Here is a 123597-nt window from a genome sequence, read left to right on the forward strand (position 1 = left end):
GATCTTGAAAGTACAGATTTTTTCTTAGATAACACAGCTAAACCCAATGAAGATGATCCTCAAAGAACATTTGCTGAAATCAGAGATCATCCTCAAAAGCAGATTTTGGGAGACCTGACCAAGGGGATTCAAACAAGAGCTCAGTTGGAACATATTGCAAATATGGCCTTCATTTCTCAACTTGAACCTAAAAAGATTGATGAAGCCATCATAGACGAGTTCTGGATGCTAGCAATGACTGAAGAACTTAACCAGTTCCAAAGAAATGATGTGTGGGATCTTGTACCAAAACCAAAAGATCATCAAATCATTGGGACAAGATGGATCTTCAGAAATAAGCTGGATAAATCAGGTAATGTTGTAAGAAACAAGGCAAGGCTAGTGGCTCAAGGATACAATCAAGAGGAAGGTATTGACTTTGATAAAACATTTGCTCTTGTTGCTAGACTTGAATCTATAAGAATGTTTTTAGCATATGCAAGCTATATGGATTTTAAACTATATCAAATGAATGTTAAAAGTATTTTTCTAAATGGTTTTATAAATGAACAAGTTTATGTAAAACAACCTCCAGGTTTTAAAAATGAACAATTTCCTGATCATGTTTTTAAACTAAAATGTGCTTTATATGGATTAAAACAAGCACCTTGTGCGTAGTACGAGACTTAAAACTTTTCTATTTTACACTCGAACTAAACACATTCAATTTAGACACCACTTTTTAAGAGAACAATTCTTAAACAACATAATTAAACTCGAATTCATACCCACTAATCAACAATTAGCAGACATCTTCACTAAACCTTTGAAACATGAAGACTTTACACGAATTAGAAGAGAATTAGTAATATGCAAACTAAGTGACTTATAATTAATCACATTTATTAAGACTAAAACTTCTTATGAGTTCTATTAAAATCTTATTTTTCTTCTTATCGATGTTTTTTTTTATATGTATTTTTTTCACTATTCAAAGTCAAACTATATTCACGTATACTCTAAACACTCATAAAAACACATTCATCATCACACATTATTTATGTCTTTCAACTTGTCATCTTTCAAGTACACATCAATAATAACTCCTTGTCCTATTTCCTTTTCACTCATATCCATAAGAAAAATTAATATTAAGTAAAGCTATCATGACTCTGTTCACATCACTCATCTCATAACACCTTTTATCACTTTTGTCTTCTTGTGAAAACCTCTCTTACGATAAGCTATCCGAGATTCAACATGATATTGTGTTCCTCACTTATGTTATTTTTTCAAGTGATATATCCCTTTTCATGACTTCCTTTCCTCCTATTAAGACACTTCACTAAACTTTATGTTAAATAAATCGAGTGTTTATCCTTCTTATTTTCTTCACCACCTTTTTCAAAATCAAGCTGTCATATTTCACGTAAAATCTTACTACATCATTTGTTATATCATATCCTAAGTACAATCTATTATCGTCCTTTCATCCTTCACACCTTTTATGAAAAATTATTCAAAAAACTTGTCCTTCATTTTTTTATTCTCATAAGTACTATTAGTACCACTTTTTTTCTCTCTCTATCTCATACGAAGTGAGACTCCATTCGTGATCTTTGACCTCTTACAATTTATCTTTTTCAAAAACTATGTCCTTCAAGCAAAACATCAATTCCTATCAATCATAACTTTACTTTATGTCATACATCAAGTGTTTGTTGTCCTTTATGACTACTCTTATCTCTCTACAAATTCGTATCACCCTTCTTTATGTCTACTTTTACTCCTTCCACGCATATCCATAAAAATACTTCTTATATAAGCAATTATTACTCTTCACTCATGAATATCTTTTTGTCTCATCATCTCTCTTACCACTATTCAAAGTCAAAGTGTGTCCTCATATTTATGTATACTCATAAAAATTACAAATATGAAAACACATTAATCATGACACATTTTTTTAAGTCATTCTTTTCTTTCAAAAATGTCATATCTTTCAAAGTACACATCACATGATCACCCTATGACCTATTTCCTTTCACGTCTATCCATAAAAACTATTTATATATTAAATAAGCAATCATGACATTTCTTTATCTCTTTCATCTCATATAACTCATTAATTATTTTTGTCCTCTTCTCTATCCATGTCTTATTTAAAAATCCATGTCTGTCATCACTCTCTTCATACGCCCAACTTAAAATTTCTCATTCTGTCTTTTCAGCTTGACTTTATCTCTATTCATCTCTCTCACATGAATTGAGCTCACTTCCTTCTTTACTCTGTCTCAAAACAATGGATCGCCCCATGTATTTTTTGAAATCCATTTCTTGACTTGTTGTCTTCAACTCTCAACTTGCTTCAACCTGGTCTATAATATTAACTCTTCGACTTTGATCCCTCCTTTTTGTCAATGACAAAGGGGGAGAGAAAACCTACCTCTCCTATGTATGAGAAAAATGTTTAACTCTTTATCTCATACACATGAAGTATACACAAATTTTTTATGTTAATTCTTGTGTTTTTTATGATTACTATTTCTATGCATTTTTTATTTCTGATATCATATTTAAATCATCGTAATATATATGGCTTATTGACAAGGGGAGCATATATTATCATCATCAAAAAGGGGGAGAATGTTGAGAAACTATGTTTTGATGATACATGATAAATATGATATGCTTTCATGATGTGCTATGTATTTAACGAGTATTTGATGAAAGGTTATTTCACTTAAGAAGAGTGAAGACAACTTGATCAAGTGCAACTATTTGATGCAATCATACTACTCTGAAGAAAAAGCTTGATGGGCCATACATTCATAAAGATTATCCAAGAAGATCAGCTACCTCAAGATGAAGATTTTTTTTCTTCTTTAGAGTCATATGTAACAGAACCTTCAGAAGCATGCATATTTCATATTAGACTATATGCTTTGAAATCATACAAGCCATTTATTTACAAAAAGTTAAGCTTTCATAAAAGGATACGTTATGTATATTGTAGCATTTCAAAAATACCTTTTTGAAACAAATCATTGTACTTCCTACAAGCATTTATGAAAAAGACGTTTTGACAAGATATAATAGCTCATGATTTCAAAAGCATTAATTGTACTTTCTTACAAGCATTTATGAAAAAGACATTTTGACAAGATATAATAGCTCATGATTTCAAAAGCATTAATTGTACTTTCTTACAAGCATTTATGAAAAAGACATTTTGACAAGATATAATAGCTCATGATTTCAAAAGCATTAATTGTACTTTCTTACAGGCATTTATGAAAAAGACATTTTGACAAGATATAAAAGCTAATGATTTCAAATATGAAAGAAAAAGACAAAATGAATTAATTCATAATACACAAACATTTACGTAAGAAATTTTGGTTCAGAATACATAAGCATTTATGTAAGAAAAGACAAATTATGAAAAGATGTATTGGTTCATAATACATAAGCATTTATGAAGAAAAGACAAAATGTGAAAAGATGTATTGGTTCATAATACATAAGCATTTATGTAAGAAAAGACAAAATGTGAAAAGATGTATTGGTTCATAATACATAAGCATTTATGTAAGAAAAGACAAAATGCATTAGTTCATAATACACAAATTTTTACGTAAGAAATTTTGGTTCATAATACATAAACATTTATGTAAGAAAAGACAAATTATGAAAAGATAATACACAAGCATTTATTTGAGAAATGACTATTTGTAATATAAGTATTACTCAAGCATTTAGTGTACTTCACAACCATTCATTTTAGAATTGACGATTTGAGAAAATAAATATTATTTTATTAAAATAAGAAATGACCATTTCTTTCTGTAAGCATTAAATGTCACCTCAAAAAGCATTTAAGAAATGACTATTTATTTATAAATAAAACCCATACTCAAGAATGTCGACTTACTTAAAGTCATCATTTCTTCTGTAAACATTAAATGCTATTCCAAAAAGCTTTTAAGAAATGACCCTTTATAAATAAAGTACTAAACAAACATTTATCACACTTACATACATTTATTATAAGTGACGGCTTGTAAGAAAAATATTAATATACTAATATTCATTAAATTGAGTAAAGACAAAATTACATGATAGAATATATTTCAACGTTCAATGTACTACAAACCATTAAATTGAGTAAAGACAAAACTACATGATAAACTACACTTCAACATTAAAAAATACTACAAAAACATTTATTATGAGAAAAGACCTAATACAAAGAATAACTCATTTAAAATACACCAACGAATAGTGTACTCCAAAAATGCTTCGTATGGAAAGAAGACTTTTTGAAAAAGCAATATAGTACACTTATCTTTTTCACACTAAGTTGTTTTTGAAATGACTTGACTTCTCATATCCCAAAAGGACAATCATTTCAAAAAGACAACGACTAGTTTTCTAAAGACTATATATATACAAACACAACAGTGTGAAAAGACAAGCAAGCTTTCAATGAGAAAAAATCCTGCTTGACACTCTGAGAAAAGAGCTTAGAAAAAGAAAGATAAAAAAAAGAGAAAAAGTCAAGAAAAGCTTTCAGAAAAATACAAGAGTGTGTAACAAAAGAAAAAGATCATTCTGAGAATCTTCATACGTGCATTCATACTCTGGATATCATTCTGAAGGTTCTATAGGAAAGTGTTGTAACTTTCTGATCTCTGTTGTATCTCTTCTCTGTTGAGAGAAGTAGACCTTTGTGAAAGAGAGTGTTTTCCCTTCTCTGTTGAGAGAGGTAGACCTCTGAGTTAGAGGGTGTTTCCCTTCTCTGTTAAGAGAAGTAGACCTCTGAGGAAGAGGGTGTTTCCCTTCTCTGTTGAGAGAAGTAGACCTCTGAGGAAGAGGGTGATGTACTATTTATCCGGTAACTCGGATGTTATAGTGGAAGGCTCAAGTGTTTTACTTGGGGACTGGATGTAGGTCAGTAACTCGGCCGAACCAGTATAAATCCTGTGTTTATTGTGTTGTGCCTTATTGCCTTATTTTTTATTTTATCGATCTGCATCGTATTTCACTATTCACCCCCCCTCTAGTGGAATTTCAATATATACGTATGCTCACATGGCCCATCTCTCACAAGGATGTACAATATCATCAACGTTTGCATTATTTCATTTGTACATGTAAGTTATTCTTATTATTGTTGATGTTTTGAAAACTATGAAGTTGAAAAGTTCATACCGCATGAATGTGATGTACATGTATGCTTGCATGGTCCTATCTCTGACAAGGATGTGAAATAACATCAACGTTTGTATGTACGTGTGTGGATTGATCAATGCAATCATGTAAAAGATTATCAAACATTATCATGTATTTATTTGTATTTGATGTCCACATTGTTATGTGTTTTCCTTTTTGCTACTATATTATTCATTGTTTTTGCCATGCTATTCCAATTAACATGGCATTAGATTATGTTTTGTATTATAAGTGTACTTATTTTTTAAGATTGTAGTGTCAAGAACTCTAAAATAAATGGTTTGAGTATTTGGATAAGTTGCAATGGATCTAGAAATGGTGAGGATTTACTATTTCATGAGGATTGGCAAACTTTTATGCTTTTAAGAAACAACTTTATTTATATTGTTGAATTAATGAAATGAAAAATGATTGGTTGGGGAAGATCTAAGGTTTCACTTTAGCTTTTGAAGAGAGGATTTCAAGGATAATATAAGGTTGATGCGTATTTAAGATGATGATGATGATGTGGCTTCTATGTTAAGCAATATTGATGTTTATCTTGTGATTTTACGTGATGGAGACGATAGGCTGAAGAAGTGAAAGATGCCAACCTAGTGAGCAAGCACACTTCTAGGTCAGGAGAGCTCAATAAGGCATCATTAAAACTCATCAGCTTATAATTAAGAGGTGATGTTGTTGACGAAGACTCATCCTTTATAGAAACAACTGACATGCCAACAAGGGTGGATATGGCGAAGAAGTGCAAGTCTCCAACGATGCATATATGCAATGATGTGGTCTCAAGAAAATTTGTGCATGCGATCACAATGAAGTACATAAGCCTTAAGTCAAGTAATTATGGTTCTGATAATGAAGATATGCTCTATGTAGAAATTGATGCACATAAAGAAAATAATACACCTGTAAATGGTGCATGTATTACCTGTGAATTATCTATAATTATTTAATAAATAAAGACTAAAATTTATGTCACAAAATTGGTTTGAATTAGAATTGAGTTATGAATCTCGATTTCATTTTGGGATTAAATTTCAATCTGGACTTGAATTTCATTTGAGATTTAATTCAAATTTGAATTTGAGTTTCAATTTGAATTTAATTATAATGTGAAATTAATTGGGATTGGATTTCAATGTGAATTTAATTGGAAATTGAGTTTGGAATTAATTTAAATTAATTATGTATGAGCCATAGGGTGAGATGCTCCCTATATGGGCCCCTCTTAATTACTTAGAAGTCCTATTTTACCAAAAGCCAAACTAGTTCGATTAGTTTCTTATTTTCAATAAGAGACATAATTATCTAATGTATTATAGTTTCCAATTTCATGTGAAAATCCTAATCAACTAGGAATCATAAAATTGCAATAAAATAAAATTTAGACATGTATTAAGGGAGGTTCCCTTATGCATTTAAGAAACTCTTAGAAAAAGTATAAAAGGAGGCCCTCTATCTCTTCTATATCACACGCCCCTCCCTCTCTTGGTTATATTTTTTTATTCCCTATTTTCCTACCTTTCTCTATCACCCTCTTCTTTCTTCCTCCCCCTCCCCTCGGTGTTGAGTAGAACACCATTGAAGCTGAAAATGAGCCCATGAACATTGTCTCTGGAAGACAAACACTTTATATTTACTAAAAATAAATCTTTCAAGCAAAGTACTATGCACCTGCATCTTTTTTCTCATTAAGGACGATAGTGAAACTGGCAAACAAAAGAATTTCTATTATTAGATTATCTTGTGTACCCTGAGTGTTAAATACAACCACTTAAGGTACTCATACATGAGAGTTAGCTGGAAAAAATGTCCTCTCCCATCAAAAGCTAATCAGAAATGTCATAACAGGCTAAAGCCAACAAATATCACCCTGTCGCCATGTAGCCTGAGTTTGAGTCTATTGGCACATCTCTCCTTTGAACCAAGAACTGCACATTTTGAAAACTAACCTCAATATGCTATGGCCGCACGAAGATGAGAAAATAACATCTTTTTCCCATGCACTAAAACAAGACTATTTGTTATTGATCTCAATCATAGAAAAACACAAGCCCTTTCAAAAGTTTAGAAGAGTACCCAAAATTCCACAGTACACAACTCAGTGTACGATCTAGTAAAACCTAACAATATGCACAATAACAAACATAGCAAAAAAAACAATGCCATTTCTCTCTAAAGAATATGTTGCAATATATTTTATATGTTGAACCATATAGCACCATTATTGCAAAATTTTATACCGGAAGCTATAAAACAGCTACTTCTAAAGATGAAATCTATGTATTATCATTTATTCATGAGCATTTGCAGTGCACATACCACACAAAAAAGGCAATCTGCATGTGCTCAAAATGTTATTTGGAAAAAGAGAAACTAGAGTGCCACATCAACAAGTCTTTTAATGCATTTATGTGTATAAGGCAATATCTCAGGCTCATTAATGCAATGTCTTTGAATAATTTTTCTTTAAGTATCAGGAAAATCTTGAGAAATTTCAATGTTACTATTAAACAAAACATGTTAAAACTAATGTAAAGATAATATGAAACAGCTTTGGGCATTGTTATCACAATATAAAAAGCTAGAGAACTTGTCAAATGTAAAGAAAAAAAGAAAAGAATCACATAGTTCATAAATTAAGTAATGAATAATGAGAAAGGTGTCATGAAAATATCATGTTGCAAGCACTTGCATATGCAAAACATAGCAGCATTTCCATATTTTATAAATATCTCAGTTTGTTTCACACCACAAATACCACCAAGAGGCCTTGACTCGACATCTCAAACCCCAATCTAATTCTTCCTACAATTGTTCAATTGAAGAAGCTACTATAGAATTCTTTATATCAATTCCTTCCTTGACTCTCCTTGCTAGCCAAGGAGAAATACTAGAAGATTGATATAATCACTCTAATTCCAAGGAAGTTCCAATATAACACATCCACTTGCATTAGCTTTGCCCGCTCTTGATCACCATAGTTTGTGATTCTGCGTCATCATTTTGTCAATCTCAATTTATGAGAGCAATTATTTTTTTGCCAATAAACCTGCAACAATCAACACTAACTTTGCTCCATTTCATTAAAGAATTATGGGCCTTCTATAAAATGACATGTCCAATGTTTTGGGGAGATATGAATGACAAACAAACAATAGAATTGAAGAATAGATGATAATGGCTCCACAAAAGTCACATGAGTAGCAAAGAACAAGTATCCTAAAGACAAAGGTTAGGCCCATTTTCTAGACCCTTTCTTCAGAACCAGGTTGATGTGACCCTTTTATAGCACCCTTATTGAGTGAAATATAAAGAAATGTCATCAAGACTTCAGGTGTCACAGTCAGAATCTAATTTTAGCAGATTAATTCTGTCTACTACAAGGTTAAAAAAAGCTCGTTGACCATTCAGGTTAATCGATAAATTTAAATCAGAGTAGAAAATTCGATGAAATGACATAACACTCATAAAGTAATTTGAGGCTACAATAATAAGAAGAGAGAAGTTTGCACGAAGATAAGGAGTTCAAAAAGAGATATTCAAGAGATCGATGCAATTAATCAGGGTTTTTTTAAACCTGAAAGAGGCCCCTCTGAGGTTTACAATGTGGTTTGTCGGGAGTGCCCCCCCCCCCCTCTCTTAAACGTCCTCACTCTCTTTCTTCTCTCTCCCCTCCCTCCATATTCCTAAGACCCAATATGTGTCCGACCATTTCTAACCGATAGGAAAATTAAGTTTTTATTTTGTTTTACTATTTTTGAAAAACAAGGAATGGCTGGCCATTTTCTGGCTGGTGGCTGGCCAGATAATTGCCACAAAATATATATTTTTTAACATTTTTTTAAAGAATGGGTTGGGCAGCCATTTTCCAGCCAGCCACCATCAAGGAAATGGCCAAGCCAGTGTCGCCTGGCATGGGCAACACTGTCCTAGCCATTTTCCATCCAGTGGTTGGCCGGAAAATAGTCAACCATAGTTTTCTTTTTTAGTTTTTATTTTTGTTTTTGGGCATGGCCAGTCATTTTCTAGCCAGCCACCGACTGGAAAATGGAGGGCCGTTTTTTCTTTTTTCTTTTTTCTTTTTTCTTTTTTCTTTTTTCTTTTTTCTTTTTTCTTTTTTCTTTTTTCTTTTTTCTTTTTTTCTTTTTTGTGACCAAAATCCTGAAAACCAAGTCTTTGATCACCCAACCAGCCCTGTCATGTTGGTTTTTGGCAAACCAGGTTTGTCAATAACCTAGTTTGAGGCAAAACCTGGCTTGCCAAACACCAGGTTTTGGCACCTGTCATCCAAAAGACCCCTAAGATATGGTTCACTTGTAACAAAAATTCAGCTTTTTATTTTTCTTGAATTATAATTACTTTTTCTTTCTAAAAAATGTAACTGAAAATTGAAATGAATATTTTTAAATTCTAATAATTTATGTGAATTTGAAAGTTGAAAAGAAATCATCATAATGGAAGATGACCATAAATTATTTGAAAATTCCTTTGGAAAACGAAAATTTTGTAATGTACTCAAAAGCGATATTTCTTGATCATGATTAATTGAGAATTATACAGACAAGCATGGCATCTCTTGTAAAGTATTATGCCATTTATCTAATTTCAGCAAAAGGTGTAATATTGAACCTATGTAGATTCTTTGATCATTTTAGGTCAAGTAAAATATGCTTCCTGATGTGTATACCAGCCACTTGAATTCAAACTAATGTAATTGACATACAGGGATCAACCCTATTTTAGAGTAGTCATATGATTGAGAAGTTGGCTTTCTAACTATATAAAAATGCATCCTACTTATATTATAATGTTCTTGGTACATTGTATGGGCAATGAACAGATCAAGCTTATAGTGTCAGTGGATGCCTAATGGAGAATTAGCATCCTTCCCTAAGGAGTACATAAGGCCAGATGCAATTTAAACATTGAAATAGCCTATATGCACTTCAATATAAGACCTTCTCTAACATTAAAACCTTCAAGAATCCCTTGATAGTTGATATATTTATTTATCATTTGTGAAGGACTTCAAACATTATAGAAGCATATATAAAAGAGTGTACTAGGATAAACATATCTACCATAGGCTGTGGCTATCTACTTCTAACTTAGGGTTCTCTAGCCCAGAAAACATTTTGGTACCAAAGGTCCTTCTTGATTTGATCTTGCACTAAGATGTGGTGGATAGAAACAACTTATGTGACCATTGAATGTATTTTAGGAATGGTGTTGTTTTTCATACCTTGTCAACATATTACATAAATGCAAACTGTGAGGAGATCTAATAATATTTTCCATTCTGGGGCTGAACCAAAGGAAGCAACCCCTCACCCCACCCCACCCCTATCATGGATCGGGCCCATTAATAACTGGACCGGGCCATCTTTGTGCTGAGTCACACTTAAAACCCGATGGGCCGACCTCTAAACGGGGCCTCAGCAGATTGGCCACCCCAACCACAAAGAACACTCTATTATTCAGTCTTTCAAAAAAAAAAAAAAACTATTATGACAATAATATACCTCAGGAGCAGGCCAAAGAATGGCGCCAAAATCACTTACAATCCATCCTCATAGACAAGATTTGATTGCCCTTCAATCTAGGAAAGGGATGGGATGCCTTAGTTGTTGAGAGATTATCCTTTGATGGGATGGATTCAGCCTTCTCTTTCTTTCCTTCTTTCTCTGTATTTTCTTGCTTCATTTCAGCCTGTCTTTTTCACTAGGATGGATGCTGATCATCTGCTGACTGGACGGCTGAGTCACGCCCTGCTGAATCATCACGCTGACTAACAACATTTGAATTATAACGGTCTTCCCGTTATTAAAAAACAAAAAATATTGATAAATTGCCTAAATAATTGTTATATGAGCATCAAGCTCATATTCTCTTTCCACTTGGTCCCTTTTCAAATCAGCATGTACTTATAGTACAAGTTGACTTTATAAACTGACCGACTACCTTCGGTTGTCAATGGACCACACCTAGATCAGGGGCTCATATCTTGTATGGATCCTAAATCTCCGGTGCTGCGTGGAGGACAAGTTGGTTACAGATCTGGTTCGTGGATCCATCTTGGATCCAAATGATCTGTAACCAACTCAAGCATATGTGCTCCAATTGAACTAGGGTCTAATTAGATCACAGTAATAAGCTCTTCACGCCATTTCTGGATTCTCAATGCTTGTCCAGATACTTGGATCCAGTTAGAAAGTAGCCCCAGATCAACATCCAACTGTTCTGATGTATTTCACATTGTGGGGCCTAGTATGAAACTTTGTTTGGTCAAGTAGAAATTCACGTGCACTCATACCATGTGTGATGAGGCATTAAAAAAATTTCGCTTTCTTAATTAGTCTTTGATGTAGATTGCCAAGTATTTTCATGTCTAAGTGAAATGCATGTCATTGAATCCTTTAAAATGAAAAATAAAAGGTTAAATATATTTTTTCTCCACAATTGGCGTGACTTTAAAATAATAGCATGTTGTAATGGGGATGTCAACGCTTTGGATTTGGGGCAAGTATCTAATTGAATCCAAATCCATTTAGTTAGATCCATTATAGTATACGAGCTAAATCTTTATCTTCTAATCCCTGAGTGGGGTCCACGAAACACTTTCATCTTAGAGAGTTATCTGTATATGCATCAAAAAAGTATCCCTGTTTGTAATTGTACAAACCCCTATGCGTTAGCCTTAGCGTAATTTTAAGATTCTAGGTTCTTATTCATAACATTCCTATTATGGTAGTTGAAACAACATCAAGTTATCAGATCTCGATGGCTATGGCCTGATGCACAACCCTAGTAAGCAAAACTCTGTTTAAAGTATGTCCTTTTCCATAATATTTTGAAAACAAAAAGAAAAAGAAATGAAATCTATCCTTTTTAAATATCAACAATGTTGTGAAAAGCGCTGAGGCGTAGTGAGGCGCTCCACCAAAATCTAAGGCGAGGCGTAATGCGTAAACCTCAAAAAAAAATTGTAAACTTAAAACAACTATGAAAAAATATCTAAAAATACAAATAAATAAATAAAATATTTTATTGATAAAGAACAAGCAATAAAAAATAGAAAATCTAAAATAAATACTAAAAAATATGAGATTAACATGTAAAAGTAACTGAAAAACAGATCGTAAAGCGTAAGCCTCGATTTTTTTTTAAAAATTTTAAAAAACTATAAAAATATCTAAAAATACAAATAAATAAAAAAATGATTTATTGATGAAGCAACAAGCAATAAAAAATCTAAAATAAAATACTAAAAATATAAAATAAATACTAAAAAATATGAGAGATTAACATGAAACTGATTATATAACTTAGAAAAAAAATTAAGGACTCAACAATAAAAAAATATCTAAAAATATAAATAAATAAATAAATGCTTTATTGATGAAGCAATAAGAAATAAAAAAATTAAAATAAATACTAAAAACTCTAAAATAAATACTAAAAAAATGCTTTATTGATGAAGCACGCCTTAGGCCGGTGCCTTCAGGTGCATAGGGCCTCGCCTCAAGGCTAGGCGCACCTTTTGCGCCTCAAGGTGCACTTTTAACAACACTGAATATCTGTAAAAAAGTTCATTCTTTTGAAAGAAATGTTTAGAACATGAAAAAATACATTTCAAAAAATTCAATTATTGATTTAGTTTTATTGGATCTTGGGTTCAGATCATGCCATATTCTTGAATTTCGATCCCCTAGTTTTTATACCCTAACCTGATTTTCAAAGAAAAAAACGTCATGCATATGTCTGCTTTTTTTGACACAATTTTATGAAATTAAAACCAAACTAAACCTGACTATGTTGTTTGCCAATTTCTTTTCCTTTGAAATGCAAAACTTTTTTCTTCAGAAAATGACCGTACTATCATTGAGAATAATGCTATTTCACAGCCACAAGATATTGCAATATTCCTTGCATTCTCACCTGCTCGATTTTTGCTGAATTTTGGGGTATTTCTGAAAATTTTACCCTCCCACTAGGACATAAAAAGACAGATTTTCGCTTTCAAATTTTGATAGCGGAACTCTAATTTAAAAGTGTAACTAAGATTCACTCAAGTAACAAAATAGCAAAAGTATGAAGACAAAGTCATGATGATGATAACACCTTTCACTGAAATATAGTAGTGGATTTCGTTGTCAGAAACCAATGAAACTCTGCTTTTAAGGTCACCTAGTAGCAAAACTCCCCAGCATTTAAGTTTAGAGTGTAATTTGTCTTTTCAACGTTACTCCTTTTCTAGTGAAACTCTCTCAGCACCTAGTATTACTCTCCAGCCTTTACAGTTTAGTGAAACTCTGTTTTAGCAGAACTAGGTTTTGGTGAAACTCCTTTACGTATAAATGTAGAATTTGAAAAGCTATGTTTTGGTCAACTACACACTAATTCTTGACGAAGAGCAGAGAAGTTGCTCTCTTCTTGTTCATGTCCCTACACTTTTTTCGGCTACTTTTTCATTGTGTTGCACCAACGAATTTTTCGGCAACTATTCATGTGTGTTTCCTCGGCATCTGTTCTCCTCTGGTCAATGTTCTTTTGCAAATTCTCATAGAATCTTTCTCCCGGTGGTTTTTTTTTTGTTTTTTTTAAGAGAGTGTACATTGTTTTCATCTGATTGTTGTTAACCCCTTTTGTGAGATTTCTTATAAGATATGCACTTGTATTTTCTCATTAAATGTTGCTCCTTATCCCTATGGATGTTGATGTTCTACTCTAGCACGTTTATGTGCACTGTTTCATCTGATTGTTGTTAACCCTCCTTTTTAAAATTTAACTGGCCTTTGTTGTAAGATGGTTCATTATTTCATTTGTGTATGTAAGGTATTCTTATTGTTGTTGATGTTTTGAAAACTATGAAGTTGAAAAATTCATACCTCATCAATGTGATATATACGTATACTCACATGGCCCATCTCTCACAAGGATGTACAATATCATCAACTTTGCATTATTTCATTTGTGCATATAAGTTATTCTTATTATTGTTGATGTTTTTGAAAATTATGAAGTTGAAAAGTTCATACCCCATGAATGTGATGTACACGTATGCTTGCATGGTCCTATCTCTGACTAGGATGTGAAATAACATCAACATTTGCATGTACGTGTGTGAATTGTTCAATGCAATCATGTAAAAGATTGTCAAACATTATCATGTATTTATTTGTATTTGATGTCCACACCGTTATGTATTTTCCCTTTAGCTACTATATTATAGATTGTTTTTGCCATGCTATTCCAATTAACATGGCATTAGATTGTGTTTTGTATTATAAGTGTACTCATTTTTTAAGATTGTAGTGTCAAGAACTATGTAATAAATGGTTTGAGTATTAAGATAAGTTGCAATGGATCTAGAAATGGTGAGGAATTACTATTTCATGAGGATTGGCAAACTTTTATGCTTTTAAGAAACAACTTTAATTATTGATATTGTTGAATTAATGAAATGAAAATTTGATTGGTTAGGGAAGATCTAAGGTTTCACTTTAGATTTTGAAGAGAGGATTTCAAGGATAATATAAGGTTGATACGTATTTAAGATGATGATGATGATGTGCTTCTATGTTAAGCAATATTGTTGCTTATCTTGTGATTTTACGTGATGGAGACGATAGGTTGAAGAAGTGAAAGATGCCAACCTAGTGAGCAAGCACACTTCTAGGTCAAGAGAGCTCAATAAGGCATCATTAAAACTCATAAGCTTTGAATTAAGAGGTGATGTTGTTGATGAAGACTCATCCTTTATAGAAACAACTGACATGTCAACAAGGGTGGATATGGCGAAGAAGTGCAAGTCTCCAATGATGCATATATGCAATGATGTGGTCGCAAATAAAATTGTGCATGAGATCACAATGAAGTACATAAGCCTTAAGTCAAGTAATGACGGTTTTGATAATGAAGACTTGCTCTATGTAGAAATTGATGCACATATATAAAGAAAATAATGCACATGTAAATGGTGCATGTATTACCTGCGAATTATCTATAATTATTTAATAAATAAAGAGGAATTTTATGTCACAAATTTGGTTTGAATTAGAATTGAATTATGAATCTCAATTTCAATTTGGGATTTAATTTCAATTTGGAGTTGAATTTCATTTGAGATTTAATTCAAATTTGAATTTGAGTTTCAATTTGAATTTAATTATAATGTGAAATTAATTGGGATTGGATTTCAATTTGAATTTAATTTGAGAATTTAATAGAAACTGAATTTAATTGGAAATTGAGTTTGGAATTAATTTAAATTAATTACGTATGAGTCATAGGGTGAGATGCCCCCTATATGGGCCCCTCTTAATTACCTAGAAGTCCTATTTTACCAAAAGTCAAACTAGTTAGATTAGTTTCTTATTTTCATTAAGCGACATAATTAGCTAATGTATTATAGATTCCTATTTCATGTGAAAATCCTAATCAACTAGGAATCATGAAATTGCAATAAAATAAAATTTAGACAAGTATTAAGGGAGGTTCCCTTATGCAATTAAGAAACTATTAGAAAAAGTATAAAAGGATGCCCTCTATCTCTTCCATATCACACGCCCCTCACTCTCTTGGTTATATTTTTTTATTCCCTATTTCCCTACCTTTCTCTATCACCCTCTTCTTTCTTCCTCCCACACCCCCCTCAGTGTTGAGTAGAACACCATTGAAGCTGGAAATGAGACCATGAACATTGTCTCTGGAAGGCAAATACTTCATATTTACTAAAAATAAATCTTTCAAGCAAAGTTCTATGCACCTGCATCTTTTTTCTCATTAAGGACCTTAGTGAAACTAGCAAACAAAGGAATTTCTATTATTAGATTCTCTTGTGTACCCTGAGTGTTAAATGTGGCCACTTAAGGTACTCATACATGAGAGTTCACAGGGAAAAATGTGTTCTCCCATCAAAAGCTAATCAGAAATGTCATAACAGGCTAAAGCCAACAAATATCACCCTATCGCCATACAGCACAAATTTGAGTCCATTGGCACATCTCTCCTTCTTTGAACCAAGAACTGCACATTTTGAAAAGTAACCTTAATATGCTATGGCAGCAGGAAGAAGAGAAAATAACAGCTTTTTCCCATGCACCAAAAACAAGACTATTTTTTATTGATCTGAATCACAGAAAAACACAAGCCCTTTCAGAAATTTAAAAGAGTGGCCAAAATTCCACGGTACACAGCTCAGTGTATGATCCAGTAAAACCTAATAATATGCAAACTGTCAATCAAACATACCAACAAAACAATGTCATTTCTCTCTAAAGAATCAGATGCAATATATTTTATATGTTGAACCATATAGCATCCTTATTGCAAAATTTTAGACCGGATACTATAAAATAGTTACTTCTAAAGATGAAAACTATGTATTATCAATTATTCATGAGCATTTGCAGAGCACATACCACACAAAAAAGGCAATATGCTTGTGCTCAAAATGTTATTTGGAACAAGAGAAACTAGAGTGCCACAGCAACAAGTCTTTTAATGCATGTATATGTATAGGGCAATATCTTAGGCTCATTAAAGCAATGTCTCTAGACCATTTTTCTTTAAATATCAGGAAAACCTTGAGAAATTTCAATGTTACTATTAAACAAAACATGTTAAACTATGTAAAGATAATATGAAATAGCTTTGGGCATTGTTATCACAATATAAAAAGCTAGAGAACTTGTCAAATGTAAAGAAAAAAAAGAAAAGAATCACACAGTTCACAAATTAAGTAATGAATAATGACAAAGGTATCATGAAAATGTCATGTTGCAAGCACTTGCATAGGCAAAAGATAGCAGCATTTCCATATTTTAGAAATATCTCAGTTTGTTTCACAACACAAATACCACCAACAGGCCTTGACTCGACATCTCAAACCCCAACCTAATTCTTCCTACAACTGTTCAAGTGAAGAAGCTATATAGGATTCTTTATATCAATTCCTTCCTTGACTCTCCTTGCCAGCCAAGGATAAATACTAGAAGATGGATATAATCACTCCAATTCCAAGGAAATTCCAATATCACACATTCACTCATATTTGCTTTGCCCGCTCTTGATCACCATAGTTTGTGATTCTGCATCATCATTTTGTCAAGCTCAATTTATGAGAGCTATTAATTTTTTGCCAATAAACCTGCAACAGTCAACACTAACTTTGCTCCATTTCATTAAAGAATTATGGGTCTTCTATAAAATGACATGTCCAATATTTTTGGGAGATATGAATGACAAACAAACAATATAATTGAAGATGAGATGATAATGGCTCCACAAAAGTCACCTGAGTAGCAAGGAACAGGTATCCTAAAGACAAAGGTTAGGCCCATTTTCTAGATCCTTTCTTCAAAACCTGGCTGATGTGACCCTTTAGAGCACCCTTAGAGAGTGAAATATAAAGAAATGTCATCAAGACTTGAGGTGTCACAATCAGAATCTAATTTTAACATATTAGTTCTGTCTACTACAAGGTTAAAACAAGCTCATTGATTGTTCAGGTTAATCGATAAATTTAAATCAGAGTAGAAAATTTGATGAAATGCCATAACACTCAGAAAGTAATTTGAGGCTACAATAATAAGAAGAGAGAATTTTGTAGGAAGATAAGGAGTTCAAAAAGAGGCATCCAAGAGATCGATGCAATTAATCAAGTTTTTTTTAAACCTGAAAGAGGCCCCTCTGAGGTTTACAATGTGGTTTATCGGGAGTGCCCCTCCCCCCCCCTCTCTCTTAAACGTCCTCTCTCTCTTTCTTCTCTCTCCCCTCCCTCCATATTCCTAAGATCCAATATGTGTTCGGCCATTTCTAACTGATAGGAAAATAAAGTTTTCATTTTGTTTTACTATTTTTGAAAAACAAGGAATGGCTGGCCAGAAAATGTTTTTTTTTACATTTTTTTAATGAATGGGTTGGGCAGCCATTTTCCAGCCATCCACCATCCAGGAAATGGCGGGGCCAGTGTCGCCTGGCATGGGCAACATTGTCTTGGCCATTTTCCATCCAGTGGTTGGCCGGAAAATAGTCAGCCATAGTTTTCTTTTTTAGTTTTAATTTTTGTTTTTGGGCATGGCCAGTCATTTTTCGGCAAGCCACCGACTGGAAAATGGAGGGCCTTTTTTTTCTTTTTTCTTTTCTTTTTGTGACCAAAATCCCGAAAACCATGCCTTTCATCACCCAAAGAGCCCTGTCATGTTGGTTTTTGGCAAACCAGGTTTGTCTATAACCTGGTTTGAGGTAAACCCTGGCTTGCCAAACACCATGTTTTGGCCCCTGTCATCCAAACGACCCCTAAGATATGGTTCACTTGTAACAAAAATTCAGCTTTTTATTTTCCTTGAATTCTAATTACTTTTCCTTTCTAAAAAATGTAACTGAAAATTGAAATGAATCTTTTTAAATTCTAATAATTTATGCGAAATTGAAAGTTGAAAAGAAATCATCACAGTGGAAGATGTGTTACGACAATGAAGTCGTACATGATACTTCAAGTACAAGGTTTTGATGATGAGCAAGTGAAATCAACTGCATTTCAGCTAAGGCAATGAAGACATTGAAAAATTTGATGAAGAATCTTTGAAGACTAGTGTGCAAATGTTAAATTCATTAAAAGCCTTAGATTCTTGTAAGAGCCTTACTTAGAGTGCATATTTAGATTGCATTTCACTTAAAAAGTCTTTAAAAAACTTTTCTAAAAGAACCCCTCATGAAAATCCTTTTAGAAAACTCTTTTCTTAAAATTTCGTGTTTATTAGTCAACCAATAGACTCACCAGTCGACTAATCATTTCGCGCCATATTTTCTAAAAAGTCATTTTTGTCAAATTAGTCAACCGAAGTTTTTATCAGTCGACTGGACAAAATGTCTATTTTCTGAAAATTTAACAACAGTCGACTAATGGTTTTATCAGTCGACTGGACAGAACATGTGTTTTCTGAAAATTTAGCAGCAGTCGACTAATGCTTTTATCAGTCGACCGGACAGAATGTATGTGTTTTCAAAAGATTTTAGCAGCAGTCGACTGAAAGGCTTTTCAGTCTACTGATGATATTATCAGTCGACTAACTTTTCTCTAGTCGACTAAGTTTCAAAAGTTCAGATTTTCAAACGACTCGATTAACAAATCAGTTGACTGACGATAACTGTCAGTCTACTAATAACTAACTATTAGTCGACTAACTATTGTTTCAGTCGACTAATTTTGTCATTTTTCCTTTAACTTCAAAAAGGTGTGTCTTTTCATTTTTCAAACATTTTGATCGTTCAAAATGGACTGTTTGGACACCCTTTCATACTCTCAGCGTATGGAAACTTTCAACTATAAATATGAGTGCATTTTACACTCAAAAGTACTTCAATTCAATCAATTTGAATCAATTACTCTTTGCTTTTCACTCTTATTCATTCAAGTATTTATTTTCTCACTCACTTGATATTTTCACTTCAGTTTTTCACTCAAATTCCTTTGAGAGATAGTGAATTCGTGAGTAGAGTATTTCAACAACCTCAAAATCCAATTGCATCTCATTTGCAATCAAAAGAAGGGCTCATAGGTTGTATTGTAAGTTGTTACTTATTTTCTGTAAAAGTAAGGACTCATTGGTTTAAAGGAGTTGTTTTCTTTTAGTAGATGTGTTACTGAAAGTGGGACCAGATTTGGTCTGTATGATCTTGTAGTTACACAAGGTTGATAGTGGAAATCTCAAGCGGGTTTTGCTTGGGGACTGGATGTAGGTCAGGAAAGACCGAACTAGGATAAATTCTTGTGTTCCTTGTGTGATTGCTTTTCAAATTGCAAAATCCGTTAATATTCCGCAGACAATATTTAAAGGCACTATTCACCCCCCTCTAGTGCTCGTTGTCTCGATCCTACTGCACTTTCATTTGGTATCAAAGCAGGTTTGCTATTATTTTGATTTGATCATCATCTAGCATGGCAACTACAACATCTCAGCACAAAGAAGGAAGCTCCTCTGTTTGTCCTCCTCTCTTCGACGGAACAAGCTATGGATACTGGAAAGTGAGAATGACAATATTCTTGCAATCCATGGATCTCGATATTTGGAGAGTTGTTTCAGAAAAATACCAAACTCCATCAACTGATTTCAGGCAATGGATCGATGAAGAAAAGAAAACTGTTTCACTTAATGCCAAGGCGATGAATGCATTATATTATGTCGTTGACAAGGTAGAGTTCAATCACATTTCTCAATGCTCTACAGCAAATGAAATCTGGCATACTCTTCTCGTGACTCAGGAAGGTACATCAAAGGTAAAGGAATCCAAAATTGCTTCTTTGGTTCATAAATTTGAATTTTTTAAAATGAAGCAAAATGAATCTATATCGGACATGGTAATAAGAATGACTGATATAACTAACACTCTGAAATCCCTTGGAAAAGAATATTCACAAGTGGATTTAGTCAGAAAGATCTTAAGGTGTTTAACTCCTGAATGAGAGAGAAAAACCACTGCTATTGAAGAGGCAAATGATTTAAACACTCTCACTCTTGAAGATTTGGTTGGTAACCTAATGGCATATGAAGTCCAACTTCAAGACAGACAAGAAGAAGAACCCAAGAAGAAATCTCTTGCTTTTAAGGCTACTTCTGACTCAAAATTCAGAAGAAGATGAAGATGAAGATATTTCCCTCATTACAAGGCAATTCAAAAGATTCATCAAAAAGGGAAGATTTCAAAGAAAGGTAAAGAAAGCATATTATTTCAATCTCATTGAAGTCAAGTGTTTTAATTGCAAAAAGGCTGGACATATCAAGAAAGATTGTCCTCTTCTCAAAATCAAGCTCAAGGACCAATTCAAGAAGAAAAAGGCATTTCAAGCATGTTGGGATGATAGTGACTCCTCTTCCGATGAAGAATCAAATGAAGAAGTCGCCAACATGTGTTTTGTAGCACAAGAAGATTCGATAAGTCAATTTGACTATGATGAGTTATTAGAAACATTTAATGATTTATATGCTAAATTTAAGAGTCTAAGTTCTAAAAACAAAGAGTTAAAAACTGAAAATTTAACTCTTGACTCTCAAAATAAAGTGTTACTTCAAGAGATAGAAGATCTCAAGAAGGAAAATTCTTGCCAAGCATTTTAGATAAAAGAAATTGGAATTAGAACCAATCTCTTACAAAAAGAAATAACTAGTCTAAAAGAAAAATCAAATGATCTTCTTTCTATAGTGACCAAATTCTCAAATGGTCAAGAGAATCTAGAAAGACTTTTTGGTTCTCAAAGATGCTCGGTTAATAAAACCGGATTGGGATATAGTTTCTTTGATACTCAAAATAGACCAAACTTTGTTACGAAAAATCAAAGACAATATACTCAACCATTTATTCATAGAACTAAATTTTCTAGTTCTAATAGAAATGCATCTAATCATGAAACTTATAATGCTTATAAACCTAGACATGATTATTCTAGAAATGCTAAATCTTTTTATAGAAAGAATATTTATTATCAAAGGAAACCAAAATCCAAATGGATATGGGTTCCTAAGACTAACTCTCATGGACCCGAAAATAGAAAGGGGTCAAATGCTTTGTCTTCTAATTTTGTTGTAGGTACACAAAATAAGGAGCAAATGGATATTGGACAGTGGTTATTCCAAACATATGACTGGAAGGCCGGAGTTATTTTTCACCCTTCAAAATAAGGATGGAGGAACCGTCACCTTTGGTGACAATAACAAGGAAAAAGTAATAGGTATTGGTAATATTGGTAATCCAAAATTTTCCTTGATAGAAAATGTTCTTTTAGTAGATGGTTTAATGCATAATTTATTATCTATTAGTCAATTATGTGATAAAGGTTTTCATGCTTCTTTTGAAAATGATTTATGCTTAATTTCTGATTTCCAATCTAAAAAGATCATTTTTAAAGGTAAAAGAAGGAACAATGTGTATGAGTTATATCTAGATGAGTTACCCACTTTTAATAAAAAATGTCTTATTGTTTCAAATGAAATTCAATGGTTATGGCATAAGAGACTTGGACATGTTAACTTTAAAATTATTTCCAAGTTATCCAAGAATGATCTTGTAAGAGGCCTACCTAGAATACCATATAAAAAAGATCACTTATGTGATGTTTGCCAAAGGGGTAAACAAATCAAGAGTTCTTTTAAAGCAAAAGATATAGTTTCAACAAAATGTCCTCTTGAACTTTTACATTTAGATCTATTTGGACCATCTAGAATTCAAAGTTTGAATGATAGCAAGTATGCTTTTGTTATAGTAGATGATTATTCTCGATTTACATGGGTGATTTTTCTAAAAAACAAAAATGATGCTTTTTTGGAATTTTCTAAACTTTGTAGAAGAATTACAAATGAAAAATCTACATCTATTATTAAAATTTGTAGTGATCATGGTGGTGAATTTGAAAATGAATCTTTTCTAAAGTTTTGTGATCTACATGGTATATCTCACAACTTTGCTTTTCCTAGAGCGGCTCCACAAAATGGAGTTGTTGAAAGAAAGAATAAAACTTTGCAAGAATGTGCTAGAACCATGCTTCAAGATAAAAATTTACCAAAATACTTTTGGGCTGAAGCAATAAATACAGCATGTTATGTTTTAAACCGTGTTCTTATTCGACCAATTTTACATAAAACATGTTTTGAATTGTATTATGATCATATACCAAAGATCTCATATTTCTAAATTTTTGGTAGTAAATGCTTCTTGTTAAATACCAAAGATAATCTTGATAAGTTTGATTCAAAATCAGATGAATCAATATTTCTTGGATATTCTTCTAGAAGTAAAGCTTATTGTATTTTCAATAAAAGAACACTTTGCATTGAAGAATCTTTACATGTTGCATTTGATGAGAATTGTGAGCAGGTTATACCTCTAAGCGAAGGAGAAGAAGTAATACCTCAAGAAGAACCCTTGATAGAGAATACTTCTCAAGAAAATATTCCTCTTCAACCGGTTTGGAAAAAAGTTTTCAATCATCCACATGAACAAGTTATTGGAGAAATGAAGAGTGGTGTCCAAACTAGAAGGCAATTAGAAAAATATATTGCAAATGTTGTTTTCATATCTAAAATAGAACCAAAGAATATCAATGAAGCTTGTGATGATGAATTTTGGCTTTTGGCCATGTCTGAAGAACTTAACCAATTTACTAGGATTGATGTTTGGGATATAGTTGATAGACCAAAGGATCATCCGGTAATTGGAACAAGATGGGTCTTCCGAAATAAGTTGGACGAAAATGGCGAAGTCATTCGTAACAAAGCAAGGCTAGTAGCACAAGGCTATAATCAAGAAGGCATAGATTTTGATGAAACCTATGTACCAGTGGCTCGATTGGAGTCAATTCGAATGATGTTTGCTTTTGCTAGTTACATGAACTTCAAGTTATATCAAATTGATGTTAAGAGTACATTCTTAAATGGACACATCAATGAAGAAGTTTATGTAGAGCAACCTCCAGGCTTTGAAAATGAGAAATATCCAGAAAAAGTCTATAAATTAAAAAGAGCTTTGTATGGACTTAAACAAGCACCAAGAGCGTGGTATGAAAGACTACGAAATTTTCTAGAATAATCTGGTTTTTCCATTGGTCGGGTAGATTCCACTTTATTTATTAAAAATCTTAATTCAGATATTCTTATTGTGCAAGTTTATGTTGATGACATAATATTTGGTTCTACTAATGATTCTCTTTGTAAAGAATTTGCTAAAGCTATGCAGGAAGAGTTTGAAATGAGCTTGATGGGCGAATTAAACTACTTCCTTGGACTTCAAATAAAGCAAACTAAAGAAGGAATCTTCATCAATCAGGCTAAGTATACAAAAGAACTTCTCAAGAGATTTGGGATGGACTCATCGAAATCAAGAAGGAATCCTATGAGTACAACTACTTCTCTTGATAAAGATGAAAATGATAAAAGTGTAGATACTAAGCTCTACAGAGGTATGATCGGATCTCTATTATACTTAACTGCTAGTCGACATGATATTATGTTTAGTGTTTGTATGTGTGCAAGATTTCAAGCTAATCCAAAGGAATCTCATTTAACTGCAGTAAAACAAATTCTTCGTTATTTGAAAGATACTTCAGATTTCGGTTTGTTTTACCCAAAATCATCTTCCTTTGATTTAGTTTCATATAGTGATGCAGATTTTGCAGGAAGTAAATCATATTGCAAGAGTACTAGTGGAACTTGTCATTTCTTAAGAAATTTCTTAGTCTCTTGTTTAGTAAAAAGCAAAATTCAGTGTCACTCTCTACAACTGAAGCAGAATATATAGCAGCTAGTTTAGCGTGTTCACAAGTACTATGGATGAAACAAACCTTAAAAGATTTTGGTTTGAATTACTCCACAACAACTATTTATTGTGATAACACTAGTGCTATAAATCTTTCAAAAAATCTTGTTCAGCACTCAAGAACCAAGCATAGTAAAGTTAGACATCATTTCTTAAGAGATCATGTGTTAAAAGGAGATATTTCGTTAAATTTTATTTCCACTAAAGAACAACATGTCGATATCTTCACTAAACCTCTTAAAAATGAAAATTTTATGAGAATTAGGAGAGAACTAGGTATTTGCTCATTTTTGGATTTATAAAAATGCTGATTTTTGAACAAAATCGCACTATATTAGTCGACCGATAAAATTTTAACTGAAGGGACCCGATACTTCTTGGATTTTTTAACACCTATTTTTTTTAAGGGCATCGTTTCATTTTATTTTCACACCTTTTCGTTTTTTCTTGAAAACGAAACCCTTTGAAAAACGAAAACCCTCTTTTTCTCTCTTTCCTCTCTCTCTTTCCTCTCTCTCTTCCGAAAAACCCTCGGAGTGTCGTTCGAACCTCTCCTCGACCGGATTCTTCTGACCGTGACAGGGAAATGCCGGAATCCTCTTGTCGTGACGGTGCATCTTCAGTCCTCGCCGGAATCCCCTTTGTGACAGCCTCCTCGCATCTACCATCATCCACCACGGACTCCTCCTCGTCTATTCACTGTTTCTGTTGTATTGGTTCTCCTTCACAACGCCGGACAACATCTTCCTTCTGTCGGACGTTGTTTGAAAGCCGACATTCTTTTTGTTAAATTTGTTTTTAACCATGCCTCGTTCGAAGTCTGCATCCGCAAAAGGTTTAGGTTCTCCTCCTCCTACACCTTCTTCAAGACATGGATTTTCACTCAGATTACTCTGAAATCCTCTTTTATATGATACTTTTGGACCAATTTTTGCACTACCTATTTTACCAGGCCGAAATGTACTATTTCACCTATTTTCTCGTTACAAAATAAGAGAATTATTTCCAGGAATTTCACATCTTTTTTATGCCTGTGCAGATACCCTTCATTATCCTTTTCTGATTCACTTGTTTTATACGGATTTACATTTTGATCATGAAACTGGAGTTCTGTCCTCTCTTGTTCGTGATGTTGAAATCGAGTTTGATTCTAAATTACTTGGAGAAATCCTAGAAGTTCCATCTTCAGACACTCTTTTCAACACTGTTGAACTGAATGATGAGAGAATTTTTGAACAAATTCTTCTTCCAGGTGCACCTCATTGCCCTCTTTTCAAAAATACTAATCTTCAAACTCGTGCACGCATTGCTGGACGAATCCTTGCCCACAATGTTCTACCTAAAACTGGTTCTTTTGATTATTATTCCACAGATCTATCTACGGCTCTTTATGTTTTATTTGAAAATATTTCTGTAAATTGGGCCAATGTGTATTTTACTAATTTGTAGAAACAAAAACCATTTCTTCCTTATGGTTGTCTTCTAACTCGTATTTTCAGACATTTCAAAGTTCCTTTAACAAATGAAAAGTATATTAAGCAAAAAGAGTTCTTTGATCAAACAATTTTTAAAAGAATGAAAATTAAATATATGTCTCCTTTAAATGTTGATCAAACTGAACCATCTGATCCTACTGAACCATCAATTTCTGAACTCCCACCATCTTCTGCGACACCTTCATCTCAAGCAAAAAGAAAGAAATTTTCTACAAGTCAAGACAATGATGAAGTTTTGCAGCGATTGGAAGCATTGGAGCTGCATCAACGCACTTTTCGTGAAGTTGTGACTCAACAACTATCTTCGATTGAGAAAGAGATTACTTCAATCAAGGACTTGCTCAACTCACTTTTCTGATCTTTATGTTCTGTCTTTACTAAACTTTGAGACTTTATGGGTTGTAATATTTTAAACTTATATCTCCATTTTGCTTATGCTATTTCTGCCCTTATTCTTTTTTATTATGACAAAAGGGGAGAAAAAGATAAAAGATAGCATTACATTGAAATTGCAAGAGATCTTGCATGAGAAATGCGAAATTAAGAGAAAAAAGAAAGCATTGAAAAATGCATTTATGAAAAAGTTTTTAAATGCATGAAGTAATGATGAATGGAAATGCAAACCAATCAATATGTGATATATGTGCTTTAAATGTGCTAACTTTTAATGTTTTGCAGCATATTGATAGGGGGAGTAAAATCTCCATCTATGCATCTAAAGGTTTCATCTTTGATTAAGTTTGTCATCATCAAAAAGGGGGAGATTGTTACGACAATGAAGTCGTACATGATACTTCAAGTACAAGGTTTTGATGATAAGCAAGTGAAATCAACTGCATTTCAGCTAAGGCAATGAAGACATTGAAGAATTCGATGAAGAATCTTTGAAGACTAGTGTGCAAATGTTAAATTCATTAAAAGACTTAGATTCTTGTAAGAGCCTTAATTAGAGTGCATATTTAGATTGCATTTCACCTAAAAAGTCTTTAGAAAAACTTTTCTAAAAGAACCCCTCATGAAAATCTTTTTAGAAAACTCTTTTCTTAAAATTTCGTGTTTATTAGTCGACTAATCCTTTCGCGCCATATTTTCTAAAAAGTCATTTTTGTCAAATTAGTCGACCGAAGGTTTTATCAGTCGACTGGACAAAATGTCTGTTTTCTGAAAAATTAGCAACAGTCGACTAATGGTTTTATCAGTCGACTGGACAGAACATGTGTTTTCTGAAAATTTAGCAGCAGTCGACTAATGCTTTTATCAGTCGACCAGACAGAATGTATGTGTTTTCAGAAGATTTTAGCAGCAGTCGACTGAAAGGCTTTTCAGTCTACTGATGATATTATTAGTCGACTAACTTTTCTCTAGTCGACTAAGTTTCAAAAGTTCAGATTTTCAAACGGCTCGATTAACAGATCAGTCGACCGACGATAACTGTCAGTCTACTAATAACTAACTATTAGTCGACTAACTACTGTTTCAGTCGACTAATTTTGTCGTTTTTCCTTTAACTTCAAAAAGGTGTGTCTTTTCATTTTTCAAACATTTTGATCGTTCAAAATGGACTGTTTTGACACCCTTTCATACCCTCAACGTATGGAAACTTTCAACTATAAATATGAGTGCATTTTACACTCAAAAGTACTTCAATTCAATCAATTTTAATCAATTACTCTTTGTTTTTCACTCCTATTCATTCAAGTATTTATTTTCTCACTCACTTGATATTTTCACTTCAGTTTTTCACTCAAATTCCTTTGAGAGATAGTGAATTCGTGAGTAGAGTATTTCAACAACCTCAAAAGCCAATTGCATCTCATTTGCATTCAAAAGAAGGGCTCATAGGTTGTATTGTAAGTTGTTACTTATTTTCTGTAAAAGAAAGGACTTCTTGGTTTAAAGGAGTTGTTTGCTTTCAGTAGGTGTGTTACTGAAAGTGGGACCGGATTTGGTGTGTATGATCTTGTAGTTACACAAGATTGATAGTGGAAATCTCAAACGAGTTTTGCTTGGGGACTGGATGTAGGTCGGGAAAGACCAAACTAGGATAAATTCTTGTGTTCCTTTGTGTGATTCTTTTCAAATTGCAAAATCCGTTAATATTCCGCAGACAATATTTAAAGGCACTATTTACCCCCCCTCTAGTGCTTGTTGCCTCGATCCTACTGCACTTTCAAGATGACCATAATCTATTTGGAAAACGATAATTTTGTTACATACTCAAAAGAGATATTTCTCGATCACGGTTAATTGAGAATTATAGAGACAAACATGGCATCTCTTGTAAAGTATTATGCCATTTATCTAATTTCAGCAAAATATGTAATATTGAACCTATGTAGATTTGTTGATCATTTTAGGTCAAGTAAAATATGCTTCCTGATGTGTATACCAGCCACTTGAATTCAAACTAATGTAATTGACATACAGGGATCGACCCTATTTTAGATTAGTCATATGATTGAGAAGTTGGCTTTCTAACTATATAAAAATGCATCCTACTTATATTATAATGTTCTTGATACATTGTATAGGCAATGAATAGATCAAGCTTGTAATGTCACTGGATGCCTAATGGAAATTTAGCATCCTTCCTAAGGAGTACATAAGGCCAGATGCAATTTAAACATTGAAATAGCCTATATGCACTTCAATATAAGACCTTCTCTAACATTAAAACCTTCAAGAATCCTTTGATAGTTGATATATTTATTTATCATTTGTGAAGGACTTCAAACTTTATAGAAGGATGTATAAAAGAGTGTACTAGGATAAGCATATCTGCCATAGGTTGTGGCTATCTAGTTCTAACTTAGGGTTCTCTAGTCCAGAAAACATTTTGGTACCAAAGGACCTTCTTGATCCGATCTAGCAGTAAGATGTGGTGGACATAAACAACTTATATGACCCTTGAATGTATTTTAGGAATGGTGTTGTTTTTCGTACCTTGTCAACATATTACATAAATGCAAATTGTGAGGAGATCTAATAATATTTTTCGTTTTGGGGCTGAGCCAAGGGAAGCAACCCCCCGTCCACACACACACACACACACAAACACCTATCACGGATCATGCATTGGTGGACCTCTAGTGGTAAAACCCTTCAGATCCCCCTGCCCAGTGAAGAGTACACTAAGCTTCAATGTTGAAAAAAACGACACCTCCTACGGGTTTCAAGCTCATAACATCCCGTCAACTTCGTGACATTCACAAGTATCCCCTACCAGATGAGTGAAGCCCTTGTGGGCAGTTCTTCTAATAGAATTGGTTTAAAGAGTACGACATGTTTTGGGAATTTGGGGATTTCCTTAGTGTTTGTATATGTAATGATTTGGACAATCTTCAAATTCAATTATTCTTCTTTGTTCGAGTTTCTTTTCCAAATGGAACTTTCTTCCATAACCTGCAATTTTTCTAGTGATTATCAAAGAAAATTGTAATACTTCTAAATTAATTGTTGTTCAGCAAAGATACTCTACGTATTGAGAAATGTATGACCTTCAAGCTTGAATTGAATGAGTCCAAACCAAGATTTATGCACATGAAATTATTCACTAAAAGAGTTTCTATACCGAACAATTTGTTATTCTATGATACATGCTCTTAATGGATATATTTTGTGATTGGCCATTGTCTCCAACATAATTTAGAATCAGAGCTTTTGGTTTGTGACATTAAAGTTCTGAGGCAAGTTTCAGTGTCAAAACCCAAGAATTGAGGCTAGGTATTAATCAAGTGAGAAGAAATATACATTCTTACTCATAGAACCACTTTGTGCTCACATGAAAAAACCTAATTGGCAGCCAGTAGAATATCATTCTAGCTGAGATGATGATTGTGGAGGTTTAGGCATCAGAACCAACTGCTCCTAGCTCATCATCTAATGCCTCTTTCTATATTGCCCTTCACTTGAATGTTTTAATAAAATTTTCCCATAGAAACAAAAAGTATTAGTCAAAGAAGTTATCAAAAAAAATAGAAAAGGAGGAAGACTTGGACAAGAAGACATTACATCCAAGAAAAAAAGAAATAATGGTGGAAGAAGGCATACAGATATAAATGTTAGAAAATAATACATATATGTATATACTTGAATATATATATACTCTTCGTAATAGAAGAACATATATATGTATAAGTATATGTATATAAATAAATATTTAAAGTATATACGTATATTTTTGTATTTTTTATTTTCTTATTTTTTTAATTTTTATTTTTATTTTTATTTTTATTTTTATTTTATTTTTATTTTTATTGTTATTTTTATTTTTTATACTATTTTTGTACACAGTCAGTAGCTGACTGTGTATAGTTTTCAAGAGTCAGCCACTGACTGTTGTACACAGTTAAAATAAGAGTTGTTAGGTTGATTCCCAACGACTCTAATTGAATCAGTCCAACGAACCTTATTTTAATTGTGTACAACAGTCAATGGTTGACTGTTGTACAATGTACACAGTGACTATGTACAAAAATAGTACATAAAAAAAACAAAAAATTATTAAAGTAAAAAATACAAGAATATACGTATATACTTTAAATATTTATATATATATATATACTTATACATATACATATTCTTCTATTACAAAAAGTATATATATATTCAAGTATATACATATATGTATTATTTTCTAACAGTCTCCCTCAAACTTATGGTGAAATCATTGAAAGTTTGTCAAGTAAAAAATTGAATCTTGGTGAGCACAGTGCCTTGTTGAAGAAATCCGCAAGTTGATATTTTGATGTCACATAGAGAAGATCAATAGCCTTCTTTACATATTCTTCATGAATAAAATGGCAATCCATCTTTATATGCTTGGTTCTTTCATGAAACGTATGATTTCGAGCAATATATATGGAGTGCTTGTTATCACAGCATAATCTTGTAGGATTCTGAAGATGAATTCTCATATCTGAAATTAGTTATTTGAGTCACACAATTTCTATGGTAATAGTCGTCATCGCTCTATATTCTACTTCTGTAAATGATAGTGACACTTTCTGTTTTCTTGCAACTCTATGAAATTAACGATTCACTTAGAAACACATAAAAACTAGTTGTTGAGCTCCTATTATTTGAATCATCTCCCCAATCAACATGAGAGTATGCAATAAGATCTAAAGAGGAAGAAAATAATATAAAAACTTCCTTATTTATTGTGCCTTTAATGTATTTGATAATCTTCATCACTACACTCATATGAGCTAATGTTTGAACATGTTGAAACTGATTGGTTACATGTACAATATGAGGTATGTCTGGTGTTGTAATACTTAAATACATAAGAGATCCCACGAGTTGTTTGAAGGAGGTTGGATTGTATAAAGGAACTCCATTATCGGCTCGTATCTTCATTCTAAGAGTCTCTGGAGTGTCAACAACCTTATCATCTGATAGTCCTGACCTGTCAATAATATCTGAAGCAAACTTTTTTTGTGACAATATGTATCCTCTGTTAGAGTATGATACTTGTATACCAAGAAAGTATGTTAAGAACCCAAGGTTTGTCATTTCAAAAGAATTTTTCAAAAACTATTTTACTTTCTTGATTCCTTCTTTGTCACTCCCCGTAATCAATATATCATCGACATATAAAAGTAAAATTATAATACTTGCATAAGAATTCTTAATAAATAAAGTTGTATTAGTATAATATAGTTTAAAACCATATCTTGTAATAACATTGTTAAAAGTATCAAACCAATCTTTAGGTGCTTGTTTGAGACCATACAGTGTCTTTTTTAATTTAAGCACTTTTCCAGAAGGAATTATCAATCCAAACAGAACATCCATGTATACTTTTTCATTAAGATTTTTATTCAAAAAGGCATTTTTAACATCCATTTGAAATATATTCTAATTTTTAATAGTTGCAATAGCTACAACCATTCAAACAGTGGTCATTCTGGTAATAGGAGCAAAAGTTTCTTTGTAATTCACTCCATATTCTTGAGAATATCCTTTGGCAACTAGCCCGGCTTTATGCATTTCCAATGGTCCATCACTTTTGGTTTCTACTTTAAAAACCCATCTGCATCCTATGGTCTTCTTTCCAATGGGTAAATTTAGAATTTCCCAAGTGTTAGCTTCTTTAACAACGTCTAGTTCTATATGAATAGCTTTTATCCATTCGGATAACTTTTTTGCTTCATTGTAACATGAGGGTTCAAAATATGAATGAATAGCTATAAGGCATGCTCTGTGTCTAGGGAAGAATGAGTCATAAGATACAAATTTATTTAGAATTCTTGAGATTCGTTCTGATTTACAAATGATGGTTTGTTCTGATGGAATTTCTAATGCTTCTTTGTTACTTTGATTTACACTTTCATTGGTTGCATTATGATTTCTTCTAGTGTATACTATTGGTTCAATTGTTGTTCTATCTTCAATAGGAGATTCTATATAACTATTTTCATGATTAGACAATAGCTTAAACAAAAAAGAATAATCAAAATTTATTTCTTGTTACGTGTTTCCTTCAAATCCACTTTCATTTTCAACAAAATTGACATTTCTTGAGACAAGAAATTTATCATTTTTTATATCATAGCATTTAAATCATTTTTTATTTCAGAGTAACCAATGAACGCACAGGGGATAGCCTTAGACGATAGGTTATCTCCTTTTATCATTTAAAACATAACATTTACAACCAAAGATTCTCAGTCTTTGATAGTCAGGTTGATATTTGAATAATTTTTCAAAAAGAATTTCATTTGATAAAGTTTTTAAAGACATCTTGTTTATGAGATATATTGCGGTTAATGCAGCTTTAGCCTAAATATTTTAAGGAACATTTCTAGCAATAAGAAGAGTTCTTGTAGTTTCCATAATATGTCTATGTTTTCTTTCTGAAATTTTATTTTGTTGTGCGGTTCTAGGACACAATTTTTTATGTAAAATTCTTTCATTTTTTATAAATTATTTAAACTCATTTGACAAGTATTCTCCTTCAGTGTCAGTTCAGAGAATTTTGAACTTACTTTCAAATTAATTTTTAATCATGTTATCGAATGCTTTGAAGGTTGCAAATACATCTGATTTAAACTTACGAAAGTAAATCCAACAATATTTAGTGAATTCATCAATAAACACAACATAGTAGAAGAATCCTCCTTTAGAAGCAACAGGAGCAGAACCTCAACACATCTGAAGGAACTAATTCAAAAGGCATTGAAGAGTAAAAGGTTCTTTGACCATAAGGCAAGGTTATCATTTTACCAAGTAAACAGTCTTTACATTAAAAATTTTCTTTACAAAGATTATTGGTAACATGAACAAAATTTAATTTTCTTATATTTGGATGCCCAAGTTTATGATGCTAAGTCCGTATATCTTTTATTTGGGCCGTGTTACAGAATGATTCCTTTGGAATACAAAGAAAATCTATATAATAGAGATCTCCTTGCCTAGAACCTTCCTCAATCAATTTCTCGGACTGGCGATCCTGCACCCAACATTTACTTGATGAGAAAATGACATCATATCCATGATCCGAGATTTGAGAAACTGAAAGTAGGTTAAGATGAAGTTTTGGAATAATTCTTATTTTTGGAATGTAAAATTTGTTATGTTTTGACAAATTATTTTTAAAAATTCCAACACCCACTATTTTCAAGGTAGTGTCATCGGCAGTAGAAACAAAAGATACATTCGAATTAGGTTGACATTCAGATGATATAGACTTATATGGGGTCATATGAAAAGAAACTCCTGAACCAAGAAGCCAAGAGCACATACCAGGAGTATAAGAGGATGCAATGGCCGCTCCTGAGGTAGATCCTTTGAGTAATGGTTGCAATGCTTTCGTCAATTGAGACAATGATTTTGTGAGGTCTTTGAGATTTAGAGTATCATCATCTTGTTTTGATGGTATAGCGGCAACATGTTTTTCTTGAGGCCTATATTTGTATTTAGGACATTGAGGCCTAATATGACCAGGTTCATTATAGTTATGGCAAATAATTTTTTATTCTCCTCTATTCTTGCTAAAATGAGGAGGTTTATATGGCTTGATATAATGTCTTGGTTTTGATGCGGCAAGTGCACAATCCTCTTCTTGGTCATTGCTAGAAGTAGCAAGCACACTAACATTTATTTAGCCTAGTTTCTTCTCCACTAAGCTTTGTGAGAATCTCATGAATAGGAGGAAGAGATCAATATGATAGCAAGGAAGCCCTAGTTTGAGTCTCAAACCATAAAGAAAAACAAAGAGTCTATCTTCTTCAACTTGAACTCTTCGTATTTCTATGCATTCATCTTCTCATTTGGGTTCAAATTGGGCAAGTTGGGTCTATATGGAAGATAACTTCATAAAGTAATCTCTTATATTTTTATCTCCTTGTTTGATATTTCTAACTTTTTCTTGGAGATAATACTTGTGAGCCATATTTTTTCAATAAACATACCGTTAAGATATTCACATGCTTCATTTGCCTTTTTGAAGCATCGTAGGTTTGAGGCAATTTTTTTCTCAACTCTACTTACCATCCATGAAAGAATTTTTGCGCTTTTCATTTTTCATTCATCCAATTTCTTATAGTATTATTTCATGGCTTTATTTCTTTCGTCAAGACTAGTCTCAATCTCATTTTTACCTAATGTAATTTTGGGAGTAGGTTCAAGAATAATACATCTTACGAATCTCTATAAACCTTGACCATTGATGAATGTCTCCAAGTGTCCCACCCAAATGTTAGAGTTGCTTCATTCAAGTTTGAATGGCGGAATAAAGTTGGAGGTGCTTGTGTTGTGTGGGAAAAAATCACCTATAGTGAATTAAAAGAGAAAAAAAATAACCACCACCACGAAGAAGAATAAGCATGCTTTTTGAGGCAACCCACCAATGCACGGTTGATCATACACCAAGCTCTAATACCATGTGAAAATTTCTTACAAACGATAAAGTTTTCAAATAACTTGATACTTCAAATACTCAAGACATATGATAGCATAAAATAGCATTCAAATGCTTTACACCACAAAAGACAAGAAGTGCAACAAATGCACTATTTTTATAAACGTAAGAGGCAAAACCCCTCTTTATGTTACACGGTTACAATGGGCTCACAACCCTTATTTATAAGGCCTGGCAACTCTAATTAGCGCCATTGGGAATAGCCCAACGACTCTTTAAGAGTCGAACCACGTGTATCAGCTTCTATGTATTCTTGTGTGTGTTTTCCTAAACTCTGAATTTATTACAACTCATCTGCCGTGTTTGAAATTGAAAAAAACAAAATAAAACATAAACTAGAACACCAAGATCAAGAATCATAACAATTTTTGTAGCATGGTGACTTCCATTTAATCAATAAAAGACAACTAACATGCAGAAAAAACACTAACTAATAACCAAACTGACCTTTCATGAGATGGGTAATGCTAAAGAATGATTCTCATGGTTGTTTAGAAGAAGTAGATCTTCTCATGTTCTGGCGCTCTTGCTGTTGAAGACGATGGACGTATACGATACCCGCACCAACAACAGACACCACCGTCACGAACACCGCCAATGCAGTCTTCTGCCCCATTTTCCTGATATATCTGGATCTGCTGTTAGATGAAAAAGATCTTCCTGATATTCTGGTTAGCACCAACCTATGCAACAGCCGGCGTAGATTGTCCTCGTCAATTTTCAAAAGCCAATGATATCTTCAGACTGCTCTTCCTGGTTACGTTGAAGAGCGTCAGAGAGAGAGAGAGAGAGGTTTTTACCCATTTTCAGTGGATCCATTACCACAACATGACGTGGATTCTAAACGCATAGAGTTGGGTCTGGTCAGATCCAGGGCAAAATCAAGTAAACTCATTTAGTTGGATCCAGGTCAGAATCAATTTAATCTAACCCATTTTACCTTTTTCAAAGAAGGGAAAGTATAAGTAGGTTATTTACCATGATACCATACGGTGGTACATATTCTTGTTTAAATGGATTTAGCCATTAAATGAGAGATCTAACGTCACACGTGTTTAGCAATAGTTTTTACCAATGTTAAAATCACTTCACTGGGTTAATCGGTTTCTTAAAAAAATGAAAAAATCGAGTTGAATCAAATCCTAATCGGCCCCTTTTTACCACCAGATGACACAGGTTATTAAAAAATAAAAAATGTTAAAAATATTTAAAAACATAATTAATCAACCTTGAATCGGCTCATTTTGACCTGAAAAAACTTGTTGATTTTCTAGAAAAGATTTGAATTATTGAAAAATTATTTTATTGTTTATATTTGGGTTACCCAAAAAATTTCTTTTGGCCACCCATTTTTATCTAAAGTTTACCTTCTCCGTTGTTTTCTTCTTTCCTTCGTTTGAATGAATTAAAAGCTAATATGTAATAAGCAGCTTACAATCCTGTTATATCTAGATTGTATCAAGTGCGTGTTAGGTGGAGTTATAACTCAAGATGAGTGATAATTTAACAATGAAATAGTTATGGTTTTTTCTATTTGATCTTATTGCAATGTGCCGCTGTTATGGTCTTTTCTATTTGATCTTACCACGGTTTAAATACTTGAGTTTTATTTCATTTATGATTTAATGAGTCTTTTCATTTTTTTATGTTTGAATCCCTATAGATATATGTCTAGCTTTTGGTGGGAAACGTGTTCTATTTAATTTATATATCAACTAATTAAAACTGATTAGGAACTGAATTTTGTTTTTGAAATTTATTTTAATTAATTATTAATTTGCCAAAAAATTAAAGATATATATTGCCAATATATATCTGATTTCCGATGTTGGTGTTGAACAGTATAACGCCTGTGTATTAGCTGGCAAATGTGGTCTCATCAACTCAGGTTAACCATGACTTGCCTACCGAAAATTTATTAAACTGGTGTCAGTGTATGAGGAAGGTAAAAGCATTTATTTTTTAAAATCAAGGTTGGGTTAAACAGAAGCATCTTCGTGTCTACTTATTTTCTCAAAAAATATAGATGTAAAACTATTATTTTTCAAAATATGCATGCGTTTTTTAAATATAGGGTGAAAGATGGGTCTCTATTTGGTTTTAAAATATGGAGTTGAATCCAGTTGCAGTATCAGCTTCTAACCGATTGGGAACCTCGATTGTGTCATTACCAAAGCCAGAGGCATGGTTTTGAAGTTGACCAATATGGATGCTAATGGGTCAGACTTGAGCCAGATCCATATCTGAATTTGTGGTGCTACTTCCGGTTCCTTATCCATAGGGATGTAAACTGTTCAGATTTGGATTGGATGTGACTAATACCATATTGGACTGATCGGATGTTGGCTAAACAGATTTGAATTCAGATACGGACTCAGATGGTGGAAAGTTCATACCAAATCCGTTTTTTTACATGTAAACGGATTTGGATATCTGACAAATTATTTGGATATTTTTGGATACGATAGCAAAAAATCAAAACCATATCCGCATATGATTATAATTGGGTACGGTTTTGGCTTACCAAATGCAACTAAATGGAATCGAATTCGGTCAGATATTGGATAAAATCCAATTCATTGACATCCTCACCTATCCAAGAAAACTGGACCTGATTCAGATAACGCTGACTTTTAATGGTCTACACCTAAAATTTCCAGATGTTAATCAGATCTCTGGTCAGCCTTGTGTCTCATTATAAAAATAAAACTTCCAAACCAGATCCATGTCCATCTGCGGCTACTCAAATCTTATGGGTCCAACCAAGTTAACTAATTGGACCTCCTTCAGTAAGTCCAGATCCTACTGGTCAGATATAATACCATGCCTATTGACAACCCTAGTTTTCCCAGTCAATTAAATACTCAATCAGGTTCACCGAATCAGAGATTTACTAGTGCCCAACACTACACCATACTTAAGCGGCCTCGCCTAATGTGCACTGAATCAGGCACACATAATTACCCAGGTTTGAAACTGTAGAAGACAGAAATAAGATCAATCCGATTGACACCTGGGCTAGGTTTGAACTGGGGCTAAGTCAAGTGTCACTGGACCAAACTCAACCCGAATATTGTGCCTGTGCTTTAAGAAAAATACACAGTTTGCCTCGGTCGGATCCAGGCTATCATAAGCTATCTAAGCTGTCGGGTCACATACAGACTTACAGACCAGTCTTGAGAAAGCACAAAACCATACTCTCTTCTTTTTCTCTTTCAAATTGCCAAATCACAAATACCAATAATAGTGTATCATAACAGTTTTAACTAAAAGCACTCCATCTATTATTATCTATGCATCATGAAACAGCAACATAACATAGATCAGACCCAAGTGCTTCAAGCTATTAGGCTTAGCATTCAACAGGAAGACAAGTTCTCCATCTGCATCAAGCCAGTGATGGATTTATTACCACCAAGTTCACCACAAGCATCAATTGAACCATTAACATCTTCTTTGTAATATCAATAGATGAGGTTGAAATAAGAGCAGCAGAACCCTTCTTTAGCTTATGAAGAGTAGCTTCTGCAAAACACTTGAATGGGTTAAATATGCAGATATGCTATTTTGAATTATGAAATGAGCCCACCAATGTTAAAAGGACTATTGTACATATATTCCCGAGGAAAATCTGCTCTGCAAATAATTATACATGGCATACAAATTCATACACATGAAAACTCTGATAGCTCAAAATTTTAGCACTGATTATTTTTTAGTTGCATCACATAGACAAGATACTTCTTTGGAAGTTGTAGCCAACCCAGGTGAACTGTCTTTTTTAGGCAGTGCAAAATAAAATTTTCATGGAAGAAAACAGTTCACAATGTGCAGCATCAGTCAGTCACCAAGCCAATCGAGTGATTGGTTACAAGATAAGAGCCACAGAATTCAAACCTTCATCTTTGTTTCATAAATGCCAAATTAGACTGCTAGGATTTTTAAGCAGCAATAAGTTTTAGACAGGTGCATTGGTCTCCAATTTCACTCCATGGTTGGCATGCCAAAAAAGTTAAGATTTCCATAAAAAAAATTCAATTCAGCGAACATCACATGGTTACAAGTACTAAGTATCTGATCCAAGTACAAAAATGATTAAAAAAAAACTCAAAAAATACATCTATAGGCATTATTTTAAATCAGCCAAACCTACCTTGGCTCATTAAAGTTTAGTTGGACTTGGTTTAGTAAGCTAACACTCTAGGCTCAAGCTTTGACTTCAGGTTCAATATGTCAGCTAAGCTTAACCTCTCTCTCTCTCTCTCTCTCTCTCTCTCTCTCTCTCTCTCTCTCTCTCTCTCTCTCTCTCTCTCTCTCTCTCTGAACTAAGCATTTCCGACACTTTTTTTGTAAATCCAACCTTGCAGATGCATTCAGTAAGGTCCATTTGCTAGGAATCAACTGTTTGGATCATGCATTTTCGATAAAAAAATTTGTGATTTTTGGATGCTTGAATATTTGCAAAGACTTTGAGCCATGATTTTCAAGCTTTAAAAGATCCTTCATATGCATCGTAATCAGATGATCTAGGAATCTGTTTCTATAAAACTAAGCATCTAGATCACATCCCTACGGTGAAATTTAAGAGAAAACATTAAAAAACCCATGAAAATCTCGGTTCATACTCCATTTCACATATTTCCAGTTAACATATTCTAGTTATATATATAGTAATGATAGGGTGCTCCTAGAGCACCTACTCCTTGATTACAGCCATTGGATCGGTGATAATGAGAGTTAAATATTGCATGTCTTCCATTATTGTTGCTGGAAACTAAAGCAAATGAGAGGGTGAGAGGCGGTTTCCAAAGCTGAATATTAAATGAGTTACTGATTTTTCACTGAGGATCAGGTGCAATGTGATTGCACACTTTTAGTGTGCCGCTGCACCTGATCCCCCTCCATCATTTCTTGGGCCCCACAACTGACAGGTCTTATCCCTAAGATGGAGGGTGATAATGTGCGGTGGCACACTAAAAGTGCAATCACATTGCACCTGATCTTTTTTATTGATTTTTGGGCAAGTCTCTCTCTCTCTCTCTTTCCTCTCATGCATTCATGAAGGATGGTGCTCCTCCTTCCTCTCATGCTTAGATGGATGAAGGGCCATGGATGAAACTACCATGGATAAAAACAAGTCGTCTCCATGGATGGTGCTCTATCATGCATAGTATGTACGTGTTGGAAAAACCCAAGCATACCTCATTTTATCTTTCTAAAGGACCTCTATGACAATGGCATGTGTATTATGTAAGCATGCTATGCATATGTCATGGATGACAGACAATATGTACATGACAAAAACAAATCGACTCCATGGATGATTCTCTATCATGCTATGTACAGATTGACAAAACCTATGCTGACTCCATTTTATCTTTCTAAAAGATCTCTATGACAATGGCATGCATACATACTTGTGTGAGGATACCATGCATCCATGTCAATCATTCACAAATTAATGCATGGAGAGAGAGAGATACCAAAAGCCAAGAGGTCATTTAATTTTCAATGTTGGAAACCGTCCACCTCTTTCAATTTGCCTTTTAGTTTCCAGCAAAATAAACGAAGACACTATTTAACTCTATTTATAACTGTTTGATCTTAACTGATCCAATCGTCCTAATAAGAGAGTAGGTACTCCAGGAGCACCTTATCATTACACACACACACACACACACACACACACACACACACACACACACACACACACACACACACACATATATATATATATATATTCAGGTATATTCAGAGGCCATGTTTTATGCAGTGCACCATGCAGCTCCACTACTGCTGACCATCCATCTCAAGATGTGAAAAATTATGAGTGAAATAACATAAGATTGTAAGCTGATTTGCAACAGAGGCTATTTTCTTTTTAGAATTTTAAACAATCAATTATTAGACTTTACTCTTTATTGACTAAAACCCCAGAAGTCAAAGTTCCATGCATCTGTAAAGAAAAAACAAACGTGCCTTTAACACTGAATCAGCTTGCTCAACATTGGAGCTAGCACCAAAAAGGGACTTTACTTGAGGGGTCACTTTCGCACAATTTTGCACTGGTCTGAAGTTTAGATTGTCCCAAAAAATGTGTAAAATGAATAAAATATCAGTACAGAAACTTGGGGCATTTCAACCTCGCCAAAAATTTTGTTTACCAATCTTTTGATTGGATAAAATGAAAAAAGAAAAGGCCTACTAGATAATATATATGAAAATCAAACAAGGTTTGAAACTATTAGCATCAGTACATCCCTTAACAATGAATCTCTGTCAATAATACATTAAATAATCACAATAGCACAGTTGCAATATACACAGCTTTTACAGCCAAAAACATGATACAGTCAAATCAAAACCATGTGGGTTGGCGAGGCAAATTCATATCACTCAACTCATAGTCATATGGAGGCTGGTAACATCCCTCATCCATGTTCATCACCAGAGCATATATACTCATTTTCATCATTCATATCCATATGTGTAGCACAACCAGATCCAGATCTATCAACCAGGTTGTGAATATGTGATTGTTCATGTAGAAAAACTGAAGGATCCCCTTCAACTAGCCATTCTTCAGTAGGATCTTCATCGAAAATGTAATCTAAATTAATGGGATTATAATATTTAGCATCCCTATCAATTTGTGGCATGCAATCTCAAGTATAATGTACATAAATAAACTTGTCCAGTTTTGTAGTTGTAAGCATGTTCCTCTTCTTAGTATGGATCAATTCAAACATGTTACGGTTTCGCTCACAGCTAGATGATGAACATGTTTGGCTGAGGACCTTTATTGTAATATCTCGCAATTTTTCTTCTATTTTTAATTTTATAAATATAATTTTTAATTAAATAATTATATTTCTGATGTCTGAAATTAAAAATAATATATAATATATATTTGTTTCTTGTGCACCTTGATGTTGTGGAGCATCCAATACTGTAACAATGGCCACATAAACAAATGAGTGGTAAAACACACTTATAGAAATCGAGGTCAATCACATGCCAGTTAAATAGATACTGACAAGATGACATAAGGTGCTCACACAACTCACCCCAATGACTAACTCGGATTTCTAAGTTGTGAGAATAAATCCTAATGGGTTGTGAATTGTGAGATTGCTCTCTTTCATTATTATGTGCATTAAATATGCTTTAATTGCATGTTGGATATATATGTATTTCATGTTGATTATCTTGTACACATTGTTGTATGCATGAATTTAATTATCTCCTCTTTCCTTGATGGCGTTTTTTAAATTATTATATGTTATATATGCATGTTGTCGTTGATGGTTTGTTATTTCATTTGAAATGCTTTTCTAAAAATCCTTCGAATATTATTTATGCGTAATTGTTTAGCTCTTCTTAATGTTATATATGTCCTTCAGTGATCAAATTCTCTTATGATCAATATTTATGTTTTCTTAAAAAATATGTTAACTTTTTGTTTATGATTTGATTTCATAAAAATTTATCCTTGAGGTATGCTCCTCTTATGTTTTTTAATGATTATCTAATGTTTCTCTTCTTCAAAAATATATTTGTTTCAAAATTATTGGGTTAGGATATTTTCCTTTGTGTAGTTGGAACCTTTATTTTGTTCACTCTGCAAGTTCTTAAAGATGTGATGGATTGAGAAAGGAATATCTTTGATGCATTATATCTTTAAGATGGAGATAGCCGATGAAGGCATTTGGAGACAATCACCAATAAAAACATTCAAAGACTTGTATTTTCAAAATTCTCGAATGCATCATAAAGATAGAGACTACCAATGAAGATATTTTGAAAACTTGTATTCAGTGTTGTGAAAAGCGTTGAGGCGTAGCAAGGCGCTCCACCAAAAACTGAGGCGAGGCGTAAGCCTCGAGGCGTAAAGCGTAAGCCTCAAATATTTTTTTTGAAAACTTCAAAAAAAATATCTAAAAATAAAAATAAATAAAGAAATGCTTTATTGATGAAATCACAACCAATAAGAAATAGAAAATCTCAAATAAGTACTAAAAAATGTGAGATTAACATATAAAAGTAACTAAAAACTGATTACATAACTGAAAAATATATGAGATTTATCTTTTGTAACCAATATGGCTTAAACACACATTCCTCGATATTGCCCCTCAAACTTCTGATGTTCATATAATGAGGAATTGCAAGGCAGAAAGAAATGATGTAATGTGAGGCTTTTTAAAAGTGTCAAAGAACCTTAGGGATGTCATGAAAGGCATGGTGATGTACTCACAATTTATTGTCTATTGAAGCATGCATTATGTATTATTTTTCAGTTGTTTATTAAGACAAAACTAGTTGCTGTTTAAGTAGCATCTCATTGCCACACTTCATCAAGTTAGGATCAGAGATTGAACACCGATATCAGAAGACAACCAAATGAACTACTAACTGGCAAGTAGTTCTATAGAGCTTTTTTATTGGAATATAGTTTTCTTTTTACTTCACCAGGACATGAAAAAACTATCTCACAGAAAGGCACTAACTTGTGGTGGAAAAGTATCCACTCTTCTCCTTTTCATGCTGTCAGTATCAGAAATGCTCATGGGGCTCAAAGTGGGATTTAATGGAAGAAATAAGTTGTGTGCATCCTTTTGTATGATGGGTGGTACACATACTGCAAAAATATGTAACATCCTGAAATTGGATAGAGCTACGAAATGCGTTAAGAACAATTATCCACTCCACTCTTCTCAGTAAACTTGCCAGACTTATTGAACTCGTTGCACAGTGCTGAAAGTTCTGAAAAAATGCCTAACTGGACCACATGCCACAGGATGCACCATTGCCCAAAAGTAATATTTTCTGGTCTTCTCTATCCACAAGTTTCACAAGTCTCATTTTCTTAAATGAAACCTCATTCAAAACTCGTAAACAATTTGATCCCTCCCCCAAAAGAAAATGAGAAAAAGCAGTAGACTGCGTGTGAGAGAGGTAAGAGTACCTGTGTGAGAAAAATATGAGAGAGAGGGAGAGTATGCGTGTGAGAGAGAGACTGCGCATGAGAGACGAGAGAGAGATTGCGCATGAGAGAAAGAGAGTCTGCGTGAAAACATAAAATATTAGGGTTTGTTTAAACTTTAAACCTTATTTTTTGGTCAAATGAGGGCTTTGACCCTCATTTGACCAAAAGCCCCAGGCATACACGCCTCAGTTTGAGGCGCGCCTCGCCTCGAGGCGTGCGCCTCAAGGCGTATGAGGCGCACGCCTCGAAGGTTTTGCGCTTTATATATGCGCCTCAAGGAATAAAGCCCCTCGCCTTGAGGCGAGGCGCGCTTTTTGAGCCTTGAGGCGCGTTTTTAATAACACTGCTTGTATTTAATGAAGACCTTCGAGAACTTGTAGTTTCAAACTTTCGGTTATCACACTGTAAGTTTGAGGGAGTGTTAATATATATATATATATATATATATATATATATATATATATATATATATATATATATATATATATATATATTGTATGTTATGTAATAGGTAATGCTCTCTAGGGGCATTTTGGTCTGGTTATTTTCATGTAAATAATGACTATCCACTAGGGATAGTATTGTATTTTTGTTCTTTATTGTATAGTATAGGGTGTCTATATGACTATTGGAATAGTCTAACTACTTGTTGGACTGTTGACTGCTGGAACAATGACTGCTTATAGGACTGTTCCAACATTCATATTTATGACTGTTATAATAGTGAAGGACTCTCTTAAATGCCTGTCTTGGCTCTATATATAGAATTTTTCTTCTCTTTGTAAGATAATGTTTCTCTTAAGTATTCATGCTCAATAAGATGAATATTTTTTATATTTTTGTGTCTCTCTTTAGTTCTTTGATGTCTTAATGCACTTAGAGTTTGTGTAGTGCTTTTGTGCCCTTGTATCGTTCCTTAGTTGGACTTGTGTACGTGCATGTGCACTTTGTGTTTATGATCTTATAAGTCCTTAGAGACCCTCGTTTTGTATTTTCACATATTTCATTACAAAATATACCTAGATTCATCTTTCTCCTACATCTAATAGCAATATCACTTACAAAATCTCCCAAGGCTTTTGAGTATTTGCTGACTTCCTAAAACATAGTTGGCAAACTCGTGACTCGGGCTTGGATCGGACCCCTACTGGATCACCGAGTTAGCGCGTTGACTTGGTGACTCGGACGAGTCAGGACTCTATTTTATAGTGTAAGCACATGAATAAGACATGGAAATAACTAATCTTCAGACGTCAAGCTAATATCTCAATAGATAAGTTGCGAAAACATATAATTATACATAATTATTAACTTTTCTCATTAAGCAATATTAGATTCTTCATAACAAGTGACTTTATATAAGAATTATGTATTAAAATAATAAAATACATGATAAAAAAAATTATTTAATGGGTTGGATCGGCTGTCCTGAATCGTGACCCAGTTGGGGTCCGATCCGGTCCACTCGGGCGATTCCCGAGTCGACTTGCCGGGTTTGCCAAGTATGGCCGAGAATTCAAAACAGAAGGGTTATAGAAAATGCTTCGTAGACATCATACAAGCAGTTTTAGTACTACTCAATTACCTAATTCATTGCCTCTAATTGTGCCTTTGGATCAGGTTGTAACCTTTGAATGCACACCTGCAAAGCACGGATAATTTCTGGATGCCTTGAAAAATCCTGATCATAGTGGATTACAGGGTTTAAACATCATTATCTAGAATTTTCACAAAATTGAAGGTTTATAAAATCATATTATTTTTATAAAAAAAAAAACATACACACAATTTGAAGAGTCAATTCCTAGTATACGGATCTGCTAAACACATTAGGGGGGTCTGATTTGTAAAATATGGCATAGAACGTCGAAAATCATCATTGCATTCCACCCTACTAACGTTAGGAGGAACCATAGTGACAAACTTTAAAAACGGCAAAATCTCGTTTTTCAAAAACTTGTGAGAATTTGAAAAATTTTCATAAATCTTTACGTTTTTTTGGCAAAATCTCGACAATAAAAAATTAAATTAAAAAATATATAAATTATTTTTATAATAAAATATTAATAAAAATTATTTAAAAATAATAAATAGCCGTTTTAAAACGTAAATATCATGTTTAAATCATGATATTTATGTTTTTTCATAAATCTTGTGATATTTTGAAAATCTTGCGAGAAGTTGCCGTTTTAAACTTTCAGGCAATTTCTTGCAATATTATCCCCAGATTTTCATAAATCTTGCGATATTTGTCACTATGGGAGGAACCAAATTCCTTGCTACGGAAAAGTAAAATTTTAATTGGAGATAAAAGAGTAACTTGCATATAGGCACCTAATATATAGTGAATTTATGTTTAGCTGCCTCAGTTTTCAAAATTCAGATAAATGCTTGCCCTTTTAAGGGTCGTGTAACTTTTACCCTCTCAAATTACTTGTGTGTTGTCCTAGTTCCTAGGTTTGGTCAGGCGCATATGTGGAACTCTGCTTCATCTTCCAGGTACTGCTAATTGGTTCAGGTCTTCCCAAGTTGGAAACCCCACTGAAGAGCATGTTCAATTCCTCCTATATAGCGTTATCAATTTTACTTAATTTCACCCATGCAAGAGATGCAATAAGATTTATGGCAATGTGGTTTTGAATCCAACTTTTGAATTCATGGAAGGTTTAAAGTATGGATTGTATATTATTTCATTCAATCCACTATTTCTAATATTTTTGTGATAATAATCCTATAAGTGACCCATGTCCTTAGGATGGTTCCTCGTTACTAAAAACTATATATAAGTGATGGACTTGCATGAATTAGACACTCTTTGGGAGCCCGAGTTAGAAGGGGCAGGAGGGGATTCACCAAATCCTAGAGATCGGACGAGTGTTTGTGTTAAAATCCATGGATTTTGACTACATCCACTCCCGTCACCCCTCTTGTCTATTGGGAAATTAATTTAATGAGTATGGCAACTAAGCTTGAAATCAGGTGTGCTCAACGGCACATGTTAGATGCACTATCTTTTAAGCGATAGTTGTCCCACTTAAGATCTTGGTATAATGAATTTTCGTACAACTTTGCTCCTATGATATAATCGAGCTTTCGCCTACTTGTGAAGGTCGGCCCACGCAAGAACTTAAGTTAGTCCCTAAATTCGACATCAGTAGAACCTTGACTGAGTTAAGGTCTGAACCAGGGTTACCGGAAGCGCCTAGCTAAAAGGGGAAGCGCGGAACGTCGCGCTTCCGAAGTGTGGGGGGAAGCGTCCCCCTTTTTTGGGAAGCGCGTCCCCCTTTTTTGGAAAGCGCGCTTCCCTTTAATGGGGGACGCGTTTCCCTTTAATGGGGGACGCGCTTCCCTTTAATGGGAAGCGCGCTTCCCCCACGCTTCCCCCTCGCTTCTCCCACGCTTCCCCTGTTTTTTCAATTTTTTTGTATTTTTTATTTTTAATTTTTATTTTTTTCGCTTCCCCCTCGCTTCCGAGACGCTTCCTATGTCGCTTCCGAGACGCTTCCTAGGTCGCTTCCGAGACACTTCCCGAATCGCTCCTAAGTGGTCCCACGCTTTCCCGCTTCCTAAAATTTTGAAAGTGCCTCGCTTCCCGCTCCCGCTTCCTCAACTGGCAACCATGGTCTGAACCTACTAAAAAGAGTGATAATAAAAGCATGAGAGTGACACCAAGCAACTTGACATGCGCAACCTTTAAAAACCTCTTGACTAGATTTGGTAGAACTATGTTCAAATTAAGAACTTAGGCTAGTCCCTAGGCTCAACATCAGTAGAACCTTGACTCAGTTAAGGTCTGAACCACTAAAAAGAGGGATAATAAAACCATGACACATGCTCCCAAACAAAGCCTTAATGATATTACTTCTCTTCTGCTCGTAACTATTATATCAACCACCTTCCTCAAAGAGATAGAATAAGCAATTATACCGATGGACTGTCAATTCTAGCGTGGAAACTTTAAGCAGCTTTTGCCAGTCAAAGATTAGGGATGCTAAATGAGCCAAACAAGCCAAGCTGGAGCTTTTAGGGGTGTCAACGGGTCGGGTTTACCTGGATTCGGTCCATACCAAACCTTGTAGGGTCCGTGTATGATGATAAATAAGAAGAATCGGGTTTGGACCTAAAGTTCCGATTAATACATAGAACCAAGTATAGTTTGTGAAATTTTATACCAAACCCGGGCCTAACCCGAGTTCCGATTAATACATAGAATCGAGTATAGTTTATGAAATTTTATACCGGACCCGGGCCCAACCTGAGTTCCGATTAATACATAGAATCGAGTATAGTTTATGAAATTTTATACCAGACCAAGGCTCGACCCAAGTTTCGATTTAGACCCACAATTTTTCAATGTAAAAATAATAATAAAATATTATTTTACCGGGTATGTCCCAGTCTGGTTCATGTAGTTCTTATCGGTTTCGAGTATGATTTCTCTTATAGTGGGTCCGATTAGACCCGGGTCCAGACCTGATACCATGCCCAAAAATCGGGGTCAGGTCTGGTTCCACCTGGGAATGAACCAAACCCGACCCGTTGACACCCCTGGGTTCAACTTGATTACGAGCTCCACAAGAAATAAGAACAAGACAAGTTTGAACTGTCCTGTTTAAACAAAAAAAAAACAGACCTTTTAGTGAGGATTGAAGCCAATACCTCTCACTTATAAGTATGCAGCTAAACCGACTGACCTAGTATATAGCCTTTAATAAAATGTGAAATTACGAAATTTACCTTTCTTAATGAGCCTGCATGAGTCGAGCCGAACATAACACCCTTTCTTTATGCTCAGCTTCTTTATACTAAATGGGTTTATAATAGCTCAGCTCATTGACCCCACTTTTTTTGTGTTTTTTGTTCCTTGGAGAGAAGAGAGTAGATTTGTTAAAAGAAAACAGTCACAAACCAACACAGATGTTGCATGGTTCACTGATCCAACTGGATGAGCAAAAAAGAGTAATGACTGGTATTTCCTAATGACAAGATGACTGTAAGGTTCTAAGGTACCATTTTGGGTTGCACCTAAAACCTAGTTTAAAACTGAGTTTTGAGGCCAAACCATGGTTGCCAGTTGAGGAAGAGGGATCGGGAAGCAAGGCCCTTTCAAAATTTTAGGAAGCGGGAAGCGTGGGACCACTTAGGAGTGAGTCGGGAATCATCTCGGAAGCGACCTAGGAAGCGAACCGGAAGCGACCTAAGAAGCGAGGGGGAAGCGAAAAAAATAAAAATAAAAATAAAAAATAAAAAATACAAAAAAATTGAAAAAAAATGGGGAAGCATGGGAGAAGCGTGGTGGGAAGCGCGCTTCCCATAAAAGGGAAGTGTGTTTCCCATTTAAAAGTGGTGCTTCCCCGCACGCTTCGGAAGCGCGACGTTTCACGCTTCCCCCTTTACCTAGGCGCTTCCTATAACACTGGGTCAAACCAAGTTTTGGTCAAAAAACCAGGTTTTGGTGCCATTCCCGTGACACCGAAACTTGGTTGGTAACCACGTTTTGTTGAAAACCTGGTTATGTAAAAAAACTACTCTCCCCCAGGTTTTCACACTAGTTTATTGAGGGAGGGTTCTCCTCCCCTCCTCTCAACAGTGTTTCACGTTAACCATGCCTAAGGTAGTTCTGAGCATGGCTTACTCCTGCCATTTTCAGGCTGGTGGCAGGCTGGATGTAAAACCCATAATTTTTAAGGATTAGTAATAAATAAAGAACTCATTTTTTTATCTCTAAATTAGAAATGTGTTTCTAGCTTTGGAATTTTATTTATTTATTTATTTATTACATATTCATTTGTTAATTCAAGTCAATCAGGGTATAATTTGCATTTATAAAACTATTTTGGGCTATAAATCACTATTTATATATATATATTATATTTAAAAATATTTTTGATGGAGTTTGTAAATTATTGGAGTGTACTTGTGTGTTATTTGGCTCTTGGTAATGATTTATAGGATAATTTGCTATTTTTGGCTAATCTTGTTATAATTGGCATTTTTTTAGTTTTTGGCATTTGCGATCGCACACAAAGGGTTCGTTGTATTACTTGGGTAGCGGTCTTTGCGGACTTCAAAACTCCTCGGTCTTTTGAGTTTCGATTCATTGTTCTTCACATTATTAAGGTAAGATACCTTAACTGAACTTATAGAGAGCATGTTTAGGCACTAATTGTGTAAGCATGATATTGCACTGAATATCTAAATGAATTGCAAATATAAGTTATGTTCACACACTTCACTTAGTTGTGGATATCTAGGACTCTTGTGATTGTAGTTCGGAGATCATGTTTGTCATGATTATAGTTAGCAGAATATGGGTATTTGTTGCAGGTACACTTGTGTGTGGGTTTGAATGCATGTGCACTTATGAATGTATAATATGTACGCAATGTGTGTCATCATACTTTGGTTTGTGCATACTATGTTGCTTTGTGTGTTTGTATGAATTTGATACATGGTGCACATATAACTACTATGGACATGTATAAGTCGTGTTCAATGCATACTATGAATGTTATATATATTATCTTGTCATACGATGGAATCATTTATTCTTGTATAGAAGAAAGCATGTGAATGTTATAAATTGTCTTGAACTTGTATGTCTTGTTTGCTTGAGAAATATATGTCTATGATGTACGGTAGGATGGTCAATGAGATTTGGACCAACCCTTACACAATTATATCTAAGGTGATATATCGATTCATGTGATGAAAAATGCATATTACTTTTATCGTATGTGCAAATCTCGAACTACGTAAGAGTTATGTATGTTGAGGTTTAGTTGTTTCGTATTATGAAATATGCATGTTCACGTATGAATGCATAGAACTCATGTTTTGTTTACGCATGCTTCAAGGTTCAATTTACGGAGTGCAATGTTCTTTGTGGCGATGATATGATGCGTAGGATAATATGCTTATGTATGATATGATTTAAATGCCACGTGAAATGAAATTATGAATGCATACGATAAATGTTTAAGTTCAATAGTGAACTTTGGTTCATAAAGTCTTATTGGTTAAATGTGTGATTTTATAATTTTAATGTCATGTGAAGTGATGTATGGTGTGATGCTTTGATTGTATATATGCTTATGCCCATGTTGATGGCTATCGACCCTGAGAGTGGTCAATTGTATTGATGCATGTATCACAATATTTTTCACTGGATATGGTACTCGTTGAGGAACTGTTCTCAAAGGATTCTATGTGAGGGTGTGCATGACCAGATTAGGTAATCCGGCTAGAACAGTAAGTCTCTGTGAGAAAGTGCATTATCCAAGAGCGGGTAGCCCGCGAAGACGGTATATTCCTGTGAGGAAGTGCATTGTCCAAGACCAGGCAGACCATTCGTCTAGGGCGGTAACTCTTTGTGAGGGTATACATTTCCCAGACCAGGTGATCCGGCATGGATTTTGTAAATCTTTATTATGAATAAATGAAATGTTATGATGAATTGTGATGATCTTCTAAGTTGATTGAAATAGTCAGTTATGAATCTATAGATTTAGTTTTTCTATTATAGCATGATTATATATTGAACTCAGATATGATAATCAGATCCTTATTAATTTTAGATCTTGACATAAGGTTATGATTGTGACGCTTATGTTAGCGTATAGGTGAATGACACATCATGCCTACAAATGACTAATTTTGACTTATTAGGTGAATGATACATCACGCCTAAATAGTTTCATTACAAATGATTGCATTATGATTGTCTGAGTAAATATATCACATATGTATCATGATTGATGTGTATCATGAATATCTAACTAAATTACTTATAAGGTATGTGCGTGTGTTTCACGTTAGAATGGTCAAATATGATTTGACTTATTGTTTATAAGAATTATGAATGCATATGATAATGATGCAATGATCTGAATGTCTTAGATGCATATATATATGTATATATATATATATACGCGATGACTTGTATGACTTGAATGCATATAGATTATGCTTTATTACGTGAGTTAAGGTTGAATAGAATATTAAGTGATGAAATGCTTTTAAATGCTTTATGTTCGAATGCTTGAACTGAATGACTCATAGGGTGTTGTTCCCTTGTCTATCACTTGACAATGGATGAATAATTTATCTTTACCTTTAAATGCTTGATATGTTTTCTTTAAGTTTGAGTTTGGGTTGCTTTACCAGACTTTAGCGAGTCTGACCCCGTTTTATGGAGGATAGGTAATGCAGGTAAAGTATGATGAGTAGTTGGAGCAAAGGGCTGGTCGAGCTGCATCCTCGAGGGCCCACTCTTACCTTGCGATCTTGGTATTCATGATCTTTTCGTTTTAAGTACTTGATCATGTAGAGACTGATGTATTTTTTCATACTCTGATTTGAAATGAAATTAAAACTCTTCATATTTCAGTTTTATATTGTACGTGGTTTGAAATGTGTATATCCCGTACATTTTGATTTGATTGTTATCTTTAGTGTAACCGCGCCCAAAGTCTTAACCATTTTTAAAAATCGTTTCTTATTGTAAGATATGATTTACTTATACTTATAAAAAAAAAAATTAGTTTCGAAATTTCAATATTTGAACTATAATAAGGTTAAAATTTTTGGGGAGTTACACTGGAAATGGCCAGAAATGTGCCTTTTTTTTAAATCATAGTAATCTGGCCATTTCCCGACCAGCCACTGACCGGCAGTTGTTTTGCCCACCCAAGACAACACCATCCCAGCCATTTTAGGGCTGATAGGTGGCCAGAAAATGACTAGATTATATATATATATATATATATATATATATATATATATATATATATATATAAAGTATGTCCTTTTGCATAATATTTTGAAAACAAAAAGAAAAAGAAATGAAATCTATCTTTTTTAAATATCAGCAAAAAAGTTCATTCTTTTGAAAGAAATGTTTAGAACATGAAGACATACATTTCAAAAAATTCAATTATTGATTTAGTTTTATATCATGCTATATTGTTGAATTTGGATCCCTTCGTTTTTATACCCTAACTTGATTTTCAAAGAAAAAAAATGTCATGAACATGTGCTTGTTTTGACACAATTTTATGAAATTAAAAGCAAACTAAATCTGACTACGCTGTTTGCCAATTTCTTTTCCTTTGAAATGCAAAACTTTTTTTTTCAGAAAATGTTTGTACTATTGTTGAGAACAATGCTATTTCACGTAATAGCCACAAGATATTGCAATATTCCTCGCATTCCCACCTGCTCCATTTTTTCTGAATTTGGGGGTATTTCTGATGATTTTACCCTCCCACTAGGACATAAAAGACGGGTTTTGGCTTTAAAATTTTGTTAGAGAAACTCCTTTCTAGCATAACTCCAATTTAAAAGTGTAACTAAAATTCGCTCAAGTAGCGAAATAGAAAAAGTATGAAGACAAAGTCATGATGATGATAAAACCCTTTCACTGAAATATAACAGTGGATTTTGTTGTCAGAAACCACTGAAACTCTGCTTTTAGGGTCACCTAATAGCAAAACGCTCCAGCATTTAAGTTTACCGTGGAACTTGTCTTTTCAACGTATCTCCTTTTCTAGTGAAACTCTCCCAGCACCTAGTAAAACTCTCCAGCCTTTACAGTTTAAGTGAAGCTCTGTTTTAGCAGAACTAGGTTTTGGCAAAACTCCTTTACGTATAAAAGTAAATTTTGAAAAGCTGCTTTTTCATCAACTACACACTAATTCTTGACGAAGAGCTGAGAAGCTGCTCTCTTCTTGTTTATGTCCCTGCACTTTTTTTTACTACTTTTTCATTGTGTTTTGCCAGCGACTTTCTTGGCAACTATTCCAGTGTGTTTTTTCGGCATCTGTTCTCCTCTGGTCAATGTTCTTTTGCACTTTCTCATAGAATCTTTTTCCTGATGGTTTTTTCTGTGTTTTTTTAAGTTATTGTGCAGTGTTTCATCTGATTGTTAACCCCTTTTTCTGAGATTTCTTCTAAGATATGCACCAGTAATTTATCATGGAATGTTGCTCCTTTTCCCTATGGATGTTGATGTTCTACTCTAGCACGTTTACGTGTACTGTTTCAGACGATTGTTGTGAACCCTCTTTTTTAAAATTGAACTGGCCTTTGTTGTAAGATAGTTCATTATTTCATTTGTGTAAGTTATTCTTATTGTTGTTGATGTTTTAAAAACTATGAAGTTGAAAAATGCATACCCCATGAATGTGATATATATGGATGCTCACATGGCCATATCTCTCACAAGGATGTAAAATAACATCAAGGTTTGCATTATTTCATATGTACATGTAAGTTATTCTTATTATTGTTGATGTTTTGAAATTTGTGAAGATGTAAACTTCACAACGCATGAATGTGATGTACATGTATGTTTGCATGGTCCTATCTCTGACAAGCACGTGAAATAACATCAACGTTTGCATGTACATGTGTGGATTGTTCAATGCAATCATGTAAAAGATTGCCAAACATAATCATGTTTTCAACTGTATTTTTTTGTATTTGATGTCCACACCGTTATGTATTTTCCTTTTTGCTACTATATTATTGATAGTTTTTACCATGTTATTCCAGTTAACATGGCATTAGATTATGTTTTGTATTATAAGTGTAATCGTTTTTAAAGATTGTAGTGTCAAGAACTCTGAAATAAATGGTTTGAGTATTAGGATAAGTTATAATGGAACTAGAAATGGTAAGGATTTACTATTTCTATGTTCATGATGAAGATTTGCAAACTTTACGGGTGTTAAAAAACATTACTGATGTTGAATTAATGAAATGAAAATTTGATTGATTAGGGAAGATCTAAGGTTTTACTTTAGCTTTCAAAGAGAGGATTTTGATGATAATACAAGGTTGATGCTTATTTAAGATGATGATGATGTGGCTTTTATGTTAAGCAGTACTGATGTTTATCTTGTGATTTTATTTGATGGAGATGATAGGTTGAAAAAGTGAAAGATGCCAACCCAGTGAGCAAGCACACTTCTAGGTCGGGAGAGCTCAATAAGGCATCATTAAAACACATAAGCTTTGAATTAAGGGGTGATGTTGTTGATGAAGACCCATTATAGAAACGACGGCAGATGATAAAGACATATCAGCTAGGGTGGATATGGCGAAGAAGTGCAAGTCCCCAATGATGCATATCTGCAATGATGCGGTCACAAGAAAAATTGTGCATAAGATCACAATAAAGTACAGAAGCTTTAAGTCAAGCAATGACAGTTATGATAATGAAGACTTATGATAATGACGACCTGTTCTATGTAGAAATTGATGCACATAAGAAAAATAATGCACATATAAATGGTGCATGTAATACCAGCGAATTATCTATAATTGTTTAATAAATAAAAAAATTTGTCTCAAATTTGGTTTAAATTAAAATTGAATTTCAATTTTATTTTGAGATATAATTTCAATTTGGAGTTGAATTTCATTTGATTTAATTCAAATTTGAATTTGAGTTTCAAATTGAATTTGAATTACAATGTGAATTTAATTTGGATTGGATTTCAATTTGAATTTAATTTGAAATTTTAATAGAATGCAAATTTAATTGAAAATTGAATTTGGAATTAATTTAGATTAATTAAGTATGAGTCATAGGGTAGGATGACCCCTACGTGGGCCCCCCCTAATTACCTAGAAGTCCTACTTTACCAAAAGTCAAATTAACTAGAATAGTTTCCTATTTTCATTAAGAGTCATAGTTAGCTAATTTATCATAGTTTTCTATTTCACGTGGAAATCCTAAATAGCTAGGAATCATGAAATTTCAATAAAATAAAATTTAGAGGGAGGTTTCCTTATGCAATTCAAAAACACTTAGAAAAAGTATAAAAGGAGGCCCTCTATCTCTTCCCTATCACATGCCCCTCCCTCTCTTATATTTTTTTTTATTCCCTATTTTCTACCTCTCTCTCTCCCTCTTCCTTCTTCCTCTCACACACCCCCGCTTCGGTGTTGAGTAGAACACCATTGAAGCTGGAAATGAGTCCATGAACATTGTCTCCGGTGTTAAAATGTAAAACTGTACATATATGTATATATAATAATATTATATTATTATATATATATAAATACATTTTTCATTTCTTTCTTTTCTGTAATTTTTTTCCTTTATTTTTATTTTGTCTTTATGTCATCTAGTTCAGTTTGAACTAGAATGACTGTTGCTAGTCAAGTCCTGTCCAAACTTGACTAGCAATAGAGCTGTTGTTGGACTGTGCCCAACAGCTCTATTGAGTCCTCTTTCAGTTGTGTATATAAAGGGGTGCAGCCCCTCTTGTATTTTACTCCAATGCTTCTTAAGCAATTGGTTTTTCATATCAATAAAGAATACATTTTTATTTTTATTTTGTTTCCAGTTATACCCTTTTTAAGGGTTATGCTTTAGTGTCATTCTTGACACTTGCTCTTGTTAATCTAAGCTCGTGTTTCAAAGATCCCCATTTCATTTCATGGTATCAGAGCCGCGGAAGTACTAAATCTTGAGGAAAAGCTGCCTCGGTTTCCGTGCCCGTTTGCAAAAGTGTTCGCCACTTGAAGAGAAGTGTTTTATCACTTCATTGGAGAAGATTTCACATCTTGTTGTATTGTTTTTTTTCTTTCTTTTTCATTTTCCTTCTTGTTTCTCTTCTATCCCTATTCTTTCTCTCCTTGTAATCGATGGATGACAATGATAAAGTCACCATCATGCCTATGAAACTAAGCGATACGAACTATGTAACATGGGCTTCAATCATGAAGCACCATATATGGGGAAAAGGCTTATGGGGGATTGTGGATGGTTCTGATTCGGAACCTAAGCTATCTCTTACTAAAAAGGAGGGAGATGAAGAGGTCCCTCTATCGGAAGAAGAGAAAATCAAGGCTATTGCCTCATACGAGAAGAAATGGAAAGAATGGAGAATATCTCATGCGAAGATAATGTCATGGCTTATCAATAGCGTTGACATTAAAAAATGCTCAAGTCTTGCCAAATTTGATCATGCCGATAAGGCATGGGAATACCTTAAGAATATGTATTCCCTTAAAGATATTGCACACGTGTGCAACCTCCAAGAAAAAGTTTGAATGATGACACAAGGAGACAAAACTATTCGTGAATATTACAATGAGTTGTCCAAACTTTAGGAAGAACTTTCCCTTTTAGAACCAAAGTGGCATTGTGCCGAAGACATCGAGCTTTGTCAGAAACAACTCGATGCTGAACATTTTTACCGGTTTATCACTGGATTAAGGCCGGAATTTGAAACCACTAAATCGGCCCTACTTCACCGGGGAAAAATTCCTTCTATTGTTGAAACTATTGAAGAGTTAACAATGGAAGAAAATCGTCTCCGGAAAGGTTCTTTAAAAATTGAAGATGATTCCGTTTTAGCCGTGTCTAGACCAGGGAATCATGTTCGATCATATAGGCCTCCTCACTTTAACCGACAAAATGGTGACTATGATAAGAAGAAAGTTATTTGTCATCACTGTCATGAACCGGGACACTACAGGCCACAATGTCCCAAACTTAAGGAGCTGAGAGAAAAAAAAACTGCAATTGCTGGATCGGAGCCTAAAGATCAGGATGCACCAGTTTCCCTGGCCCAACTAATGGAGATTCTTCAGCCTCTCATCAAAGGTGCCTCTTCCTTATCTGAAGCTTCAACCGGCGCAGCAGCCTCATCTTTTTCTGATCTACGTAAAATTTCTTGGCTTCTTGACTCTAGTGCATCTTTTCATATGACCCCAAATAATCAAAGTCTATCCAAATGTGTTAAAAATAAAACAAGTGTGTCAAAGGTCTTTACTGCTGATGGGACTTCTCTTGAAATAGAAGGAATAGGAAATTTTGAAAACATTTATAAAACAAAAAAAAAATTTATTCCAGAAATTAGACATGTTCCCAAATTAAATTTAAATCTTTTATCTGTATCTCAAATTTCTGATTATGGGTATAATATTTCTTTTTCTTCTCATGGTTGTTGGGTACAGGATCGCCAGTCAGGCAAGCTGATTGGGGAAGGCCATAGAGAAGGAGGACTCTATTACATGGATTTTTTGGAAATGCCGAAGAAAGCTTTTTGTTATAATATTCAAAAAATAGAGTTGGAACTGTGGCATAAGAGACTTGGTCACCCACATATAGCCAAAATCCAACATTTTCCAAATCTAGGGAAATTTTGTAACTCTGAATCATTTGATTGTAAAGATTGTATTCTCGGCAAAATGAAAAGATTACCATTTCAGAACAAAACCTTTTTCTCTTCAAGACCACTTGAATTAATACACTCGGATGTTTGGGGTCCTGCACCAGTAATTTCTAAAGGAGGATTTGTTTACTATGTTATTTTTGTCGATGATTTCTCCCGACATACGTGGATGTACTTTCTCAAACATAAGTCTGAAGTATTTTCATACTTTCAAACTTTTCATAATATAGTTAAAAACAAGTTTCAAAATGATATTACTATTTTTCGCACAGATTCAGGGGGAGAGTTTTTATCCACAGATTTTCAAAATTATCTTAAATTGCATGGCATCACACATCAAAGATCTTGTCCTTATACACCTCAACAAAATGGACTGGCAGAACGAAAACATCATCATATTATAGAAACCACTAGGACTTTATTAATAGCAAATCAAGTCCCGAAAGACTTTTGGGCAGAAGCTGCCTTAACTGCCACCTATCTCATTAATAGGATGCCATCTTCTTCGTTACAAAATATCACTCCCATTGAAAAACTTATGAACATTTCTCCAGACTACTCTAGACTAAGAATATTTGGGTGCAAATGTTTCATATTTACTGACAAAAATGATAAACTTTCCCCTCGTGCGATTCCCTGTGCCTTTTTAGGATATGCTGAAAACCAGAAAGGTTATAGATGTTTTGACTTCAAAAATAATAAACTATATGTGTCTAGAAATGTTTCCTTTCTTGAAAAGGAGAGCTTCTTTGATTTTAGAAAATTAAAAGACGTCACTGAGTACTCCTTTTTGCTAGATCTAACATCAACATCTGATGAATATGACCTTGACTGTAACTTTGATGATGATCAAAGAATTATTGATCTTAATGTTGAAAATGAAGAAGTTCATAGAGATACTAGTATTCAATATTTCAGGCGACAAGAGTCTAATCCTCCATGTGCACTTGAGAAATATTCTAACATTCCAACTAGACAATCAACCCGAATCTCGAGGCCTCCAGGAAAGTTTGTATCATACGAGTCTTTCTCACCCACATATAGGGCAGTTATTGCATTAATTCACTCATATGAAGAACCATCCACATATTTTCAAGCAAAAAATGATATCAAATGGATAGAAGCCATGAAAGCTGAATTAGATGCACTTGAAAAGGCTTCTACATGGAATATTCAAGATCTTCCTCCAGGGAAGAAAACTATAGGATGTCGATGGGTTTATAAAATTAAAACCAAGAGTGATGGTACTCTTGAAAGATATAAAGCCTGTTTAGCAGCCAAAGGTTATGCCCAAGAATATGGGATTGATTATGAAGAAACCTTTGCTCCGGTGGCTCGTATGACTACTGTCCGAACCTTAATTGCCTTAGCTTCTATCAAAAAATGGTCTATTTTTCAAATGGATGTCAAAAATGCTTTTTTAAATGGAAAGCTAGTTGAAGAAGTATATATGGAACCCCCTCCTGGTCTAAGTATTCCTAAGGGTAAAGTCCTTCGCTTAGAAAAAGCTCTTTATGGACTTAAACAAGCACCAAAAGCTTGGTATGATAGGTTTAGTCGTGTTATGATTGATATTGGTTTTCAATTCTGTTTAACTAACACTGCTTTGTTTATTAAGAATTCTGATGCAGGGATCATTGTGCTTCTTCTCTATGTGGATGATATGATCATCACCGGAAGCGATAAACAGGGAGTTGAAACAATCAAAACACTTCTTAAATCTCATTTTGAAATGACTGATTTGGGCTTGTTGAGATATTTTTTAGGCATTGAAGTTGCTTATTCTCCTAGAGGATATTTATTATCTCAAACTAAATTTGCTTTTGATATTGTTTTCAGGTCTGGTATTACTGATGATAAGAAAGTCGACACTCCAAAAGTTGTTAATGTTAAAATGAAGATTGATGATGGAGAACTTCTTGCAGACCCTACTCCTTACAGACAGCTTGTCGGGGCACTTTCCTATCTATCCATTACCAGACCAGATATAGCACATGTTGTTCATACAGCAAGTCAATTTCAACATGCTCCTACTTCTGTTCATATGGGAGCAGTCATGCGTATTATCAGATACATCAAGTCCTCTCTTTCACGAGGACTTTTCTTATCTTCCTCCTCTTCTCTTGATTTAATTGCATATACTGATGCTGATTGGGGAGGTGATCCCAATAACAGACACTCAACCACTGGCTTTTGTGTCTTTTTAGGAGAATCATTAATCTCGTGGAGGTGTAAAAAGCAGCAGAAGGTATCTCTCTCATCCACCGAAGCTGAATACAGAGCCATGGCAGCCACGACCATGGAAGTAGTTTGGCTCCGACGACTGCTTGCTGACATGGGAGTTGAAGCAACAAAGGCTTCACAAATGTTTTGTGACAACAAAAGTGCGATCTACATTGCCAGTAACAGAACATTCCACGAACGCACCAAACACATCGAAATGGATTGTCACTACGTCAGAGAGGAATATCTACACGGGATAATTGATCTGCCATATGTCACTTCAGAATATCAGTTAGCAGACTTCTTTACAAAGCCTCTCGCTGCTCCTCGATTTCACTTTCTCTTAGACAAACTTTCGCTCATTGTACCGTAAGTTTGAGGGGGAGTGTTAAAATGTAAAATTGTACATATATGTATATATAATAATATTATATTATTATATATATATATAAATACATTTTTCATTTCTTTCTTTTCTGTAATTTTTTTCCTTTATTTTTATTTTTTGTCTTTATGTCACCTAGTTCAGTTTGAACTATAATGACTGTTGCTAGTCAAGTCCTGTCCAGACTTGACTAGCAATAGAGTTGTTGGACTGACACATTCCAACAGCTCTAAATAGAGCTGTTGGACTGTGCCCAACAGCTCTATTGAGTCCTCTTTCAGCTGTGTATATAAAGGGGTGCAGCCCCTCTTGTATTTTACTCCAATGCTTCTTAAGCAATTGGTTTTTCATATCAATAAAGAATACATTTTTATTTTTATTTTGTTTCCAGTTATACCCTTTTTAAGGGTTATGCTTTAGTGTCATTCTTGACACTTGCTCTTGTTAATCTAAGCTCGTGTTTCGAAGATCCCCATTTCATTTCATCCGGAAGGCAAACACTACATATTTACTAAAAATAAATCTTTCAAGCAAAGTTCTACGCACCTGCATCTTTTTTCTCATTAAGGACCTTAGTGAAACTGGCAAACAAAGGAATTTCTATTATTAGATTATCTTGTGTACCCTGAGTGTTAAATGCAGCCACTTAAGGTACTCATACATGAGAGTTCACTGGGAAAAATGTGCTCTCCCATCAAAAGCTAATCAAAAATGCCATAACAGGCTAAAGCCAACAAATATCACCCTATCGCCATGAAGCCTGAGTTTGAGTCCATTGGCACATCTCTCCTTCTTTGAACCAAGAACTGCACATTTTGAAAACTAACCTTAATATGCTATGGCAGGAAGAAGAGAATATAACAGCTTTTTCCCCTGCACTAAAACAAGACTATTTGTTATTGATCTGAATCATAGAAAAACACAAGCCCTTTCAAAAGTTTAGAAGAGTACCCAAAATTCCTCAGTATACAGCTCAGTGTACCATCCAGTAAAACTTAATAATATGCACACCGTCAATCAAACATAGCAAAAAAAACAATGCCATTTCTCTCTAAAGAATCAGTTGCAATATATTTTATATGCTGAACCATATAGCACCATTATTGCAAAATTTTACACGGGAAGCTATAAAACAGTTACTTCTAAAGATGAAATCTATGTATTATCAATTATTCATGAGCATTTGCAGTGCACATACCACACAAAAAAGGCAATATGCATGTGCTCAAAATGTTATTTGGAACAAGAAAAACTAGAGTGCCACAGCAACAAGTCTTTTAATGCATGTGTATAGGGCAATATCTCAGGCTCATTAATGCAATGTCTCTGGATAATTTTTCTTTAAACATCAGGAAAATCTTGGGAAATTTCAATGTTACTATCAAACAAAATATGTTAAACTAATGTAAAGATAATATGAAACAGGTTTGGGCATTGTTATCACAATATAAAAAGATAGAGAACTTTTCAAATGTAAAGAAAGAAAGAAAAGAATCACACTTAAGTTCACAAATTAAGTAATGAATAATGATAAAAGTATCATAAAAATGTCATGTTGCAAGCACATGCATAGGCAAAACATAGCGGCATTTCCATATTTTAGAAATATCTCGGTTTGTTTCACACCACAAATACCACCAAGAGGCCTTGACTTGACATCTCAAACCCCAATCCATTTCTTCCTACAACTGTTCAAGTGAAGAAGCTACCATAGAATTCTTTATATTGATTCCTTCCTTGACTCTCCTTGCCAGCCAAGGAGAAATACTAGAAGATGGATATAATCACTCCAATTCCAAGGAAGTTACAATATAACACATTCACTCGCATTAGCTTTTCCCGCCCTTGATCACCATAGTTTGTGATTCTGCAGCTCAACTTATGAGAGCAATTAATTTTTTGCCAATAAACCTGCAACAGTCAACACTAACTTTGCTCCATTTCATTAAAGAATTATGGGCCTTCTATAAAATGACATGTCCAATGCTTTTGGGAGATATGAATGACAAACAAACAATAGAATTGAAGACTAGATGATAATGGCTCTACAAAAGTCATCTGAGTAGCAAGGAAAAGGTATCCTGAAGACAAAGGTTAGGCCCATTTTCTAGATCCTTTCTTCAAAACCTGGCTGATGTGACCCTTTAGAGCACCGTTAGAGAGTGAAATATAAAGAAATGTCATCAAGACTTGAGGTGTCAGTCAGAATCTAATTTTAGCAGATTAGTTCTTTCTACTACAAGGTTAAAAGAAGCTCCTCGACCGTTCAGGTTAATTGATAAATTTAAATCAGAGTAGAAAAATTGATGAAATGCCATAATACTCAGAAAGTAATTTGAGGCTACAATAAATAAGAAGAGAGAATTTTGCATGAAGATAAGGAGTTCAAAAAGAGATATCCAAGAGATCGATGCAATTAATCAATCACAATTAACCTCCTGTGTCTCTACCATAAAATTCTATGATCCACATTGAAAAGAAATCAGCAATCACATGTACACCATCAGGAAAGAGAAAAGAAAAGAACTCCTTTGATATTCATTTGGCATGAATCATGTAGGAGGCAAAATGAGGGATAAAGCGCTAAAGGCAAATTGATGACATCAATAAGTACACAAGAATACCTTAAAGCTACAAACTAAAGTTATGACCACAAACTACTTTATACAAATCATGAGCACAACTAAAATTTGACTCTCTCTCTCTCTCTCTCTCTCTCTCTCTCTCTATATATATATATATATATATATAGTGAGAGAGAGAGTCACTAGAATATGAGAACTACCGTGTGAACTGCGATTTTCATGGATTTTTTTTCTTTTATCTTGAATTTAACCGTATGGATGTGTTCTACATGCTTGGTTTTATAAGGACCAGCTCTTGAATTCAATTATGATGCACAAACGAGATTTTTTTAAGGCTTTAAAATCAATGGCTCATAATCTTCATAAATGTTCAAGCATTCAAAAATCATATTTTTCATCGAAAATACATGTTCCAAGAGTTGATTCCTAGCAAATTTACCATGCCAAACACATCTACATGGTTGGATTTGCAAAAAATCTAGTGATTCACTCTCTCTATCACTATATATATATATATATATATGTGTGTGTGCGTGTGTGTGTGTGTGTGTGTGTGTGTGTGTGGAGTCCTTAAGCAAACTCAAGATTATGGTACCATTTGGATGACACCCAAAACCCAGTTATAAAATGAGTTTTCTGTGTAAACTAAGTTGTGTGCTCAAAACCCAGGTTTTGTTTAAACTTGAAAGAGGCCCCTCCCAGGTTTACAATCTGGTTTATCGGGCCCGATCACCACCTCTCTCTCTCTCTCTCTCTCTCTCTCTCTCTCTCTCTCTCTCTCTCTCTCTCTCTCTCTCTTCTCTCTCCCCTCCCTCCACGTTCCTAAGACCCATCATGTGTCTGGCCATTTCTAACCAACCGGAAAATTTAGTTTTTATTTTGTTTTATGATTTTTGAAAAACAAGGAATGGCTGGCCATTTTCTGGCTGGTGGCTGTAATTAAACAAGAATACACTATTACAATGCCAAATAAAAGGTTACACAAGTGCACGAATAAAAATGGTCACTAATAGACCAATAACAATCTCACGAAGGAGATACTAAATATGCTCTACTTGCTCTCACAAAAGGGGGGGGCGGTCCAACATGGTTGGACTGCCTCCAACGGTCAGTATTATGACCATTGGGGACAGTCCAACGTCTAGTTGGACTGTCAGCCCCCAACGGTTACATAGAATTCAAAAAACAAAAAATAGAAAAAAATAAAAAATAAAAAGACTTTTCAGTCCCTAATGGATTGTGCTAAATTACAACATACAAAAAGACCTAAAAGCCCCTCAAATTACATATTATTTTAACACTCCCCCTCAAACTTACGGTGAGATCACCGAAAGTTTGCTAAGAAGATACAATAATCTAGGCAGAGGAAGAGCTTTGGTAAAGAAATCTGCAATCTGAAATTCAAACTGAACATAGGGTAAGATAATTGTCCCCTTCAAATACTCTTCATGAACGTAGTGACAATCCATTTTAATATGTTATGTTCGCTCGTGAAAGGCATGATTGTTGGCAATATATATGGCACTTTTGTTGTCGCAGTATAAATTTGAAGGCTCTGGAATATCAACTCCCATATCTGTAAGTAATGTTCGTATCCACACAACTTCAGTGGTTGTTGTAGTCATTGCCCTATACTCACCTTTAGTGAAGGATAAAGACACCTTTTGTTGTTTCTTGCATCGCCAAGAGATGAGGTAATCACCTAAAAAGACACAGAAACCAATAGTTGAGTGACGGTTATTGAGGTCTCCTCCCCAGTCAGAATAAGTATAAGCAATAAGATTTAAAGATGAGGAAGAGGATGAGAATAGCCCTTTAGAAATAGTTTTCTGAATCTATCAAAATATTCTCAATATGGCACTCATGTGAATTAATGTAGGTGTGAAGAATCCTTGCAAACAATCAAGTTTTCAAATAACTTGATACTTCAAATACTCAAGACACAAAATAAATGCATAGTGTTTATAAGTTTTACACCACAAAAGAAATGCAATAAATGCACAGTGTTAATAAGCTTAAGGAGACAACTTCTTACTGTAATACTTACATTCAATGGGCTCACATAGCCCTTATTTATAAGCACACTTAAAGAGTCGTTGGGCTATTCCCAACGGCTCTTATTAGAGACGTTGGGAATCAGCCCAACGTCTATCTTTTTAAACTGCGTACAACAGTCAATGGCTGACTGTACACAGTTAACTGTGTACAAAAATATTACATAAAAGAGGAAAAATAAGAAATGAAAAAAATTACAAAAATAAGAAAAAATAAAAAGGAGGAATTACAATCATATTCAAAAACATGAATATGCGTAAAATATAGAAATGACTAAAATACCCCCTACAACTAATATATTGTCTTATGAATTACAATTTAACACCCCCCCTCAAACTTAGGACAAGATGACTGAAAGTTTGCCAAGGAGGAAATTGAACCGCGGAGCACACAAAGTTTTGGTGAAGAAATCTGCCAACTGATATTCTGAAGTTATATATGGAAGATCTATAACTCCTTTCAGATACGCTTCCCGAATATAGTGGCAGTCCATCTCAATGTGTTTAGTCCGCTCATGAAAAGTATGATTTTTGGCAATGTATATTGCACTCTTGTTATCACAGCATAGCTTGGTGGGCCCTTCTATTGAGATCCTCATGTCTTCTAATAGCTGATGAATCCATACAATTTTCATGGTAGTAGTCGTCATGGCACGATATTCAGCTTTTGTTGAGGATAGAGACACATTTTGCTGCTTCTTACATTTCCATAAAATCAGCGAGTCTCCTAAAAACACACAAAAACCAGTGGTGGAGTGACGGTTATTTGGGTCACCTCCCCAGTCAAAGTCAGTATAAGCAATTAATTTTAATTCAGAAGAAGAGGATAAGAATACTCCCTTGTTTAGTGTGCCCTTTATATATCTCACAATCCACAAGATGACAATAATGTGAACCTATGTCACATGGGTGCGGGTGCGGGGATGCGGTACTTCCAAAAAACTCGGGTGCGGGGGTGCGACAAATAATATATATATATAGGACTTATAACCAGTTTTTTTTTGCTGGTGTGTTTGTTTGAAGACTTGTTACCCACGTTCTGCTTGTTGTGTACTTTGGCATAACGGGACAAAATTGATGAACCGAAAGGATTGGCGATCTGATCGACCCAGCCTGTTGCGTTTTGCTGACTGTCATGATTCAATCATGTCTGAAACTCCCTGGTCTTCACGAAAAAAAATATAAGCGAAAGGTTTGATGTGGTGTGTTGGAGAGAGAGTCTTCACGAGGCCTACGGCTCCACCGCCACTGCCTAGGGTTCTTCAAATTTCATTTTATATACAGTTGCACACAGATCTCCGGTATGGACTTTGGATGACAGCTAAAAGAAATTTATTGGATTTGACATGTGGAAAAGAGAGATCTACACCAAGCTACGGCTAGAGCACCCATCTCGTCAGGAGAAAAGTGAATACTAATAGCCACCAAGGCTACCACCACCATTATCATTTATTATGGAGAGAGAAAATCCTGATGAAGAAAGATCGGGATGCCAACAAAGCTTGTCAGATGTTGTGGACACAAGTGCCCCTTTATAAAACAAGAGCAGCAGCAGCAAGCAGGCATCCACGCTTCGGTTGTTCGGTCCTTTCATTCTCTGTAGGGATCCAGCAAGGGGTGGGGAGAGGTGAAGAATCTGGAAGTCCTCGTCAGGGAATAGGCAAACTCTAAAGAGACTGAAGCTATCAAGGCCAAAATCAAAATCCAGCAAGGGAGAAGGTCCCGCTGCGTGGTCAGTTGTCAGCAGAAATTTTTTTTTTAAATGACGCAGCTCATTTAACAGGGCAAAAAAAAATTTAAAAAAAATCAAAAAATTGGACCAAAATGACCCTGGGTGCGGTCAACGCACCCAGGGTTGGGTTGACCGCACCCGGTGCCGCATCGCGGCGCGTCGATGCGGGTGTGGCACCTGTCTGGCCAAATCCCTGTGACATAGATGTGAACTTATGTTGATGCATGTTGGAACTGACTTACAGTATGAACTGCACGAGAGATATCTGGTCTAGTAATACTCAGATACATCAAAGATCCCACAAGCTATCTATAGGGGGTGGGATCGGAGAGAGAAATACCATCATCAATCTTCATTTTGGCTCCTACTATAGCAGGAGTTTCACAAACCTTATAATCCGTAATACCTGACCTGTCAATAATCTCAGAGGCAAGCTTAGTTTGAGATAAAAAATACCCTCTATGAGAGTATGCTACTTTAATACCCAAAAATTAAGTTAGAAATCCCAAATCAAACATTTCAAACTTATTTTTCAAAATTGATTTTATGCTTTTAACCCCTTTAGAATCACTTCTGGTTATAAGCATATCATCCACATATAAGAGCAGAATGACAATCCCTGCATTGGTTTTTCTAACAAATAAGGCAGTGTCAATGAAATAGAAAGAAAAATCATTTTCTAAAATTACGGAGTTAAATCTATCATACCAAGCCTTGAGGGCTTGTTTTAAACCATAAAGTGTTTTTCGAAGGCAAAACACTTTCCCTTTGGGAGTCTCCATTCCTGGTGAAGCATCCATATATACCTCTTCATTCAGATCACCATTAATGAAGGCGTTTTTAACATCCATTTGATAGATGTTATATTTGTTGATTGAGGCAACGGTAATGAGACATCGGACAATGACCATTCGGGCCACAACGGCAAAAGTTTCTTCATAGTCAATTCTATATTCTTGATTATATCCTTTTGCAACTAATCGAGCCTTATATCTCTCAAGAGATCCATCGCTCTTAGTTTTTACCTTAAGTACTCATCTACACCCTATTGCTTTCTTACCCTTAGGAAGATCTTGGAACTCCGAAGTCTTTGCCCTGTTGAGAACTGAAAGCTCACATTCCATTGCTTTCAGCCATTCATCATTCTTTTTGGCTTCTTCGAAGTTTCTAGGTTCTATATAGGAATGAATGGCGCTAAGGCAGGCTATATGTTTATGAGTAAACGAATCATATGAAATAAACCTAGAAGGCATCTTTCTACTTCTCTCAGTTCTTCGTAGGTTTCATCATTTGTTGAATTGGACCCACTAGGTTCACTGAATTTTTCAATTGCACTCCTAAAACTGTTTTTATCTCTATGGGTATATGTTATAGGATCTCTCAATGCTCCTTCATTTCTATGTTGAGAGATAGAAGGATGGAAAGAGCCATCTTTTTTATCATTGACGTCATTATGAATGAAATCGTCATCACTATCATCATCATGTGCTAACATTTCAAATAAAAAAGAGTAATCCACGTTTTCTTAAAAGGGTTCACTCCTTTCAAAACCATTAACATTTTCCAGAAAACTCACATTTCTGGAAACATATATCTTGTCATTCTTAATATCATAACAATGAAACCCTTTTTGGGTTTCAGAATATCCAAGAAAAGCGCAGGCAATGGCTTTTGGTGAAAGCTTGTCGTTCTTGTCAGTAAGAACGAAGCATTTACAACCAAAAAATCTCAACCGACTATAGTCGGGTTCTTTGGTATATAATTTTTCAAAAGGCGAGATATTGTTCAAGTTTTTAGAAGGTAGCCGATTTAATAGATAGACAGATGCTAAAGCCGCTTCAACCCAAAAACCTTTTTGGATGTTTTGAGAAACAAGTAATGTTCGAGTTGTCTCTATTATATGTCTATGCTTTCTTTCGGCTAATCCATTTTATTGAGGGATTTTCGGACAAGATCTTTGGTGAAGAATACCATGACTTTTAAGATAATTTTTTAATTCACTTGAAAGGTATTCTCCACCAGATTCAGTTCTAAAAATTTTTAGATTCTCATTAAATTGATTTTTAATCATCATATGATAGGTTTTGAAAATCGAGAAAACTTCATATTTGTGTTTAAGAAAATAAATCCAACAATATCTCATGTAGTCGTCAACAAAAATGACATAATATGCAAACCCTCCTTTTGATAGGACGGGTGTCGGTCCCTATACATCCGAATGGATAATTTCAAAAGGTCTTGTTGTAATCATAGATCTTTGACAAAAAGGCAATTTTTTCATTTTCCCAAGAATACAGTCGTTACAAGTGAAAACACTTTTACATAGACTTTTAACAAAAGGTAAATGAGAAATTTTTGCAATATTTAGATGTCCAAGTCTCTTGTGTTACACATTAATATCCTTTTGTTGGACAACATTACAAAATGGGTTCTTTGGAATTTGAAGGGAATCAACATAGTATAGATCGTTGTTCCTAGAGCCTTCCCCAATCAATCTCCCAGACCGGCGATCCTGTATCCAACATTTGTGTTAGATGAAAACTTTATATTACACCCATGATCTGAGAGTTGCGAAATAGAAAGCAAATTTAAGTTTAATTTGGGTATAAATCTAATTTTTGGAATAAAGAACCCTTGTTTTTCAAAATTTCTTATTCCTTTTACTTTAAGAGATCTTTCATCCGCGGTTGAAACAAAAGATGGAGAGGGATTTTTTGAGTATTCGGAAAAAGAACTAAAACTTGGGGTCATGTGAAAAGAAGCACCCGAATCTAAAAGCCAAGAGGTCTTACCGGGAGGAGAAAAAGTTGATATGGCGGCTCCAGAAATAGCCCCTTTTAAAAAAGGTTGAAGTGCATCCACGATTTGTTGCAATGAGAGAGCTTCATTTGAAGATGATGAGCACTCTTCATTTTGAGGTTGGGATATAGTAGCCATGGTAAGTAACTTTTTCCACTTTGGACAAATAGGCTTGATATGCCCCGGTTTCTTACAAAAATGGCATAAAAGCTTGCTATAATCCTTCTTCCCTCCTTGACCACTTGTGTTTTGATTCTTGAAGGAAGCTTGTAGGTCCTTAAGTTGCTCCCCGATCTTGAGACGGCATTAACTCCTTCATTTTCTTCATTATTGGAAGGTGTAGCTAGAACACTTGAGTTGTTCTTGCTTATACCCATATGAGTCTCTTCCCCACTTAGTTTAGTAATTACATCTTCAAGAGAAGGGGAAGTGAAGGCGGATAAAAGAGAAAACCGGATTTGTTCGAATTCAGGCCTAAGCCCATTCAAAAAATTAAAAAATCTTTCTTCCAATTGTTTATGACGAAGCTCTATGGCTTCTCCACTCCACTTGGGTTCGAGCAGAGCAAGCTCATCCCAAATAGAAGAGAGTTCGGCAAAATACTCCCTTATAGTCATCGCTCCTTGATGAAGAGTTAGCGCCCTCTTTTGGAGGTAATATTTATGGGACAAGTCCCTAAAGGTGTACATCTTATCAAGGTACTCCCACGCTTGAAAAGCCTTTTTAAACTTGATAATATTGGTGTTAATTCTTGTTTCTACGGATGAGAAAATCCATGAGAGGATTTTAAAATTTCTAATCTCCCATTCTTCATGCTTTTTGGTGTAGTCTTCAAGAGCCTTGGCTCTTTCTTCGCCTTCAAGGATTTTTATTTCTCCTTTTTCCATCAAGGTTATCTTTGGCTCCGGTTCGAGAATCGAGCCTTGAACATAGCCCCAAAGCCCTTTCCCTTTAATGTGAGCCTTCATGTTTCCGGCCCAAACGTGATAGTTGGACCCATTGAGTTCGAAGCTGAGAGAAAAAATAAGAGTCTTTTTCACCCATTAGAGAGGAGAGATGATGAAAAAGAATACGTACCACAAAGGAGTTTTAAACCTTTCTTGATAGAAGAGTCTTCTAAAATATTGGATGAACAAGAGGATCCACTCCAATCACCAAAAAATCGAAGGCATGCTTTTCGAGGCACCTAAAAAGGTGAGAATCCACACGATCTTTCTTTCTCCAACCTTGCTCTGATACCATGTGAAGAATCCTTCAAATAACTTGATACTTCAAATACTCAAGACAAAATAAATGCACAGTGTTTATAAGCTTTACCCCATAAAAGAAGTGCAATAAATGCACAGTGTTTATAAGTTTACACCACAAAAGAAGTGCAATAAATGCAGTGTTTATAAGCTTAAGGAGACAACTCCTTACTGTAATACTTACATTCAATGGGCTCACATAGCCCTTATTTATAAGTACACTTAAAGAGTCATTGGGCTATTCCCAACGGCTCTTATTAGAGACGTTGGGAATCAACCCAACGTCTATCTTTTTAAACTGTGTACAAGGGTCAGTGGCTGACTATTGTACAATGTACACAGTCAACCACTGACTGTATACAGAAATATTACATAAAAGAGAAAAAATAAAAAAAAATAAAAAGGAGGAATTACAATCATATTCAAAAACATGAATATGCGTAAAATGTAGAAATGACTAAAATACTCCTCCATCTAATACATTGTCTTATGAATTACAATTTAATAGTAGCCGCATGTTGAAATTGGCGGGCATTGTATACAGCATGCGCGATGTCAAGTCTAGAAATAGAAAGGTACATTAGCGATCCGATAAGTTGTCGATAGGGAGTTGGATTATCTAATAGTACTCCATCTTCAGCTCTCGTTTTTGTATTAATCCTCTCAGGTGTGTTTGCACACTTTGTGTCAGTGATTCCCGAACGTGCAACAACTTCTGCTGCAAACTTAATTTGAGATAAAATGTATCCCCTTGGCGAGTAAGCCGCTTCAATTCGTAGAAAATATCTCAAAAAACCAAGGTCAGTCATGTCAAAAAGACCTTTTAAGCATAACTTTAATTTTTTTTTATCATTGTCAGTGATGATCATATCATCAACATACAAAAGAAGAATAATAAGTGAAATACTTGTAGATCTTACAAACAAAGCAGTGTCAGTGTAACAGAATTTAAAACCAAAGTTCAGTATAGTATTACTAAACCGAACATACCATGCTTTAGGGGCTTGCTTAAGCCCATACAAAGCTTTTTGAAGTCGAAGAACCATACCCTTTTCAATAATCAAACCGAGAGGAGGATCCATGTACACTTCTTCATTTAAATTTCCATTTAGGAATGCATTTTTAACATCTAATTGATAAATAGGTCATTTTCTAATGGACCCTACTGCAACTAAAGTACTAACTGTGGGCATACGATCTACTGGAGCAAATGTCTCATAATCTATTCCATATTCCTGAGAGTATACTTTTGCAACTAATCATGCTTTATACCTTTTTAGGAACCCATCACCATTTGTTTTGATTTTAAAACCCATCTACATCCTATAGTCTTTTTTTCCTTAGGAAGAGGTTCAATTGTCCAGGTATGAGCTTTATGTAATCTAATTCTATCTTCATGGCTTCTACCCACTCATCTATGTTTTTAGCTTCATTGTAGTTAGATGGTTCATGATATGAATAGATAACTAGAAGGTAAGCTTTATAGTTTGGACTAAAAGATTCATGTGACATAAATCTAGTTGGAGGCCTAGAGATTCGTTCAGATCTCCTAACACTAGTTTCCTCAATATTTGTTGATTGATTATATCTTTCAAAGGCACATGGATGCTCCTCATTACTTCGTCTAGAATACTGTAAGAGATTTTGGGATGGTTCTCTTTCTTCACTAGAGTCATTAATAGATTCGACATTTTCAATGTCATTAATAATTTCATTATTTGATTTAGGTAATAAATCAAATAAAAAGGTATACTCGGCTTCTTCCTTGGATTTTTCAAAATCAAATCTGTTTTCTTTTTCAAGAAAAATGACATTTCTAGACACATAAAGTTTGTCATTTGTTTGATCATAGCATCAACAGCCTTTTTTATTCTCAGCATATTCAAGAAAGACACATTTTATTGCTTTGGGAGAGAGTTTGTTATATTTTTCAAGGAGCACAAAACACTTACATCCAAATACCCTTAGTCTTCTCAAATCAGGAGAAATTTTAAAAAGTTTTTCAATTAGAGATTTGTTTTCCAAGACTTGAGAAGGCATTCTATTTATGAAATATATTGCGGTAAGTGCAGCTTCGGCCCAAAATTGTTTTGGAATATTCTTTGAGATAAGAAGGGTTCTAGTAGTCTCAATAATATGACGATGCTTTCTTTCAAAAATACCATTTTGTTGAGGAGTCCTTAGACATGACCGTTGGTGTAAAATTCTATGAGTTTTTAGATATGATTGAAATTCATTTGAGAGAAACTCTCCTCCTGAGTCAGAGCGAAAGACTTTAATATTTGTTTTAAATTGGTTTATAACAAGGCTATGAAAATTTTTAAAACACGAAAAAAACTTCTGATTTAAGCTTGAGGAAGAAAATCCAAGTATGTCTACTGAAATCATCTATGAATGTAACATAATATGAATATCCTCCCTTTGACATAACAGGAGCGGGACCCCATATATCCGAGTGCACCAATTCAAAGATTTCACTAGATGAGGAAGTTCTTGATCCAAAAGGTATAATTTGCATTTTTTCAAGTATACAATCTTCACATACAAAATCTTTATCTTTACAAAAAAAAATCAAAAATGGAAAATGAGATAATTTGGATAGACTTGAATGTCCTAATCTTTTATGCCAAAGATCTAAATTCATATCTTTGACATGATTACAAAAAGAGTTTTGGGGCAAACATAAAAAGTCCATATAATAGAGATGTCCTCTTCTATGGACTTGCCCAATCGGCTTCCCTGACTGGATATCCTGCACCCAACAAGCCTTAGATGAAAAGAAAACTTTACACCCATTATCGAATATTTGAGAAACCGAAAAAAGATTTAAATCTAATTTTGGAATAACCCTTACATTTGGAACAAGAAAATTTTTTAAAGTGTCTTTAAGATTTCCTATGCTTTTGACTTTTAAAAAAGTGTCATCGGCGGTTGACACACATGAAAAGTATGAATTTGTGCAATCAGATAGTAGGGATTCATTATATGTCATATGAAAAGATGCTCCCGAATCCAAAATCCAATTGGACTTACCTGGAAGAGAGGAGGAAGAGATGGGGGCACCGGATGTAGAAAGAGTACCCTTAAGGATATGTGAAATGGCCTCCGCTATTTGAGTAATTGTCAAATCATTGAAATTGACTTCTTTCTTGATATCTTGAGTTTCTTCACTTAGAGCGGCTACCTTCTTGAATTTGGGGCAATCCGGTCTTATGTGTCCCGGTTTCTTACAGTGATGACAAATGATTTTGCTCTTGTATCCACCCATGTATCCTCCATGATGTCCTTCCTCATTATTTTTTTTTTCAAGATGAGGGGCTCTATACGTTTTTTACAAAGTTTTCAGGTTTTGTCATGGCAAGAACTTCATCATTTGACTTGTGCATGCCAAGTCTTGTTTCCTCTTGGCAAATTTGCGCAAGAGCATCACTTATAGAAGGAATTGAAGTCCTATGAAGTAAAGAGGACTTAACTTGTTCAAATTCCGGCCAGAGACCATAAAGGAAAGAGAAAAGATTTTCTCTTTCTATTTGAGTTTTTCTCATTTCAATAGTTGAACCTTCCCATTTAGGTTCTAACATGACTAATTCATCCCAAATAGGAAACAAAACCCCATAAAAATCTCTCACACTTTTGTCTCCTTGTTTAGCAATATGTACCTTGTCTTGGAGGTAATATAGTCTTGCCATATCCTTTTGAATAAAGGAATTCTTTAAGAAGATCCATGTGTCACATGCCTTCTTAAACTTGATGATGTTGGTGGCAATCTTAAACTTCATGGTATTCATGAACCATGAGAGAATTTGAACGTTGCTTGCTTCCCAATCTTCCAACTTATCTTGGTATTCTTGTAAAGCCTTTTCCTTTTCTTCTTCGGACAATACTTTGACTTGATCTCCTCTTCTAGTCAATTTGAGTTGGGGTTCATTAGTGGAGCCACTAACAAATATTAAGGCTGACTGGATCGTTGTATCATTGTACCTATTATGGGTTTGGACCTGGACCCGAAGTCCATGTATTTATTCTATTGTTTGTATTGGGTCTGGATCTAATGTAACATAATGTAATATCCAGACCCAATCTAATTTTAATATAAGTATAACATATAGGGCACGATCCTGAGTTGAGGATCCACTGATTGCCGCAGCCTCCCTCTCTCTCATAGGCCTCTTCTCCCTTCTTTGCACCAAACCAACGACGCAAGGCACATTCTTACATGGTATCAGAGCAGGATCGCATCTGATTTCGGTTCAAGGGCGTGAATCCGATTCCAGAAAATAACTCGAGAGATTCATCTTTTGTTCCAGGTTAGTAAAACCACACAAAAAAAATTTTGATTCTTTATTCAATCTTTAGGTTTTCAGATCTGTGTTTGTCCCATATCTGATTTCGTTCTAGATCTGTTCTCGTCCCAAATCTAAGTTCGTCTCTTCCTATTAAAACAAATTTATTTATTTTTCTTTCGATTCTTACATTTTTTTTTATCTGCCTCTCTTCTCATCGATTCTTTATTTCCATTCCATCTTCTATTGTTCCAGACCTGATTTCGTTCCAGATCTGAGTTTGTGTCTTTCTATTGCAAAAAAAAAATAATTTATATATATATATATATATATTCTTTTTCCCCTTCATCGCTGCTTCTGGATCTGATTGGTGCATCTACCTTGCATTAACATCAGTTCTGACTCTTCACGTCAGAACTCTCATCTTCCAACATCTATCGGCTTTCAAATTTGTATACCCAATTTTGTCAACCTGACGTTGCATTTTGGAGTCTGCGATAATCTGTGGAGCTTCTGACCAGTACTAATTGTGCAGTCCACTAAAGGTATTCGAGAAGCAGTGACCCGTTCCTAAAAAAAAAAAAGGGTCGTGAACACCGATTATTTATCTAACTTGTGGGACTGTCTTGTTGATATATTTCTCGTCCTCAATTCCATTTATTCTTATTCCCTTCATGGATTCTCCTTCCCTTCCATCTAGCTTCTTTGGTCAACTTATTTCCGAGAAACTCACCCACTCGAATTACTTAACTTGAAAGAGGCAAATATTGCCTTTTATTAGGAGTTTGGATCTCTCTGGATATCTTGATGGATTTGTCCCTACACCACCAGAGTTTGTTTTGCAAGAGGAGAGATGATAAAGGGGAGGTTTCCAACAAATCGGTTCGTAATTCAGAATTCACAGTATGGAGGAGAAAGGATCAGGCGGTTGTGGCATATATTACTTCTACTCTTTCCCAAGAGGTATTAGTGGGCATTCCCGATGAATGCTCTGCTATGGAGCTATGGCAGAGGTTGGCGCAAACCTATTCACAGATTTCAGAAGCCAGAATCCTACATTTGAAGAAAGAATTTCAGCTCTTAAAGAAGGAAAACTTGTCAGTCACAGACTACATGAATAAAGTCAAGACCATCACTGATCAACTCGCCATGGTGGGCTGTGAAATTCCTGACAAAGAGAAAGTTCAACAGGCACTAAATGGTCTTGGATTTGATTATCACATGCTGGTCACATCCCTCTTATGTCTTCCTTCTTTACCAAGTTTTGAGGATCTTCGCGCGAAGCTATTACAATATGAAGTTACTATTCGAGGAGAAGAGATGCACTCCAGTCACCATGATGTATTAATTACAGGGATGATGTCAGGACGAGGACGTGGAGGCTTTCGAGGTGGACGTGGACAGGGAAGGAATAGTCAAGGAGGACGAGGATTGTTGCCCACGCCCAACGTGTCACCTAATTCTTTCTCAGGGAATCAGAGCTCTAAAAACATACTGACATGTTTTCAATGCAACAAAAGGGGGCGCATCAAAGCTAATTGTTGGTTCAATCCATAGAACAAGGGAAAATTCAATGGTGCAGGATCCTCTCACAGAGGAAGAATAGGAGAAGACTCGAAGGATGATGAAAAGGATAATGTGAAGAATCTTCTGATATCTGCCCTTTCAAGTTTAAGCTTCAAGCAGAATGAGCAAGGAACCTGGTACATTGATTCTGGGGCTGCAGCGCATGTGACAGGTGATGTCGGTAAGATTTTAAAACCTGCTCCTTATCGCGGAAAATTTCATATTAAAACTGGAGATGGTACTCTTCACTTTATATCTCACACTGGAAATGTTAACCTTCCTCTCCCTAATTCTTCTCTAAATTTGTCCAATGTCTATCATTCTCCAAGTATTGTCAAGAATATTGTCTCTGTCTTTAAACTTGTTGATGATACTAATTCTTCTGTTGAATTCACTCCTTCTGTATGTGTCAAAGATCTTCTCACGAAGAAGACGCTCGTTGAAGGAGAACGACAAGGAAACATGTATATCCTCAAGGAACTTTCTTCTTCTTCTGTTCGTAGTGCTTCATCAAATTCATCCGTCGTTCAGCCAGTGTCGTCTAAAGATTGCTTTAGTTTATCTCAGTGTAATAAGGCAGAGATTTGGCATCGTCGTTTGGGTCAATGTAATGGTTCCTTCATTAAGAAACTAGTGTCAAGTGGACTTGTTCCAGAGTTTAGTCTGAGTGTTGAGTCTGATACTTCACTTTGTTCCAGTTGCCAAATATGCAAGAGTCATGCTCTTTCTTTTAATTCAATAAATCAAAAAGCTTCAGTACCTTTTGAAATTGTGTATTCTGATGTTTGGGGTCATGCCCCACTATCTTCTTTATCCGGAAGTCGTTATTACGTAACTTTTATTAATAGCTACTCCAGATATACTTGGATTTATTTTATGAAACATAAATCTGAAGTGTTCAAACTCTTTCGTTCATTTTTCGCTTTAGTCTGTAATCAATTCTCGTCTAAAATTCAGCATTTTCAATGTGATGGAGGAGGTGAGTATCTATCAAAGGAATTTACTGAATTTCTTCAAGATAATGGAATAAGTCGTCCTATATCTTGCCCACATACACCACAACAAAATGGTGTGGCGGAAAGAAAACATCGGCACATTGTAGAAAGTGCCTTGAGTATGTTGCATGACACTCACGCTCCCGTGAGTTTGTGGACTGAGGCCTTCCACTGAACTGTGTATATCATAAATCGTCTACCCATGACATTGCTAAAGAACCAATCCCCTTATTTTGCTCTTTTTGGGACTCAACCCGATTATAATGAGTTGCGAGTGTTTGGCTATATATGTTACGTTCATATTGATAGCTCTCAACGAAATAAGTTTCAGGACAAGGCATGTGTGTGCAAGTTTGTGGGATATGCTGACCAATACAAAGGGTATCGATGTTATGACCCCATCACTCATCGCATCAGAGTCTCACGAAACAGTGGCGGAGCCACGGGTGGGCATGGGTGGGCGGCCGCCCACCCTAAACTTTGAAACCGAGTCGACTAATGACTCGGGAAACCGAGTCAAATCGGGACTCGTGAAATCGAGTCGACCGAGACCCGGGCTCTCGATGAGTCTAGAGCCTGCCAAAAGGGGCGAGGGGTAAAACCCTTGCCAGTTTTCTAAAGTTGTGCCCCTCCGTTCCGGCGTTCCCCTTCTGTCACATTTGCCGGCAGCAACCCCATTCGCCGGCAGCAACCCCTGTGCTCTGCAGTGCCGCCGGGCCGCCGGCCTCCCTTCGGTGAACCCGCGGTGGCGGTGCCCCCCTTCTGTCACAGGCAAGGCGGCAACCCCATTCGCCGGCAGCAACCCATGTGCTCTGCAGTGCCGCTGGGCCGCCGGCCTCCCTTCGGTGAACCCGTGGTGGCTGTGCCCCCCTCTGATCTTCTCCCTCTCTGTTGCAATCTTCGGCGACGCGAGGCACCCCTTCTATCACAGGCAAGGCGGCAACCCCATTCGCCGGCAGCAACCCCTGTGCTCTGCAGTGCCGCCAGCCTCCCTTCGGTGAACCCGCGGTGGCGGTGCCCCCCTCCGATCTTCTCCCTCTCTGCTGCAATCTCCGGCGACGCGAGGCACCGGTGTCGCAGTCAGTCGGACCTTCACCAATCTCCGGCGACCATCGCTAGCAGCCGGCCGTCGCACTGTCTCAGGTAAATTTTTGGCCGGTGTTTATGGGGATCAGTGGTTTTTGGCCGTTGGTTTGGTTGTGTTATCGGTTTCTTCTTTTTTCTTGTGGATTTCTTTGGTTGCTTGACTTTTTGGGCACTTGACGTGTGGTTTTGTTTATGGGGTTTGTAATGTGTTCATTTTCTTTTTAGAATTTTTGTTTGCTCATTTGTGTGATCTTTTTCTATGATGGGTTTGCGTAAAGATTGGTTTTCTTGGATGTGGGTGTCTCAAATTTGGGGGGTTTTGTTGATGTCTTAGGAGTTCTTTGTGCCTTCCCAGTTCCCATTGCTTTAAAGTTGGCATTCTGTTGGCGCTTTTAGGGTTTGTTTTGGCTTTGTGCCCTCAAAGTGGTGTTGCTTCAATGGTGCAATAACAGAGGCGTTTATTGGGTTTCATTGGTGTTGGTTCTTTTGGGGTTTGTTGATTGTTTCGTATTTTGTCTAGGCTGTTTTAGGTGCTTTTAAGTTTTCTTTCTTCTTGTTACTGTCATTGCTCATTGGGGCGTTTGTCTAGCGGAAGAGGGGCATGTTGTTGTTTTCATTGGTTTTGGTTCTTTTGGGGTCTTATGTCCATGCCTGATTTAGGATTCCATTTTTTTTTTTGGGGGGGGGGGGGGGGATGCTGTTGTTTCTGTAGTGCATGTGCCAAAATATTGAGACATTGTGGGATTAGGTTGTCCTTGATTCTTTTGGAATGTGCTTTTCTCTATGGCTATATTTCATGTTGCCTTTGGTGTTGACGGTTTTAAGCTTTAATTTATTATCTTTTAAACATCATTCTTAGGTTTCATCAATAACAAGAATAGTCTGCCCTTCGTGAACTAATGATATTCAGTAATCTTCAAACACGTTCTAAGCAAGAATGTCTGACCCATTTGCGCCCCCCTCCGAGATTAATGAACTTTATTGTTTAAATTCTTCTTCCAGCTCTCTCTCTCTCTCTCTCTCTCTCTCTCTCTCTCTCTATATATATATATATATATATATATATATATATATGATCTTGACCCTCACTTCTTTACTAAAGGCTTCCTTATACTATGACTTCACGGAGTGTGTCTCTGCAAATGGTGAAGGGGCATATAGGTGAACTGTTTTTATGAGGTATAGAGGTGGGAGCATGGTGCTTATCTGTAGGTATCTCATACTACGGAGGTTGTTTTCTGACAAGGACTTTGGTTAGTATGAAAAGTCTGATAGTATATAAATGTTTAAGTGATTTAGATTGTGTATGGTAAATTTATAGAAACTTGTAGGATGCTATCCTAAACTTTCAAGAAAAGTCATCCATATCCCTTTATATACAAGTCATATTGGAAACTTCATAAAAATGGTTGTATTCCTGTATCTACAGTCGTATCCATGTGACATAGGTTGTAGGCATTCTGACAGCTTGTTATGAAAGAAGGTTAAACCTATTTATCTTGATTTCAATGGCCAATTTTATGTGTTATGAGTTGGCTAAATGAATTATCATTCATTAAGAACTTGATTTTTTAGACTGACACTGGACTTTGCTTCCACTGCCTCCTCTGATTGCCAACAGGGGGCTTCGCCCCCTGCCTTGTTCTTGTTGTCATTTCATTTTACTCGATCCTTTTTTGCAATGAGATTTGGCTTATATAACATTGTCATATTTTTTTTTCGTTGCGTAGGAATGGACAAGTTTATAACGAAAAGGTCAATCTTTGATAAATCTTCTGTAACTCGAGAAGGAGAACCAAGTCAGAAAATATGCAAAACAGAAAATGATGAATCAGAGTTACCTGCAGACCCTGCACTTCGTCCTTCTATTTCTAGTTATCATCCTAATATCCAAGATAATGTTCGTAGAGCATATATGATCTGAGGTCCTTGTCAACCTCGAGATTGTATGTTTCAACTAAACCATCAAAAACGAAGGTTCATTCCAGCTTGGTATGATGAGTATAAGGATTGGTTGGAGTATAGTACAAGTAAGCATAAAGCATATTGTTTGCAGTGTTATCTTTTCAGGCAAAAAAGCACAGAGAAGATTAGTTTAGAGGCATTCGTATCTGAAGGATTTGATAACTGGAAAGACAAGAAAAGGTTTGATAAACATGTTGGAAGCTCTGGCAGTTTTCACAATTCAGCACGAATAAAGTGTCAAAATTTGATGCAACAAAAACAACATATTGATTATATACTTTATCAACAAAGTGTTCGACAGAAAGATGAATATAGACTTCGCCTTTGGGCAACTGTTAATGCAATCAGATACTTGTTAAGTCAAGGATTGGCATTTCGAGGGCATGATGAAGCTGAAGAATCTCTTAATAGAGGAAATTTTATTGAGTTGTTGAAGATATTTGCAAAGATCAATGATGACATAAATAAAGTTGTATTGAAAAGTGCTCCAGAAAATAACAAATTGATATCTCCTGATATACAAAAGGATATTGTCAAGGCTGCTTCTATACAAACCACAAATGTTATTATCATGGAACTTGGAGATACTTTTTTTTCTATTTTACTTGATGATTCTCGTGATGTATCAACTAAAGAACAAATGGCTATTGTTTTACGGTTTGTTAATGAAAAAGGTCGAGTGGTTGAGCGATTTCTTACTCTTGTGCATGTTCTTGAAACAAGTTCTCTGTCACTCAAACAAGCAGTTGAAGAAGCATTATGTAAGAATAAATTAAGCATATCAAGTTTGCGTGGACAGGGTTATGATGGAGCAAGTAATATGAGAGGGGAGTTTAATGGATTGAAAAGTCTTATATTACATGAAAATGCATCTGCATATTATATTCATTGTTTTGCACATCAACTTCAATTGGCATTAGTTGGTGTTGCTAAAAAAAATTCATTGCTTGATGTGTTTTTCAATATATTAGGCAGGTTGTCAACTTTTTTCTCCACTTCATGCAAGAGATCTGAGCTTATTCGAGAAGCAGAATTTATGCGAATTGCTGAAGCACTTGCATTGGGTGAACTTGAAACAGGACGAGGATTAAATCAAGAAATAAGTTCCAAACGACCTGGTGATACTCGGTGGGGTTCTCATTACGATGCTTTGGTTAATTTACTCGGTATGTATTCTTCTGTTATTCAAGTGTTAGATTTCATTGCAGAAGATACATATTCAGGAAAAAGTTCAGATGCAATTATTTTATATCATCAGTTGCAAGATTTTTAATTTGTGTTTTGCTTACATTTGATGTGTAAAGTTTTGGGAATAACTGATGATCTTTCATAAGTACTTCAGCGAAAAGACCAAGACATTGTGAATGCTATGAGTTTAGTCACTATATCAAAACAGTGCCTTCAAGGTCTGAGAGACAATGGATGGGACTCTCTCATAAACAAAGTGTTCATATTTTGTAAGAGATTTGATATTTTGATTCCTGATCTAGGGGACTCATATACACCTCAAGGACGACCAAGACGTAAGGTTGAAAAGATCACCACATTGCATCATTATCGTATTGATGTGTTTTATGTTATTATTGATTTGCAACTTCAAGAGTTGAATGATCGTTTCACTGAAGCAAATACAGAGCTCCTCCTTTCAATGGCATGCTTGAGTCCAAAGAATTCTTTTTCTGCTTTTGATAAAGATAAGTTGATTGGTCTTGCTGAGCTTTACCCTAAGGACTTTTCTAACGTAAACATAATTAGACTGAAAAATCAATTGGATATATATATTGCAGACATGCGAAACAGTGATCAGTTTTTAAATTTAAAATCTTTAGCAGAGCTAGTAGAGATGATGGTAGCAACTCAAAAGCACATTGTATTTTCTCATGTGTATCTATTGATTAAGTTGGCATTAACTTTGCCAGTTGCAACAGCAAGTGTTGAAAGAGCATTTTCAGCTATGAACAATATCAAAAGTCGTCTACGTAATAGAATGGGAGATGAATGGATCAATGATGCTTTGGTTACTTACATAGAGAAGGAGACATTTGATACCATCAGTGATGATGCAATTATGAATTGCTTTCAAAATATGAAAAATAGAAGATGCCAATTGTAAAATTTTCATGAATTTAGTTGTTTGTATTTCTTAAGTGAACAATTTTTATTTTAGTTTAAAAGTACAATTTAAGGTTTTATCTTATTATGTTCATAAATTTAGTTGTTTGTGTTTGTAACAATTGTTATTTTAATTCAAAGGCTTATTTAAGTTTTATCTCTCCACGAATGATTGTTCCTCCAGCGAAATTTTTTTGGCTCCGCCACTGGTCCGAATAAATGGATCGTCCTTCAAGACCATAGCATTGTCTCCGAGACCCGAAGTCTGCCCACCCAAGGAAAAACTTCTAGCTCCGCCACTGTCACGAAATGTTGTGTTTGATGAAACCATTGTTCAACACCCAGGAAGTGTAGATGGACACAACGAGGCCGTTGAGTGGTATCAGTCGTGGCTTGCCACTGAGTTGCTTAACCAGATAGAGACATATGATGCTTCCTCATGTCACATGCCACCTGTTGAACCGAGTGAGACCGGTATTGAACCTCAGACCACGCCACCTATTGAACTGAGTAAGACCAGTATTGAACCTCAGATGGAAGAATTGATAAATGCGCAGGTTCCTAGCATATCTACTTCAAATGCCGCAAAATTTCAAGGAATCGTCTATGTACGACGAAACAAGAATAATGATCAGCAAATTGATGTGCAGCCCAGACGAACTGGAAGAATTCACCATCCTATTGAGAGATGGGTCAGTTATAACAACTCTACAGATCTGCAATTATTTGTTTCTCAGATTAAAAAGCAAGATGAACCTGTCAGCTTCTCGGATGCATACATGTCAACCAAGTGGATTGAAGCCACGAATGAGGAGATGGAAGTCTTACATGAATGTGGAACTTGGGAGATTGTCCCTAGACCCTCAAACAAAAATGTTGTAGGTTCTAAATGGGTCTATAAGATCAAGTACAAACCTGATGGATCCATTGAACGCTACAAGGCGAGACTTGTAGCCAAAGGCTTTACTCAAGAATATGGGCAAGACTATGATGAGACCTTTAGCCCAGTGGTCAAGATGGGAACAATTCGATTAATTTTATCTTTGTCAGTTCAGTATGGTTGGACTCTCAATCAGCTTGATGTCAAAAATGCTTTTTTGCATGGCAGTCTGAAAGAAGAAGTGTACATGGAGCAGCCCCCTGGTTATGCAGAATGCAGTCCCAACACTCATGTTTGCAAATTACGAAGAGCCATCTATGGGCTAAAGCAGGCCTCTCGTTCTTGGTTCGATAGCTTCTCTGTCGAAGTTCAACGACATGGATTCATTCGATCTTATCTCGATCATTCCTTATTCATTTTTCGAGATCGTCAGGTCAGTACTTTACTTCTCATATATGTAGATGATATTATTATCATTGGGAATTCTAATGAACATATAGAAGTTACAAAGACTCGCTTGAGTCGAAAGTTCAAGATGAAAGATTTGGGGGTTCTGCGTTATTTCTTGGGGGTTGAAGTAGACCGTCGGGATAGATATCTTTCGCTAACTCAACACAAATATACCTTGGATTTACTGGATAAGGCAGGTATGAAGGATTGTAAACCTCTGTCTACTCCTAGTGTATTGAATCATAAACTCAGTGCTCTAGATGGGGAGGCATATGGAGATCCCATACAATATCGCAGCCTCGTGGGTATGCTTCAATATTTCACTTTCACTAGACCTGATATTGTGTATGCAGTGAATCAAGTTTCGCAATTCATGCATGATCCACGCACAGAACATATGAATGTTGTCAAGAGAATTCTTCGGTACTTAAAGGGAAAACTTGGGGATGGCTTAGTTTATCATCAATTTAAGACCAAAAGAGAGCAACATAGACTAATTGTGTATGCAGATGCTGACTGGGCTGGAGATCCAGATGACAGAAGGTCAGTGTCTGGTTATTGTGTTTTTATTGATGAAAACTTAATAGCATGGAGTAGCAAGAAACAGCGTGCAGTTGCACGATCCAGTACAGAGGCTGAGTAGAGGTCTATGGCAGCAGCTATAACAGAGGTTACATGGCTGAGACATCTTTTGATAGAATTAGGATAAACCATTCTACCCACTACTCTTTTGTGTGATAATCAGAGTGTCATCCAGATTTCCTTCAATCCCATTCATCACAGCCGTACAAAGCATATAGAGATTGATCAACATTTTATTCGGCAAAAAGTAGAAGACAGGTTAGTTGAACCTGCTTATATTTTGACGGCTGATCAGGTGGCGGATTTGTTCACTAAAGGTCTTACCAACATACAATTTTGGTTCTTGAAGAGCAAGTTGTCCATGGTGCATGACCATGCACAACTTGAGGGAGGATATTAAGGCTGACTGGATCGTTGTATCATTGTACCTATTATGGGTTTGGACCTGGACCCGAAGTCCATGTATTTATTCTATTGTTTGTATTGGATCTGGATCTAATGTAACATAATGTAATATCCATACCCAATCTAATTTTAATATAAGTATAACATATAGGGAACGATCCTGAGTTGAGGATCGCACCACTGATTGTCGCAACCTCCCTCTCTCTCACAGGCGTCTTCTCCCTTCTTTGCACCAAACCAACGACGCAAGGCACATTCTTACAACAAAACCCCATAGATTTTTTGCCTTTGATGTGATTCTCCATTGTCGTCGCCCACATCAAATAGTTGTTCTCATTTAGCTTGTATGTGATGACGAAGGCGGAATCTCTTTCTCCCATAATGAATTGCACAAAATTTGAATAGAGAAGCAGCTAGCACGAGCGTGAAGGGCACTACCTCACGAAGGATCACTAAGGAAGCTTTTTTCAAAGACCTTAGCACTGATACCATGTAATTAAACAAGAATGTACTATTACAATGCCAAATAAACGGTTACACAAGTGCACGAATAAAAATGGTCACTAATAGACCAATAACAATCTCACAGAGATACTAAATATCATTTTCACAAAATAACACAAGGCTTAAAGCCAAAAGAATTTCATATATTCATACAGAAAATGCTTTCACAAGCATTGGCTTTCAAATAAGAAGTGAGGCTCTATTTATAGAGCCTCACTTGCTCTCAGAAAAGAGGGGGAAGTCCAACATTCGTTGGACTGCCTCCAACGGTCAGTATTATGACCGTTGGGGACAGTCCAACGTCTAGTCGGACTGTCAGCCCCCTAACGGTTACATAGAATTCAAAAAACAGAAAATAAAAAAAAACAAGAACAAAAAAAAACTAAAAGTCTTTTCAGTCCCTAATGGACTGTGTTAAAGTACAATATACAAAAAGACCTAAAAGCCCCTCAAATTACATATTATTCTAACAGTAGCTGGCCAGAAAATATTTTTTTTTTTTTAAATTTTAAAGAACGGGTTGGCCAGCCAACCACCGGCCGGGAAATGGCCAGGCCAGTGTCGCCTAGCATGGGCGACACTGTCCTGGCCATTTTCCATCCAGTGGCTGGCCGGAAAATGGTCGGCCATAGTTTTCTTTTTTTAGTTTTTATTTTTGTTTTTGGGCATAGCCGGTCATTTTCCGGCCAGCCACAGACCGGGAAATGGAGGGCCTTTTATTTATTTTTCTTTTTTTTGTTTTTTGTGACCAAAAACATGAAAACCAGGTCTTTGATCACCCAAACAGCCCTGTCATGTTGGTTTTTGGCAAACCAGGTTTGTCAATAATCCAGTTTGAGGCAAAACCTGGCTTGCCAAACACCAAGTTTTGGCCTCTGTTGTGCATTTTTTCATGATTTTTAAATTCAAAAAATATAATTTTTAAATTTTATATTTAATTAAATTGACAAAATCATGAGAAAATATATCATTTTATAGGTGATGCCAACTAGGTCTGGGCATGGCCCAAAGCCCACTGACAAGACCTACTTGAGTCAATTATAATTTGAGAATTTTTTCGCTTTTAACCTTTAAATTCGAGCAAAATTTCGGTTAAATTCTGGTGAAATTCAGAGACAAAAATTAGGTATATACAGAGTTAAATGCATCGCGTTGGTGGCCTATTTTTTCAAATTCGTATTAAGATTGGCCGAAAAATCGCATTTTTCAAAAATGATCCGCCCTATATTTTTTATTTTTTTTTGGATTGGATTGGACTAGATCCACTCTATTTGATCCAAGTTAATATGAATCTGGACCCAATCCAGGATTCATACTAACTAGGATCTAGTCCAGGTAGGATCCATATGAATTTGGATATAAATTTGGATCTTGAATCCATATCTGGATCCGAAATCCATCTATGGCCAATTTAAAACTTTAAAATCACCTTTAATTAAAAGAGGCTTTATCCCATAAAGGTCTCCCAGAGGGAGGTGACACCCTTTGGAATATTCTATAAATTATTAAATAAAATAATTAAGAAGATAATTAAATAAAAATATTAATTAAAAAGGATATTATCTAGAAGAGGTAGAGTTCTACGTTGAGTAGAACTCTACTCTCTAAAGAACTCTAGAGGGGATATCACCCCTTCTAGATTAAGATAAATTAAATAAAATAATAATAATAAAGAAGATAAAATATTAACTAAATAATATAAAGAGGGGTTAGTCTCTCCCTCTCTAGAACTCGTGTTCTAGAGAGAGAGTAAGCTAGAGGAAAAATAAAGGAAAATCCCAAAAACCGTGTGGGGAGAGAGAAAAAAAAGGAGAAAAGAAAAGAAGGAGAAGAAAAGGGAGAAAAAATTTTGTTTTCATACATCCATCAATTTTTTCGATCTTTTTCTATGTTACGATCAAGGTACGGGTTTCTCTCTAAGTTCTTACGAGAATAAATAGTTATAAATCAGATTTTATGTATAAGCTTTAGCTGGAAAAGGGAAATCTGATTTGAAAGAATATATATACATATATATGTCTAATTCTTGAGATTGTCAATTTTCTTAGAATATCAAATCCTGAAAATATCTATGTTTTTTATTTTTATAGATGTCGATTTTCTTGATTTGATGTGAGCATGCCATATGGGTTAACGATTTTTTCCTGTTATGCATATGAATATATACAGAGAGAGAGAGATTGATCTTTCGTGAGTTTTCATGCTCATGCAATCCCTATATATATATTCAAGGGCATGGAACTTTCTTGCTCACGCAAGCTGAATATATACTTCTACTTCTGATGGTATTCAGTTGATTGAGCTCACACTCATGTTGTTGATCATGTTTTGTTGTATTAAATTTGTTTGTTTTATTCATGTTGCTGAAAATATTTTCTTATTTCAAAATCTGTTGAATTTTATTTGTGTGCAATCTGATCAGACTTATCGATTTCTATATGTAAGCAAATCTGATCAAACTTGTTGATGTTCTTATGTGTGCAAATCTGATCAGACTTGCTGATTTTTACATGTAAGTAAATCTGATCAAACTTGCCGATTTTTATGTGTAAGCAAATCTGACCAGACTTGCCAAGTTTTGTTTGGGTGCTGAAGTTTTTTTTTAAGCATGTTCTAGATATACTTCTTGGATTAGATTTGATATGTGTGCAAAACTGATCAAACTTGCTGAGTTTTAATAGTCAACAAATCTAATTAGACTTACCGAGTGTGACGTGTATGCAAATCTGATCAGACTTATTGAGTTTTATTAGTCAGCAAATCTGATCAGACTTGTCGAGTATGACGTGTGAGAAAATTTAATCAGACTTGATAAGTTTAGTTAGTTAGCAAATCTGATCAGACTTGATGAGTGTCACGAGTGTACAAATCTGATCAGACTTGCCGAGTTGCACAGGTGTACCAATCTGATCAGACTTGCTAAATTTCATCTATATGCAAATCTAATCAGATCTGCGAAGCTTTTATATATGCAAATCTGATCTGGTTTGCTGAATTTTATTTGTGTGCAAACCTGATTAGACTTGTCGATTTCTATATATGTGTAAATCTGATCAGACTTGCCGATTTCTATATATATGCAAATCTAATCAGACTTACCGATCTTTGTATGTAAACAAATCCATCATAATTGGGATGCACACCAAGCAGAGTAAAATAGGGAGATGCATTGTCCAAAATAGGCATGCACAACCGATTTACGATATAAACGACTGAATGAAAGGCTTCAGTTCAGAGGCTAATGGGAACCCCACTATTATGCATCATACTCGTCACACTTTCAATAATATGTTGATGTTTTCGCTCAGCAATGTCATTTTGCTGAGGAGTACGTGGACAAGACACTCTACGATCAATCCCATTATCTTAGATAAAATCAACAAATTTTCTAGAGTACTCCCCCCCCCCCCCTCCATCACATTGGAAATACATAATATTAGAAGAAAATTGATTCTTAACGAAAGCATGGAAACGACAAAAAATTTCAAAGACTTCAGACTTATGTTTCATGAAAAATATCCAAGTGTATCCAGAAAAGCTATCAATAAAGGAAACATAATATCAACTACCAGAAATAGAAGATTCAGGAGCAGGTCCCCAAACATCAGAACAAATAACCTCGAAAGGTCTTGAAGCTCTTTTATTCATCAATACAAAGGGGAGAACATGACTTTTACAAAGTTGACAACTTGAACACATTTCGTTGTCTGATTCATAATTCAAACTACACTCAGGAATGAGATTATTTAATATAAGTTTTTCAATAAAAGCGCGATTACAATGACCAAGATGGGAATGCCAGATGTTTGGCTTATTACATTTAGCTAGATTGAAAACACATTTTGTGGACGACGACTGGACAAACTTAGGCTCCGACTTCAAGACACGAGAACCACGAATAGAAGGATCATCTTGGAAGACGTACATGTTCCCTTGTCGTTTTCCTTTAGCGAACGTCTCATTCGTTCGAAGATTGTTGACATAAACAAAATAAGTAAACTAACTGAGGAATTCATATCATCTACTAGTTTAGAAACTGAAACAATATTTTTCTTAATATCGGGGGCATGAAAGACATTAGACAAAGGAAGTGAAGAAGACTCTGACAAAGGAATATGTATATTTCCAATATGTGATATGGAGTGGTGAGAGCCATTTCCAGTAACTATGTTGTTTTTACCAAAATAAGGAATTAAAGTAGAGAGCTTACCAGCATTACCTGTAACATGTGCAGCCGCTCCAGAGTCAATCTACCACACTCCTTGATCATTCTGCTTAAGGTTTAACCCAGATAGCGTAGCCAAGAGGAGTTCCTTTGCTTCGCCACTAACTTTAAGTGTCTCTGATTCCCTTTTATTGAATGAAGATTCTCCTTTTTGAGATTTTCTTTTATTTTGTGGATTAAACCAGCAGTTGGCTTTAATGCAGTGTTTTAAAACTCGTCGAGTCAACTCGTTGACTCGGCTCGGCCCTCTAACGAGTCAACCCGGCAAGGTAAACTCGGTTTGCCAAAACTCGGGCTTGACTCGGCCTGACTCGGGCGAGTTCTGGGATGTTTGAAATTTGATTTTTTGGGTATTTCAGAATAATAAAAAAATTCTTGCATCAATAGGGAATAATTAGTTGGCTTGTATAATTTGATCAGTTGTCTTGAGAATTTCTTCTTTGATTTTGTTATGGATTTTTTCACACATAGTATGTAACCCATACTTTCTCTCAAATATCTTTCTATTTTTTCAAATTACTGAAATGGCTATAATGTTAATTTATTTTTTATGACTGAATAGGATCATGACTTTGAAAAGAACTTGTCTTTAGCTATGTGTAGTTGGAAGTGTACACTACATGAGCAAGTTTCATGTGCTTGTTATGACTGTGATTCTTGAGCCTATAGTATGGCTGAATTTCTCTTACAAAGCACATTGGATATCCTTCATAGTTTCATCTCAAAAACTATAAGCCTCGGCCCCTCATTCTGCTGTTCAATATTGTCTTTTATTAGATGATTTCCTTGTGAGTCTATTCTGCATAATCAGATACTGTGGCCAATTTTTTCTGGCAATCATCCTAGTGCAGCTTAAAAGTGTAATTCTATATTGTACATGGTTACTTTTGATATGTGGGCATGTTTCATAAAGCACAAGTCCAATATTTTTTGAACCAGTCTGATTTTGAAGTGGATTGGGCCTACAAAAGGTAGAACCTGGTGAACTGGCCATTACAACATTTATGAGTTGGTCAGGTCTCATCAACTTCAGTACAGACCAAGCATGGACCATTTTAAAAAGTCCCGACTACAGACATATTTTGCCTAACATGAGCCCCTGTATATGAGTTTATCATCTCTTGTTTACTGAAAAACATGGTTTGAGACAAATTATATATTATTTTCTTTTAAAATCAAAAGTTAACAAAACCCGATCCGAGACACCGAGTTGACCCGCCGAGTCGCGAGTGAATAAAGAACGAGTCGAGTCCCGAGTCACGGGTTTTAAAACCTTGCTTTAATGTGCCCTCGCTTATTACACAGAAAACAAGTAGGATAGCCCTTTGATTTTGATTACCAGAAAAATATATGCTCGAAGTTGGTAATAGCCCACGTCCTCCTTGTGATCCTCTACCTCTGCCACATCCTCCTGCAAAAAGGTTGTCTCCGCGACCACGTCCAAAAGTGACCCCAGTGGCAAGGACATCGTGGGTATCTGTTTGCCCCACTGACTGACTTGTCATTTCCTTCAATGTCATCTCATATTGTAGCAATTTAGCACAAAGATCCTCAAAACTGGGCAAAACAGGCAAGCACAACAAAGAAGTGACAAGAACATGATACACCTGACCCAATCCACTCATAGTTTGTTGTACTTTATCTTTATCTGACACTGCACACCCAACAACTGCCAGTTGATCTGTGATGCTCTTGACCTGATTCAGAAATTCCATAATCGATATGGATCCCTTATTGAGTAACTGAAATTCACGCTTCAAATATAAAACGCTGGCCTCTGATATCTGTGCGTACATCTGAACCAATTTGTCCCATAGCTCCTTTGTTGAACAATCATCAGGAATGAAAACTAGAACCTCTTGAGATAAGGTACAGGTAATATAAGCGACCAAAGCTTGGTCACACTTCATCCAAGAAATACAATTAGGGTTTCAGACCAGTTTAGTAGAAACAACCCCATCTCCATCCTTGGTTTGCTGCATGACAAATTCTAGTGGGACTGGGACTGATCCATCTAGGTGTCCAGAAAGATCTTGACTTCTGATAAAAGGAGCAATTTGCCTCTTCCAAGTCAGAAAGTTGTTGTTTTTCAGTTTTTTAGAAACAAGTTGACTGAGAAAGTTGGATGAAAGACCAGATTGAGAAGTAGAAGAGTCCATAATTAAAAGAAAGACACCAAGAATAAAGAGAGCAGGGATCACGTTGATCACAATGGAATAACAGCTTCTGCTTTAGCAGTTGTTCAACTTTCTCTTCCCTTTTTTTTTAGGGGCAATCCACCTTTCTTTTCTTTTCTTTTCTTTTAAGGATTGCTAGACAGAGATATAGGCAGCACGTCAGATCAGATTATTATTGAAATCTGATTTGGTGTGTCAAAACAAAAGATAGAAGAAGCTGCTAATGCTCTGTTAACGTAAATTCCAAAACAGTGATATTAAAGGTAATGTTTATCATAAAATAGATAAAGAATCTGTTCACGTGAACAAAGTGCAGACTGAATGACAGAGGACAATATATATATATATATATATTGGGGTAAGGAAAAATAGACTTAAAAAAGCACACGTGAACAGACGTAGCTTTCTGTTCACGTGAGGAGGAGTAATAAAAGGAAGTGTTTTAACGATGAGGAAGATTAGACTTTCGGTCTGCCATAAAACAGAATAACAGAAAAAGAAAGGATCGACAGTTTCTAAGAGATGGAGATAAAAAGAGGGGTTTTCATATTAGAAAAAGGCAACGGGAAGAAAGAAAAGGAAGAAATCAAGATGCCAAGACGAAGGAAACTGATTTTGAATCAGAGATTAACAATCAGATTTAGGAAGATACCTTGAGAAACGCTGAGAAAGAAAAAACTAAGAGGAGAGAAAACTGAGGAAGACATGGAGATGGTTGTAGATCTTTCGGGACACACCTTATGGAAAAATCTCAATCCTGGGAATCTTAACCTTGCTCTGATACCATATTAAGATTTGAGGAGATAGCACCAGAAACTGTTCGCGCAAAGAAAAATAGAGTGGAGAGAGATATGATTGTTGCAGTCACCAAAACCCTCAGTCATTAGGGTCGTGAGTCTCGTGACCTAATACTTCTTATTATAAAGAATAACATTAGTACAATGGATAGTAATGCCCTCAATAAATAAAACTAAATACAATGATATACATGAATAATGGCACACGCTGAGTATAACATTTGGATCTGGATCCAAACGTGGACCCAGTCCAATTACGATATCTTAAAACCCCCCACCCCTACCCCTATCACGGATCACACATTGGTGGGCCTCTAGCGGTAAAACCCTTTAGGTCCCCACTGGAGAGTATACTTAGCATCGATGTTGAAGAAAAGGACACCTCCTGTGGGTTTCGAACTCGTGACATCCCATCAACTTGGTGACATTCACAAATTTCCCCTACCAGATGAGTGGGGCCCTTGTGGGCAGTTCTTCTAATAGAATTGGTTTGAAGAGTACGACATGTTTTAGGAATTTGGGGATTTCCTTATTTAGTGTTTGTATAATGATTTGGACAATCTTCATATTGAATTATTCTTCTTTGTTTGAGTTTCTTTTCCAAATGGAACTTTCTTCCATAACCTATAATTTTTCTAGTGATTATCAAAGAAAATTGTAATGCTTCTAAATTAATTGTTGTTCAGCAAAGATACTCTACGTATTGAGAAATGTATGATCTTCAAGCTTCAATTGAATGAGTCCAAACCAAGATTTATGCACATAAAATTATTCACTAAAAGAGTTTCAATACCGAACAATTTGTTATTCTATGATACATGCTCTTAATGGATATATTTTGTGATTGGCCACTGTCTCCAACATAAATTAGAATCAGAGCTTTTGGTTAGTGACATGAATATTCTGAGGCAAGTTTCAGAGTCGAAACCCAACAATTGAGGCAACGTATTAATCAAGTGAGAAGAAATATACATTCTTACTCATAGGACCACTTTGTGCTCACACGACAAAACCTATTTGGCAGCCAGTAGAAGATCATGCTAGCTGAGATGATGATTGTGGAGGTTTAGGCATCAGAACCAACTGCCCCAAGCTCATCATCTAATGCCTCTTTCTATATTTCCCTTCACTTGAATGTTTTAATAAAATTTTCCCACAAAAATAAAATATATCAGTCAAAGAAATTTTCAAAAAAATAAATAGAAAAGGAGGAAGACTTGGACAAGTAGACATTACATCCAGAAAAAAAAAAATAATGGTGGAAGAAGACTTGCAGATATAAAATGTAGTATTAGGACAACAGAGAAAAGGAGGATACTTTGCACAGGAAGTTATCAGACGACAAATATAAAGGAAGAAGAAGCATCAAATGGTAACCTTGATGGTGGTTACTACTCTGATACCATAACAATTATTGATCTCCCATGTGATATAGAGTTCAGCTTAATGAGAAGTGGAGGAAACAAAGGACTCATGGCAGCAGCAAAGGAGACATCCCAATCAATCATATGTGATGACCTCTCATACTATATTGATGATTGATAGGTTTGGATTAATTCAGACCTTTACACTTAATTAACTATGAATTACGAAATGGATGTAATACATATTACAGCAAAAAATGAATAAAATACACACACCATAGATATACCATGTGTTCAACTCTTGAATTTTCAGTGATACAAAATTGGGAAGCAACCACTTTCACCCTTTAGAATACCCCAAATTGTCCTTTTTGGTGGTTGGGTGTACATGCTAAATTCATACTTGAAAACACCCCTAAAATATGACTAAACAGTTCTATGTCGAAGAATACGAGTCGGACATTTTTGTGTCGAAGCAAACGATTATTTTCTCTTTCTATTTGCAACAGCTTAGCCTTTTACTTTTCAATGTAATGAAGGGGAGCAAATCAAATATGAACAATAAGCACTCAACTCATCTACCATGTTTGAAATTGAAAAAAACAAAACAAAACATAAACTAGAACACCAAGATCAAGAATCATAACAATTTTTGTAGCATGGTGACTTCCATTTAATCAATAAAAGACAACCAACATGCAGAAAAAAACACTAACTAATAACCAAACTGACCTTTCATGAGATGGGTAATGCTAAAGAATGATTTTCATGGTTGCTTAGAAGAAGAAGAAGTAGATCTTCTCATGTTCTGGCGCTCTTGCTGTTGAAGACGATGGACGTATACGATGCCCGCACCAACAACAGACACCACCGTCACGAACACCGCCAATGCAGTCTTCTGCCCCATTTTCCTGATATATCTGGATCTGCTGTTAGATGAAGAAGACCGTCCTGGTAATCTGGTTAGCACCAACCTATGCAACAGCCGGCGTAGATTGTCCTCGTCAATTTTCAAAAGCCAATGATATCTTCAGACTGCTCTTCCTGGTTATGTTGAAGAGCGTGAGAGAGAGAGAGAGAGAGAGGTTTTTACCCATTTTCAGTGGATCCATTACCGCAACATGACGTGGATTCGAAATGCATAGGGTTGGGTCTGGTCAGATCCAGGGCAAAATCAAGTAAACTCATTTAATTGGATCCAGGTCAGAATCAATTTAATCTAACCCGTTTTACATTTTTCAAAGAAGGGAAAATATAAGTAGGTTATTTACCATGATACCATACGGTGGTACATATTCCTGTTTAAACGGATTTAGCCATTTGTTAAATTCACTTCACTGGGTGAATCTGTTTCTTAAAAAAATAAAAAAATCAAATTGAATCAAATCCGAATAGGCCCGTTTTTATCACCAGATGACACACGTTATTAAAAAATAAAAAATGTTAAAAAATATTTAAAAAATAAATTAATCAACCTTGAATCGGCTCCTTTTGAATCATCTTTGGGCCGATTTCATCCGAATTGGTCAATTCAGACCAATTTTGACAACATTGGCTTTTACCCATAATTCATCTCTCTCTCTCTCTCTCTCTCTCTCTCTCTCTCTCTCTCTCTCTCTCTCTCTCTGCATTGTTATGGAAAAATGAAGGGATGGTAAACGGGCCAAATGAACTGCACGGAGGGTGTTCAAGCTCAGCTTGTTCTTGTGGCAATCGAGTTAAATGGGCCTAACTCGATCAAACTCGTTTACAAAAACAATAAATTCTTCAAAAGTGAAAAATAATACAAACTCAAAGTCTAAGCCTACTCAGGCAAGCTCAAGCTGACTTATTGCTTACAAAATAAACTGTTTCGCTACAAGTAATGGATTTGAACTATTAACTTATTGCTTGCAAGCCAAACACTTGGATCATCTGCACTTGTGATATACAATATTTGCAAAAATATATTTATTACTAGTCAATGAGCTTGATCATGCATATATTTTAGGGTTTAATTCATATTAAACTATGCATGATTTCATAAAAAAATATTTTAAAAACCCAAATTTATGCTAGTTTCGAGTAAATGCGCTAAAATGATAAAAAATTTAAAAAATCATGAAAAATAAGTTTAGTTTTGCATTTTATGTCTTAGTTTAGTATTTATAGCAATTGAGTAGGTTAAAGTTAGAAAATTAAGAAAAAATAATAATTGGAATTAGTGTTAGTCATAGTTTTAGCAAAGAGAGTAGTTTTTTAAAAATAGTTTTTTTAGAAAGTGGTTTTTAGAATTTTCAGAAAATAATATAGCTTATGCAAAAAATCATGTAACTACCACTCAAATTCTTTTTTTAAACTCAACGAAAAGGGGAAAAAGGGTCATCTCCTCTCTGCGCCTAAGCCCTCTTTTCCCTTCCCTCTTTTTTTTCATCCGGAGACATCTTCCCTCCTTCTTCCCTCTCTTTTTCCCTGATTTCTTCTTCTCTTTCCTCCTTCTCTGTCTTTCTCTCTGGTGGAGTACGGTAATCCGATGATGGAGTATGAGCTGGAGATCACCCTTTGCATCTCAACTCTTCCAATTTACATTAGTGTCTTCTTCCTTTTTTCCTTCTTTAATCCTCGTCTTTTTCCCTCTTCTCCTCTTTCATTTTGTGTTTTAGAGTAGCTGAGATGTTTGATCAAACTTAGAAATGAAAAAAATCTGTATGTTTTTCCTGTGTGTTTGAGTTGTGCGTTTTTCATTTTGTTTTCAGTCTACAATTTCATGATTTTTAGTTATTCTGTTCCAGCATGTCTTTATTGTGATTTCGATATTTCTTTTCTCTGCAAGTTAGTGCATATCGGCATCAACATATCATCTAGATTAGTAGCATCCTCATTTCGTATCACATTCTCCATCGGCATTTGATTACAGCGTTTTCTGTTTTTCATTCATCGCATTTCTGGTTCATTCTTTGATTTCTTGTTCATTCTTTGATTTTCTGTTTTTCATTCATCGCATTTTCTGTTTTTCATTCATCGCATTTCCTGTTCGTTCTTTGATTTCCTAATCATTCTTCGATTGTATGTTTTTCATTCATCACATTTCCTGTTCGTTCTTTGATTTCCTAATCATTCTTCGATTGTATGTTTTTCATTCATCACATTTCCTGTTCATTCTTTGATTTCTTGTTCATTCTTTGATTTCCTGTTTTTCATTCATCGCATTTCCTGTTCATTCTTTGATTTCCTGGGTTTTTTTTTATTCTTTGATTTATTGTTTTCTTGTTAGCTGTTAGTTAATTGATTTGTTAGCTATTATCTGTTTAGCTTAGTTGTTAATTGAATTGTTAGTTGTTAGCTGTTATCTGAGTGAATAATGCTATTAGTTGAATTGATTAGTACAAAGTACGTTTACTTAGTTAATGTGCAATTAGATTTACTTAGTGATTTGTAAGTAGGTTTACTTAGTTAATTTAAAATAGGTAGCATAATTTTTTTACTTAGGTGTTTAGTATTAGTTCTTTATAATCATTTACACTAGTGTATTTAGTTTAGTAGTATTTGATTTCATTAGCATATGCTTGATTTAGCATTTTGTAATTAGATTACTTAATTGATTTGAAATAATTAGCATTTAATAGAGTTTTACTTGTCATTTAGATTTCTTTCACATTATCTTTTATTGTTTTAGCATTTAATTAGTATATTTTGCTTAGTGTAGTCTCTATTAGTATCTTGTACTGCTCGTGTTGTTTTGATTTGTGCAAGATAGCACAGAGTGGAGCTTAAGCGAACAAGTGACACGGAAGTACAAGCAAAGAAGACTTTTTGCTTTTCTTTTAGAATTTAGGAATTTAAATTTGGGTTGTAATAAAACCATTTTAAGCCCTCTGCGTAGGGTATTCATTTGTTGTAATAGTTAATTAGATTTACTTTTCTCATAATTTTTCATTTTGGCAATAAAGAGTAGTTTAGTTGCTTGTTTGAATACAAAGTATTCTCGTTCCCTGAGTTCAACTCGGTCTCTATCACTAGTGAGAACCGGTTTTTATTATTTGATATCTGGTTTTCACATTGCTTTCACTTAAAAATCTTTTCAAAACTATAATTTCTTCAAAAGGACATCAAATTTTTTGCGTCGTTGCCGGGGAATGGTGAAATACGAGTATTCACTTTATTGCCTATTTGTTTGTTCACGTTTTTTTAGGATTGGTTAGTTTACTTTCCAGTTATTACTTGGGATTGTTTAGTTTACTTTTTTGTTGAATATCTAGGACTGTTCAGTTTATTTTTCGAATTTAGGATTAGAACCACGTGTTTGCACAACGTAGAGACCAATTTATATTTCTTGCACAACCCACCCATAGAATACCCTTAGAGGTGATTGTGCACGATTAGTACCGTGCTCTTAGTTTGCTTTTCGCAAATTTCCTGCTGAGTGTAATTATGCGGTATTTGTTTGTTTCTTGTTTTTTGTATTTGTTTTTGCTTACTTGTTGTGTGATTTGGCCGCTAGCGCATTAATTAGGTAGAAAACCTAAAAGTAAGGACGTGTGCTACACCGGTCTACTTTGAGGTGTATGCATGAGCGATGATCACTCGACCCTGAGCTAGTTGAGTCTATCGAGCACCCTGAGTCCCTTATTAGAAGAGCCCATAGAGCTGCAACCATGGTTGAGGATCAGCAGATGATTCGTCCTCTTAGGGAGTACTTCATGCCCAATACCTATGCTCCTGCCTCCTGCATCACGAGACCTGATGTAGGAGCGAACCACTTTGAGATTAAGGCCAGTGTGATCCAGATGCTACCTTCATTTTATGGCATTAGTAATGAAGACCCATATCATCATCTCGACGAATTCCTTGAGATTTGCTCGATAGTGCGAATCAACAATTTTGGAGATGATGCTATGAGGTTAACCTTGTTTCCCTTCTCTTTGAAGGATAAAGCCAAGCAATGGCTGAAGACGTTAGATACGGTTCAAATTACCATTTGGGAACACATGCAAAGGGAGTTTTTAAATAAATATTTTTCAATTGGTAAAACGAACCAGTATCGAAAGGCCATCACCAGCTTTTCACAAATAGAGGGGGAAATGTTTTACGAGACTTGGGAGAGGATGAAGGATCTTCTTCGCAAGTTTTTCCACTGTGAACACCCCAAATTTTCCAAAAAAATCCAAAAAATCCCTTTTTGCCCCTGGGCCCATTCTCTAAATAAATCAAGTCAATTTTCAATCAAATTTCCATTCATTTTTCGGATTCACTGGAATCCATAATCAATCTTCATTTCTGACCCAATTTCTGATCCAAAACAGATATCCAGATCCAATTTTTGAGACTGAATCTCTTATATTTCAGAAAATCAATTTCTTCATATTTTCTCAGAGGTTTTTCTCAATTCAGGGTCCACACTCAATTCGAAATCTGAATTCTAAAGTTTTACCAAAAATCTCGGACCCTGAGCCATTTTGAAATCCTAGTTCTGAAATTAACCCTACTCTTCTCAAAAAACCTCATTTAAAAAAAAACTTATATCTCAAAATAAAATTCTTTTTGCAAAAATACTTCAAATGCCTTGTTTCGGTCCAATCTATTAAAATCCTCATGTTTTGGGGGTTTTCCTTTTAAAAAACTCAAAAAATGGCTTTTTAGAAAACCCTTTTAAAAGTTTCTTTTTATTTTTAAAACCATCTTTTAGAAAATACTTAAAAGAGAGCCACCTTTTGAAATTTTTCAAAATACCTTTTTGGATCTCCCACAAAAAACTCCAACGGCCATCCGTTGCGAGGAAGACCGCAGGAGAAACGTGGAGATGATGGCCTTCCACCCGTTGATCACCCTCACCCTCAATTGCCTGCCTCTCGCTCGACCCTCGATCACCAACGAACCCCCTCCGGAAGCACCTAGATGCCTCCATCGTTGGCCTTCATCTCCCTCCCCCGTCGATCTCCAGCAAACATTTTCTAGACTCTTCTCCCCCTTCTATAAAATGGGCACATCCAAAGCCCTCAAATCCATCGTGTTTCACCCCTGCACCCTTCTTCTTCTTCACGATCTGTTTTCACCCTTCCCCATTTTGCGCATGATCATCTTCTTCTTCCTCCTTCCTCTCTGCTTCCCCTTTATCTCACCTTCCCTCTAGTTTGATTGGCTGAAGGAATTCTACCCAAGCAGAAACACGAGGAGAGAAGCCTTCCCTCTCATTTCCTCAAATTTGTGGTATATGCCTCTCTCCTATCTCGATTATTTCTGTTTTCCCCTAATTTTTCTTGTTCTTACCCCATTAAAACACCCCTTGTGGTATTGATTTGTTGCTAGCAATATCAATCCACATACGTGCAACATCAAATGGAACGATCATGTTCCAACATTTTTTTGTTTTTGCAATTCATTTTCTTTTTTTTTGTCCTCGATTTGATACTCCTTTGTATTTTACTTCATCGTGCTTTACTTTTATTCCCCTTTTAGTCTATAGATTTCTCATTTCATGACCCTTAATTTGTTGTTTATTCCTGTAGATCCCTTGATTTACTACTAACTCCATTACACCTCGTCATAATCACATTATCTTTCTCATTTTCTTTGTTCTTTTGCTGATTTTATTTAATTTTCTTTTCATGCATCATGTTCAGCAGATGTTTATGCTTGGTTGTAGCATAAACATATGCCTTCACTTTCTGTCATCAATTCAGCATATTTCTTGTATTTTTCGTAATTTGTTCTCTTTCATTGGATATTTCTACAACCTACCATCTGATGCATTCTGCTATTAGCATCTGGACGATACACACTTAGGTACTGTGTATCCACCTACCGATGATCATATGGTGCATCCACCATCAAGCAATGATCAATCGGCTTCATTAGATTTGTCTGATCCTTTACTCTATTCCCCTTGTGGATGTATGAACTTGTGTGTTTGTTCTATTGAGTAATGCGGTACCCAATTCCACCAGATATTAATCCCCTGTGCATTAACTTGGTGTCCTGCAATGGAACTGAATTCAATTCAAAAGGAAAAGGGACTGTATATCGGCATCCTGTAAAAGCTTCAATACCTATCGTATTATGCTTTTGCCATGCCAAACAAAGTTGGATTCACAGTTGGTTTACTGATTAACTATTTTCAACCTGATTTACCATGAAAATTCTTGCATGACTCTCAAGAAAATCTAACGTCTAGCTACCTCTAGCTTAATTCCATCTTGAGCATCATTTGTATCAATTTGTTGTGAAGGTTTGCACCTAGTTCATCATGAAAATTTTGTTTTATTTACTGTAAAAATCAATGGTTGTGGTACACCTTCTGTACCCATTCCCACTCCCTTTTTCTTTTACGCCTGTTTATATTTCAATTTGGTTCAGTATCATTGGCATGTTTGCCTCAACATGGGTATATGCTTTCATCCCTTGAATCCCATCATCCCACCAATCCTCCATCCCAACGTCATTTGTTTTAAAATCCAGATCAGAGTTGGGGTAACACCCAACGTATAATCTAGATTTGCTATGGAGGTGAACTCTGTGCTGATTTGTCTTCCTCCAAAGCACGGTCCAACAGATTGGACTAGCTATGCATTAAGCAGGAATCGACTTACCCTTCACCTGAACAACAGAAACCCATTTACTGCTTAAGCTTTGAGAGCATGATGTCAGAGTTGATTTGCTAATCAATTTAAGGCTTAAGCTTTATGTCTGAAATTGATCGGCTAACCAATTTACTATTTGAATTTTGAGAGTCTGACATCTAAAATTGATTTGCTAATCTATTTATTGTATTAGGTTTGAAGGACCAATGTTTGCATTTGAGTTACTGTAAAATCCTCTTTCACTTATTGTAAATCCTTTTTTTTTGCTATTGAAATTTGTTGTAATTTGCCATGACATCTTATTCCATTGACTGTAAAAGCCTGCCAAACAATTACTGTAAAAATGCATTTTCTTTGTTATAGAATCAGGTTTAAACCCCTTGTGGGATCAGTTAATGCAATGAATCTCATCACATATTCACCAATGTTGAACAAGTTCTATCACCAACGAAAACTAGGAAACCTGTAGCATATGATTTCAATTCTGAGTGTCTTAAAAACTATGTCCTTGTCTTGACATAAGAAAAGCCTTATATTATAATGTGTGGGCTTGGTGAAAATGGTACTAGACAAGCTGATGGCAGTATTGGTATCATGGATTTAGTGGCCAACCCTGTTTGTGATCACATTCAGGCCTCAGATGTTCCTTCTTCCCAAGATACTTTACCAACTTAGACTATTGAGGCTGAGTCTAGTGCTCTGTAAAATTCTGCCTTTTACAACACCTCAAATGCTTCCTGAGCCAGATGTACCCATATTGCCGCAGACATTCTTCATGTGATAGCCTTGCTTTTCTGTATTGATCCTGGGAGAAAGATATGCTCTGAACCAGGTAGTTGGTCGCTTTCTTGTAGCTGCTGGGGTAATTGTAGCTATTGCGGGTGGGGCAAATGATGGCCAGTCGCTGTCCCAAATAATGGTTATAGGGCTAACCTTGATGGTGGCTTCATCTGTATTTTAAGCCCGTGTGTCAATTCTCAAGGAGTTTGTTTTTATTGCAAAACATCTGAAGGGAAAATCTCTTGACTTATTTGTTGTCAACTCATTCGGGTTTGGGTTCTAGGCCCTTCTTATTAAACTTGAGGGGCATTTCATTTGTTGAGCTTCCCACGTCTGTGACCAGTGGTGCGACTTGCCTTATCATTGCAGAAGTAAATGTAGCAGATTGTGAAGGAGCTCCTTTGCTTCCCTTGCTTTTCATGTCCATGGATATGGTGTTCAATATTTCCTTGCTTAATCCTCTAAAGACTTCTTCTACCCTGGTTGCTTCACTTTCAATAACTCTATTAGTGACATTTTCCATTTACATCCTCTCACTTCATTTGCCTTATATCTCCTGTACCCAGTATCCCTTCACCTACAACAACACCTAGGTACTACAATACTTTCACAACATCTCATCTTCACTGTCACCCAGTTGCACATTCACTTGCCCCTGTACCATCACATGGGCACAACACTGTTCACCCAAGCATACATACCTTCCTTCATTCTCTGTATAATAGCACCACTACCCACTGTGCTTCCCACGATGCAACTAGTATCACCTGTGCACCTTCACACTTTCTTATGGTCCCCTGTGTGTACAATATTCCCTTTTGGAGTCTGATGGAGCTCCATCACCTGTCACAGTGAAATCTTGATAACTTGGCTTGTTAGATGTTACCTCACTATATATGCACACTGCACTTGCATATCCCTGTTACACCCTTCACCTCCCTGCATCATCACATTGGCTGCTCATCTCTGGACTAAATTTTGTCACCATCCCCTGCACCATCATCCATGCCGGTCATACTCTTGTACATTCACATTAGGCATAGAAATATCTTGATCTGTTGTATTTACGCTCTTATTCACACACATCACCTATCCCCTTGTCTTTAGTCGCTCACGTCCAGCGAATTTGAGCATCTGCTTCGTTATGTACCTTGCATTTACATATTGGTTTCTGCATATGCACCCTTGTATTTAGTGGCAGCATAACTTCCCTATACATTACATTTTAGCGTTTCACCTTCATCCTTTGATAGATAAATGTGTCCCTGTATATATTTAGATAAATATCTTTAAGCAAATTTTTTTATTTTATTATTATTGTTCGATATGAGTGTGACATCTAGATTTACAACCTTGCTTAGCACTAACTCTATTTTGCAGGTGTAAATTATTGAATTTCTTTTCTAGATTAGGAATTTGAGTTTTAATGCAATTTCAAGGATGTAATAGCTAGATATTAATGAAAACTTTTCATTTCTAGTCTTAGATAGAATGTATAAGCATATAAATATCATAGATTATCTGTTTCATATCATTTTCATCTTATTTCTCAAAATTTCACAAATGGTGAAACACAAATAGCACGTGCACCATTCTAATAAAAGGTGATTAAATCCTAAGTTGATGATTTGCATTTATGGCCTTAGTCAAAATGTGAACAAAACTTAGGATTTTCATCTTTTATGAGATAACACTGGACCTACACTGGATCCTTATCAAAATCATCATATTTTTAAATATTTTCCTCCTTTATTGAAGTTTAACTTAAAATTAACTCAAAATTTATATCAATGGCCATAGTCAGGATATAAATTGAGAGTTAATTTCATTTTAAACACTATAAAGGCACCAAAATATGTTTTATTTTTTATTTGAATTTAGATACGATTATTATATAATACATTTTATGGCCTTAGTCAGAAATATATTATATCTTCAATCTTATTTCAAATTCACCTAAATAATGAAATATGCTTCAAATCCCAATCTTCAAATAAATTTTAAATTCATTCATCATTTTGGATAGAATTGCATTCTTTTCCAAATTATTTTCAAGTCATTTTCTGAATTCCAAGTGAATTTTGATATAAACTTTCAAAATCCAACTTTTATTTTCTAAACTCAATTTTCATTTATAAATTAAGATTTATTCTTTTATTCTTAAATCCAGCTTTAAAAACTCAAAATTCTTAATTTCATTCAAACTCTTTATTTTCACCCTCAGAACTCATTTTAAAACTTGAGTTTTATTTCAAATCAAAATTGTGGAATAAACTTTGAGATTGATTTTGGACTTCCGAATTCTTTTCTGATTTTAAAGTTCAAATTCAAAAATCAAACTTCATTTCCAAGTTTTATTCTAAGTTTGATCTTTTATTCAATTCATTTTGAAATTCAGATTTTTGAGATAGACTTTGAACTTCAAAATCGATTCTCCTTGTAAATTCAATTCTAATTTCCAGATAAAATTCAAAGTCAATTCTAGATTTTCAAATTCAATTCAGTTCTCGGATCTAACTTTGATTTCAAGTCTTAAATTCAAAATTCTAAATTCAATCTCAAATTTCAAATTCATTTCAGATTCCAAGTCTAGATTACTCTCTTCCAAATTCAAATAATTTCTTTAAATATTTTTCAAAACTTATTTAAAAAATCACCTGGAAAAACTCAAAATTTCTGAAGCACTTCTCAAAAGCATACATTTCTACATTTACATTGCACAAGCATGATTCTTTGTGCATTTAGGACTTAAAATAATTTCTTAGATGATGTTTAGGCAAAGCAAAAGGCATAAATTCGATCCTTGGTTCGATTACCCCTAGTAAAGGCGCCAGGAACGGTTGAACCTCGTACCAACGAGTGAATCCCGTCTCTCCATTTTCTCATAAATTTTCAAAACGGAGGCGAGTGATTTTCAAAATATTTTTAAAATTAAGGTCAAGTGAGACCTTGCAAAATAGTTCCTCTCTCTTCTTTCTTTCTCTCCTTTTCCCTTCAAAAGGAAAAAGAATGGGAAAGATGAACGAGAGGAAAATTTTTGCATGATCACACCCACCACCAGGTGCCTTGCTGGCAAATGGTGCAATATTTCTATGACGGTCTTACTGAGAAGAACTGTCAAATGGTTAATTCGTCATGTGGGGGCACTTTTATGCTCAAGAGTGAGGACGAGACTTGGTCTTTATTTGAAACCTTGAGTGAAAACATGATGCATCATACCATGTCTTCACGGCTCGATAGGACCATATCTGTGCCTAGTGGTCCTAGGAAAATAGAGATTTCTGAAGTAGAGTCCAAGAGAGATTTGCAAACCAAGGTCGACCTGTTGATGAGAAAATTAGATCAATTCCTAGCCAATTCTTCGTGAAGTCTAGTAGGAAGAGTGTCCGAGCTATGCGATAGCCCTGCACACTGTGTTTAAGAGTGTCCGACAGCACCGCTATATCATGAATTCGTTCAGAAGCAGATGAAGGCTGCCCAAGGTTTCGCTAGACCCATGCATGGTTCATTTGCACCCTCATATAACCCGGGATGGCGAAACCACCCCATCAGCCCTCCCAGATACAACATAGACAAAGTAACTTTTCACAAAGTTACTCGCGTCCCATCGTTTCATAGGTCCACCCCTAGTATAGTCTGCCTTCTCCTTAAGAGCCTACACCGCGCATATCATTTCAAAAGAAGATGTTAGAATCCTTTTCTGACATCAAGGCCACTCTTTGTTCCCACACGTAGTCAATAGCCAAGCTAGAGACTCAAATGGGACAATTGGCTTAGGGCTTCAGCAGGCAAAGCGAGGGGAACGTATCTAGTCAACCTGTTGTCATCCTTAAGGGAGAGGATTTCATGTCATTTGACCTGTATCCTATAGATTCACATCCTGCGCAGGTCAAATCTGTTACATCCCTTCAGAGCGGGAAGGCATGTCACCCCATTCAAGAATTGACTCATGAGCCCAATGTCATACCCACTGACAAGTCAATCTCCTCTATTAGGCCTCAGGAGAAGGGGCAAGGCCCATAGCTTGCATTATCATCATATATTCACCGAGCCCCAGTCTCCCAGGCATTCAGGCCGCCGATTGCTTTTAGCAAGCAAGAGGTGCAGATGCAAAAGATGCTTGACCTAGTCAAGCAGGATCATGACCACCACTTGTTTGAGGTCACATATATCGATAGTCGATCGGTCCTAGACTCTCCTTTCAAGAGTAGTCTCCAAGTGGAGACTAACCTCCGTCCTTCCTGTAGTGAGAGTCAGGATATCACTTTTAGGGGTCAAGTGGGCGGGAACACAGTGCGCAGTGTCACAGATGACACTCTTTTTCATAGAGAGCTTGATTGAGCCTGACTTCATGTTCATTGATCTCATGGACGATGAAGGTTTTTCCAGGGATCTATTTGGCTGGGGACGTGAAACTTAGCGCTTTATGAGAGGCAACCCATATCTTGTATATTATTAGATTTGCCTTTAGGATTTATAGATTTTATTAGGTTTTAATTTTTTTTGTTTCATTCAATAGTTTTTATGTTATGTCATGTATACATTGCATTCATAGAACATGCATTTATAATTCATGTCAGGTTGTTTCTACGCTTTTTCCTCATTTATTGCGTCTCATGTGCATTCACGTAGTTTCATATAAGCATGGGGGAGTGTGTAAAACCCGCAAATTTTTTTATAATTATCAAACTAAATAAAGGATAAATTCTTTAAAATAAATACGATAAAATGATATAGAGTCGATCCAAATGGATCTTGAAATCCAAACTGGATCAACTGGATCCAGTATCTAGATTCGGGTACGATGAACGGATTTGGATCCTGGATGGATTCGAAACCCAATTAGAATCTAATTGGATCTTAATGGATCCAAATAAGGTTGAATTGCGAACAAGATCCAAAAATCTAGTTAGAATGTTCAAAAGATCTAAAATATAGTTTTTATCCAACTCGTATTTGAGATTCATCATGAACCAAATTCGTATACATATGAATTAATAAAGACCTATCATGCAACAAGAGGTGAAGTAGTGTTATGGCAAAAGGTCTTGCCTAGTCGGGAGGGAACCTGAGTTCAAATCTCAATAGCCTTATACCCGAATTTTAACAAGAGGAGGTGTCTTTTTGCCAAAAATGTCATTTCCGAAATTTTGGCCAAACATATCAAAAAACATTAATATGGGTTAAGTACAATTTTGTTGCAAAGATATGCAACAAAATTGAGTGTGGCGCACTGGTGGGTTTCGTTACCCCTTGCAGAAGAGGTCCCTAGTTCAAATCCCTTGTGCGCCAGAGAGCCTTTTTGCTAAAAACGACTTTGAAAATTTTTTGTGCCTTTTGAAATTCAAAAGGGCAATAAATGGTGACTTAAATAGGGGGGCGACTTTCCAAAACAAGAGGGACTGAACAATTGGGCCACCTTGGAAGCCCAACCGTCCAGCATGGTAAAGAGTCTCCCTTCCATATTCTGGAAATTGAAGGGAGTTTCAAAAAAAAAAAAATGAAAATGAGCAGCCGTTTTGAGTGCTGCAATAAAAACAAGAAAAAAAAATTGAGGAGCCTTGAAAACTCCTCTTCTTTCCTCTCCCACGCCTATGCTCTCACAGCCCAGCCGTGTGACCATTTTCATTCTCCCTCTTTCATATTTTTTTTTCCTATTCCAGCCATTGACACCATTATCTCTTTCTTAACGTTTTTGGCTCACCCATCATTCTCTTCCACCGAGGTGGTCGACCATCGTTGCTGGACGTGTCGACCTCCCCTGCTGATCGTGTGGACTCCATTATCGAGGTGGTGTGTCACTCCAACGAAGGAAGGAAGGGGTGCAACCATGCCGTCGCGAGACTTCAAAGAAGTAAGGACATTCTATCCTTATGCGTATGCCTAGTGACATGTAGCACTCGTATTAAATCCTACAACCCGAATATATGTAAGAAAATACGTATACTTAGACGTGGGTGTAAACCATGTCAGATCCAAGATCAAACCGATCTTAGGTAGGTGAATGGGGTGTAATGTATGGGGTTAAGTTGTAACACGTCTTGGTAGGTGCATCGATCCCCTCTACAGAGTGGGATCAGTAACATTAGCCTTGTATCGAATGATTGAAAAAAAAAATGCGGTTATCACCGGAGGGGTAGCTCAGATTATCAATTATGAATTATCATTTGGTTTTGTTCGATCTTTTGTTTAATAAACCATTCAGGCCATGTATATTGAACTGCCCTAATATGATCAGAAATTTTGTATACGTGGTTATGATTTCAAATCATTGCATGATATATCATTCTTGTTGTGTAACTCGATTTGCCACAAAACTCATATGAATGACGTATATAAATATGACTCATTTCTTGTTATTGTGCGACATTTAGCATATTGTTTCATTCTTTATGTGAACCGTGAATTTGGTATGTCAACATACATCTATGCATAAGGATTTGTGGCTGGGTTCATTAATATATATATGGCAAATTGGGAGCACGTTTGGGGAGGGCTGCAGGTCCGACAACATTGGAATTCTAATTTTTTTCTGATTATAGATAAATAAAAAAAAGAGTTCAATCGACTAGATCCAATGCTTATTGGTATAGCCTATTTAAGTTCTACATGCTAAAAAGTTGTTGTTTATTGACTTTGGTCATCTCTAAATTTTATTGACCTTACTTAGTATTCGTTAGGTGCATGTCGTGAGGTTAGGATGGGTGCAGTGAAGTAAATCTAATCCATAGAAAAGTACATTTTTCAAATTGGGTCATTCTTGTGCTTTATGCACAGCCCATTCAATCAAGGAAAGGGTGGTGTCATTACTTCAATACGTCAGCCTATGGGGAGACCTTCTGGGTTAAATTTGGTAAGGGGCTCAGATTGAAAATTATATTGAATATCTCTTTGGAATTAAGAGAAAACATGTGTGCCCCAAGGCTTACACTTTTCTCTTAATACTACATAGGTGGACGGTTGGTTGGTCTAATTAGATTACCATCCTTTTCTTATTTTGAAACCCATTACATTAGGAAGCTGTCCAACATCCCCTTGTTTAGGAAAGTAGTTGTAATATTCCATTTGTTAGAAAGTATAAATTTCATTTCCTTAACTAAGTCTCTTATATAGGGTAACGTATGCTACAACAATATTCAACGTATGTTTTTTTTTTGTATTAATTCTTCTTTCCTTAGGTATTGAATTGTTCATTTATAATTAGTCCTTAGTTAGTGAAGGGTGTTATGTAAGTGAGCATTCAAAGCCCATCCCTCATCTTGCATGACTTAGGTACCAACATCAATTGGTCTCTAAAGTTTTTGGTAAGTAGTTTTATTCATTCAATTCAAAGTTAGAAGTATTAGTAATATTGGTCTATTATAGTTAGATTTGTGATCATTCTCTTACAACTACTATTATGAGTAATTCTTTGTCTCATGTTCATTGAGTTTAGTGTTTAGTATAAGCGATAGTTGAGTCCCGATTTTTGTTACTTTTAATTAAATCCAGAATTTCATCCAAGTTAAGTCTTGTTCTCAATTAGGGTAGAATGACCATTTTCGGTAGTTGTTTCAGTATGTTTGCTGTTAAGGTCAACCATTTATGTGGTCGGTGTGAACCTTATAGTCGACCTTCCTAAACCGACTGGGTGGGTCTGGTGTGCGCCATTTTATTAGGCCAGGGACATGACCCATTTCACCGGGCAGCGCATGCTGCCCCTGCTGGTGCTGTCTGCACCACTCGTGCCAATGGCACCGCTGGAAAGCCCATGTCCTGCACACATCATCCAACCGGATGAAAAAAAAAAAACAAATTTCAGTATGTGAATAACCTGCTTACAGAATGTGTTAGTTGGTGGATTTTGCGATTGTGCTAATCAGATCGACCAACATGCCATGGGACTCTATCGACCCTACTCGGATGGTGTGCTGCCATGTTTTGGTTCACCGTCAGTGTAAGTGTTAGGTCGGCTTGAGAGCTGCAAAGCGTTACAACACTACGTGTTATCTCTATGGGGTCGCTGCGGTATTAGCTTGACTTACAAAATATATGTATTTCCTTGGTTTGGTAGGAATTTTATATCCGATTGATAATTAAATTCGGGTTGTTCACTTAGTTGCACATTAAGTCGTTTGTGGTAATGCATAAACCTGACCCGAGTTAGGTTCAAAAATATATGTATTCATACATGGATTTTCTATAGAGACCTTCCAATATCTAATATTAGATATAGCATGGCTACTACAGGTTGATGAATAGTCGCATACCGATGATGGTTTCAAGAGTATAAAAATACATATAATAAATCCCTTTGAGCAATGAGGGTTTTTATGCAATCTTTAGATAATAAGGGCTTGAATTCGAAAGCCATCAATTTTATACAGATTCTCATTTTATTCGACTACCTAAACTAATATGGAAATTCAAATGGTTGTTGCTATCATTGTGGACACACACACTGGGACATGGTTGTACGTATTAAGAATGTACGTATTGAGGATTGAACAAGATAACAATGATGTAGTCACATTGCCTATGGTTTTGTATGTGGCTTGTCGGTAAATACATATTTTTGTTATAATTGCACAATTGAGAAACACTACGAGGGTACGACAATACAAATCAAACTGAGCATGAAAAATCTTTATGGTGCCAAATGGGCACATAAGATGCTAAGTGAATTGCATATAATTGAATTATGATTTCATGTAAATGTTAAGACATGTTATGTGTCGATTGATATATGTTTGTTTCGCAAATATTTGCTTAATAAAGAGCATTCGTCATGTCATGATCATGTGAAGGCCTAAGACTGAGCTTGCGGTCTTGCGAGACCATTATAGTGTCGTATAGGCACTTATGAAAAATTATACTTGAGATATGCCTTATAAGTGCATGATCAGTGGGGTACGAAACGTACACCCGAGCTCAGAAATCAAACCTTAAGATGCTGAAAGTATAATTAAGCACCCGGCTCAGAGTTGAGCCAAAATTCTGAGAAATTTTGGTTGGTGCTTATTGGGCATTCGATGGGTAATGTGCATACACTATGATCACCCCGAGTATGGGTTGGGATTTTGGAAATCCCCTGGGGTGCAATGACTCGCACCGAGAAATAAACAAATTATAAAATATGCATATAAAACAAGTGTGGGGTTTTGGGTACACCTGAAAGATGGTGTATGTTACTGGACCCAAACAAATAAGAATGAAAAGATATGCACACATAAAATAATAATTGGGGGATTCTGGGTATACCTGAAAAGGTATATGTTACTGGTTTCCCGGGATACTGGGTATACCTGAAAACAATATATGTTACTGGTTTTCCAGGGCTCTGAGTACACCTGAAAGACGGTGTATGTTACCGGACCTATGGTCTACCTTGGAGAGGGTGGATGGTACAAGCTCCGTAGGACAATTTTTGTTTTGGTGAGAGCGAGGCGTCTCACCCGGTCCCCAGTCCTCGGAGTTAGGGGACCAGGACTACCAATTCGTCCTAGGTGGTAGACCCAAGTCTTCTGCAGAAGTACAGGATGCATCCTAATTCTAGTTCTAGTCATTGGGGAGTACTCTCTCGGTCGTGAACCGTCCCCTTTGGATATCCGTACGGCTAGTCATACGGGTTATAAAATAATAAACCCCCGTGTGGTCTCGGTCCGCTACGATGTCGAATGCCTGTGCGTACCCACAGGGTAATTAACAAGATGAAAAATAAAGTTAGTGCATTAAGAAAAATCTTCAAGTAGTTGCATACTGCTTGATGTTGAAATTGTTGGAGTAAGTCCTGTAGAGCATGATTCAAATTGGTTTTCCTTTACACGGAAACAGTGATAACTTATGAACAATGTGTTGAATAGTGATATTTATGCTTTATGCACACTTTACATGAAATGCTTTAGTTAAGTCAGGTGTACATCCACATTAGTTTAAAAGTTATTACTTAAATGAATATGGTTTATGCATATGATGGATCGTGCTTTGATGTTGATGGAATATATCATGAAATGCTTGACTTTATTGACCTGTACATTTATCAATTATTAAATGGTTATTAGTTCTATCTAAACTTGTTGCACATATACTTGTACACATGACACTGTGCACATTCATATGGATATTATGCTTCTTACTCAGACGTGGTAGTCTGACCCTTTTTGAATTAATATTTTTCAGGAAACTGAATAACGAGCAATTGCGGCCGTCGCTACGACAGTGCCATGTGACCATATCTTCTTCGGATGTCCTGAGAAATATGACATGTAATAAATCATTAAGTTGTAAATAATAACTTGTAGTATTTCAATGCAAGAATTTATTTTACTTAAATGCCTTGAGTCTGTGCTATTACTTGTAACCCGCCCAAATAATTTGACGAAGGATTTAATAAAGCTTTTCCGCTGTTGTTTAGAACCAAAATTTTCAAGTTAAATATTTGGGGCGTTACAGAGTGTCACTGGGACAATGTCATTCAAGCATAGGGGAGGGTGTAGTTTGCACACCATGATATTTTTGTCTACGTTTTGCATATGTTTACATATTTTTCATGAAAAGTAGGTTTTTAAAGAAAGAGTTTGAACTTATATGATTGTTATTTCAAATCTAATGTTTTTAGAGGATTTTTTAAGCCCCACGAAAAAAATTTCTGACATGGATCTAAAAATTATGGTTGTTTATGTGGATTTCAAAGAAATGATGATAGATACATATTAGAGTTTGTTTTGAACCACAAATATGAATATGCATAGTTTTATTTTTGAAAAAACTAATCAATTGAACAAAAACGCAAAAAATGAGCTAAAAAAAAAGAGAGCATGCGTTAGGTTGTTTGAATAATTTCATAAACCGTAGTAGATGAGACTTAGATGTAAGTTGAAGCATTTGAATTCCATTTCGAAAAGGAGAGTGAAAAACTTTGTGATCCCTAGTAGCTAGGAACAAACAAAAGCTGAAGTGTTTGAATCTCATGTTGAAAAGGTAAATGAAGGAAGTCACTTTTATGTCTTAGTCAATATCTTTTGGTATACATTGAAAAGTATAAAAGATATTGACATTACACAGGGCATAAAAGCAGACCATACACAAGCCATAAAATAAAAATAAGTGCGTAAAAAGAAAAAGCGTGAAAAATTGAAAATCAAGAAGAGAAAAGAGCTTAAAAAAAAAGTTCAGTGCTTAGAAGTGTGATTGAAAAAACCTATGCAGAAAACATATGAGTGATGATAAATAAATAATAATTTATTTTTATTGGATTTTCCAAGAATAAAACATAAATAACTGTGATATTTAGAAAAGTGAAAGAAATTATTTTTCTATGGTGCTATATAAAAGACTTTAATTATGTTTTAATTTTTTTTGTAACAAATATTTATGAAAACAAATTCTTTAATTACCTACTACTTGTGAAGATATGTGATATTATGCATACATGACAAAGATGTTTGTGGGTAGCATCACTGCAAACCCTCACGAGACCTTACTCGTCCACTGGGGTAACCCAGTGTTTGAAAGGGCTTGTTGCATGTGGTAAATGCAACCGTGATTCCTATGAAAGTGAGTTAGTAATAGTTTGTATTTTTTGCATTTTTCTAGTTTGCTCGAGGACTAACAAAAGATAAGCTTGAGGGTATTTGATCATGCATACATTTTAGGCTTTAATTCATATTAAACTATGCATGATTTCATAAGAAAATATTTAAAAAACCCAAATTTATGCTAGTTTCAAGTAAATGCGCTAAAATGATAAAAAAATTAGAAAATGCATGAAAAATAAGTTTAGTTTTGCATTTTATGTCTTAGTTTAGTATTTATAGTAATTGAGTAGGTTAAAGTTAGAAAATTAAGGGAAAATTAAGAAAAAAAATAATTGGAATTAGTGTTAGTCATAGCTTTAGCAAAGAGAGTGGTTTTTTTAGAATAGTTTTTTTTAGAAGGTGGTTTTTAGAATTTTTAGAAAATAATAGAGCTTATGTAAAAAATCATGCAACTACAACTCAAATTCTTTTTTTAAACACAACAAAAAGGGAAAAAAGGGTCATCTCCTCTCTGCGCCTAAGCCCTCTTTTCCCTTCCCTCTTTTTTTTCATCCGGAGACATCTTCCCTCCTTCTTCCCTCTCTTTTTCCCTCCTTTCTTCCTTCCCTGTCTTTCTCTCCGGTGGAGCACGATAATCCGGTGGTGGAGTATGAGCTGGAGATCACCCTTTGCATCTCAACCCTTCCAATTTACAGTAAGTGTCTTCTTCCTTCTTTCCTTCTCTAATCCACGTCTTCTTCCCTCTTCTCCTCTTTCATTTCGTGTTTTAGAGTAGCTGAGATGTTTAATCGAATTTAGAAATGAAAAAAATCTGTATGTTTTTACTGTGTGTTTGAGTTGTGCATTTTTCATTTTGTTTTCAGTCTACGGTTTTATGATTTCTAGTTATTCTGTTCCAGCATGTCTTTGTTGTGATTTTGATATTTCTTTTCTCTGCAAGTTAGTGCATATCGGCATCAATGGATCATCTAGATTAGTAGCATCCTCATTTCGTATCACATTCTCCATCGACATTTAATTACAACATTTTCTGTTTTTCATTCATCGCATTTCCTCTTCATTCTTTGATTTCCTGTTTTTCATTCATCGCATTTTCTATTTTTCATTCATTGCATTTCCTGTTCATTTTTTTATTTTATGTTTTTCATTCATCGCATTTTCTATTTTTCATTCATCACATTTCCTGTTCATTCTTTGATTTCCTGGTTTTTTTTATTCTTTGATTTCCTGTTTTCTTGTTAGCTGTTAGTTAATTGATCTGTTAGCTATTATCTGTTTAGCTTAGCTGTTAATTGAATTGTTAGCTGTTATCTGAGTGAATAATGCTATTAGTTGAATTGATTAGTACAAAGTGTGTTTACTTAGTTAATGTGTAATTAGATTTACTTAGTGATTTGTAAGTAGGTTTACTTAGTTGATTTAAAATAGTTAGCATAATTTTTTTACTTAGGTGTTTAGTATTAGTTCTTTATAATCATTTACACTAGTGTATTTAGTTTAGTAGTATTTGATTTCATTAGCATATGCTTGATTTAGCATTTTGTAATTAGATTACTTAATTGATTTGAAATAATTAGCATTTAATAGAGTTTTTCTTGTCATTTAGATTTCTTTCACATTATCTTTCATTGTTTAGCATTTAATTAGTATATTTTGCTTATTGTAGTCTCTATTAGTATCTTGTGTTGCTCGTTTTGTTTTGATTTGTGCAGGATAGCACGGAGTGGAGCTTAAGCAAACAAGTGACATGGAAGTACAAGCAAAGAAGACATTTTGCTTTTCTTTTAGAATTTCAGAATTTAAATTTGGGTTGTAATAAAACCATTTTAAGCCCTCTGCGTAGGGTATTCATTTGTTGTAATAGTTAATTAGATTTATTTTTCTCGTAATTTTTTATTTTGGCAATAAAGAGTAGTTTAGTTGCTTGTTTTAATACAAAGTATTGTCGTTCCCTGAGTTCGACCCGGTCTCTACCACTAGTGAGAACCGATTTTTATTATTTGATGTCTGGTTTTCACATTGCTTTCACTTAAAAACCTTTCCAAAACTACAATTTCTTCAAAAGGACATCAGAGCTCATACGAGAGCTGATCCAAGACGAACATTTGTTATTCATCCTCAGCTTGTCAAACCTATTTCACGAGTTCAAACGAGTTGTTTACAAGCTGAACACAACCCGAGCCACAAGTGGCTCGACCCATTTACCAACCCTACCAAGGACTCGTATCTCATTGCGAGGACCTAATTGATGCGAAAAATATTAGCCATATTTCATCAATTATTTGAAGCGGAAACTTAGAGTTTTGATTTATGACATTCACTTTTCCAATTTTTTAACCAAAGTTCCTTCTTATTATAGGTTGACCTACAAAAACTTGCTGATTTTCTAGAAAAGATTTGAATTATTGAAAATTTATTTTATTGTTTATATTTGGGTTACCCAAAAAATTTTCTTTTCGCCACCCATTTTTATCTGAAGTTTACCTTCTCCGTTGTTTTCTTCTTTCCTTCATTTGAATGAATTAAAAGTTAATATATAATAAGCAACTTTCAATCCTGTTAGATCTAGATTGTATCAAGTGAGTGTCAGGTGGAGTTATAACTCAAGATGAGTGATAATTTAATAATGAAATAATTATGGTTTTTCCTATTTGATCTTATTGCAATGTGCCATTGTTATGGTCTTTTCTATTTGATCTTACCACGGTTTAAATACTTTTGTTTTATTTCATTTATGATTTAATGAGACTTTTCATTTTTTTATGTTTGAATCCCTATAGATATATGTCTAGCTTTTGGTGGGAAACATGTTCTATTTAATTTATGTATCAACTAAAACTGATTAGGAACTGAATTTTGTTTTTGAATTTTATTTTAATTAATAATTATTTGCCAAAATTTTAAAGATATATATTGCCAATATATATCTGATTTCTGATGTTGGTGTTGAACGGTATAACGCCTATGTATTAGTTGGCAAATGTGGTCTCCTCAACTCATGTTAACCATGACTTGCCTACGGAAAATTTATTAAACTGGTGTCAGTGTATGAGGAAGGTAAAATCATTTATTTTTTAAAATCAAGGTTGGATGTTAAATAGAAGCATCTTTGTGTTCCCTTGCGACTTACATTGTAAAGTTGTGCTTAGAGTCTGTTTTGCTTTTGTTGAGTCTAATGTAAGCTGCCCGGTTCAGGTGAATCAATACCCCGAAGGGGCAGCCCGTATGCTTGAACTGTAATTGCCCTCGAGCAAAATTGTGAATGAATTAAATGCGTTGACCTTTCTTTTATTCACCCTCGTTGTGATTGCTTCTTGTGATTGCAATTCTTCTCCCTCTATTCTCTCTTGCTCTCTTGCACTCTGATTACAAGCTTCCGCGACTAGCAAGCGAGCTGACAAGTAGGCTTGCGGCGGTAAGGAAGGACTGTCGCATCGCGCTAGACCATTGAAGGAAATAGACCTATGACAAGTAGTACCAAAGTCTGTTCTCATGCTAGGCAAGGGACTTCGGAGTCAGTGTTGATAGACTACATTTTGTGAGCAAGACATCATGGTGCCATATCAAAATCTGCGCAACACCAAAGACAAGGCAGTTGCCGAAGCTGAGGAGATGGGTTCACCTCGGGGCCAAGAAGTAATGGTTGTAATTGTCAACAAGTTGGTGGAAGATGTGACATCGCATGAGGAAGTGATTTCATGAATAATTGAATCATTCGGTATACTAAATGATATGGTGGCGAGCCTGCAAGAGCAGGTGAACTTACAGATGGGGCATATCACTTCATTGACGACAACAATGGCTGACTTGCAGACTGAAGTAGGGGAGCTTCAATTGAAAAATCGCACATTGCAACGGTCAGTGACCCTAAATGGCGAAAATGGTGAGAGACCATCAAGGATTGATGTGCCAAGACCTGCAAAGTTCAATGGTTCTCGAGGCTACAAGGCCATTGAGAACTTTTTGTTTCAAGTAGAAGACTACTTGGATATTCAAAATGTGACGCTTGAACATCTCCGGATTAAGGCTGCAACAACGTTATTGGATGGGGATGCTATCGCTTGGTGGAGGCGGAAGCACAACGATATAGAGAGGGGTTAATGCATGATAGACACCTTTGTCGACTTCAAAATAGAGTTGCACAACTACTTTATGTTGAGGAATGCATAAAGGCAGGCGTACCAGATGGTTCATGAGCTTAAACATACTGGTTCGTTACAAGACTATGTCAAAATATTCCAGAAGCTTATGTTGGAGTTGCCTAACATGCTAGAAGAGGATAAGCTCAACTGGTTCATTATGGGACTTCAGCCATGGGCACAGTCTAAAGTGGAAAGGAGCAACCCCTGTATTTTAGAAGATGCATATGTGGCGGCTGAGTGCTTAGTTGACACTCAACGTAAGCCTTTCACCCCATCAACCAAAGTCAGGAAGAAACTTGACCACAGAGGAAAGAAGGATGAGCGGTGCGACAACAAAGGTGAGGTGTCGACACACCATCAATCCAACAAGAAACAGAACTATACAAAGCATAACAACAACAAGGGTATAATTATGACATGTTAGTTCTGTGGCGATAAACATATCGCCAAACAGTGCCCCAAGCTCCTCGTAAAGGACGACGAGCAAGCCAATGCAATGCAAGAAGAATACAATGATACTAAATGCAGTGACACTGAGACCATACAACCGCGGATGGGAGCCATGCGGTCGATCAACGCAGGTAGAAGTTGCACAATTGAGAACAAGCATGGTAGCAAAGAACTGATGTATCTCGAAGTCATTACGAATGAAAAGTCTACTTCAGCTATGGTAGACTCCGGGGCCACACACAACTTTGTCTCGCGGAAAGAGGCAGAGCGGTTGGGCTTGAAGCCCTATTCAAAGCAGAGGATCATCAAAACGGTAAACTCTGAGGCCAAGCTCATCCTTAGTGAAGCAAGAGATGTGGCTATCCAAGTGGGGAGTTGGGCCGATAAAGCCAACGTCTCTATGGTGCCCCTGGACGATTTCAATATGATTCTGGGTATGGAGTTTCTGCGAAGCCAGAATGTTATGATGCTGCCAAAGTTTAACACATTGACAATTATGGGGCCAAACCTGTCCCACACAGTGCAGTGCCTTACGCAGAAAGGTAAGTCTTCAGTGTTATCGGCGATGCAGCTGAAAAAGGGTGTCAAGCATGGGGAGCAGACATTCTTAGTTGCGGTGCGTACAGAAGAAGGGAAGGTAGAAGCAGCAGTGTTGCCGACCCTAGCCCCACTGTTGGAGGAGTTTTGGGGGGTGATGCCTCCGAAATTGCCAAAGTGTCTTCCACCAAGACGTGAGGTCGACCATAAGATTGAGTTGACCTCGAGAGCGAAGCCTCCCGCAATGGTTCCATACCGTATGGGGCCAGCTGAGTTGAAAAAATTGCACAGGCAGTTAGACGATATGTTGGACGCAGATATCGTTCGTCCATCGAAAGCCCCATTTGGTGCCCCGATTCTTTTTCAGATGAAACATGATGGCTCCAAACGGTTATGTGTGGATTATCGTGCTTTGAGCAAGGTCACGGTGAAGAACAAGTACTCATTGCCATTGATAGCAGACTTGTTCGATCAGCTAGGCAGTGCCCGTATCTTTTACAAGTTAGATCTGCGATCAGGTTACTGGCATGTGAGAATTGCTGAAGATGATGAGCCAAAGATAACTTGCGTCACTCGCTATGGTGCTTACGAATTCTTAGTAATGCCATTCGGGGTTGACAAATGCTCCAGCCACGTTCACGACTTTAATAAACCAAATCTTCTACCCTTACTTAGACAAGTTCGTGGTAGTCTACCTGGATGATATCGTAATCTACAACAGCAACATATAGGAACATGCCAGGCACTTACGAACAATGTTTCAGGTGCTGAAGGAGAATGACCTTTGTATCAAATGAGAGAATTGTCGCTTCTAGCAAGAGGAGATCAACTTCCTTGGCTACGTTGTGGGCCGTGGTATGCTGTGTATGGATGAGCAAAAGATAAGGGCCATCCAGGAATGGGTTCCGCCAAGCAAAGTGCCAGAATTGCGGTCATTTCTTGGTTTAATAAATTATTATCGGCATTTTATTGAAGGTTATTCCCTCATTGCTGCGCCTCTCACAAATTTGTTAAAGAAGAATCAGGTATGGCTCTGGACAGGAGCGTGCCAAGATGCCTTTGATGGCTTGAAGAAAGCCTTAGTGAGGGAGCCAGTGTTGCGACTGCCTGATCACTCAAAACCCTTTGAGGTCTACACAGACGCCTCAGACTTTGCCATTAGCAGAGTTATTATGCAGGAGGGTCATTTGATTGCATATGAGAGTCAGAAGCTGAAGGATGCAGAGAGGCGTTACATGGTGCATGAACATGAGATGACCACCATCGTGTATTGTCTTAGGACCTGGCAGCACTACCTTCTAGGTGTCGAGTTCGTCGGCAAGACGGACAATGTAGTCACGAGCTACTTTCAGACACAGAAGAAGCTGATGCCTAAACAAGCTCAGTGGTAGATGTTTTTGGCTGAGTTCGACTTTGCCTTTGAGTACAAGGTTGGAAAGACCAATGTTGTTGCGGATGCCCATGCCCATGCAGAGCCTTCTGAAGTGCATTTGGAGGGCACATTGTTGAGCCGCATATGCGAAGGAATGTAGCAGGATCCGACAACACAACACCTTGTTTCTTTGGCGCAGACATGGAAGACTCGACGATTTTGGCTACAGAATGGCCTCCTCATGACAAAAGGGAGACGCATCTTCGTGCCACGGTGAGAAAGCCTTCGTTAAGAACTGCTTAAGGAGTGCCACGATACACTATAGGCTGACCATCCTAGTCAGAAGCGTACCTTAACACTCCTTGAGCGTGGCTATTATTGGCCGCAGATGAGGAACGACGTTTAGGAGTATATGCGGACATGCCTCGTCTGCTAGCAAGATAAGGAGACAAACCAGAAGGTTGTCGGTCTCCTTGAGCCTCTGCTAATTCCAAAACGACCTTGGGATAACATCTCCATGGACTTCATTGTTAATCTGCCAAAGGTAGAAGGCCTCAGTTCTATTTTGATTATGGTGGATAATTTCTCAAAGTATGCTACATTTATCCCAGCTTCTAAGGAGTGCCTTGCAGAGAAGACTGCAGAGTTGTTCGTAAAGCATGTGGTGAAGCACTGTGACATACCAAAGAGCATTATGAGTGATCGCGATGCTCGCTTCACGGGCAAGTTCTGACATGAAGTATTTCAGCTACTTGGCTTTGATTTGCTGTTTTCAACAAGCTTTCATCCACAGACAGATAGGCAGACAAAGTGCATCAACGGGATACTTGAGCAGTACCTTAGGCACTTTGTTAGTGCCAATCAAAAAAATTGGTGAAGCTCATTGACGTGACACAGTTTTGTTACAATCTGCAAAAGAGTGAGTCTTCAGGCCACAACCCGTTTGAGATAGCCATGGGGCAGCAACCACTGACCCTGCACACTCTTGTCGCACAAGAAAAGGGAAGGTCATCCTTCGCCTATCAGTTTGTTTGCGACTGACACGAGCAAAATGAGTTAGCAAATGCATTCTTACACAAGGCAGCAAAGAGAATGAAGAAGTGGGCGGGCAAGCATCATCGGCCCGTTGGGTTCCAAGTTGGGGACCAAGTGTTGGTGAAGTTACATCCTGGGCGCACATGCATCTTTCACGGACAACACCGCAGACTGCTCAGAAAGTATGAAGGACCCTTCACCATCACAAAGAATGTGGGCAAGCTGACATATAAGCTGGAGTTGCCCCTAGGCTTCAAGGTGCACCCAGTGCTCCAAGTGTGCAACCTCAAGTAGTTCCATCTAGATGATGGATATCCAGAACGCGGCGTGCCACAACGCGCTCTCATCATGTAGAGAGTCCCGACAGCACAACGGGCCGAGAAAGACCTCAGTAAGATCCTTCGTCACAAGGTCAACTACTTGGGCGAAGCGAAGAAATACCTAGTGCAGTGAGAAGAAACAACGAAACCAACGTGAGAGCCTGCATTCCGAATGAACAACCGTTACCCAACTGAAGTCAGGGCTTACCATGAAACAGATGGCGCCGAGGACGGCGCATGATTTGAAGGAGGGAGCATGTTCTCTTGCGACTTACATTGTAAAGTTGTGCTTAGAATCTGTTTTGCTTTTGTTGAGTCTAATGTAAGATGCCCGATTCAGGTGAATCAATACCCCGAAGGGGCAACCCGTACGATTCAACTGTAATTGCCCTCGAGCAAAATTATGAATGAATTAAATGCGTTGATCTTTCTTTTGTTCACCCTCGTGTTTGCAATTCTTCTTCCTCTATTCTCTCTTGCTCTCTTGCACTTTGATTATAAGCTTCTGCGACTGACAAGCGAGCTGACAAGTAGGCTTGTTGTGGTAAGAAAGGACCGTCACGCCGCGCTGACCCATTGAAGGAAATAAGCCCGACACATCGTCTCTACTTATTTTCTCAAAAAATATAAATGTAAAAGTATTATTTTTCAAAATATGCATGCTTTTTTTAAATATAGGATGAAAGATGGGTCTCTATTTGGTTTTAAAATATGGAGTTGAATCCAATTGGAGTATCAATTTCTAACCGATTGGGAACCTCGATTGTGTCATTACCAAAGCCAGAGGCATGGTTTTGAAGTTGACCAATAGGGATGCCAATGGGTCAGACTTGAGCCAGATCCATATCTGAATTTGTGGTGCTACTTCCAGTTCCTTATCCATAGGGATGTAAACTGTTCAAATTCAGATTGGATGTGACTAATACCATATTTGACTGATCGGATGTTGGCTAAACATATTCAAATTTAGATATGGACTCAGATGGTGGAAAGTCCATGCCAAATCCGTTTTTTTATATGTAAACGGATTTGTATATCTGACAAATTATTTGGATATTTTTGGATACGATAGCAAAAATCAAAACCATATCCGCATATGATTATAATTGGGTACGGTTTTGGCTAAACAAATGCAACTAAATGGAATAAAATTCGGTCAGATATTGGATAAAATCCAATTCATCGACATCCTCACCTATCCAAGAAAATTGGACCTGATTCAGATAACACTGACTTTTAATGGTCTACACCTAAAATTTCCAGATGTTAATCAGATTTCTCGTCAGCCTTGTGTCTCGTTATAAAAATAAAACTTCCAAACCAGATCCATGTCCGTCTGCAGCTA

The 123597-nt window shown here is 35.7% G+C and overlaps 1 long non-coding RNA gene across 1 annotated transcript; it reads right to left on the reverse strand.

Annotated features, from left to right (window-relative positions):
- Positions 1 to 38131: 38131 nt before the first annotated feature.
- Positions 38132 to 95590, reverse strand: LOC149842854 (uncharacterized). The gene is made up of 2 exons (XR_016431093.1): positions 95277 to 95590; positions 38132 to 38472 (listed from the first exon to the last, which is right to left on the reverse strand). It is a non-coding gene; the product is annotated as an uncharacterized LOC149842854 (long non-coding RNA).
- Positions 95591 to 123597: the final 28007 nt, after the last annotated feature.

The sequence above is a fragment of the Nuphar pumila genome, chromosome 3 (genome assembly GCF_984573655.1).
Source record: "Nuphar pumila chromosome 3, dmNupPumi1.hap1.1, whole genome shotgun sequence".
Lineage (NCBI taxonomy): Eukaryota > Viridiplantae > Streptophyta > Magnoliopsida > Nymphaeales > Nymphaeaceae > Nuphar > Nuphar pumila.